This window comes from Salvia miltiorrhiza, chromosome 1 (assembly GCF_028751815.1).
Source record: "Salvia miltiorrhiza cultivar Shanhuang (shh) chromosome 1, IMPLAD_Smil_shh, whole genome shotgun sequence".
Lineage (NCBI taxonomy): Eukaryota > Viridiplantae > Streptophyta > Magnoliopsida > Lamiales > Lamiaceae > Salvia > Salvia miltiorrhiza.
This window is the reverse complement of record NC_080387.1, coordinates 50,220,630-50,362,538: the sequence shown is the minus strand read 5'-3', so window position 1 is coordinate 50,362,538 and position 141,909 is coordinate 50,220,630. Positions and strand designations below refer to the sequence as shown.

At 36.9% G+C, this 141,909-nt stretch overlaps 13 protein-coding genes and 3 long non-coding RNA genes across 22 annotated transcripts; 5 read left to right on the top strand and 11 right to left on the bottom strand.

Annotated features, from left to right (window-relative positions):
• Window positions 1-17,821: 17,821 nt before the first annotated feature.
• Window positions 17,822-23,969, bottom strand: LOC130990437 (AT-rich interactive domain-containing protein 4-like). Of its 2 annotated transcripts, none has more exons than XM_057914677.1 (16): window positions 23,445-23,969; window positions 22,923-23,380; window positions 22,645-22,833; window positions 21,914-21,967; window positions 21,734-21,822; window positions 21,179-21,455; window positions 21,033-21,089; window positions 20,879-20,910; window positions 20,582-20,717; window positions 20,303-20,476; window positions 19,577-20,197; window positions 19,299-19,436; window positions 19,110-19,208; window positions 18,917-19,017; window positions 18,376-18,466; window positions 17,822-18,281 (listed from the first exon to the last, which is right to left on the bottom strand). In XM_057914677.1, exons 2-16 carry the CDS (start codon window positions 23,073-23,075, stop codon window positions 18,183-18,185), a joined length of 2,310 nt encoding a protein of 769 aa, XP_057770660.1. In that variant the 5' UTR covers window positions 23,076-23,380; window positions 23,445-23,969; the 3' UTR covers window positions 17,822-18,182. The 2 variants fall into 2 exon arrangements, with proteins under 2 accessions (XP_057770660.1, XP_057770655.1); XM_057914672.1 differs by having other exon boundaries at window positions 22,923-23,221.
• A 6,395-nt stretch (window positions 23,970-30,364) lies between these two features.
• LOC130990430 (uncharacterized) lies at window positions 30,365-31,339 on the bottom strand. The gene is made up of 2 exons (XR_009090959.1): window positions 31,036-31,339; window positions 30,365-30,713 (listed from the first exon to the last, which is right to left on the bottom strand). It is a non-coding gene; the product is annotated as an uncharacterized LOC130990430 (long non-coding RNA).
• A 5,992-nt stretch (window positions 31,340-37,331) lies between these two features.
• LOC130990414 (protein SENESCENCE-ASSOCIATED GENE 21, mitochondrial-like) lies at window positions 37,332-38,559 on the top strand. Its single transcript, XM_057914652.1, has 2 exons — window positions 37,332-37,507; window positions 38,239-38,559. Exons 1-2 carry the CDS (start codon window positions 37,473-37,475, stop codon window positions 38,471-38,473), a joined length of 270 nt encoding a protein of 89 aa, XP_057770635.1. The 5' UTR covers window positions 37,332-37,472; the 3' UTR covers window positions 38,474-38,559.
• A 271-nt stretch (window positions 38,560-38,830) lies between these two features.
• On the bottom strand, window positions 38,831-41,798 carry LOC130990410 (uncharacterized). The gene is made up of 5 exons (XM_057914647.1): window positions 41,021-41,798; window positions 40,195-40,347; window positions 39,982-40,123; window positions 39,366-39,607; window positions 38,831-39,279 (listed from the first exon to the last, which is right to left on the bottom strand). The coding sequence occupies exons 1-5, from the start codon at window positions 41,453-41,455 to the stop codon at window positions 39,073-39,075; spliced, it is 1,179 nt and encodes a 392-aa protein (XP_057770630.1). The 5' UTR covers window positions 41,456-41,798; the 3' UTR covers window positions 38,831-39,072.
• A 4,208-nt stretch (window positions 41,799-46,006) lies between these two features.
• Window positions 46,007-48,838, bottom strand: LOC130990424 (uncharacterized). Its single transcript, XR_009090958.1, has 2 exons — window positions 48,497-48,838; window positions 46,007-46,273 (listed from the first exon to the last, which is right to left on the bottom strand). It is a non-coding gene; the product is annotated as an uncharacterized LOC130990424 (long non-coding RNA).
• A 7,633-nt stretch (window positions 48,839-56,471) lies between these two features.
• LOC130990398 (uncharacterized) lies at window positions 56,472-59,257 on the bottom strand. Of its 3 annotated transcripts, none has more exons than XR_009090956.1 (4): window positions 58,206-59,257; window positions 57,184-58,038; window positions 56,715-56,868; window positions 56,472-56,590 (listed from the first exon to the last, which is right to left on the bottom strand). It is a non-coding gene; the product is annotated as an uncharacterized LOC130990398 (long non-coding RNA). The 3 variants fall into 3 exon arrangements; XR_009090957.1 differs by lacking the exon at window positions 56,472-56,590 and having other exon boundaries at window positions 56,694-56,868; window positions 57,184-57,454; window positions 57,534-58,038; XR_009090955.1 differs by lacking the exon at window positions 56,472-56,590 and having other exon boundaries at window positions 56,694-56,868.
• A 2,098-nt stretch (window positions 59,258-61,355) lies between these two features.
• Window positions 61,356-69,637, top strand: LOC130990381 (1-phosphatidylinositol-3-phosphate 5-kinase FAB1B-like). Of its 2 annotated transcripts, XM_057914623.1 has the most exons (12): window positions 61,356-61,716; window positions 62,248-62,824; window positions 63,281-64,024; window positions 64,470-64,623; window positions 64,704-65,048; window positions 65,136-65,963; window positions 66,045-66,376; window positions 66,480-66,603; window positions 66,712-66,882; window positions 66,969-68,471; window positions 68,677-68,943; window positions 69,032-69,637. In XM_057914623.1, exons 1-12 carry the CDS (start codon window positions 61,707-61,709, stop codon window positions 69,362-69,364), a joined length of 5,388 nt encoding a protein of 1,795 aa, XP_057770606.1. In that variant the 5' UTR covers window positions 61,356-61,706; the 3' UTR covers window positions 69,365-69,637. The 2 variants fall into 2 exon arrangements, with proteins under 2 accessions (XP_057770606.1, XP_057770597.1); XM_057914614.1 differs by lacking the exon at window positions 61,356-61,716 and having other exon boundaries at window positions 61,740-62,824.
• Window positions 69,638-69,748: 111 nt separating this feature from the next.
• LOC130990392 (uncharacterized) lies at window positions 69,749-70,926 on the bottom strand. Its single transcript, XM_057914632.1, has 3 exons — window positions 70,512-70,926; window positions 70,282-70,406; window positions 69,749-70,119 (listed from the first exon to the last, which is right to left on the bottom strand). The coding sequence occupies exons 1-3, from the start codon at window positions 70,674-70,676 to the stop codon at window positions 70,041-70,043; spliced, it is 369 nt and encodes a 122-aa protein (XP_057770615.1). The 5' UTR covers window positions 70,677-70,926; the 3' UTR covers window positions 69,749-70,040.
• Window positions 70,927-75,460: 4,534 nt separating this feature from the next.
• LOC130990375 (uncharacterized) lies at window positions 75,461-79,418 on the top strand. The gene is made up of 5 exons (XM_057914600.1): window positions 75,461-76,011; window positions 76,100-76,646; window positions 77,098-77,572; window positions 77,651-77,732; window positions 78,993-79,418. The coding sequence occupies exons 1-5, from the start codon at window positions 75,955-75,957 to the stop codon at window positions 79,227-79,229; spliced, it is 1,398 nt and encodes a 465-aa protein (XP_057770583.1). The 5' UTR covers window positions 75,461-75,954; the 3' UTR covers window positions 79,230-79,418.
• A 2,298-nt stretch (window positions 79,419-81,716) lies between these two features.
• On the top strand, window positions 81,717-82,395 carry LOC130990366 (uncharacterized). The gene is made up of 2 exons (XM_057914590.1): window positions 81,717-81,897; window positions 81,996-82,395. Exons 1-2 carry the CDS (start codon window positions 81,776-81,778, stop codon window positions 82,330-82,332), a joined length of 459 nt encoding a protein of 152 aa, XP_057770573.1. The 5' UTR covers window positions 81,717-81,775; the 3' UTR covers window positions 82,333-82,395.
• LOC130990359 (uncharacterized) lies at window positions 82,363-85,053 on the bottom strand. The gene is made up of 5 exons (XM_057914581.1): window positions 84,830-85,053; window positions 83,468-84,748; window positions 83,289-83,396; window positions 83,010-83,213; window positions 82,363-82,927 (listed from the first exon to the last, which is right to left on the bottom strand). Exons 1-5 carry the CDS (start codon window positions 85,046-85,048, stop codon window positions 82,472-82,474), a joined length of 2,268 nt encoding a protein of 755 aa, XP_057770564.1. The 5' UTR covers window positions 85,049-85,053; the 3' UTR covers window positions 82,363-82,471.
• A 2,404-nt stretch (window positions 85,054-87,457) lies between these two features.
• LOC131009487 (uncharacterized) lies at window positions 87,458-92,683 on the bottom strand. The gene is made up of 5 exons (XM_057936842.1): window positions 92,357-92,683; window positions 90,893-91,493; window positions 88,224-88,261; window positions 88,083-88,141; window positions 87,458-87,650 (listed from the first exon to the last, which is right to left on the bottom strand). Exons 1-5 carry the CDS (start codon window positions 92,372-92,374, stop codon window positions 87,458-87,460), a joined length of 909 nt encoding a protein of 302 aa, XP_057792825.1. The 5' UTR covers window positions 92,375-92,683.
• Window positions 92,684-95,819: 3,136 nt separating this feature from the next.
• On the top strand, window positions 95,820-99,396 carry LOC130990349 (proteasome subunit alpha type-5). Its single transcript, XM_057914570.1, has 10 exons — window positions 95,820-95,987; window positions 96,119-96,168; window positions 96,275-96,356; window positions 96,486-96,566; window positions 96,960-97,073; window positions 97,166-97,267; window positions 98,160-98,218; window positions 98,739-98,841; window positions 98,970-99,035; window positions 99,124-99,396. The coding sequence occupies exons 2-10, from the start codon at window positions 96,155-96,157 to the stop codon at window positions 99,214-99,216; spliced, it is 714 nt and encodes a 237-aa protein (XP_057770553.1). The 5' UTR covers window positions 95,820-95,987; window positions 96,119-96,154; the 3' UTR covers window positions 99,217-99,396.
• Window positions 99,397-103,346: 3,950 nt separating this feature from the next.
• On the bottom strand, window positions 103,347-109,739 carry LOC130990331 (alanine aminotransferase 2-like). Of its 3 annotated transcripts, XM_057914554.1 has the most exons (15): window positions 109,311-109,739; window positions 108,043-108,093; window positions 107,909-107,959; window positions 107,519-107,584; window positions 107,377-107,438; window positions 106,865-106,943; window positions 106,662-106,766; window positions 106,476-106,586; window positions 106,243-106,380; window positions 106,079-106,153; window positions 105,857-105,977; window positions 105,618-105,772; window positions 105,464-105,538; window positions 103,888-104,091; window positions 103,347-103,706 (listed from the first exon to the last, which is right to left on the bottom strand). In XM_057914554.1, the coding sequence occupies exons 1-15, from the start codon at window positions 109,563-109,565 to the stop codon at window positions 103,590-103,592; spliced, it is 1,665 nt and encodes a 554-aa protein (XP_057770537.1). In that variant the 5' UTR covers window positions 109,566-109,739; the 3' UTR covers window positions 103,347-103,589. The 3 variants fall into 3 exon arrangements, with proteins under 3 accessions (XP_057770537.1, XP_057770528.1, XP_057770544.1); XM_057914545.1 differs by having other exon boundaries at window positions 106,476-106,766; window positions 109,311-109,681; XM_057914561.1 differs by lacking the exon at window positions 103,347-103,706 and having other exon boundaries at window positions 104,015-104,711; window positions 105,399-105,538; window positions 109,311-109,716.
• Window positions 109,740-111,813: 2,074 nt separating this feature from the next.
• LOC130990320 (pectinesterase 3) lies at window positions 111,814-115,076 on the bottom strand. The gene is made up of 2 exons (XM_057914539.1): window positions 113,866-115,076; window positions 111,814-112,633 (listed from the first exon to the last, which is right to left on the bottom strand). The coding sequence occupies exons 1-2, from the start codon at window positions 114,914-114,916 to the stop codon at window positions 111,957-111,959; spliced, it is 1,728 nt and encodes a 575-aa protein (XP_057770522.1). The 5' UTR covers window positions 114,917-115,076; the 3' UTR covers window positions 111,814-111,956.
• Window positions 115,077-122,825: 7,749 nt separating this feature from the next.
• LOC130990309 (pectinesterase) lies at window positions 122,826-128,510 on the bottom strand. Its single transcript, XM_057914531.1, has 3 exons — window positions 127,680-128,510; window positions 126,284-126,785; window positions 122,826-123,714 (listed from the first exon to the last, which is right to left on the bottom strand). Exons 1-3 carry the CDS (start codon window positions 128,235-128,237, stop codon window positions 123,023-123,025), a joined length of 1,752 nt encoding a protein of 583 aa, XP_057770514.1. The 5' UTR covers window positions 128,238-128,510; the 3' UTR covers window positions 122,826-123,022.
• Between the last annotated feature and the right edge of the window lie 13,399 nt (window positions 128,511-141,909).

Sequence of the window (141,909 nt, the reverse complement as noted above, 5' to 3'; positions counted from 1 at the left end):
CTCGCGTAATTATTTCTCGTATGCGTTTGGAATGTATTTTTGACCAAAAAAAAATAGTACTATCAATTTATTTATTTTATCCTTTTTCCTGTTATGGTGCAACATATGCAATAGTTTTTACCATTAATAAGTATTTTTTCCCCCTCTATGATCTTGAGGTGCATGCATGGTTGAAGTTCAATAAAAATATATGAAATATTTTGGTGGAATACATGTGATTATTTTGAATAGATACAAAACAATTTAATATTTATATCAAGTGCCTACAAACAAAACTGAGGCAGTAAGATAGTACTTACTGTTACTTACTATGCAATCAACAGAGGAAGAGACTGAGTGGCTCCGAAACTCTTTCACCGGTTTTGTTAAAACGGAGTTCATTTGGGAGGAGTTTGAGGAGGAAATTAACAGCGAATGCGCTTCGCTGCTGAAAATTTCCTCTTTAGGAGGTAATCTGGTTCTGATTCAAAGCTTAAACCAAGCCCCGATTAAAGAGCTGCTGAAGGATCTTGATGAATGGTCAAATTTTTGGTTCGAGTGGACAGGGACGAATCCAGAATTTTTTTGTTATGGGGGCACAAAATAGTTATATATAAAAAATACGTTCAAAACAACTACTCTCTCTGTTTCATTACAAATGTCTCACTTTTGATAATGAGATGTCTCATTACAAATGTCTCGTTCCATTTTTGGTATTCTCTCTTTATACCTAATATTTAAATAATTTCCATCAATCACTTTATTTACTTTTTACACAATTCTTAATCTATGTGCTCAAAAGTAATGAGACATTTGTAATTGGAATGAGGGAGTACTACATAGTATTTCAAGTCTATTACAATTGAAACATACGAGTTCTCATTGATTGAAACATTTAAATGATTGATTCATTATCAAAACTATCAAAAACCTTTCTTTCAATATATATAATCAAGCAATCATTTATATATCCATTATCTCCCATCAAATTTGAAAGAAGAAATCAAATTAATTTATATTATAAATTTATAATATGAATTATTTTTTGATAATCAAGCTTTTATGATGATGATGGAACAAGGAGAGAGAGAGAGTGAGAGAGAGAGAGCAATCTGCTTTAAAAATTGAGAGAGTCTGTTTGCACTGCGAATTCCTTATTTAATATGACAAGAATTTTTTATTTTATATAATGATATCACTTTTCAAGTCTGCATTAATTTTGAGATTGGGGGGATTAGAAATATTATAAAATAAAAAAGGTTACGAGGCACTATTATAATTGGGCTGGGGATTGGAATAGTTGGGTTTGGGGACATATATAACTAATAAAAATAAATTAAGTTGTGGGGGCACGTGCCCCCATACCTGGCAACGTAGGTCCGTCTCTGCGAGTGGATCCGCCCTTGGTCATACGTTGATGTGAATTCACAGAGAACCGTCTGGACCAGGTGGTATGGGGTACCCCTTCAGGCTTGGAGTTCCAGATTTTTTGAGATTGTGAGCGCTCGTATGGGTAGGGTTCTCAAGATTCATGAAAACACAAAATCAAGGAAAAGCTTGGATTTTGCAATCATTCAAATCTCTACTGGTTTAGCTTCCATAGACAACATCTTTGAGTGCAAAATCGATGGTGCTCACTTCAAAATCCGAGTTGTGGAATTGGAAGATCAGCCATCTGTGGTTAAAACTCTTGAGCAGGAAGATTTTTCAGAATCGGATTTTGATGAAGAAACGGAGAACGCAGAGAAGGAAGAGGAGCAGATCTCAGTGTCTCCGGCTAAGGCCCAGGTCGGAAATCAATCGGCGTTCTCCCTGGATAATGAAGATTCAGACCAAAAATCGGTTCACCTGGTAGATACCTCGAACCCCAACATGCATGCAGCCGCCTTCCCGTGTCACGAGACTGATTGCTTTAACTCTGCCACCACACAATCATTCGGGTGTCAGCCTCAAGAAAGTGACTTTCCTGATAAAACAAAAAATGGTGCCGCAAGAGTGGGAAGCCCGAGAAGCATTGGAAAGTCGCCCGGAAGCCGAAAAGTGTCGTCCCAAAGTAAATCTTGTGGATCCCTGATCAAGGCCCCAAACATAAGAGACTCCTTAAACTCAAGCCCAAAAGAGACAGCTGGGCCCATTAATCTTGCAGAGACCACGGAAAGGTTTAATACAGCTGGGCCCATAAATCTTGCAGATACCACGGAGAGGTTATATTCTTGGGCTGGGCCCACCCCAAGATACTTGCAGAGAAACAGAAAAAGGAAAGGTAAATGGGGCGGAGTTGCCCGAAACAAATGGATTTAATCAGGGCTCAGTCCCCCAAAGGCAGATGAGTGGAAAAAAATTTCACCATAAGAAAAAAGTGGGAGGCGATTTTTCAATCAAATTGGGGTTAAATCGGTTTCTCCACCAAAAAATCAGAAAGAATCCTTACAATGTTCAAGACCGGAGGAGAGAAGGAGGTAAGGGGCTTCTGCCCATTCCGACAGCCTGTGAGACACACAGAGTTGAATCTCAGGAAGTCAACCTTTTTGAGAATGATGGGGAGAAGGTTTGCTCGGAAACCAACCTTCGTTCTCTTGAAGAAGGAAATCGAATTTGGGAGTTTGGAAAAGGAATTGGATTGACTAGCTCTCATGAAGATCTTGTTATTGCAGAGCAATTGGCGGGGGAAAATGGAAAAGAGGGCTTCGAGGAGAACACAGAATCTTGTTTTAAATGAAGATGATTTCTTATAACATCAGAGGTCTGGGGAGTAAGATAAAAAAGAGAGAGATTCGGGAGCTCATACATCTTCATGAAATCGACTTTTGCTTTGTTCAAGAGACTAAAATGGGGAGCTTCAGCGATCTGGATCGCAAGCTTACTTGGGGCTCTGAAAATCATGGGTTCGCGATGCGCCAAGCCGAAGGAAGGTCGGGGGGTCTGTTAACTTTGTGGAATAACTCTCGCTTCGTTTGTTCGAGCCAATGGGACATTCCGGGTGCCTTGGTCATTAACGGCCGATGGATTGCAGGTAATTCAGACTATTGTGTGGTTAATATTTATGCACCTCAATGCTTTAGAGAAAGAGAAGAGCTGTGGGATAAAATTGGTCTTGTTGTAGAGCAGAACAGAGATGCGTGTGTCTGTATTGTGGGTGATTTCAATTCGATCAGAAACTGCTCTGAAAGGGTTGGGAGAGGAACTCAGTTTCAAAATAGGGATGTGCAGGTGTTTGATAACCTTATTCGGAACAATAACTTGGTCGATATTCAGCTACAAGGAAGGAAATTTACGTGGTATCAACCACAGGGTCAATGCAAATCAAAATTGGATAGGTTTTTGGTCAACGACAAATGGTTGGATCTTTGGCCCCACTCAAAAGCAAGAGGTCTTCGTAGGACCGTCTCGGACCACTGCCCGATTCTTCTGGAAACAAAGGCAGTGGATTGGGGTCCGAAGCCTTTTAGATTCGTCAACGCTTGGACAAATCATCCAAGCTTTGAGCAGATGGTTAAAGACTCTTGGCAAAGGAGTGGTCTTTCCGGATGGAGCTGCTTTGTCTTCAAAGAAAAATTGAAAAGGCTGAAAGAAGATCTTAGGAGCTGGAATAAATCAACTTTTGGGCAAGTCGAGGAAAACATTTCAAAACTTAGGGACGAAATTCAGAAATGGGATGTGATTGATGATATTATGGGTTTGGAGGAGGAATAAGCTCTTGAGAGAAGTGAAGCAGAGGCCAATCTTCTTGCCCAACTGAATCATAAAGATAGTCTCCTTGCTCAAAAATCAAGAATCAGATGGACCAAAGAAGGGGACGTTAATAGCAGTCTGTTCCACAAGGTAATTAGAGGAAGAAGGTTAAAGAACGAGATGTCGGGGCTATTTTCGGAGGACTTTTGGATCGACGACCCTGCCGAGGTGAAAAGAACAGTAAGAGCTCATTTTCAAGCCCAATTCCGGAAGAGAATTAGAAGGTGCCCAAACATCCCGGAGGACTTTGTTCAGAAGAAAATCTCAGATGAATCTAGAGATTTGCTTGAAGCGCCGTTCACTATTGAAGAGCTAAAAGTTGCAGTTTGGAACTGTGATAGCGGGAAGAGCCCCGGACCCGACGGCTTCAACTTCCTTTTTTTGAAGAAATGCTGGGAGACCATCAAAGATGACCTCTTCAACGTCTTGAAGGAGTTTCATTCGAACGGCAAACTGGCTCGAGGTTGCAACCCATCCTTTGTGGTGTTGATACCAAAGAAAGATGAGGCGACGGATCTGAAAGACTTCAGACCTATCTCCTTAATCAATTGCCTCTACAAGGTAATTGCAAAAGTTCTCGCATCTAGAATGAAAAAGTGATGAACCACATTATCTCAGAGAACCAAAGCGCCTTTGTTGAAGGAAGATACATCCTAGATGGTGTTGTTATCTTAAATGAAATTGTTGAAGAGGCCAAGAGAAAGAAGAAAGGCACTCTCCTGTTCAAAGTGGATTTTGCAAAGGCCTACGACACTGTGGATTGGGCTTTCCTCGATAGAATGCTGGAAATCATGAATTTTGGACAAAAGTGGAGGAAATGGATTGGTGGCTGTCTCAGCTCGGCAACAACAAATGTCTTGGTTAACGGTAGCCCTTCGGGTGATTTTCAACTGGAGAGAGGCCTCAGACAAGGTGATCCACTCTCTCCGTTCCTATTTCTCATTGTTGCGGAGGGTCTTAACTCCCTGGTGGTAAAATCAGTTTCAAACGGGTTTCTGGAGCCTTTCACTTTTGGGAGAGGAGGGATCGCTGTTTCTCATCTACAATACACGGATGATACAATCTTTGTTGCCTCTGATAAGATTGAAAATGCGTGGGCCTTCAAATGCATCCTCAAGCTGTTCGAACTCCTCTCGGGGCTGAAAGTCAATTTTGATAAAAGTAACATCTTGGGAGTTGGTGTTGAAAGAGCCAAATGTGAAGAGATGGCAGAGCTTCTCGGGTGCACTGTTGGGGAACTCCCAATCAAATACTTGGGGATGAAGATCGGAGCAAGCTTACTTCGAGCAACAGAATGGAGTTATTTGGTTGTAAAGATTAAGAAGAAAATAGCCGGGTGGTCCAACAGGAAAATCTCCTTCGCGGGCAGGTTAACTTTACTCCGTTCGGTTCTGCTCTCCTTGCCGATTTATCAACTTTCTTTTGCCAAAATTCCCAAGTGTGTGTTATCTGAAATTCGATCCCTTTTTTGTAAGTTCCTTTGGAGGGGAGGGTCTGAGGCAAGAAAAATTCATTGGGTGAAGTGGGAAGAGTTGTGTTCTGATCTTGGTTCAGGAGGTTTGGGTATCAAAAATCTGGATTGGTTCAACATTGCTTTGATGTCAAAGTGGATTTGGCGTTTTCTTACTAAAAAAGATCAGTTGTGGGTACGGGTGTTAAAGGCGAGTCGGGGGGATTTTGAATGGGAGGGGGAGGGCCTTCGAGCTAGGGAAACCAGAGGAATGAGAAATGGGTGGTGGAAAAAGGTTTTGAGTCTCAGCTGGGGAGAGGGAGGGAAGTGGCTTAGGGATAATTTAGTTTTGAAAATTGGGGAGGGAGAATAGATTCTGTTTTGGCACCATCATTGGGCAGGGGAGAGGAGTCTGGCGGAGGCTTTCCCTAGACTCTTCCATCTTAGTAGCAATCAAGGTGGGTTTGTTAACAATATGGGAGTCTGGGTTGAGGGGCAGTGGTGTTGGGATTTTTCGTGGAATAGGGATCTCTCGGGGAGAGAACTTGATCAACTTTCTAACCTTTTTTCTATCATCAGAAAATTTCAAGTGGTGGCAGGTGAAACAAACGGCTGGAGGTGGAAAGCATCTCCAAACGGAGTTTTCTCCGTCAAGACGGCTTACAAGTAATTGAGTCTTCAGACAATCCCCTCAAGCTCTAGCCGAGAAGTGTTCGAATGGAAACAGATTTGGAAAGCCCCAGCTACTTTTAGGGCTGCCACAACAGCATGGAAAGTGCTTAAAGGGAGGTTGGCAACGTGCGACAATCTTCAAAAAAGAAATGTGGCGATCACAAACATGGAGGCGACATGTGTTCTTTGCAAAACGAAGGCAGAATCTATTGACCACCTCTTCTTTGAATGCTCCAAGTCAGAAGAAATTTGGAAGGGGATCCTCCTTTGGATTGGGAAACAAACAGCAAGCCAACAAAAAGCGAAGGAACATTTGCTTGCTTTCACCAATCTCGGTAACAAGGAGGATGTTTCTTTTCTTTCCGGAGTCTGGATTTGTACATTATGGTGCATTTGGAAAGAGAGAAATGAATGCAAATTTAACCAAAAGAAGTGGAGTAAAGATAAGTTGGTTGCTGAAATTAAGTCCAGAATGTGGGGATGGAGGACGGCTTTCAACTGCCCAATCTCTGCCACGGATTTCAGGCGTTGGTTTGCAATGGTCAAGCTGTCCGATTAGTTTTCGGTCTTGATTTGGTTTGTTTTCCTGATGTTCCTTTGCTTGTGTTTCTCTTTTGCCTTTGTTTTCTGCCTTCTTCTCTCTTTGGGTACTTCTGGTACCTTCTCTCAATAAAACTTCCTCTCTTTGCCTGATCAAAAAAAAAAAAGTTAGGATCAAGATATAACTTCTTCTATTTTATTCTTACACACAAATAATTGAAAGCTCTAGAAAGGTTTTAAAATGTGTTATATATGTTTATAATTTTAATTTATATACTTTAAAATTATAATAGAGACGTACCAATATCATGAACCATCAATTTGGACACTCTAAAGGCACCAGATAATTAATTTCTTTTACTTTATTTTTGTTGTTACAATTTGTATGTATATATGTGTATATTGTTTTTAGTGTTAATAGGCAAAAATGTTATATTTCTGAAGTTATATGTGAAAAATGTTATATTTTATAAACTTAAATATTTTATGTCTAAGTTTAAGTGAATAATCTATTTTGGCCTTTAATGTTGATGGTCATGATAGCCCAAACACAACTAAAAATTGGGAAATGACCATGAAAAGCTTATCTCAAAGAGGTGGTCTTGGGTGCAACCGGTTGCACCCTCACTTAAATCATGATCTGTACCTTAACTTGAATCTATACCGTATTTAAATAACTATTTTAGATGAGGTCAACTCGGTTGCAGGGTGCAACTAGTTGCACTCAAGTTTTTGTGTATTTGAAATTAAATTTATTGGTTTGGGTTATATTAATTAAAAATGTTCTATTTCTGTACCGACATATTGAGCTTTAAAATATCTTTATGTGGTGTAGATGTCTTGCCGTACAATTTTACAATGGAGGGCGTTTGGAGGGAGGTAAGGAAACGAGAGGTACGTCAACCTTTTTCCGAGAGCAATCCGGTAAGGCACCAAAGATACCAAAAACCTAGAATCCTAACACCACGCTCAAGGACAACCTTCAATGGAGAAGGTGGAAAAGATGACAGACAACCGAAGTACATGGATCGGAATGGGAGAGACAAGGCATTCACCACTTTCTTCGTTAACAACCTGCCGGATAGATGTAGCCCGGATTTCTTGAGAAGAAAGTTTGGCACGGTGTTGGAACCCATCGAAGTTGTATGTCCAAAAAAGAAGGACATGCGTGGGAAAGCATTCGGCTTTGTAAGGTTCGCGGGGGTGGGTAATCCCGACAAACTGCTTGCCGATCTGAATACTTTATGGATTGGTAGCTATAAAATAAGGGTATACAAACCAAGGTTCGAGAGACAACGGAGGGCTGAGAAGCGGGAAGGTTCGAAGCTTGAAACTTTGGGTGATAGAAGACAGGAGAAAGGCCATCGTTTGGAGGGAGCGGATAGGAAACATGGAGTCTCCTTCAAAGACATACTTACGGGGAACGTAGGAAAGGAAACAAGACCGAATGAAGTGATCCATTTTTACCCATCCGAGGAGGAGAAATCTTGGCTTCAAGGAGCAATTACGGGTTCCCTGAAAAAGGAGTATCGGTGGGACGAGATCAAAGACGAGATCACTGGAGAATGCTCGGGGAAACTGAAAGTGTCGAATTTGGGAGGGAATCTAGTCCTCATACAGAGTACTTGCGGGAACTCAACTGAAGAAACCCTTAAAGAGATGGATGAATGGCTCCGGTTTTGGTTCGAGTGGAGTAGGAAATGGAAGATCGGGGATGTTTCGCATCAAAGATCGGTATGGACCAAATGGGTAGGCGTGCTGTTGCATGCATGGAATCCTCGCTTTTTCAAAGCTGCAAGCGCTAGCTTTGATGCGGTGCTTAAAATTTACGAAGGAACGGAGACTAAAGAGAAGATCGACGAGGCATTAATACAGGTTGCTACGGGCTTCCATTCTTGTGACAGAATTGTAGATTGCTTCATCGACGGGATATGTTTCAAAATCCGAGTCGAGGAGGTTCGACATTCATTCAATCCCTGCGACGGAACTCAGGCGGACGAGGAGAGGACGGAATCGGATTCCGACGAGTCTTGGGAGGAGGAATCAACAGGACCTGCAGACGCAATTATCGAGGATGAAGGAATTTATTACGATGATGGCGTTTCAGTATCTCAAGAAAAAATCTCCGCGTATCACGCTACGCGTGAGAGGGGTAGAACCGAGGCCATGTTAACTTTCGAAAAAGAGTCGGCGCAGGGTGACTTTTTTGTCACAAATTCGAATAAGGACATTCTGGGAGATAAAGCAAGAGAAAATCAAGATGGGCCGATACTTAGGAGGCCCATGTCGAGCACAAAGGAACCAAAGCAGCTAAGTAAAGAAGTTGTAGGCCTATCTACTCAAGAAATCGGCCCAGGGGAAAAATATGGCTTTTCAATTCAACATTCTCTTCAGCCTTGCATAATGGTGGAGCCTACGTCTTTATCAAACAGTATACACGCAGAACTTTATGAGGAAGAAGTGGAAAAGGGGAGGGAAGAAAGATTGGAGAAACGACAGGAGAGAGAGAGATCAACAAGTATTGTTGCGGCTGAAAATATTTTTCCCGTCGATTCTGGAATTGACGAGGACAAAGACAGGGACGCATCTTCACAGCAGTCACAAGGCGACGGGGGAATGAGCTCTCTTCAGGAAACTCATGACAAGGAGATTGATGGTAGAATTCTTGGCAAAAACAAAAAGAATCAAAGTAAGAAATCGAAGAAGAGGCGAGAAAAAGAGGAACAAAATTATGGATGGAAAAATTTCATTTCTGGTTTGGAAGCCGAAAGTGTGGAAATCTGGAAATTAGGAAAACAATTGGGGCTCTCAAGTCAACTATCGGATCAGCAGATGGAAGCACAAATTGAGGGACATGAAGAACAAAACGTGAGGACAGAAGCTGGGAGTCAATCTTGTAAGTGTTTATGAATTTTTTGTCCTATAATATTCGGGGCCTTGGGAGTTTAGGGAAACAGAAAGATGTTAGTGAGATTGTCAAGATGCAAAAGATTGATTTTTGTTGCCTCCAAGAAACAAAAATGGTTGAGTTTAATCATTCGATCTGTAACAATTGGTGGGGTTTAGAGAAGTTTGATCTTGCGGTTCGTAATTCTGAAGGGAGATCAGGGGGTTTAGTGAGTGCGTGGAATAATGATGTCTTCCAAGCTTCTAGCAAATGGGATGTCAACGGAGCTGTGGTGGTGAATGGAAAATGGGTTCAAGGTGATTTTCAGTGTTGCATCATTAATGTTTATGCACCAGCAAGTACGGAGGAAAAATCTAGACTTTGGGATGTTCTCAAAAATATTGTGCAACAAAATGATGATTGCGGAGTTTGCGTTATGGGGGATTTTAATGCGGTACGGAAGCGGGAAGAAAGAGTCGGCAGTGGGGACTCTTTTGGTGTAGCAGATGCAAGAAATTTCGAAAGTTTCATTCTTGAAAGCGGCCTAACAGAAATCAGATCCCAAGGACGCAAATTTACTTGGTACAAGCCGAACGGAATGTGTAAAAGTAAATTGGACAGGTTTTTGGTTAATGATTTGTGGCTGCGACAATGGGAGGAGTCGATGGGATGAGGTCTTCAGCGCACTATTTCGGATCATTGCCCGATTGTCATGTTGTCAAAAGCTGAAGACTGGGGACCAAGGCCTTTTCGTTTCCTCAATGTGTGGGCGACTCACCCGGAGTTTGAACAACAGGTTAGGAAAGTGTGGACAGCGGACGGAGTGACAGGATGGAGGTGTTTTGTCGTTAGTGAAAAACTCAAGAAACTGAAAATGAAATTGAAGGATTGGAATAAATCCACTTTCGGGAATATTGATGAGAGGATCCAGAAACTCAAGTCAGAACTGCAAAGTTTGGATCAGAAAGATGAAGAACAGGGGATAGTAGACTCTGAAATTATACGAAGAAATGAGATTCAAGCGAATCTTTTTCTTCAGTTGAAAGACAAACAAAGGGTTCTGCAACAACAAACCAAGGTCCGTTGGCTCAAAAGCGGTGATCTAAATACGGGTTTCTATCATCGAGCGATTAGGGGGAGAAGAAAAAAGAATGAAATCGTGGGTTTATATTTCGGAAACCAATGGGTGTCTAATCCAGGGGAGGTAAAATCCAAAGTTAGGGAACACTTTAAAGAGTTTTTCAAAAAAAGGCAACGTTATCTGCCAAACATACCCAACGACTTCCTTAAGAAAAAACTCACTGATGAGGAGCGTTTTTGGTTGAGTAGGGAGTTCGAGATGAACGAGATTAAGGAGGCGGTGTGGAACTGTGGTGGAGATAAGAGCCCGGGTCCAGATGGGTTCACGTTTTGCTTCTGGAAGAATGCATGGTCAACGGTCAAGGAAGATCTGCTCCAAGTCCTGAAAGAGTTTTATGAGAACGGGAGTATTCCTAAGGGAAGCAACACCTCGTTCATTGTGCTCATACCGAAGAAAGAAGGGGTAGAGAATCTGGATGAGTTTCGACCGATCTCTCTGATCAATAGCTTATACAAAATCATTGCAAAAATTCTCGCAGGGAGGATGCAAATGGTGGTGGGGTCTATTATTTCGGACAAACAGTGTGCTTTTATCAAAGGTCGATTCATTCTTGATGGGGTTGTTATCCTTAATGAAGCAATTGCGGAAGCAAAGAAAAAGAAAATCGGTCGTTTATTCTTTAAGATTGACTTCGCAAAAGCTTACGACTCCGTCCAATGGGATTTCCTCGATGCATTATTCGGTCTTTTGAATTTCGATCAGAAGTGGCGGAAATGGATAAAGGGATGCCTTGAATCGGCGTCAGGTAGCGTTCTGGTGAATGGATCATCCACCGGAGACTTCAACATGGAAAGGGGTCTTAGGCAGGGGGATCCGATGTCACCTTTCCTCTTTTTAATCATTGCCGAAGGGTTAAATGCCCTGATAGAGAGAGCTACAGATTTCAAGCTTCTGAGTCCGGCTGTGGTGGGGATGGATAAAATACAGGTCTCACATTTACAATATGCAGATGACACAATCTTTGTGCTGGAGGCGTGCGAGGGAAATGTCACCTTTATCAAAAGGATCCTCCTACTTTTCCAATTTCTTTCAGGGCTAAAGATAAACTTTGACAAGAGTAGCTTGATGGCCGTTGGTGTTCAAAACGAGTGTTTAAGAAGATGGGCAGGTATTCTTAACTGTAAGGAGGGATCTTTTCCTTTCAATTATCTCGGCATCAAAGTCGGGGGAAGAATGAAGAGCAGTGTCGACTGGAGTGGCGTGGTGGAAAAAGTTAAGAGGAAAATCAGAGGGTGGAACAAGAAATCTCTATCTTTGGCGGGACGCATCGTGCTTGTGAAGTCCGTTCTTCAAGCAATACCAGTGTTCCAACTCTCTTTTTCCTTCATTCCTAAATCGGTAATCCACGATCTTAACTCAGTTTTTGGAAAATTCTTGTGGGGGGGGATGTGACATGTCGAGGTCTATTGCTTGGTTCAAATGGAAAGACTTGTGTGTTGAAAAGTCTAAAGGGGTTTTGGGTTTTCGTAACATTGAATGGTTTAACAAGGTTCTGGTGTTTAAATGGATTTGGAGATACTTGATTGAGGGAGGGGCGTTATGGGTAAGAGTGATTAAATCCTTGTATGGGGAAATGTCCAGGGGGGAAGGGGGAGTGTGGAAGGTCGAAAAAAGGGGTGGGATGAAGGGTTGGTGGTCAAAAATTGTGGGGCGTGCGGGAGGTGAGGAAGCCAAGTGGTTTAGGGGCAATATTCAAAGATTTGTGGGGAATGGTAGAGAGATCGGTTTTGGGGGGACACGTGGGTGGGAGACAGTCCTCTCAAGATCCTCTTCCCTAGGCTTTTTAATCTTAGTCTTTGTAAAGACGGTAAAGTCGAGGAGGCAGGGAAATGGACGGAGGAAGGGTGGGGGTGGGAATTCAAATGGAGAAGGGAGTTGAGAGAGAGGGAGAAGGAGATGGAGGCAAATTTGAGGGGTGTCATTGGGGTCATTTATCCTCGCCCAAACCTTAAGGACGGCTGGAAATGGAAGAGTGTGACGGGGGGAATCTTCTCGACTAAAGCAGCATATGAAGAGTGCGCTAAGGCGGAAGGTGAACATTCCGGAAGATACATTGAAGCTAACTCCCAACTGTGGACGGCACAGGCCCCCCACAAAGCCAGAGTCACAGCTTGGAGAAGCATCTGTAACAGGTTGCCAACCTGTGAAAACCTTCTCAAACGAAATGTACCGATACCAGTAGAAGAAAAATGGTGCAATTCATGTTTTTGGAGGGCGGAAACAGTTCACCATTCTCTAATACATTGCACGAAAGTCGACCGCGTTTGGGATCAAATCAATCAATGGATCGGAATTGACACGGCAAAACCACAAACAGTCAAACATCACTTCAAGTCTTTCATCGGAGGAAGGAAAGGTAAGAGAAACAAGAATTTTCTTACAGCGCTTTGGATTGGGACTGTTTGGTTGATTTGGAAATATAGAAATGAGAGTAGGTTCGAGAATAAGAATTGGGAGGTGTCCAATGCGGTTAAAGATATCAAGGGAAGGCTGTGGAGTTGGAACAAAATTTTCCATATTGTTGAGTCTAATGTTTCTTTTTCTATGTGGTGCTCTAACGAGTACTCACCATTTGTATGATGTTTTAGGTACTCCTGGTACCATTCACGTTTATTAATGAATTTTTACTGATAAAAAAAAAATATTGAGCTTTAAAATAAATTTATCTTAAATGTCAAAATTCTTGATTTAATTGAAGGAGGTTGAAAAGGTGAAAGTTGAATTTTGAGAGGGGACAGAAAAATGAAAGGTAGATGCTCTCTAATTATGAAAGCAACAAATATTTTTTCTTTTATTTTATGCTTACATTATCAACATCTCAAATTTTGAATGTTTTTAACCATAACACTCGATACACATCACTAATTAACAAATACATGTACTAACTTCTTTAGGAGATACATAATAATTCAATAGTATTTATTTAAAAAAAAAATGTTATTAGTTAGCCCCATATGCTGTAGGGAATAGCCTTGGTCTCGGATTGCTTCCTCTGTACTCTGATGGTTTGGCTCTTTTGAGGGATTATTGGTACTGCTGGTACCTCACCCCTTGTTAATAAAATTTTCCTATTTCCTGATCAAAAAAAAAGTTAGCCCCATATGCTGATAATGTTTGCGGTTGTCAGAGACAGAACTAAGCCCCAAGCACAGCCCGACAATTACTCGATAATTTTTCTAATTATATTTTCACTGTATTTTATACTTTCATATATTTTTATATGTAAAATTATAATTCCGTACATAAAATTATTTTTAGATATAAAAATATAATTTAATCCATTTATTTTAAAATCATTGTTCTAGTCCTTAAAGTTGCATTATATTATCACAATTGACATGACTACAGTAATAAAATAGGAAAGAAGAAACTTTAGTCTCCCAGCTAAGGCCACTTTATTAAGATCACAATGTCTATTTTACCCCGCACTTGCAAGGTCATGATCGACTGACTTTCAGGTGACATTCTGTTTGAATCTGATGAATGTTATTTGGTCCGTGACAATGGAATATTCAGAAATAATAGTAAAGTATAAAAAATAAACTAAAAAATTTGGAGCATAATAAATTAATCATGGAAGGCCTAAGTAAGTCAAATACAAAACTACTAAAACAACAATTTAATATGCTGGAAGCATTCAATTGATTCACCAATTTGTAGAATGTAAATTATTTTTAGTAGGTCGTGCTTACCTAAATACACACTGAAGGGGACATTAATATACTATATTTCTAATTATAGATTATACTCACTGTGTCCACTAAGAAATAATACTTGTATCTATTTTTTTTTTTGAAGAGATAATACTTGTATCTATTAATAATACATGTTTTATTAAATTGATTGAATGTGACGTGAGTATAATAAGAATCTCATTTTTATTATAGTTTTAAATTAATTAAATGATGACTCCAAAATGATAATATTAGTAAATAAGGGGTAATATTAAGAGTTATACAACTTATAATTAAGTGGGCCGTGTGAGTGAAATATGAGTTTTTTTTATTAGTATAATTCTAAATTGATTAATTTTTGAGTGATTGGTCCAATAATGACAATACTGATAGATAAATGAATAAATAAATAGTAACTAAAGGTTATGATTAAAGAGGTATACTTAGTAGAAAAAGATATATAAATAAATGAATATAATTTTATGAATAGATTAAAATGATAAAGTGAGTATTTCTATTTTATGGTGTACAGGAACGAGTATTAATTAATTTTAATTCTATTCATATACTTAGAATTTAGTTTATCTGATTTATTAAAACAGATACCTCCATTTAAAATACTGTTTTGTTACATGGAATGTCGTGTAAATATAATATTTTTTTTTAAAAAAAAGAAGGAAATCTAAAAGTGGTGGTGTCGGGACACGTTGGTTTCTCGTATGTCGCGAAGACTTGTCGTCGTCTCTGACGCTGAATTTCTTCACAGTAAAACAAAACCCCACACGTGCCCTTCCTTTTACTATTTTACCCTTTCCACCCTTTCCCGGTTCAATCTAATTCATCTCTATTAAATCTAATTAATTCGCTTAACTAAACGAATTTTTTCATCTAATTTTGGTCGAACTAAAAATTATATCTCCAAATACATGAACTTTAAATTGATCTAATATTTCATAAGGTTATTCATTTTCGAATAATTAATGTCATTATTGCTATTTGAAGTGACAAATTAATATCAATATAACTAGTTGTAGTGCCCAGTATATAAACTATTTTAGGCCATGTACTTGAAAGAGGAACTTTTAGTTTATTGTAAAATTAGAATTTGATGAATATCCGTGTATATAAACGCAATTATCATTTTCTAAATTAAGAAAAAGAACGAAATTAGGTGTATATATATATATATAGAAAGACGAACAAAATCACAAGACAAACCATGATTAAAAAAATCACCCAAACTTGACCATGATTAACCAACAAATTCACAAGAAAAACAATTATGTTGAATTGATATAAAACGAAATATAATGTTTGCTGTATTTTATTCTTGCACGAGAAGATAAACATATATTAATTTAACATCATTTGCTTAAATCCCTCGAATTTGTTATACTCAGAAAAAACAAATATTCTCACGTATGAGGATGATGGGGGGCCTTGCCAAATGTGGGTGGGCAGATATAGTTACATGCATTATTCATTTATTTATTTTCATATTAAGACAAGAGGTGGGACTTAAATAAATTAAAGCCTTGATTTATAATGGGGACTTCATTTAAATAATGGGGACTTGCATTCAAATAAATTAAAGCCTTCATTTATTTATTGTGGGGACTTATATATTCATATTTATATATAGATAGATAGATAGATAAAGATGTAACTTTGAAGGCCCTCCAAAGTAGGATATGAAACAAACTACAACTTTAATGATGGCAACATATGGCCCTTAAATTTTTTGAATGCAACTTTATCTTGAAAATTTATCCGCTTTTTCTCAACTATGTTTTTTCAAAAAATAAATGGAAATATGATGCTCTTTTTTCTGAGATATACTTAAGGATTTTTTTTTAAAGGACATACGTGAGATTATCTCATTGTGAAATGGATTAATATTAAAATTCAAACTTATATTCAATAACATATTTATAATTTTGTTAGTATTGTAATTATAAATATACCCTAATAAATATGAATTCATATTCAAATCTGGACATTCTCACAAAAAACACTTCCATCAATCACATATTCTTTCATCTATCTACTTTTTTATCTTCAAATTATTACAATCTATGATCTATCTTTGTTTTTAATAATAACTTCTCATCAACCCTAAGAAAATTATAAGGGGAATAAAAGTCCATATTACTTTTAACCCAAAACCTTCCAAGATGAGAAAGAGTAAGGGAGTACAAAATTAACATACTACATTTAGAAAAATACCAAATTTGGACAATATTTTATGTAAAAGAAAAATGAGAAGAGCTAGAACATTTGAGTTATCTAAGAGTATCCATAATGGTAGAGCCCTTTTGGGGCTTTAAAGGGATGATCCCCACTTAAGAGCCTCAAGTCCACAACAAGGGGATCTAATTGTCGCTCTAATTATTTCATTTCCATTTCATTACAATTTACCTCTTCAATTTTAAAATTCAACACTTTATTAAATAAAATAAAATACAATAAGTGGGAAGATGAAGACATTTTTGGAGTAGAAACTGATGTGAGAAATATAATAGGAAGAAGTAGGATTTATAGATAAAATAGAATAAAAAAAATAAAAAATAAATTATTGAAATATCCGTTACCAATGGCTATAATTTTTTTAAAAAAAATATTGTTTTTTCGGCTGAATAGCCATTGCAATTCAATTTTAAAATCTACTCCATCCGTTCCTGAAATAAGTTTCTCTTTAGGAACGGCACGAGTTTTAAAGAAAAGTGGTAAAGTGTATTGATAGTGGAGAAAAATGTGTTATACTAGTATTGAGAGTGGTGAAAAGGTCAAAAAGTACTCCCTCCGTCCCGGCCAAGACGCTACATTTACCTTTCGGCACGGGATTTAAGGAGTTGTAGATTAATGTTTTAAGTGTGTAATAATAAAGTGATAAAGTAGGAGAGAGAAAGTGATAAAGTAAGAAAGAGAAGGTAATAAAGTGATAAAGTAGGAGAGAGAAGGTGATAAAGTAAGAAAGAGAAGATAATAAAGTGATAAAGTAGGAGAGAGAATGTAATAAAGAAATACTTAATTAGTGTTAATTAAGTGTTTAAAATTCCTTATTTTTGCCAAATATAGAAATGTAGCATCTTCGTTGGGACGGCCCAAAAAGGAATATGTAGCATCTTGGGCGGGACGGAGGGAGTATTATAATTAGTATTGAGAGTGGTGAAAAAGTGAAAAGTATAATAAATAAAGTATTATTTGTGGTAGGGTAGTTGTCCAAAAAAAAAAAAAGAGAAATTTATTTGGGGACGTCCCAAAAAGAACAAAGAGGAACTTATTTCAGGGACGAAGGGAGTATTTTTTATTTAATAATGGTGGGTGCATAATACGCGCCTTAAATAACTCCTTTTACGCTCGGCTCCAATTTTCCAGCCCAGTACGAGTCTCTCGGGCACGACAGTGGTGAGGGGGCGCTAGCGAGGCTCGATGCGGCGCAAAGAGCCCCGCTGCAAATGCTTTAATACTAATAAGGCTGGGATCCAAAAAGTATTACACATAAATAAATCTATAAATTGATGAATAAATTTATGAAATTCGCAAACACTATATGAACAGCCATATAATTTTTTATGGAAGTTGGACAGCCATATAAATTAAATGCATTGTTTGCGGATTTCACGAATTTGTTCGTCCAGAGTCTATGAATTTAATTAATGTATTTATATATTCTTATTTCTGGCCACACTTATCCATTCTCTCTAAATATTATATCAAGTGCAAATGTGCAATTGCACAAGATGGGTAAATAAACATTTTCCATAAAACTACAAGAGCTACAAAATGTCTTGGCTTAGAAACCATATAATTACACATAAAACAACTAATTTGGCTATTATATCCAATTAGCCCCCACAAATTCCTCTTTTGGGAGCATTTCCTACCACCTACAATTCCTTCCCAAATTACATTTTCCTCCCCAAAAGTATCAAATATTTCATCTTTTACCCCCTCCCGCAGCGATCTCTCCGCAAACTCAATACTTTCACCCCTCCCTTTCCTGTAGTAAAATGAGAGAAGAAAAACACCTTTCCTCCACAGAAAATAGAGTCCAATTCGCAATAACCCGAAATATATGGGGTCATAAAAGAATTATGAAAGACTTCAAGAATATCCATTGCCTGATTTGTTCATCTTTTTCTTGTAATTTGAAACGCTGCATTGTGGGCATATGTATTCCAGCCCATCTGTCTTGGCATAGTCCTGAAAACAAGAACAAAAATCAAGAATTTGTGGTTTTTGAAACAAGCAAATAATTAAAAAAATTGTAGAGGCATTGAGGATTTGAGATGTTTACTTTGAAGGCGCCCAAACCAGGCCGTCGGTCGCAGCCGAAGTGGGCCCACTCCCCACACAAACCGCAGTTGACCCAATCCCCGGGCGCGCTACTGGTAAATGTTTAAAAACGTCGAGCATTAGCGATCGACTCGAGGGCTAAACATAAGTCGTTATTGAGTAGAACATCAACATTCAAGAAACTACAAGTGGTTAATGCCTGAGGCCAAAGCCCTCGGTTTCAAATCCAACGTCACGCAATCTTTAAAATTATTTGTTCGACAGTTTGAATAAAACATTCAAGAAAAGAGAAACCAGGTAATAGTTACAACCGGTGAATGTTTTTCAAAGCATCAAGCATTAGTGATCGACTCAAGGGCTACACGACCGTAGTAGGCTCGTGTGTGAGGTGTGTGCATCAAAAAAATAACATTCAAGAAACTTGAAATCAGGGGGAATAGTGGCAAGTGGTGAATATCTAAAGCTCGATTTGAGGGCTAAAAAAATCCTTAGTAGCTATAAATGTGCAGGGCATAAAATCGAGAAAAGAGAAATCGAAGAACCTGTGGCATAATAGGCAGCACTCTCCATCAACATCGTCATGAGCCAATTCATATTCTAAAAGGTAAGTTTCGTAGTGCCTTTTGAGCGTATTTCCGACACCCTGGTTCAAGAAACATACGAAAGTTTCAGGATTAAACTCGGGGGGACTGTGTAGAAAGTATCAAAATTGAGAGATCAAGTTTTAGGGCATACGGTCATTCTATTGGTCACCGTGTGATTGCGCATCTTTGAGAAAACCTGTCCTTTCCAGTTAATGCCGTTTCCAACATGGAAACCCCCTCGTGTGACGACCTGATCACGATCCAGCAACGTCATCAAATTATGCTACTAATTGTAATTTATTCCGATCCTTCAAGAAAGCATTACTAGAAGGAGTCTTACCTCCCGGTAGAGGTTGAATAGGTCAAGACGCTTCGCATTTAGTATGGCATCTGGGAACTCGGCGAGGCCCCCTTGAGGGATAAGACGATTATGCCCGCGGAGAATGAGGAATTGCATCACATCCTTGAGAAACTCCTCCTTCGCAAAACAAGAAGCAGAAAGATGAGAACTACGAGACAATTGTTCCGTTTTCACATCCATATAAATTTTTCACTTTCAAAGTGAAATGATGTTGTAATTGTAAAACATAAACAAATGGCTTGTAAGTTGAAATTTACCTCAGAGCACACGTGCAACGGGCTTCTCCCGCAACCATGCTTTTTTAGAGGAAGAGGGTTTAACGATATGACCTGCTTCGCTTGATACGAACTGGAAGTTGATTTCCGATGGGATGCCGGAGTCGTTCCAGCGTTATGTTTTGCCGGAGGAGCGGGCAGGTTAGCCTTCACCTGGCCCCCTCCGTCGTGCACATCCGCATCCGAAATTCGAGAAAATGGAAGCATCTTTTGGTGACGAACGTGAGGGATGGGCCTCAAGGCAGCTATCTTAATCCTTCGTCTATGGGTCATACTCGGCAAGCTGATGCCATTCGATAACACAAGTTCCTTGTCCCCGTTATCTTCTTTCTTGACAAAGATCCGGCCGTTTACAGCGCTGGTGCTTATTTCCTGGCAAATAGAGGGCCGCTTTCGACTAGGAGGAGGCGGCCTTAACCAGGATGGAGGGCTGCTAATTTTTATATTATTCGAGAAACCGTTCTTCCCCTGCCTCGAAAAGAAAAATAGGAGCCGCTCAGCATCTTCTCTCTCAAACGAAGCTACCGCTAATCCCTGGATGCTGGCGATTCCAAGGGCCACTAAGTTACGGTATGAAACATCGGGTGCCAGTTGCCTCAAAACCTGAAATCGAAATTAAGATTAGCGAAATCAAATTGTTCTTTGGCATACTTAACAAATTTGGGGTGATATATATATAAAAAACGGGGAACAAGAATAACAACTAACCTGTGAGGCCCACGTTGGGACCCTCATACAGACTTCAAATACGGCTGCTCCGCACGCTACCGAGACCGACCTTCGAGGTTCGGATGTGGGCGGTTTGTTTTCATCGGTATTTGGCAGTGCGTGGATGAGCTCACTCTTGTCGATGAGTTCGCTCTTTATATGATTTTCCAACAGCTATAACAATAGGTCGAGTATCGTCCGAGTTCAGCCAAAATACATAAATAAGGAAAAACTGTGAAGTTAACGACTGCGATATCAGTAAAAGTTCGAAGGCATCACCTGATCATCGAAACATGTCTGAGCACTCCCCGATACTAAAAGAGAAATGTGAGCCGAACTACTGGTCGACAAATCACATCGCATGGTAACGACACCCCGAGAAAATGTGCCGGCTTGGAGGGGTGGAGGAAGAGCGCTGAGATAAGACAAGGGTCTTTCAGAACTCGCACACCGATTCAAAATTATGGATCAAATTTTTCATTTAGAAAAGCATACGAGACTCAATTAAAGCAGGCACATGTGATGAAACGAGTAATAAGGAACATCAACAACATATGAATAGTAAGCGAAACCCACCTAACCCGATTGTGGAGTTTGCTCCCTCGCATCTGAATTAGCACCAAACAACAAAAAGAAAATACCAAATGAGTACTCGAACAGATTGTCATTTAAAGAAAAAAAATTAGCAATCATGGAAAATCCATTTTTTCATTGTTTTAAGTGAGCTTACTTCGATACTGAGGAGGGCGTTTAAACCATCCTCCAAAGGACTCAACAAGCGAGCATCCTGAAAAAATAATAATCCATTGGGTCCAAGTTTTCTTTTCAAACGACGCATTAAATGATAACATTTCAAAGTTTAGTTTATGTTATTACCAAGGAACTAGCCATTCCGCAGATGAGAAACCTCATGTTGACGTCATCGTCATATATCTTTATTGCAGGAAGGGACCCGGAAGTGCTTTCTTCATCTTCCCCGGCATCCTCAATCTCGGGAATGTCAATGGTTATCCTAGGAGGCTCCCCGAAAAGATTTGGACCCAACTCATCATCAACTTTCTCACCATCAGGGAGGACACAATTATTTCGGAGACAGTAAAGCCGAAAGGAGGCATCGGCTAGTTGAAATGCATCCCAAGTATGGCACGATGAGCTACCGTAGATAAAATGAATAGCCCCGGGTCAAAATTTTAGCAATTTATATCGAAAAGCGTGAACCATCTTCTGTTAAAAATGAAGTTGGGACGACAAAGCAGTAAAAGTGCATTCAGTTTAATAACCAAAATGCTCGTGTTTGAGTTGTTTTCTCGTATGCACAAGAAACCTAATGTACATGAATACGTTGTATATGGCCTGTTATGTTAAGAGGGTGGTGTGGAACACTTAATCATGTCATGAAATGGTGAATTATTCGTAAAAAAATAAATTTACCTTTGTATTACAGAGAGTAACGCATTGCGAAAATGGCTAGCCGCATAGCATGAAAACGAGTTCTTCCAGTATATTACATAAGAAACACCCTGCACAGACTAAAACGGTGAGCAGAAAGGAAAATCATATATGAACTATTCACATATGCTTCGACAATCAAATCTACACCTCATTGCTTACCTTAGAATGAAGAGACTTGGCCAACTTTTCACCATTTGGAACCTCCAAATAAACCTTCAATAAGTGTTTAATTCCAATCAGACTTAACACGAGGAATTTAGAGATATTACAGTTAAAAACTGACTATGCAAAGCGGTAATGACAGAAAATAAGAATCAAAGCCACAAACAAGAAATTACAGAGTTGTTTTCCCTACTAATGATGCATTACAAAGGAGAAACTGACATTTAATCACTGGAACTCTTTTCTTAAGTTGATAAAGGATGCAACGCAAGTTCCTCTTTAACTTCATATGAACTACAAGCTACTCGATGTCATTAGCCTTGTTTATATTCTGAGGAAAATAAATCGAATTCATGTTGGTGTAAATTTGCGTTCAGTTTATAGCACTTCCACTAGCCTCTCTGCCTCTTTATCAATACATGGTTTTTCGAAATCCTAAATTCACATTTGAAGTCGCCCTGTAGGAAACACTTTAGTCTTTTTGAATATATGGCACCAGATGTATTCCAACTTGAAATTCAGTAGCTTCGGTTACATTGAACAAAGACATAAAACCTATTTAACACAATCAATCAATATATATATCTTAAATTCCTAGGAAAAGACACTAGTAGGTTAACGAAATATAACCTAAAATCGATCAATAAAAGCATTGCAATAACTTAAAATAGACTGCATAACTAAAGGGAATTTTATTAACACAAGAAACAAAAACTGCAACAACATACAGTAGTCGGCATTGTCGAGCTAAAAAGACCAGAAACAGCTTCAGGAGAGGATAGCTCCACCCCTCCCCAAGAGATTGACCCGACCTCCTCGTTCTCCAACTGTTTCCCTTGCAAGTACACAAGATTCGGCTGCCACGAATCAAGAGCCTTGCGGAATTCATCCGGTGATGGATTCTTCAACGTTTGGACCTAATAATGCAATATGTAAATTTTCAGCAAACATGAACAGGGAAATCAACATCATCGAGATGGACAAGCTAACAAGCATCGTCTTGCACCTCTAAACGCCCCGAAGATGCAATTTCCGGGAAGGGGAACCTCCTCTTCTCCTCCTCCAAAGCATCATTATGCCGCTTACTCTCTGCTGGCTCCGAGCACACGACGGCGAGGAGATTGCAAGTGTGTTTCAGAGCTCCTTGGGTGTGGAACATATCCAAATCACTTTGCCTTACAAAATTCACTTATAATGACAGAAGATTTCTCACAAAATCCACTTCTCCACTTCAAAACCACATTCAAGCAGCATGATGAATGAGACTTCACTTCAATTCCAGCACCAAAATTCACAACTTATTTCCTTTAAAAAGGAGAAAAAACATAAAAACTCAGAAAAGATAAATCGAGCCCTGATCTGCTTAAATTCAACTGAACCAAAATCAAACATAAGCAAAGAACTTTCTGCAGCACCAGCAATCACAACTTAGAAAAATCATACACAAAATACTTGGACTTAAATCTGCAGAAAAAGAAAAAAAAAATCAAGATTGAGAAAACGCATATGAGAAAAGAAGCAAACTCACCGGCCCAGATGGAGAAATTGAGCAACTTCAACAACCCAGATGGAGAAATCAACAAAGATCGCCGCTTTCACAACACAACACAACAAATCTCTCCTATCGCAGAAAGAGGTAAGGGGGGGAAAAAGAAAACCCTAATGCCACTGCCTTTTTAATTCCAATAAAAATCAAACCATAAAAGAATAGGAAAAGGGGGAAAATAAAAAGAAAAATCGTGTGTTTCAAGAATCTTTATCAATTTGATCTTAGAGATGAGTGATAGACTATCTCTATCCACCGCTAAATCATCACCCTCCGAAAAAAAAAGGGAAATCTTTAATCTTTAATATAATGTGGCAATAAACTAAATTTTTTTCATAACTTGAATCCTGTATTTGTTAAGTTGAATTTGTGTGCTATTATTATTGTGTCAGCTTTAATGCAGCAATATTTTTGGATTATCAAAGTCAAACTACATTTCAATTTCGTCAGCCAACCAAATCTTATGTTTGAGTTTAACACTGTTTAAATTCTTCTCCACTTTTTCCCGTTTTTTCTTTTTCGTGGTTTGATTGAATTTTATAATTAAGCAAAGTTAGGAATTTTGAAGGAAATTTCTGGGCGCTTGGAGGAATACGAGTGTCGTATTGTTGTCATCTTGTTTCTTCCTCTCTTTTTGCATTTCTTTTTGGATTCGTTTCTTTTGGTTCTTTTTTCTCCTTTCTCATAATTATTTCAGTGAGTTTCTTAATCTGTTATATATGTTGTACGGATTCATGTGAATTTTAATTTTATAATTTAAAGTTAAATATTTATATTCAGTATATTAATGGTATATGTGTGATTGGGGTTTAGAATATTGCCTCCAAATAAACAAATTGAATACTAAAGAGTATTTTTGAATAGTTTATGATCTATCGAGTCTCATACATTCTGAAATTCTGTTGATATTTCAATGCCAATGTGTTCGAAGATTATAAGTTGTTTCTACTTCATTTTTCCCCAAATTATATTTTTTATTCTTAAAAATACTTGAGATTTTAATTGTATGTTTACTGAAAATTAATTATATTTTTGGTTTTTAAATATTTATCATAGGTAGGCTTGCGATATGGATTAAGAAACTGGGAAATTCAAAGGTACCTCACCAAAAGTTTTTTTTTTTTTTTTTTTTTTTGACAGACTCACCAAAAGTTGATAATGTAAGAAAGGTCTTTTTTTAGAGATAGAGAGAGAGAGAGAAGTAACAGAAGGGGTTTTGGGCAGTTATATTTGGAATTTTAATTTTAAACAGTACATGTGAATAATTTATTTATTATTATAAATATACTAAATGATTGTATTACATCTTAATTAGATTACAACTATTTTTTTATATAAAATACATAAATAAATAAATAAATAAATAAAAATTAAAGACCGCGCGACGAATGACTCAAATCCGGGACATTAAATCTTATGCATTAGTTCCTATCGTTAAATCAATACATGCACACGATGACTTATGTGTGTGTATTGTACTGTGATGAACAATTATAGCATTAACTATAAATTGGACAATTTTGATGATGATATCACACTAATTGAACAATAATAGCATTAACTATAAATTGGACAATTTTGTTGTGATATTAGGCCAGCTTAATTCGTGGGCTTTAAAACTAGTTTTACTTCAATCACATATTTCAACAGTTGAGCTTAGATTTGATAATGCATTATCCAAGATGATTGTTTTATTTGTGTTGTTTTGCAAAAGAATTAGCTGATTATTTTTTTATATATCAAATTTAAATATGTGACTCCGATATGATATGACTTCATTTACAATAACTATAAACACAATTAAAGTGATTACCCGTCGAATTTCGACGGGTTACACACTAGTTTAAAGAAATTGGAGCAAATAGTTTTAAATGCATCCACAAATATAAGAGTTCTACTAATTCCACCGAGAAAAATGCAATGGGCGAGGTAAATACAAATATACTTTTATTATTTTTATTTTTAGACTTTATTAAAGTCATATTTAAATACAAATTGAATGATTTGACCGCTAAAAAAATTCTGGCAGATTGCTCCACCATTGATGAGGCAAGTTGTTAAACAAACTTTTACATGAATCATAGTTGATTTTTTTATCTGCAGCACGAATTAGATGACATGAGATCTATTTTGATTATATGCAGGTTATGGAAACATTGCTGCAAAAGTTTGTTGAACTAGAGCAAACAGCTAAAGACCAAGTTGCAGACAATGCAATTCCTGGTAAAGATCTGCTGGACACGATGTGTAGCTATGACGCCATGATAAAAGAGTGGTTGTGTGTGGGTAGATTTGCAAGAGCGTTGGAAGCTCTTTGGTGATATGGAGGCTCACGAAGTTCATCCTTATTCGATCATATATAAAAAAGTTCCTTACAATTTGTATTATACTATGTAATATGGAAGTTTTTTTTGTCATTGTTTTTCTTATATTAGAACATAACCTTTTACCTAAAAAAAAAATGAGTAAATGACATAATGTTTCTCATGGATAAAATTCTATCGAATGTAAATATTAGATTCCGCATATCAACAGTTAATCATATTGGATAAATTTATCAGCATATCAACACAAGTAACTCATGCACTCTTTATCGATGGATTTGTAACTTTTAAAAATATTTCTAGGTGCAGCAAGTTACTTGAAAAGTATTTTGTGGAGTATATATATTTGTGATAATGATAAATGGACAACTTCATTTTCAGCAATTGTAAGCTTTTTATCTAATAAGTCTTCTTGAAATTGATAAATGTGTTATAATTTGTCTGTAGTTGTCACGTGTTACATACGGGTTCGAGTAATTATTTAAATTTGAGACGGATACGAGTATATACATTTTAGACAGGTACAAACATTTAATTATCGACATGTCTACATGGAACTTTCTTCAATTTTAAGTGTTTTGTTATTTAAACTACTCCCTCAATCCCGACTATGTCGAGACCTTTTTTTTTGGGCACGAGAATTAAGAAAATAGTGTTTTGTGTGTAAGTGAAAATGTGAATAAATGATAAATTTTTTGCCAAATAAAGAAATGTCTCAAGATAGGTGTGACGTCCAAAAAAAGAAAGTGTCTCAAGATAGGTGGGACGGGGGGAGTATTTGGATATGAGTTGTATACATTCTTGACGGGCATAGACATTTATCAACATGTCTAAATAATTGTTTTTATTTTTTAATCTTTTATTTTTGTATATTAATATTTATTATGTAATTGTTCGAGTTTCTATTAAAACAGGTAAATTATGTGTGGATAGTGAACACGTATCACTATACATTTTTATGAAAAAAACAAATAGTAAAATTATTTTTTTATATATCAAATTTAAATATGTGACTCCGATATGATATGACTTCATTTACAATAACTATAAACACAATTAAAGTGATTACCCGTCGAATTTCGACGGGTTACACACTAGTTTAAAGAAATTGGAGCAAATTATTTTTTTATATATCAAATTTAAATATGTGACTCCGATATGATATGACTTCATTTACAATAACTATAAACACAATTAAAGTGATTACCCGTCGAATTTGTGTTGTATTGAAATTTATATATAAGAAACATGACTTTGCCCGATCAAAAAAAAAAAAGTTCATTGTTAATAAATGGACTTCTATTGTTTGACAAACTTAGTTATTGGCTGAATTACTATTAATCAAACTAAATTAAAATTTTGATAAAAAAAATTATAATTATATATTTGGCTAACTAATTAATTAATTAGTCAAGTTATCTTATTGTAAAGAAGATGTTTAGTTGGCCAGTAAATAATTATATTTAAAATAGATCAAATAAATGAGCGTTGTTATTTATTATACAATCAAATCAACCAACTACAATACGAATTAATTATTATTGATTTTTTTAGAACTAAATATGTTACTTTGTTTAACTGGATTAATCAATAATCAGATTGAAAATTTAAATTATTTGATGTAGGTTTGAAGGAAATTCAATTTGGCGTAAATGTGGAAAGTCTAATTGTTAGTTATCCAACTCAATTTTAAAAAAATGACGAGTTTACCACAATACTAACATTGAGAAACTTAAAAATTCCAATTGCCTGTTAAACATAAGGTGATTTTATAAATACTAATATTTGTATATAAAATAAATTAAAATATAGTAAAACTTGGCTTAATATATTTAAAACTAATTCATCTTGATATGCCTGCATAATTTTTTTATTAATTCAACGTTGCAAAATTATATTTTATATTAAATTAATGACAATCAAATTGACCAATTGATTTGTAATCATTTCCACTGGGTATATGTTTTTTTTTTAATAGTTGTAGACAAGATGATTCTCAAAATTAACTTTGAGAATCATCACTCCAGATGAGATAATGTTAAAAAGTCAAAGGTGGTTTATCAAGCTTCATACAAGATGTACTTAAAAGTTGATTTTGCTCCAAATAATATGATGCTCATAAGTTAGAAGTGGTTCGGGAAACTCCAAACGAGATGATGCTTATAACTAAATTCCGATCCTTTAAGCTTCAAATCAAATACTCAGTTGCGGTCTTCAAACTCCAAATGAGTGATACTTAGAACTCAGCTCCGATCTATCAAACTATGGATGAGGTGATGTTTACAAGTCAATTATAGTCTTTCAAGTTCCACACGAGATGATGCTCGCAAGTCAGTTATAGTCTTACGAGTATTTTGGCTCTAAACAATATAATGCTCACAAATTAGAAGTGGTTTGTCAAGCTCCAAACGAAATGATGCTCATAACCTAATTCCGACCTTTGAAGCTTCAAATGAGATAATGCTTACACTCAGCTCCGGTCATACAAGCTCCAAATGAGCGATGCTTAGAACTCAGCTCCGGTCTATCGAATTATAGACGGGATGATGCTCACAAGTCGGTTATAGTCTGCTCATAAGTCATGTTTTATTTTTCAAGTTGAAGATGAGATGATACTCGTAAGCCAAATCTCATATAACAAGCTTCAGATGAGATAATGATATTTAAAGTTACAAACAAGATGATCTCAAAATCTTGTAAGGTTCGAATGAGACAATGTTCATGTATAAGATAGATTTCCTATATACGATTAACAAAAAATACGATGTGTCAATCCTTCATCATATCCTATGTTAAAAATACTTAAATATTTTCTTTTTGTTTTTCTAAAATCTCCAACCTCACATTAATTTTTGGTGAAATTTTATTAAATAAAAATTTATATAAAAAGACAATCTATTTTAACTCTCAACAAAATATTACTGATCAAAATTGTTGAGATTATTATAGCTTGAACTGTACCAACAGTTTATCTTAGTCAAATAAAATTAAAATTTAAAAATAATTTATATAAATACCATTTCATACACTATAATAAAAAATAATGTACAAAATTTCCCGTCGAATTTCGACGGGTTACACACTAGTTAACTATAAATTGGACAATTTTGATGATGATATCACACTAATTGAACAATAATAGCATTAACTATAAATTGGACAATTTTGTTGTGATATTAGGCCAGCTTAATTCGTGGGCTTTAAAACTAGTTTTACTTCAATCACATATTTCAACAGTTGAGCTTAGATTTGATAATGCATTATCCAAGATGATTGTTTTATTTGTGTTGTTTTGCAAAAGAATTAGCTGAGCATTTTACTAAAAGAATTTTAGTTATAATATATATTTTCACAATTTTTTTAACTTTTTTTTTCTCATTTGTATGAGTAATTTTCATGCCTTATTTTTCTATTATAATTCATGATAATATTTTTTTCCTTGCTAGAGAACATGAGTTAAAAGAAGTGGTGTGATAAAAGAAATCGATATTTTCTTATCTCTTTTTTTTCAATGATAAATTTACAATTAAAGAAAAAGCACCCTGAAAAGGAATAAAACATGTATTTTTTTTTTCATGCTTAATATACGTTTTTTGACAACAGAGGACAATACTTATTTTGGAGTAACGGTGAATATCATATCCCAAGTTTCAAATTTTAGTGATCAATATTAATTAAAGTTAATTATATAATAATATACTCCCAATGTCCACTAATTCATTGGCCAACGGGAGAAAACACGAATTTTAAGAAAAAAGTGTATTGTTTATTAATTGAGTGGAGAAAAGGACTCACTAAGTATATTATTAATTAGTTGAGTGGAGAAAAAATATATTGTTTATTGGGTCCCATCAATTAAAAAATGTATAAATAGTTACTAAAAATGAGTAGGACATGAATTGATGGACGAAGAAAAGTAGGACATAAATTGGTGGACGGAGGAAGTATATTTATATAATAAATAGTCAATCTAACAATGAGACATAGTGAAATTGTGAATTAGAGGGAGGAAGTATATTAATTATATACTCCCTCCGTCCACCAATTCAAGGCCTACTTGCCTTTTTGGTCCGTCCACAAAAACAAGGCCTACCTATTTTTGGTAAGTTTTTATTCATTATTTAATCAAAAAAGTCAAAGATTTTTTACAAAAAAATGGGATCCTTTCTCCATTCAACTAATAAAAATACATTTTTTCTTAAAAAGTGGGACCATTTACTTAAAACCCGTGTTTTTTCATATAGGCCTTTAATTGGTGGACGGATAGAGTAATAAATAGTCAATCTAACAATGAGACATAGTGAAATTGTGAATTAGAGGATCACATTCGTCATCGTATACACAAAATAAGATTAAGCAGTAATTATTTATGAGAACACTCTCCTTCGCCATGTGCATATCATGACTCATAAAACTCGTCACTTTAATTCACAACAACCGACACTATTTAAAACAAAATAAACCTTTTTTGTTTTAGGATAAACAAATATTTTAGAAACATATATGACGACTAATTTTAATCTAAAATCCTTGATCTCATACAATAGCTAGTGACGTCCAACTAAGTCAACGCCCATGCACACAAATACTAGTATCACTTTTATATATGTATAGTGAGAGAGAGTTCCTACAAAATTTTGTGACTATTTATTATAAACCTCACGTTTCAAACTATAGCTATATATGTTGAAAACTGTATAACCCAACTTCCAACCACCTTTCTAACTGTCTACAACAAACTCAAAACCTCGATATGAAATGGGCGGTGCCGCCAGGGACTGCTCTAGTCTCGCACCAGCCGCCACCGTGGCGGCGGCGCTCATGAAAAGATGCCAAGATTCTTCTAGTAGAGACCTCGATTTTCTTCATATCATCCAAATACATTTGCCTGCTTCTGCACTCCTCACTGCAAAATCCCACTTCACCCCTGCAATTAAACATACATATGTATTAATTAAATTCCACATTAAAAAAATAATATTACACCTTAATATTTAAAATATTTCGAACCAAACATATACAACAGGCAGACGGATAGACGAGATCCTCTATTCCAAAATGACATTCGTTTCAGAGATTTTAAATAATCACAGGTGCAGGGGGTGGACACACAAAATTAATTAATTTGGAAAAGTTAAAATCGAATTTTTCCCACCATGGGAGGAGCTAAAATAACAACAAAAATGTTTAAGTTTACTAAAATATATATATATATATATATATGTAATGAATATTTCAATAATAATTACCTGCACATGTAAATATTTTTACCACTCAAGGGCTTGTGGCAAAGGTGGCAAGAGTTGAGAAAATTGTAAGAATATTGATAATGGTTGCAAGATAATCCATCTTCTTCGGATTTGAAATTATTTTCACTCAAATAATTTCTGTTATTGGGAAAATTTTCAAAAACGGTTGATTTTTGAGAAGAAGACTCTCGTGTCTTGGTCCTCCACATTAGTGATAGCATGCTGGTTTTCTGCCAAAATATGAGACACAATGTGTAATTTGGGGAAAATTCTGTGATTTTAAATAATTTTTGAATGTATATCGTGCCTCAACAAAAGGCATGATGAGTTGAATTTATATTATACGAGGAGGCACTGTGTGTACTATGCGATACATTAAACGTGAGCTAATATTTCTGTGGCAGTGGGGAAACTTTGAGCTGGACATAATTGATTGATTGTCGTTATTATGGAAAAATATTGTTTTTGTCTTTTTTATATGATATTTTATATATGGTGTCACAATTTTTCACAAACTAAAAACGTGGCGTTTTCATTTGTTTACGTGTCGTGCTCGGTCTAGTACGGATTTCTTTATATATATATATATAGAAGTTCACTAAATAAAATTAGAACAGAGAACTATTTTAAACCATTCGATCATCAAGATTTACGGTGGATGCATCATCTTGGTGGATGAATGCAGATCCTGGGTTCGAATCCTGAAGGGAGCAAAAAATTTATTATTTTTGGATGCATTAAATTTAATAGCGAATGTATTAATTTATATAGTAGATGCATTGATTTTAATGGTTCTTATGTTCTCACGATAAGTGTGGTTCTCACTATAACCGCACCCTTATATATATATATATATATATATAGGGAGAGGTTCAAATAAGAACCACTAATAAAATAAGAACAGAGAACCATTTTAACTCATTCGATCATCAAGATCTACGGTGGATGCATCATCTTGGTGGATGGATGCAGGTGCTGGGTTCGAATCCTGAAGGGAGCAAAAAAATTATTTTTTTCGGATGCATTAAATTTAATAGCGGATGCACTAATTTGTATAGCAGATGTAGTAATTTTATTGGTTCTTATGTTCTCACGATAATTGTGGTTCTCACTATAACCGCACCCTATATATATATATATATATATATATATATATATATTTTAAACAATACTTTATACAGAAAAAAAAATTAACACACACACACACACACACATATATATATATATATATATATAAATAATATAATGATATGTTCTAGCGCCATTGCTATTTTTTGTGATACCATGAGTATAATGAATAAGACAGTATACATGTAAAATTTCCCCCCCTCTAAATAAATAGTATCAGTTATATACATATATATACATATATAGTGAAAATTGAAAATATACATCTATTGAATCTAAATAAAAAAATGCTCATTTTTATAAACACAAGCATCTTATGTCCACATTAAAGTAAACAATCTTAAATACCCAAAGATGTTGATAGATAGCTTTGTTTGATTTTTGTGAAAAAGTTTTATACATTTTTTATCCAAATACAATTGTATAACAGATGTGCATGAAAAAAATTGTACAAGTGATCAATTTAACAATAATTAATTAAAAATCGCCTGACAATGGCTAGATCTCCGGTCAGTCGATCGGATCACTGAGACCATCTTTATTCACGACTCCACCGACCGGTCAACAGATAAGACAAAATGTTTGATTGAAAATAAAATGATCAAATATTTTTAACATCACAGTCGATTGTAAAAAACATGTTATAAACGACTTGTACCACAACCTAATTTGTCAAATGGAGTTATGCCATTTGGCATTTTATTATTGAAAAAAATACAATAAACAATAATAAAAGAATAAAATATATTTTGGTTGGTGTGGGTTATTGATAAAGTAAAAAAATAAAAAGTTGAATTAAATTATAGGTTGTATATGTGGAAGAAATGGATTTTTTGTTTTGATAAATTTACAATATTAGATAAAGAAATTATTTTTTTATTAAAAAATTAAGTTGATAAAGATTATTGATAAATATAGTCTGATTACTATCAAATCGTTAATTTTTTCAGAATATATGAAATATTATCTTACAAATATAATACTTAGTTACTTATTAGACGATGCTCGTCTTCGTATACACAGTACACTTAATAAAACAAGGCCTGTTTGGCCAATTAACACTATATTATGTGCTCTTCTTTTCATATTTTATTTGGAGTTCCCGTCTAATAAGATAATAATTTTTTGGTCAACAAAAATTTAATGATTTAAATTATTTCTTCTAATAATATTCCAAGAATTAAAAATAAAAGGACATTATCCGCATATAAAGTCACTTAAGTGGTGGACAGATTAGTTGAAATGAATCAAGTTTGCAAGTAGATCATATTATTCGTTTTAAAATTATTTAACTACTAAAAAATATAATCGTTTCCTGTAAAAAAAAAAACAATCCACTATATCGACGATTATTTATTTACTTATACTTGTCACGTAACAATCACGCACACTCAGATTAAGGTATAATATTTTTCTTGGAATCTATACTATATTAAAACAACAGTTTTCAATTAGAAATTGATTTCAATGGCAATTTTGTGATTTCTTACAAAAATAATGACTCATTGTACATATTCAAAAATTAAGTAACTAACTCAATTAAAATTGTATAACCCATAATTTTTTTAGAAATGCACACCCCACGTTTAAAAAGAAAAATTGCATAACCCACGTTTATAATTCCATAATGAATGATATGTTTATATGTGTATATATACACAATTTATAAGGCATTGGTTATAAATAATTTATAAATTTATATTTATATAATAATTTATAATATATTAAGAAGATAATTTTCAATTTCAAATTGATTTCAAAATTAATAAGTGACAATTTTGTAGTTATAAAAAATTGAAGTTTTATTTGTACAATATAATTTTTTCTTTGTGTTCTTATTTTTTAATATTATTTCTTTCTAAAATTGTGAAATTAAAATTATTTATAAAATATATCAAATTAAATATCATGATAAGAGCATTAATTTGATATATTTTATGTAAATATTTGATTTAAAATGGAAAGTTATATTTATTTAAAGATTAATGGTTTTTAAAATTCTCTCTCATCTCTCCTCTTTTTTTTTTGAATAAATCAATTTTTTCTATTTTATTCTTTTTACTTATTATTTATGCCTTTTCACAATATCAATTTTTATTATTGTGAAGTTTTCTTTATTTTTTTTATTTTTTTAATATTCAACTCAAATATATTAAGTGAAAATTATTTTTTTCCTTATATTTATAAATATGATAATTGAGTTGGTATCAATTTATATATATAAAAATATAAAAACGTTTTCCGTGCATCGCACGGGGTGCAAATGCTAGTGGTTGGAATAAAGAAGTATCAATATTTGTAAATTGGTTGTCAAGAATATATATCGCCAGAACCTTATTCCCGTTTCCCTTGGGAATATGTGGAAGACGCAATATCATATTAATAATAAATAATTTTTTTTAGGGAAATAATAAATAATTTATAAAAATGAATTAAACAAATTAATATTCAAATTTAAATTCATATATATACAATACATTTGTAATTGTAACTACGTCTTTAAATATATTACTATATTAATTGATACTCTATGAAAAATCAAGTTCAAGCCAAAAAAAGAAAAAAAAAAGTTCTATTATTATTACTATACAAAAAATACTTGGGTACAATTGGGTGTACCGTACAATCGGGTTGATTCGCACCTAAAATAGGATTATTATTTATAAGGTTCGGATCAGGGTGCTTGGGTACAATTGGGTGTACCGTACAATCGGGTTGATTCGCACCTAAAATAGGAGTATTATTTATAAGGTTCGGATCAGGGTGCAAGTCATGGTCTAAGTGATGGTGCAATCAATTCGGTTGTACGGTACACATTGTGCCCAAGACCATCTATTATTACTATTAATATTTGAGGTTGTAAATTCACACATATTGCAATTTTTTTTTTGACATTTAGGGAGGGGGAGCGGTGGGGTTTGATCCCTAGACCTCACTGTTCGTAGACAGGAGATCACACCGTTTGGTGTCCCCTCGTGGACCACACATATTGCAAATTAAGCTATTAAGTTTGTGAATCAATCCAACTTTATAAGAAGGGAAAATGTGCAGATTGACCCCCGAAGTAGTAGCCCCTATAGCGTATAACCCCTCTTACTCACTGTGTGTGCAATTAAACCCCTGAACTCCAAGAAAATGGTGCAAATTCCCCCCTCTGACTAACGGCTGTTAACGACGTTAGGTCAGAGGGGGGAATTTGCACCATTTTCTCGGAGTTCGGGGGTTTAGTTGCACACACAGTGACTAAGGGGAGTTTTACGCTACAGGGGCTACTACTTCAAGGGCTAATCTGCACATTTTCCTTCTTTTTTTTTTTTTAAATTATCTCTCATCTCTCTTTTCTCTCAAAAAGTCACGCACAAAAAAACAGGAAGCCCTCCTCCTCCAAAATCTGATCGCCGCCGCCGTTGATTTAAGCTCCGGCGAGGCTGGCCGAGGGCGCCACCCATTTCCCTCTCTCCTGGGCCCTAAACCCCGGAGCTTTCTCGGCTGCACACGCTCAACGTCAAGGGCGAGCCCTAATTCCCCCCTTCGGTCTGAAATCGCCGCCGCGATATCCGGCAAACCGGCCGCCTACCGCCAATGACACCCACCACATGCTCTCTATCTCAATCTGTGATAGATCGCGAGCCCTAGCTTTTCTCGATGAGGAGTCGCTTCTTTCTCTCAAATACGGCGAAATCGCCGCCACCGCTGCAAAAAGGCCGGCAAGCAGCCAATCCATGGCTCCAGTGCAGCCGCACCCGGCCGGAGAGCCGTCTCCTGCTCGATTCTCCTTTAAAGAGGACGAAGGATTGAACCTTAGCACCGGCGTGCCTCCACCGCTCGAATCTCGAACGAAGAGCGCCGCGCACGCTCTCCATCACCACTGGCTGCTCTTTCTCAAACTTGCGGTCATCCTCTGTGCTTTGCTTCAACAAAAGACAGTGCGAAGGTCGCCCCCAAATCACGCCGCAGAAGCAAGCTTGCCGCCTCGAAGCTTCGCGAGTTTGTGATGTTTGGCAAGGCGTCGGCGCCATCGCCAAATTTGACGCCTCTCACAATGTAACGATCATAACCTACTTATTTTTGCTATTTCTATATAATGTCGATTTGATGGATTAATCGTTTGTGTTGCTGATAAAAGATGATCCTACAACTTGTTGATTCAACCACCGTTAGCGGCGGTGCAGTGGCCGAGAGAGAAAGAGGGCTAAGTGAGAGAGATGAGAGTTAATTAAAAAGGGAAAAGGTGCAGATTAGCCCCTGAAGTAATAGCCCCTATAGCGTAAAACCCCCTTTAGCCACTGTGTGTGCAACTAAACCCTTGAACTCCGAGAAAATGGTGCAAATTCCCCCCTCTGACCTAACGTCGTTAACAGCCGTTAGTCAGAGGGAGGAATTTGCACCCTTTTATCGGAGTTTAGGGGTTTAGTTGCACACACAGTAAGTAAGAGGGGTTATATGCTATAGGGGCTACTACTTCGGGGCCAATTTGCACCTTTTCCCAGATAAGAATTGTAACTTAAGTTTGAATCTATAAGTTAAAAAGAGCTTTTCGTAGATTAAATGTAATCGTGGAAAGTTTTGAATAAAGCTTTTCCTTTTTTGAAACTTTTTGTTGTTTCAATTAATTTTTTAATCATGACAAATTCATGAGTATAATAAATAACGAATTCAATGTTTTTCCTAATGATAAATTCATGAAGGCGTCGAATTAGTTGAGATGAATCTATATTAATACTAAATCATATCTTAATTCTTTTAGGGGGATATATATGCATTTATTTTGAATTGTTAATATCAAATAAATAAAAACACACTCACGCGCTAATTCTCTAGACAACTCGAACCTCACAAAAACATTTAAATTTTTTATTCTTTCATTTCAAGAAATCAGAATAATTCATTTGTTCTTCCTCCATGATTCCATCACGTCCCATTACCATAAAAGTCCTAATGGCCATATATCGCATTAAATTAAATATAATAAAATAAATAAGATGCTTATGCCAAGTAACAAAAAATATACACGAGTGTTGGCACGTGATTTAAGTAAAAAATTACTAATAAATTTCAAATTTTGGAAACGGATTCAGCTGGGGAATAAGTTTCGATACAAAACACCTTCAAATACAAGACATATCTAAATTGATGGAATAATATATAAGATTTTTTTGCATTAAATATACAACTCAAAATTCCCCTCTATCTCATTATCTATGTATAAATAAACCATTTCCCTTTTAAACCCTAGAAACTCTATACAAACATATACTTATTATAATATATATCATCAGCCACCATCTACATTTTTTTGGTCTGCAACTATGGTGAAGATTTTGAGCAGCCTTTTCTTGACGAGGTTAGTAACCAATTAGTGGAGTACTACTTTAATTTCTCATGCATTGCAATTGCAATCCCTTTTTGTCCTTTTGCGTTGTGTGTGTGTGTGAGAGAGAGATTCTTAAGTAGACTGTAAAACTGAGAAGAAGACAAATACTGGAGTAATATTCAAGTTGAAACGGTATAATGCATGTTATATATTTCGTTTAATGTATATACAATCTGTTTGTGATGGATATGCACATAGATTTCTCCTTCTTTATCTGATGTACTTCCTCTTGTTTATGGGAGAGAGATATCCATAAGCATAAATCCATAAGATCATTACAAGTTCATATATATTTCCAATGTTTAGCATTGCTTAGTTTGTCTTGAGAGAGAGAGAGAAAAAAAGAAGACATTCATAATTAAATTCGCAATACATATACAAGTTATAATTCATGTCGACCACAAGCGTCCAATGATATATCTGTCTCCCTTTTCTAAGAGTCTGCAGATATATCTGTCTCCCTTTTCTAAGAGTCTGCAGTTGCTATCAGTGGGCGCCATTTTTTTTTTTGTTGTTGTTGTTATTATATATTTGAGTTGTATTTTTTACTTTTTCTCATTTTATAGAATTAAAGATATAATTTCACCCATTCAAACTTATTTTAAATACAAAAATATAATTTTGCTCGTTCATTTATAAAATCCTAGCTTCGCCCTCGGCTGCTATCATATTACTGAAAGTCAAATTTCAAAATGCTGCAGGAGAGCATACTCCGTCACAGCGGAGAATGTAAGAGTCGGGCTGATGGCACCGGCCATTAGAAAGGCGGCGACGGTAGAGGCCGAGGGCAACACGGTGGCTAAAGAAGCATTTTGGATGAGAGATCCCAACACAGGAAACTGGATACCTGAGAATCACTTCGGAGAAGTTGATGTTGCAGAACTCAGATCCAAGCTCCTCTCCAAGAAGACCACTTCCTCATCACCCTCTAACTGAATAATTGTCGATATATAATACTTATATGGATGAATTATCATTTTCTGTCTCCAATCATCACTATCATAAAAGATGCACTTACTATTTCTGAGTATTTTTATTTTGAATTATTCTTAAAAAAATAGTTAGAACTAAAAAATATTTCGACCTCATTTTATTGTTTTAGCTGAATTTATAATTATTCGAATCAAAATTTCCGACTAACTGAGACTAATCATCCTATTGATATCTATAAATGTGGTCATATGAATTCAAATCATCCTATTGATATCTATACATCTAGACATTTGGTCGTATGAATTCACATCATCCCACTGAGTTTTGGTAATCTAAGTTCTGTACACAGACTTTTCCATATGTCAAAAAAAGGGATTCACTCACTATTTATTCGGCGAAGATCAATTTCTATGCAACTACAATCAGACAAACCAAAAAGATTCCAACAGAGTCGTGTTGTCGTCCACAAATGACTAATTTTGAAACAAAATTTCAGCATGTGCACCAACATGCTAATTCCATAACACTGAAGAAAGTAACAGTAAAATGCTGCAGTACTAGTACCGGAACAAATTGTGCGTTAACGGGCTGCAGAGCTTTGTCTATAGGTAGAGCTGGATGAGCTCGTCGCTGACCACAGACGGTGTTAGAACGCCAAGATCAGTGAAGAGAAGGGTGAGATACTGTGGGGGCGTGTAGTCGCGAGCAGAGGTTTCAACCTCCACCTTTGATGGAATTGGCACCCCAAAATCAATGGGGCGCAGGGCTGGCACCATGTCTTTCTGATCCAACGGGTAGAGGCGCGCAAACTGCAAGAATGAGGCATGCACCCGGGTGAGGCTACTTGCGTCTTAATGAAATATAGTGAGGAACTAGTGGGAGATGGAATAGTTACCTTGTAACTTTCAGCAGCAACATACATTGGCTTGTTCATGGCTTTAGCAACCAATGCAATTTGGTAGGTTCCCATCATGTTTATAATGCCTCCACTTTCAACCACACCATCTGCTCCAACAAACACCATGTCAACTTCGTCCATGCTATACGCCACAGCAGAGTCGATTAAGAGCTTAACGGGGATATCCAGCTTGGCGAGCTCGTTGGATACGCGTAACCCTGACCTGTCGGGCCTTCCCTCTGCACACCGAAGTCATGTCATATGCTAAATACCTTGCTTCTATTTTGAAATGAAAACAGAAAATCTATCCTTACCAAAGAAATATGCAAGCCAGTTACTACTTGCAAAAATACGTCCACTATAAACATTTTAGTCAATGCTTAATTTATGGATGGCTTCAGAAACCAATTCAACAAACAGTCAAATTTCATTTTGAGGAAAATTGATACGACATTGTGGGAATCTGGGATTATTTTTTTCAAGAACTCTGCTAAATTTATCTATATTTTCTCATATTCACCTCAGATGAAAGAAATACATGACTTTTTTGAAGTGCTAAGCACTTGAACCAAAAATCAAGATCATATAGAGTTGATGCCAGGAATACACACACCTGTGCAGAGAACTCGAAACAGTTTTTTATTCTCTGCTGCTGTTCTCAAAGCTTCTAGCACGACCCTGGAGAAGCCATGCACCAGAATGGTGCAGCCATCGAATATAAAATCTTGACTCAGCATAGCTATTATTCTCCGAGCCTGTCATGAGAAGGATTCGTTTAAAACAAATTCAAAGCTGAGAACCAAAAACTGTCTTATCAAATGAACACCTTATATGATATCTCGCCAAACTTCTCAGCACGCTCAAGGAGTCTGGACTTGGCTGAACCAAAGTCTTCACGATCTAAAGCTGAAGTTCTAGTCACATAACGCATGAAAAGGTCACAACCAGCTGTTAAGGATATTGAAGTAGTGTCCCATGACTGCATCAAAATTGCAAGAATCCATAAAATAATCTATAAAATGATATCTCATGCCTCATTGTTCTATCAGTCTAATTGATTCAAAATAGGGATTTGCTACTTCACACGATCCAAACAACTAGATAAATGGTCAAAGATGTGAAGTTTACATACTCGGCTGAAAGAATGCAAACATAATAGAAACAGAAAACAATAAGCTGAACAATATAATTTGCACTACTTCAGATAAATAGATGCTTTTTTGAGCTCAAATTCATCTCTCAAATGGTTGATTGATAGCACATTGTTCTGTCGTCTATCTACTCAATTCAAATTAGTGATTTGCTACTTCACACGATCCAAACAATTAGATAAACGGGCGAAGATGTACAGTTAACAGACTCGGCTGCAAGAATACAAACACAATATAAACAGAAAACAATCAGCTCAACGAAATCGATATAATTTGCCCTCTTTCAGATAATCAGATGCTTTTCTGAGCTCAAATTAATCTCTCAAAAGGTTGATTGATCTCATTGTTCTATCATGTATCTAATTGATTCAAATTACGGGTTTGCTAGTTAACACTAGCAATAACAATCAGATAAATGATATGCAAATTGAGTTGCAATAATACAACAAATTATAACTATGATTAAAAACAATAGTCAACAAATCGAAATAATTTGCGTACTTTAAGAGAATCAGACGCCTTTTTTAGCTCAATTTCAAGCTCCATCATCGTCTTTGCTTGGCTCGACCGAATGACCGACGCCAAAGCCCTAATCGCCGCAACAGCCTCCGCCAACTCCGGCTGTTTCCGCCAATTGTTAAACTCATCCACCACCGAGAACCTCTTACCTCTCTCTTCTCCACTGGACGCATTGTTCACCGCAACGCAGTCGTCGGAATTTCCGGCCACGGCGGCCTGCGCCTGCGCCAGCCAATCGCTCGTTACGACGCCGTGATGAGCCGCGCGCGTCTGGTAATACATTGAGACGTTAGAGCTAGGGTTCTCCGCAGCCGCAGCCATCTCGGTAGAAGCAGGGGAGAGTGGGCGGCTCTCGGCGGCGGCGTTGCGCTGCTGCTCCTGTTTGTCGAGGATGAAAGAAGCTGATCGATACCACATTCGTCTGTTTTTTCGTGAAATTAATACGTTTTTTAGGGGTCGGTTTCGCAACTAATGGATTTAGGAATCGGGAATTTGTGTGATTCTACCGTGAAAACGACGTCGCCGGTGGGGGTTAGGAGAGATTCCGGCGAGGTTGAGACAAAAGAGGTTTGGGCGGATATGGGTCTAGCTTCTCTACGGTTACCCAATCAAGTAGAGAGCCACGATGGAGTTATGGATGATCGCCACGTCCTCAAATTGCACGAATCAACCAGAGCCGGTTGGACCGTGAGGCAGCCGAGGCCCCAGCCGGCCGCCTCAAGTATCCCACAAATTTAAGGCCCTCGTAGTTATACACAACAATATGGAACGTAGATTGGTTTAACAATAGGTGGTTAATGTTCAAAATCTAATATTTTAATTAAAGTTTGTCACCGTATAGTCTTTAATCTTTATATTTATTTATTTATAATAATAATAATATGGACCATTTGGTATGTATGTCAATATAATTTAAGTTAAAATATGTACTCTCTCTGTTCCCAAACATATTCCTAAGATTTTCTCAAAAAAAAAAAGAAACATATTCCTAAAAAAAGATGACACGAATTTTAATAAAATTAGTTGTATATTTGATAAATGGATTCGAAATGTCACGAAATCGCCCGCTCTTCGGGGGTCATGGGCTTCATATTCGCCCGGAGTTCGCTCCCAGAAATATAGCCATCCCTGCCCCCTCACGTCTCCTCCAAAAATGACTTCTCCGGTATAATGAGTCCCACAAAAAGTGGAATTGTAAAAGTAATAGTTTGTGAAAGTGGAGAATGGGTCGCACAAAAAGTGAAATTGTAAAAGTAATAATTAATTAAATTATTTTAAAAAATAAGTTAGGAAGATGTTTTAGGAACGGACCAAAATAGAAAGAGTGGAAGATGTTTTAGGGACGGAAAGAGTATCTTAGATGATAAATGAATGGTATCGTGATATCTCCATATTCTAAAATTATATAGAAATATTTTGGCTCAAGTTTTAGGGGGGTGTATTCGTTGTGGATTTCGACAGAATTTAAAAAGTCCATGGAATTCAAATTCCATGGAATTCACATAGATTCCAGACGACTTTGAAAGAATTCGTGGTTGGATTTCACCTCGATTTTCACTGATTTTCGAAGACTTTACGGGATAATTTTGGAATTGAATTCCATGAAACCAACGCCCGCTGAGTCCCAGCCCCGCTGGAAACCCAGCGACCGCTGGGTTCCAGCGATCGCGGGAAATCCAGCGACCCCAAAATTCATCTTCCAGCGACCCCAAAATCCAGCGATCGCGGGAATATTGTATCCCAAAATTCCTCCATGATTTTCGAATATTAATGATTCATCTTCCTCATGAAACCTACACACACCAGCACACACAGTAACATACACACACGCACGCACACCGCCCCCTTCTACCCCAACGAAGGCACGACCACCGCCTTCACGCTTCGGCCGCCGCCGCCGCCTCTCTCTGCCGCCATAGGCGAAGCCACGACCACTGCCTTCGTCCCAGCCATCTCCCTCTCGAACTCACCTCCATCATCTCTGTCTCAAACCTTAAATTCCCAAAATTTTCATCGGCTCCACCCCCTTTAATTCTAGGCAACGATGCCGCCATTGCCGACGCAACACCGCCTTCGCCTGGATCTCCTCTGTCCTCGACTGAACAGAAGCGGCAGAGCCACCGTCGTGCTCTAGCCAATAAATCTCTCGCTCTCTTCCAAAATTCTTCTGCACCCAAGAATTCCTTTGTGAAAGAGAGCAGAACTGCTGATTTCTGGTTGATGGAGTAGGAGTTATAATAATTAGGATTTTCTATTCTTTGTTCATTTAACAAAAAAGTTTATTCAAAATATTTATGAATGTTATTCATGCAAATTTGGTGAATGATGAATTGCAGATTTATGCAAATTAGGTGGATGGTGACCTGGTCAATTTGATAACCTGCTCAACTTATGCAGATTCATGTAAATTTGCATATTTATGCAGATTTATGCAAATTTGCTTCGTTCAATAATTAATTTGATCAACATTGTAGAGCGAGCGCTCGCTGGCCCTCTCAACGAGTGCTGGCTTCCAGCGCTCGCTGGCTTCTTGGCCGCGGGCGCTGAGTTTCAGCGCTCGCTTAAAATTTGATGGATTTCAATTCTCGTGGTTCTTGGCCGGATTTCGTCGTGTGTATTTTTTTGATGAAATCCATGAAAGTCATTCCGGATTTGAAGTCAATGGAATAACGAATACACCTAGATTTGTATGGATTTTAAAAAGTCTTGAACGAATACACCCAGATTTATATGGACTTTTAAAAGTCTTGAACGAATACACCCAGATTTCTGCAGACTTTTAAAAGTCTTGAACGAATACCCCCAGACTTTTAAAATCCACAGAAATCCATCAAATTCCAGAACTAATACACCCCCCTTAATAAAAAGTTGTTGAATGTGTTGAAAATAAAGAAATGATCCTACATTAGGGTATTCTTAATTTGATTATCATACATGAGTGTAAATTATAAAGATAAAATTGTTCAATTATATGAGTTAGTGTTAAAAAAAAATTACATGTATTTATGGCTCAATTGACAAAACAAAAAACCATCTCACAGGGCCACCCAGGCGAATAAGTTGGTTTGCAATGACACAGAATAATCCTATGGAGTTGGCATTTTCTCGACGACAATCTTCTCCCACGCCCAAATCTACCTCTTTCGCGATGATTTTTTTTTCTCCCCTGCGCAAACGCCCAAATCTACCTCTTTCGCTTTCGCGATGATTTTTTTTTTCTCCCTTACGCAAATCTACCTCTTTTGCAACGACCTCTTCTCTCTCAGCCAACATCATCACAACACTTATGCCCTCCTTGGTTGCAACTGTAACTGATTTTAACAATATATACAAATTTAAACATGTTTTAATAATTAACTGATATTATTATTCGGATTTGAAACGAATATATCGAACATTATATATTTTTATTTACATATATTAAAATTTTACGAAAATAAAAATACATATATATTTATTGAAAATTTTAAGTGTAAGTTAAAACTTAAGCGGAAAATATATAAAAATCTCTTTTGGCGGAGAAACTCGCGCCATACTCAAATTTCAGCTCTCTCTCTCTCTCTTCCTCCATCTCTCTCTCTTCCAATTTCGATCGCACCCGCCAATTTCCCTCTCATTAATTATTCTCTCTTTTTTCACTCTTCCGTCTTCCAACTTCACAATCAAAATAAAATCTCCTACAACAGTGTATCCTTTCAATTTTTCGATTGGAAGAAAATCAAACTCAAATCCTTTCAATTTTTTGATTCGGCGCCCCACACTGTTGTTCATCCCAGAAGAGTATCCTTTCAATGCTAGTGTTCCAATAATAAGTTGTCTAGTTTCTGATGAATGCTTCATTAGATTTATATCTTAGTAGTGTTTGTTTTGTTAATTCCAGTTGTTGGTTGAATCATTGGACATCTTATTGAGCAAAGTGCATCGAATCAAATTTTTGCAATATTTTCTGTTTTTAAGGTAAACTATATTTACATAATATGTACTCTCACTTTGCAAACGGATCTTTTTTGTAAAACTCATGAGTTCAATAGTTGTCTGCATCTTGATGGATATAACAATGTGAACGAGTTTGTTCTTTGTTCATCAGTATCCAACAGAAGCTTCGCTTGTTATTTTTTGATAAAATTATTGACTGTTTTCATTTCTCCAGGACCAACCAATTGCCAAACTCCTATTTTCTCAAAGGGTAAATTATGAAAAGTTGAAAACATATTTTTCCATTATGATATATACATCTAAAATTGATGTAGAAGAACTGTAATTTTCGAGATTTTGATGTTCGTGGAAATGTTTCTATATATTCCTAGTTTCAGTTTAAGCAACAATAATTTCCCATGTTTTTTGTCTGATCTTGTTTCTAAATGGATGAATTATGCTGAATATTGTTATTGAGATGCAGATTAGCTACTGCTAGGATTTTTTTTTTGCAAAGCATGTGTAAAGTTATAGTGTGTTTTGCATTTGGCTTACAATATCTTGTAATTTTATAAGTCTGTTGGAAATGTTATTGAAACAATGTTGGATTGATTTTTGTATACTTTACAGTCCTTGGCCTTTTAAGGTTGATGTGGATAATTCATTAAATCAACCCAGTTTGTTTCTTAGACAATTTAAAGCATGAAATATACTTGTTAAATTCTGTAAGTAAAAACTGCCTCAACATTATTATAATAATTAGCCAATATAAAAAACAACGGCAATCAATCTCATATATAGGCCGATCTAGCATCCAAAGTTGCTAAATCTTGCCATGATCTATTTTCAATGAGACATGCTACAGGTATCTTGCATAGGTACGGAGGTGCTGGGACGATACGAGTATCGGGATATGGGTTTTTAAAAATTATAGGGTATATCTAAATATATACTAGTTGTCACAGCCCACTATTCCAATGACGGGTTAACCGGGGTTATGACTTGGGGTGAACAATAAGAAATGGAAATGGACAATTACTTAACATTAAAGTATATGGAAATGTCACTCATAGATAAAATGCTAGGATCATATATGATTATTTGGATACTTATAAAATATACACATAAATGAGAACTGATTAAGGTGGGTTACCCAATAACACGTATAACAACTTCATAACATAGAGCTATCCTAATCAAAGTGTTTTGCAGCGGAAAACGTGTGAGATATACATATGAAGATGTATACTCAAGGTTACATTTCTTGAAATGTCAAAGGAACACCCGCTCAACATCATTCCATTCCATCAACTGCTCAACCTGCACATTTAGAAATACATGCAGGGCTGAGTATAAAAATACTCAGTGGGCATAGCCGAAAATACAACATGCATACATATATAAATTGAACTGCCATAACAGTAACACACAGGGGTTTTCTTGAAAGACCTGCGCTTACTAAAACATTTCTTTCATTTTCATAAAGTCGATCGGCCGATCATTTTCCTTCATATGATCCATATCTGTTCCTTTCTATCACGCGCCGGGAAGGAGGCCTCCTTACCACGGACGCCAAGACCGGTCGCAAGCGACTCGCGGTCTCCATGAGTGTACACGTTAACCCTAGCTAGCGACCTTTGTCTAGCATAGGATCCCAATTGGATTTCCTTTAAAGTTGGCGAACCAACACAGATAGGATACATATAAAAACATAAACATTTTTGGCAGTCAATCATTTCATAAACATTTCATTTCATTTCATAAACATTTCATTTTTATTTCATAAGAGTCATTTATCATTTGGGCATAATAATAAACTGAAATTAACAGTTAAAATCATCTCATGCATATATTCGTATAAGAGGCCTACGACACGCAAGGGATCTCTATATACGTAATAATAAAATAATGCCCACCTGGATAGGCAAAGCCTGAAGATCATAATCACGTAAACTCGTCTTGGGAAAGCAGCGCTAATCCCCTTGGTTCATAAAGCCTACAAGAAATTCTATTCTTAATATGTCTCGTGAAGCTAACTTAAAGTCTTAGTGGATGTACTAAACATACTTGATTCATCACGCCGAGTTTTCAAATTTAATAATAAAAATTGAAAGCTAATTCTTGAGCTAAGGACACCAACAATATCCTTACTCGATTTTCTTTTAATAATTGAATTTATAAATAAATCCAATTAAATCATAAATACTTTCATTTGCAAAAATATTTAATGCAAATCATTTCATGCTCCACTCATATAATAAGTAATTCATACTTAATATATGCACATAATAATAATATAATATTATTATGCCTCAACTTGAAAATAATTAATCAAATTAATATATAGTCTAATTAATTAAAAAAAAATATCCACTAGCCAAAGTAATTAAATCAATGCACCATTTTCTTTAAAAGTTTTGCAGCCCAAGCTTTTTAATAATTAAAATAGGCCCAGTTAAAAGGAATTAACAGCCCAACACTAAATAAATTTCGGCCCACTGGCTCAGCCCAAAAAGGGAGCCCAACAGCCAAACCTAGCCCAAAACTTCTCCCTCTCTTCTTCTACCTAAGCTGCGCCTCCCTCTCCTTAATTCTCTCTCAAAACACTCTCTCCCGTTTCCTCACCAAATCCGCCGCACAGCCCCTGCACAGACAGCGCCGCCGTCCGCCAGACACGCTGCCGCTCACACATACACGCCTCGTCTCTCCCTTTCTCACTTCGGTTCAGGCAGTCCACCCCCTTCTCCCTCCGAATCTGCCGCCGAGCAGATCGCCGGAGGAGCAGCGTCCACCCCCTACTCTCACTCAAACAGATCCCACACACGCAGACGCTCCTTGCGCCGCTCACGGCCCCGGCGAGGAGCGGTGCCTTGAAATACGGCAATCGAAGCCCAAATCCACGACCACCGCCCTCAAGTTTTAGTTTCTACTCCGGCGGACGACAACCACCGGCGATGTCTCCGCCCCTCATCTCTCTTCTCTAGTTCCGGCCGCCGCCGCTCGTATTTCGAGCAGCAACGCCGCCGCTCCACCGTTCTCCGCTCAGACCCTCACAGCACACCCCTCTCCTCTTCACTCAATCGGCCGACGACAGCAGAAGAAGTGAACTGCCGCCGCCGTCACCCCCTCGACAAAACCCAGCCCAGACCCGGCTCAGAGCGGCAACAAGGCTTTTGCTTTGCCGCCTCTCCCTCAAAACTCCGGCCGACAGCAGCAGGAGGACCACCACCGCCGACCGCATCTCCTTCCCCACTCTTCACCGTGGCTAGGCAGCAACGGCAGAGCCGCAGCGCCTAGCCTCCCTCTCGACTCCATTTTTCAAAAATACATCAAAATTTGCATGCTTCATATATGTATCTATATGCACATAAATTGTATGTCTGAACACTTGGTGATTTTAAGAAATTGTTGTTCTTTATGAATGTGTATACATATGCACCGAAATGATGAGATGAAAGTATGTGAAGGTTTGATGTGTTACAATTGCAGTGTCATAACTGAATGAGCAAGTATAAAATAGATAGAGAGATTCAAAGATGAAACCTCTGGTTTGAGTTGCTGAAATCTGAGTTTTGTGGCAATTTGATCCATTCGCAATATGGCTGAGCTCTGCACTTGGATTTCTTTGGGTTTGTTGGAACTAGAGAGTAACTTGAGGGAGAAATGAGATTGATCGAAAATGCTAAGTGAGGGAAAAGATAGATCCTTTATTGAAGTGAAATGACTTTGTAGAGAAAGGTATGGTGATGAATGAGGTGTCTTTGCAGAGAATGGTATGATTGAAAGGTATGGTGGTGAATGAGGTGTCTCAACAAAAAGCTATAAAGTTGTGGCATATGGTGGCTGATGGAGTAGGTGGGTGTAGGAGTAGGTGGGAGTAATAAAATAAAATAAAAATCTTCCGGGTTGTACTATGAAAACTGTAATAATCGTTCAGTGTTCGCTAAATAAAATAGTTCGTGTAAATGATCGATGCTCAATTAAATAAATATGTAATGCATATAAATTTAATAACTAAATTTACAAATGTTTTTGTAAATCATTTGTGTTGGAATTAAAAATAAATTTTTTTTTTCTCATTCCGGCGTGAATCATCTTAAATCTAAGTTCAAAATTATTCTAAACTTAGCTCGAGGAAACGGGGTATTACAATAGTACAATTTAAATTTTCTTAAATTAATTATATGTAATTTATATTTTATTTTACCCAAAAGTTAAGTATTTTCAATTATATAAGTTAATTGAGCAACAATATAATGATTCAAATATTATTAGTCCAATATATAAGTCATAATTGAAAATAAAATTATCAAAATAATTTTGTGTAGGTTTTTTGTGTTCGAGATACGTGAATTTCGCCTATGAAATTTGTGAATCTGATTTATTTTTATAAATTATTTTAAAAGATACGCCACGTGGCAAATCAGGTGCGAATCCGACGAAAATTCGAGAGAATCGCATCCTAAAAGAACCCGATTCGCCGTACATACTAATTTTTGAAGAATTCGTGCATCATAGCGCTACAGCCATTGGTTAAATCAATTTTCGAACTCATTTCATTTTCTTTGGCTATCATAGGTTAACAATATGGGTGGAAATTGTTGGACTTGGATCACCACACAACAAAAGAAGAAATAAAGGGAAGGGTTCCTCCATTTATTTTAAGGCCCTCGCACTCCTCCTGCCTACAACAGTAAACCATTTATGGTATGCCCGAAACAAACTTGTGTTTGAGGACGAGCCTTTCCTAGTTAAGAAGACAGCCCTCAATATCATCAAAGACATTTTCACCGTCCTCTTTGATTCACAACCGGAAGAAATTGTACGTGCTCACATGGAGATGTCAACAAATCAAAACATCTTCCAAATCCTACAATCGGGTACCTCAGTTCCATAATGTCTTCTTAGATCTGCTTTCTCTCCCCTCTGCTCGTTTTTCCTCTTTGATTTTCTCCCCGTCGCAGTGTTGCATTCTGCAGGGCTGCAGAATGGGAACTTGGATTTCTCTCATTGGACGAACACTGCAAGGCTGCATGATCCTTTCACCTGGAGCCTGCCCGACCGATGTTACGCTTTCAGCCAAACTGGAAAGTCTTAAGAAAACAAAAGAAGAACTGTTAGAGAAAATCATGCTCAAAGCCTGCTGTAACCCAGCTGTTTCGGCTGGTTTTTTTTTGCTGCGGACTTTCACCGGTGCAACTGATGAAACCCCAGGGAACGCAGTCACCAGGTGTGTTCTTCCACTTATCTTCCTTACTTTGAACCTATACCTGTTTTTGATCTTGTGCTGCTATGCTTCACAGGGGCTCCAGCTCGTTTCCTGGAACTTTTGGAGAAACTTCAACCAGCGGCCTTTGCCGAACACCACACATCCACTGATCCAACTCCTCTGCTGCTGATGAATGCGATGCTGTCCAAGTGTACCGGTTGCCTTGTTGGCCTTTGGCAACCTCGAGACTTTTGCTGGCCACCTCTACTGTACCTGTTACTTGCTGCTGCTGGACTTGATGCCGTTTTTTGCTGCCTTTTTCTTGGTGTGCTGCTGCTGTCAGTTTTGCTGAGCAATGCTGCAAAGTTCGGCCTCAAATCTAAGCTAGAGGAAAGCCTAAACCCCGAAATAGAAATGATCATTGACCACTACAAGCATGATCCATTGAAATATGTAATTTGTTAATACTTACTTGCCTAGTACTTGTACTCCTATGTAATTTTGTAAAGGCAATGTAATTGATAGTCTTTTGGGGTACCTTCTCTAAAGGTTTCCCTCTCCACTCCCCCGCCCCTGCCTATCTCACTTGAGATTGGGACTTGGGAGTTTTGTGGCATCTGTCCCCCACTTGGGTATACCCGAGGTTTTTTGTGTACACCTTTTTTTCGTTATTTATATACGATGTCTTTTCATCAAAAAAAAAAAAAAAGAAATAAAGATTTTCCTAATTGGAATTGAACTAGCAACAACACAACAACTCTTTCGTAGTTTTACAAATAGAAGAAATCAAGAATTTCTTTATAGATTAAGTTGAGGAGAAATTAACAAATTTAAAACTTCATTACTAAGTAAGGGAAAAAAAAACAAGAACAGAAAGTTTAAGTAAAGAAACACGTAGACATGCCCCAAAATTTTTCCCATATCCCACCCATCTTCCTTTTCATAAATTCTTCTTCTCACCAGTGCAAGCCGTTTCACTCAAATCCGGCGAAATAGCCATTTATTATTTCCTCTTTCTTAAATCCGACCACCACCAACCGTCGACCACCATGCTCTCAAATTCTCTCTCGGTCCTCTTTCTCGAACAAGAAATCATCCTTTCTTGAGATACCATCGTTACAGTAATTTAATTCTTATTTTCACGGCCTCTCTTTGTCATTGGAAATTGCAGGATGCAATTAAAAGTGTAAAGAGCTGTGGGTCCCGTATGAAGAAAGTGGGAGTATATTCGAAACAGAGATCGAGAGAATCGGCTGTATTCATAAAGCGGGCCGATTTTGGTTGATTTTTAAAGGAACCAGTTGGTTTTAGGAAGGGAGACACGTGTTGTCATCCTAGCGGTGATGTGTAGCACGCATGGTGTAGCTTATACTCTTCCCTAATTATAATAGGTTTTCATTTTTTGACCGCTGTCAATACTAATTATAATACATTTTTCTCTATTATCAATACACTTTATCACTTTTTCTTAAAACCCGTGTCATCCTCAAAGAGAAACTTATTTAAGAGACGAAGGGAGTAATAATAAAAAAAATTCAGCATCGATCGCTTGATTAAAAAGTTAGAACATAAGGAATTTTAAAACTATTAGACATATTGTACTTGTTTTGAAATTCTATAGAACTAAACATTTGGGGATCGGTCAATTAGGCATTTCATATTAAGTCTACCCAACCGTACTTGTTTATAGGCAAAATGAAAGTACTTTATATTTCTATCACCAAAATTGAGTTAACTGGCTTTCGATCTTTGCTTCCAGTGAATTTTCTTAGCTTCATGTAAAATCGGCCTCACTCTAAATCGCATTAAGACCATGTAAACAAGAGCTTTCCTGAACCTAGCCAATATGTGCCAAAGAACCCTTAGCTATACTAATTTGACTTAATAATCGACACAATCCGGCGGAAAATGCTGATCTTGAAGCCTGTTCGGTTGAGGATGAGGCCTCAACAGATGGAACAGTTTCAGTCTTTGTCTCGGACGAGAGCAAAATTTATTCATACGGTAAGATGCTGATAAAAAATTAAACTGATTATACATTAATTTTTTCAAAAATTTAATCCCAAACTTGATTTGATAATTAGTCAGATTATATTATATGGAGCAAGTATTGACCATTTACACAAATTCAATAAACTACTAACATTTAAATAAATTAACCAAAATTAAATAACAGCTATCCAATAGCTAGTAAAATTTGCTAACCTAATAATGCTAATCATGAAGGAAACCTCATGAATCAGATATACTCAAAACTTTTTCTATTTCCTTTACTCAAGCTTATTTTTATTTCCTTTATTCAAATTGATACTCCATATATAATAAAGGGGTTATTGCCAGAAAATACATATACTTTGTCAATTTTCTGGTTTATATCATGACCTTATAATTTGGCCAGAAAATACATCAATTTTCAATTTAATAGCAATTATATGTTGACTTTATAGTTTGGCCAAAAAATACACCAAGTTTCAATTTATTCTCAATTATAACATGACCTTGTAATTAATTTAGTATAATAATATCAAGTTTAATACATTAAATATTTTTAATTTTCTTTTCATCTCACAATATACTATATATAAATACATATATATTTGATAAATATACATCTATATGTAAATAATATATAATATTATTTACTTTTTAACATAGTTTCTATTATATATGTACGTAATTTTTTTAATTGGTCCTAATATTTTATAATTTCACAATTTAAATAAATAAATACTTATTATATATATATATATAATATATTAATAGAATATTAAAATCAAATATATATATATATATATATATATATATATGTATGTATTTTTAAGCCATCAATATAATATCTTGTTTATATATATATATATATGTATGTATGTGTAGTGGACAAAATTTGTCAACTTGGCTCGACCCCAATTAACATTCCAAGCTGGACTAATGAGCCGAACAGACTCGGCCAGTCCCGCCCGACAAACCTCGGATCAACTTGGATCATTAACAGGTTGGCCCAATTACTTAAGAAAACTTACCGTCTAGCCCAATAAGTGAAACTATACTCATCACAGGATCAACCTGGACCGACCCAGGTTGGCTATCCACTTTAGGTCCAACTTGTCTAAACAGTCGGGCTGCATTCGGCCTAAGCCCACTTGCTAGTTTGGCACAATCCTAAAAAGCCCAACTAGTCAAACGGACTGATCCGTCTAGCCCGAAAAGATATAGATCGACTCAAATCCACAACCAAGCTGGATATATCGCATGCGGCCCAAGGGTTCTAGCCGACCTGGATTGACGAAGTTATAAGACTTAGCCGTCAAAACCCTAGAAAACGTCTCCCAGCCGTCAAGCCCTAAAAAGACGTCTTCCACCAAGCTGACGCAGTCAGAGGGGAATCTTCATGATCCCGTCCAAATCGCAACAACCGGAGAAACGATAGATTTGACGGGGCCAGGCTGTAAAACCTAGCAGTTGGATGTCTCCTATATAAACATCCAGACTAGATCATAAGGGGACAGGGAAAAATCCTACTTGCTCTCTACTCCTTGAACTCTCTCTCTACTCCGCCGCCAGGCTGATTTCTCTTTCAAACCGGAAATAGCCAGCTTGGCTTACCACCGCTTCCCATATTCCATTATCACAACTCACTGTCACCGTTTCCACCCTCCGACGCCGCCTACAGCCTGGAATAACATCGCACTCCAGCCTGCCTTTCTCTCTCATTTAATTTCATTTATAATTCCGCTTTGCTATTCCGTTACTGACTTGAGCGTCGGAGGCTCTACGGTCGACACCCCCACCCGGTGCTCAACCTAGGGCTCTTACGTGTTCTTGTGTTGACAGGTTGCTAGTGCCCAATCTATCCGGACGTGCAGACGTCAACTTCAATTGTAGATTTTAGCCTCTACAATTTGGCGCCCACCGTGGGGCCCTAGCAATCAAGCGAATCAACGCACTTTCCTTAGATCTCTACGAGCATCAATCATGTCTGACGGTTGTGACGAATATGAAACTCCTGATGCACCCCACGTGGCTACTCAGGCTGACCTAGCCGTCCAGATCGCCACCAAAACGGAACTACGTCACTCTTGATCCCGTCAAAGGGTACGTAGGCAACTCTACGGAGCACAATCCGGCCCAAGAACTACATTTGGCTTGATCCTCGCAAGAGGTATGTAGGCAACTCTCCGGAGTGCAGCCACCAACCTCAAATCGTCGTGTCTCAGCCTGTCCTGCGACGTTAGCACCTTGCGAGATACAAGTTGCCAATGACGACTCATCTACACAGACAAGATCAACCTGTATCATTAAGGAAAGAAACATTATCACAATATGAAATTCAAGACCATTGGTCTCTAGTCATCCAGATGAACGAGCCACCCAGCTTGGAACAATCAACGAGATAGTAAAAAAGTTTGTAAATATTTATCTTTTTTAAAGCTAGAATTAGCCACTTGTTCAAATGTCCACATGGTACTAGCCATAGTTGGTCGAAGTCAGTACGATCTCATCTAATGAAAAACAGCTTGCTTTAATTTCAAGTATTTGACTTAGGCGATTCGGAGTCGACAACTCTACAATTTCATAATTTGATTCAAAAAATAGTTCCAAGCCGGCATGCTGCATGAAATCATCTGATTTGCCTGCACGCCAAAGTGGGGCACAAGCCGCCAAAGTCAAATGCAACAACAACTCGTCCCGGCTTGGCAAAATAAATACAAGTATACATATCAAAATCACATACAAGACGACACATATGAATTCGCATGGTCCTGTCTAGATACAATAAAATTCTCCAACATCAATTCCAAGCTGGAAAATCATCAAATTCCATATTGGCAGACAGGTCCAGCCTGACTCACTTATGTATAAGCTGATACTTTGATCCCAAGCTGACAGACATGTCCAGCCTGACTTACTTATTTATAAGCTTACACTTTCCCATGTTGACAAATGGGTCCAGTGTGGCTCACATATTTACAGGCTGATGTTTAATTCTAAATTGGTCCACGCCATCTACCTTCGTGATAATCTCCAGGCTGGCAAGCCAATTCATATATATATATATGTGTGTGTGTGTGTGTGTGTGCGCTAAGCACAATGCCAAAAAAAAAAATCGAAAAAAGAATGGGAGAAAATCTCAACTTGTGGAAATAAAATTCCTACAACCTGTTATTTTTCTTTGGCACAACTCCAAGCTGGTAAAATACCACGATCCATGTTGGCAAACAGTCATAAGCCGTATTATTTCTTTGAAATATCTCATGCTGGAAATGCACCAAACTCCAAATTGACATACGGTTCAGCCTGACTCACATACACGGGCTGCCATTTAAGTCCACGTAAGATCACATCATCCATCAACCATACCACGTATGGCCCGTGACCTATTTCTTGTCACACCATTTACAGTATCTACACAGCTTGTGTCATCATCCGACGATCTATAATTCTCACTACTCGACCCATTCGACAAAAAAATAGGCAGACATGCCTAGAAATACCTAAACAAATAAATTGCTAAGTAATAACTAAAGAAATGCGAAGGCGAAAGGATAAAAAGCAAAGCATCACGACACAAGAACGATCCCACCAAATACAACCAATAGCAAGCAAACCTCGCAATGAATTAAGCCTACAAGTTTGTCAACTTACCAAGAGAGATACTTACCAGTTTCCGATAGGAAATCGCAAGAATAGTAAACGCAAGCAACATGATTTTATCTCAAAGAACTGTATCATTAATCCACTTCGAAAACTAACACACAGATACAAGTCAGAAAATTCGAGCATACTCATTTATCATATATCACCATACGAGTAAATGGCAAAATCAGCCATCAATGCTAGCTATACAAATTCTGGACAAATTCTAATCATTTGATAAACATGTCAAATGGCAAGTCAAATTTCAGCTCCTTCAAATAGAGCACAATAATTCAAACTTTTGGTAATCATCATTTGATCCTTTTAATTTTAGCTCCTCAACAAAACTAACAGCTCGTCAAACAACAAGAGCTGATAACAAAATTCAGATCGCCTACGCGAATCATATCTCTCACCGTGCAAATTGACATATACAATGAAAACTACCAGAATTTGTGTCCCAAATTATCAAATAAGCTCGTCAAATCGCCACTAGATTCTTAATTTTAGTCTGAGATTTGACCAATTATTTGGATCATATTATAAAAATCACAAAGGCACGGAAAAAGTCATCAAATTCTTGTATTAAATGATTGATGATATCCGGAGAGGTGACATGGAAAAAGTCAAAATAAGCAATGCCATTATTTATGCCAAAACAAAGGCACACATTCCTCAATCAATAAAAGGCAAGATATTATAATTCACATGGCATGTAATTATACAAAGGCTGCATCTCCCTTACTCCGTAACAAAAGATTTGACAAATAGTCAGTCCACAAGCTCCTCTGGACCTTTATACGAAGAATAGATACAATCATACAAAATATACTTTGACAAATCCTTTAACAGCTTCATAAAATCAACACTGAATCAACGAACATTGACGGGACGCAGCAAATGAGTGAAGCTTGTAACCTTTTTTATCTCGTCACTTCTCTGCCCTACTCTCCCACACTCGTCGTCGCTGCAAGGTGCTCAAAACCTCCAAAAGACAAAAATGAAATCCATAAATAAAGGAATAGATGACAATGGCTCTCTCCAGTTGCAGAGCTCCATCTCTCTCAGCCTACTAAACAAAATGAAAAAGAAGAGTAAAAGAAGGGAGAGTGAGAAATAGGCTGTTGATGTTGCTATTTTCCAGAAAAGGCAAACGAGCTCCTATAGTTCAATGTTAATAAACTCACTCATCTACCAAAAAGTTGTAAAAGAAGAGATTTGAAAGATTATGTATTTACTAAAATCAAGCAAGAATGCAGAGATGAGAAGAGACTATTCTACTAAGTTGTGAATCTACAATAAATAAAATCAATTCAACAACTACACAATCCTACGACATTGCTAGTAAACAGACACACAAAATCAACAATAGCAAAGTAAGCCTTACCAATTCCTTCCAGTTTGGACCTCCAGCAACAGCAGCCAGCGACATCGCACCACCACCGCGCGCCTTGAGCCAATTGCTCAGGTACAGCAGTCGCCGGTTGTAGGGCTGCTGAAATCGCTGCACAAGTCGTGAGACCACCCTCGCCCTCCGCACAGGCTTACACGAGACAGGAGCTAAATTTTCCTTCCTTCGAGTCCACGAACTCCACGACGTTCTCAAGTTCTTCCAAGCCATTGCTCAAAACCACCAATCTATTTTGCCTCTCCCAAATCTGAAAGATGCTCGAGTCAATCGATCGTTATTGAGCAGAAAACTTAAACAATGGAGATAGCTCGTGTATCTCATCTCACATATCAGCTACGGCCACCGGCGACGCCACGCCGCCGCCGCGCGCCTCGTCTCTAACTCCACCCTGGAGAGCTGCTGACCTCTCTCTCCCTCATTCTTCCCTTCCGCCTCACTCAGAAGAAACGGACAAAATCCGCCCAGCCAGCCACCGCCCCAGGCGAAAGGCGTCGCCTCCGACCGCCGTTTGCCCAAGGGCCCAGGGCCGCGCCTGAAAAGCCTGATGCACCATCGCCGCTTTCGGCCCATCTCCTCCTCTCTTCTCCTTCATAGACGCGCGCCGCCGGGAGGCCCCCTCTCCTCTAATCAAGCAATGGCAGAAAAAGGGAGCCACCCCCTCCAATTTCGACCTTCGGCGAAATCGCCGCCTTATCTCACCCTATCTTTCGTCTCCCATTCGATATCAGTCACCATCGCCGTCTATTGAGCGACGACGCCACCCTGAACCTCAGATCCCTAATCTACGCGACCACTGCGACGCCGCCTCTCCGTTGGCAACAACTACCATTACTAGTGAAGAACAAAATCAATATAGCAAATTCAGCAACTATGCAATCGAAATTCAAAGAAATCAAAACAAAAACAAAGCAAGGAAAATAAAAATTCCATACTACGGAGGCAATAAAAATTTGTGAAAAATTAATCCTAGCAAAAATCAATTTTGCGCGGATACTCACCTTCGAAGACTCTGGCAGTCGGCGACATCACAACGCCACCGCGCGCTTCGAGCCAACTGTTCAGGTAGATAGCAGTCGCCGGTTGTGGAGCTGCTGAAGTCGCTGGACAAACAACGATTGCGTCCCAAGGTCACCCTCGCCCTCCGCACAAGCTTACGCGAAACGCCACACAAATCAGCTACGGCCGCCGGCAACGCCACGCCGCCGCGCGACTCGTCTCTGTCTACCACGCCGTCACCGCGCACCTGGCCTCTCCAGCCACCAAACTCTCGAAGCCCATCAGACCCTCATCATAAACATGGGAATTAGCAGACCAGCAACCACAGATTCAAACCATATGGCTGCTTAACTCCATCAAACCAGCAAATCAGCAACCACAAATCTAATTTCAACTCCCACCATCGCCACCTCCTCTGACCTTCGGTGACCAAGTCACGGCCGCCGCCTTCGGCCCAGGGCTCCTCGCCTCATCTCTTTTCCCGAACAAGCTTTCTCTCTCAAACGTTGTGACCGCCGCCGCCTATTGAATGGCGGCACCACCCAGATCCCCAAATCGCAGCCGCCGCTGCCCTCTCTCTCTCTCTCAATCTCCTCCATCGCTCAAATCTCCCTCAAATAATCTCACAGTATCGACCAACACCACCTCTCCTCCTTCGCCTATCCGGCGAAGGGCGTCCCCCAGGCTACGCCTGAAAAACCCCAGGCACCAACCACCGATGACCCTCCTCAGAACTTGAATCACGCCGGCAAAACAGCAGGGATGTCGTTCTCTGCTCGACGGAAGAGATGAGACGAGAGAAAGAGAATCAGACGAACCCAAATAGAAGAGGCAGAACCCTAAAAAATTTCGAACCAGACTGGAGGAAAGACACCTTTGTTTTTTATTCAGCACCAACCTAAAGAAAATAAATGTGAAAAATCCCTCTCAAGAGAATATCAACGATTATTTTTCAGCCTGTAGATAATGCGAATTAGAAAAAATCCCATATTTTTACAGGCTGGTAGCACCATTTTCGAGAAGTGCAGGCTGGTAAACAATGCCAACTTCACGCAGGTTAATGGGTTCAACTTGGCTTAAATAGCTCCATCTCGGCCCAAGTATCTACAGGCTGGAGCAATTTCTTATTTCAACAAATGAGCCAAGTGGGAATAATTAAAAAACACTCCTATTTCAAAATTCCAAGCTGGGAGGTACTTGTCAATTTCAAGTCTATATTCTTCTTTTGAAAAATTTCAGCCCGGCAAAACATTAAAATCTATGTTGGCGAACGAATTTAGCCTACGTCGGCTATCGTTTAACTCTAAATAAGTCCACGACATCCACTCTCGCAACAACTTCCAAGCTGGCAAACGATTCGCTTTTTACAACCGATTCACTGTATTAGCTGAGCAGCCCGATATTTTGAGAAGTTCACGTATACCGAATAACTATAATCAAACTAACTCTCCAATTAGAAAATTCTAATTGCAGAGTGGGGGGCTAACTGTAGTGGACAAAATTTGTCAACTTGGCTCGACCCCAATTAACATTCCAAGCTGGACTAATGAGCCGAACAGACTCGGCCAGTCCCGCCCGACAAACCTCGGATCAACTTGGATCATTAACAGGTTGGCCCAATTACTTAAGAAAACTTACCGTCTAGCCCAATAAGTGAAACTATACTCATCACAGGATCAACCTGGACCGACCCAGGTTGGCTATCCACTTTAGGTCCAACTTGTCTAAACAGTCGGGCTGCATTCGGCCTAAGCCCACTTGCTAGTTTGGCACAATCCTAAAAAGCCCAACTAGTCAAACGGACTGATCCGTCTAGCCCGAAAAGATATAGATCGACTCAAATCCACAACCAAGCTGGATATATCGCATGCGGCCCAAGGGTTCTAGCCGACCTGGATTGACGAAGTTATAAGACTTAGCCGTCAAAACCCTAGAAAACGTCTCCCAGCCGTCAAGCCCTAAAAAGACGTCTTCCACCAAGCTGACGCAGTCAGAGGGGAATCTTCATGATCCCGTCCAAATCGCAACAACCGGAGAAACGATAGATTTGACGGGGCCAGGCTGTAAAACCTAGCAGTTGGATGTCTCCTATATAAACATCCAGACTAGATCATAAGGGGACAGGGAAAAATCCTACTTGCTCTCTACTCCTTGAACTCTCTCTCTACTCCGCCGCCAGGCTGATTTCTCTTTCAAACCGGAAATAGCCAGCTTGGCTTACCACCGCTTCCCATATTCCATTATCACAACTCACTGTCACCGTTTCCACCCTCCGACGCCGCCTACAGCCTGGAATAACATCGCACTCCAGCCTGCCTTTCTCTCTCATTTAATTTCATTTATAATTCCGCTTTGCTATTCCGTTACTGACTTGAGCGTCGGAGGCTCTACGGTCGACACCCCCACCCGGTGCTCAACCTAGGGCTCTTACGTGTTCTTGTGTTGACAGGTTGCTAGTGCCCAATCTATCCGGACGTGCAGACGTCAACTTCAATTGTAGATTTTAGCCTCTACAGTATGTATTTTTAAGCCATCAATATAATATCTTGTTTTTATATATATATATATATTATGAAATAATTAATCATCTAACTTAATTTTTATAAAAATTAATCAATCAATTAAAAATATTTTATACATAAAAATTTAATATAAATACAATAAATATTAATACATCTATGATGAAAAATAATCTAAATAAGGTCATGTTATAATTGAGAATAAATTGAAATTTGGTGTATTTTCTGGTCAGACTATAAAGTCATGTTATAATTGCAATTAAATTGAAAATTGATGTATTTTCTGGCCAAATTATAAAGTCATGATATAAACCAGAAAATTGACAAAGTATATGTATTTTCTGGCAATAACCCCTATAATAAACTAGTTACTCCAACTAAAAAAATCACAATCAATTTATTATTTTATCAAATACGAAGGTCGAAGGAGTCCAACTAAAAAAGAAATTATTTTATTTATTGCCTGATAAAACAAATTAAGTCAGCTTTCAAAAATCTAGCAGATAAAAAGGAAAGAGAAAAGAACATGACAATTGGCATGTGCCACGTGTTTCTCTGCCATAGGCTGTAGCTTTCATAATTTTGTGTTAAACAAATATTAGTAGTAGTAATTATTAAATTGGATGAAATGGCAGCACACACAATTCATTCAGTCGCTTTCTTCTCAATCAAAATTTCCTACCATTATTATAAAACATGCAATCTCTGACGACGAAGAATCATTTCGAGAAATTAGTTAATTAATTGTATTAATTCACGCCCCATTATGATTAATCTTGGTGATTCAACTTCCGATTTCCCATTTATTTGAGGATCAGGAAATTAGGGCAGACATTCGCTGTTTATCTTGAATGAGAAGGGAACAACTAATTCACCCCGAAATCCCGCGTTTTTCAGAGTGAATTGTGTGACAGAGAGGATACAGAGTGATAATTTTAAATCCAGTGATTGCGTGCTTCTCCGAATTTTCGGCTCGGAGGTTATATGTATAAAGGTTCGTTTTCTTTCATTGCTCTCTTAGTTTTCTTTGAGAGATCGATCTTGGATTCCTTTTAGTTATTATTAATTTGTTCACTGTGGAATGTGTGGGTAGAGTTGCAAGTTTGGGTTAGTTGCTCGGTGCTAGAATTTGGGATTTAGGGTTATTAGTTCTTGATCAAGGAAATTGCGATTTGGGTTTTGTGCAAAATTTTGAGTGGATCAACTTTGTTGCAGCTGTTTTAGTCATTGAATTTGAGTGTTGTAAGCTGAAGAAAGGATATAGTTTGAATTTGAGTATCAATTTAAAATCTACTAACAAGGTTGCAGCAATTTGGTTTGCTGGATTGGATTAGTTTGTTTCTACTTACTGGGTTAATTTTTTGTTTTGAAGTTGAAGTTTCATCATTAATCTCTTGTGATTCTCTGTGTCAGGGGTTGGGAATGGATGTTTGAGTTGGAAAGAAATGAGTATATCACAATGAGAGGGAAGGGGGGGTTGTTGAGTCGATGGACGAGTCTGATAGGACATTTTCTGATCTGGTAGGCTTACTTAAATCTTGGATGCCATGGCGGTCAGAGCCTGCACATGTGTCGAGGGATTTCTGGATGCCCGACCAGAGCTGCAGGGTGTGCTACGAGTGTGATTCACAGTTCACCTTGTTTAACCGTAGGCATCATTGTCGTCTCTGTGGTCGGATTTTCTGTGCCAAGTGTACTTCGAATTGGCTTCCTATTGGACATAGTGAGCCAAAGATTTCACTAGAAGAGTGGGATAAGATTAGGGTATGCAATTACTGTTTCAAGCAAAGGGAGAAAGAGCAATGGGGAAAACAGTTGATTGTGGCAGTTGATGATGGGCTCCAGGTGGACCTACAGGACGCCAGCTGTACTTCTCCGTCAGCAACCAGTTTCCTTAGCACTAGATCTAGTGGCACCTGTGGTAGCAGTAGCACTACTTTTGTGTCAGTACCACAGTCGGCTGCACCCAGCCCAATGCAATCACCGTCGACAGAAGCAGATTTAGATAGGCAAAATGTTGGAGCAGCAAAGATCAATGATGTTGCTGTGGTCACAGAGGAGCAAAACCTGTCTGAAGACCAATTTGGTTATTTCCAAAACAGGTTATTTCTGATCTTCCTTTTTTAGTTATATAGATAGCATGTTTCTTTGAGAGCATCTTGAGAGATTTTATTAAGTTTGAACAGAGGCACAGGACCTGAAGTTTTATATCCGATGAAGGAATTTATTATAGTTAAAGGATGTTAATGTTGTGTGGTTAGATTCATAGGTTTTGCGATGGCCTGCTTATTGATAACTCAATACATTTCGAAAACGGAAAGAATTATGGAAAGTGATTATACTTTTTATCTTCCCAGCATATAGTGCTGACACTGTGCTGACTGTGTAATATGTTATGTAAGCCGAAAATTAAGACTATAACGGATTTCGTTGCTTCCCATTTTCATGTTTGAGTGCTTATTTATTTATTTAATTATAAGCAATGAAAATCATTATTTGGTTGATACTGCCTGCTGAAAAAAATTATATACAAATCTCATCATTATTTGTTTTAACAGGAGTGATGACGATGATGATGAATATGGAATGTCTCAGTTAGGTCCCATAGCTAGTGACTTTTCCCAGGTCAATGGCTACTATGGCCCCGTTAAATTTGAGGATATTAACAGTGATTATAACTCACGTAAAGTTCATCCTGATGGAGATGCTGTTGATTCAAAAAGTACGGCCAGCTCCCCATTGCGATATAGTGTTAATTCTCAACATTCTGAAGAATCACAGCAGATTGCCGAGAAAGATGCTGAACAAGACATTGGTGATGAATGTGAGGCACCTTCTTCTTTATATGTAGCAGAAGACGTCAATACCGAGCCTGTTGATTTTGAAAACAATGGAGTTCTGTGGCTCCCTCCCGAGCCTGAAGACGAAGAAGATGAAAGGGAAGCACTTCTATTCGAGGACGACGGTGATGGGGATGCTGCTGGAGAATGGGGATATCTCAACAATTCAAGCAGCTCTGGGAGCGGGGAGTTTCGTAGTCGGGAGAAATCAAACGAGGAGCACAAGAGAGCCATGAAGAGTGTGGTCGAAGGTCATTTTCGGGCTTTAGTAGCTCAACTCTTGCAGGTAGAGAATCTTCTTTCAGAGGATGAAAATGACAAAGAGAGTTGGTTGGAAATAATTATTGCCTTGTCATGGGAGGCTGCCACATTGTTAAAACCAGATATGAGCCAAGGGGGACAAATGGACCCCGGGGGGTATGTCAAAGTAAAATGTTTAGCTTCAGGGCTTCGAAGTGAGAGGTAAATAACTTTAACTATTTTTTTGTTTCATGTAACTTGCAAATGGTTAGTAGGTTCTTTCTCGAGTGTGATTTCCTGTAAATTCCACTGAGATCACAGTTTACTAGCAAATTGGGTAGTGAAAATTTTGAAAATTAACTAAAAATTTAGCTCGACAAAGAGATCTAGGGGGTGAACCGGATGATTATGGATACCGAATGATCATGGGATTTATGGATCATGCTCTTCTTTCCTCTATTGCTTCGGTATTTCTGAAACATGCCCATCACTATGAACCTTCTTGAAGCTTAGGTATATTTACAGCCAATGCAGATGATTTTGGAGGTTGAAAGTGGAACATTATTCTTGTGTTTATATTCTGTTGTTTCTTATCTACAAGCATGTTTCTGTTGTATCATCACGTTTCCCTCGTATTCCTCTGTTGGTGACAATTTCACCTTAACAGTTTGGTGGTCAGAGGAGTTGTGTGCAAGAAAAATGTGGCTCATCGACGGATGACATCGAGAGTAGAGAAGCCTCGCTTACTGATCCTCGGAGGGGCTCTTGAGTACCAGCGGGTTTCTAATGCACTATCAAGCTTTGACACACTGTTGCAACAAGTAGGATTAGACTTTACTTTTATTTAAACCTAAGCTCATATTTTCCTCGGTCATTGCATTTAACATTTGATTGTTCCCAGGAAATGGATCATCTGAAGATGGCCGTTGCGAAGATAAGTGTGCACACTCCTAATATTCTTCTGGTTGAGAAATCCGTTTCACGCTACGCACAGGAGTACCTTCTCGCTAAAGAAATATCACTTGTTCTGAATATTAAAAGGCCACTTCTGGAGCGTATAGCCCGTTGCACTGGTGCCCAAATTGTTCCTTCAATTGATCACCTATCATCAGAGAAGGTGGGATATTGTGACATGTTCAATGTTATGAGGTTTACAGAAGAGCATGGTAGTGCCGGTCAGGCTGGAAAGAAGCTGGTGAAGACCCTGATGTATTTCGAAGGTTGTCCGAAGCCACAAGGATGCACTGTAAGTTTGTGACAAATTTATCATTTTGAAAATTATATATTCAAATTTAGCTGTCTTAGGGCTATTGTGTGCTGTTGATTTCTTCAGATAATACTTCGAGGCGCCAGTGGGGATGAATTGAAGAAAGTGAAGCATGTTGTACAGTATGGAGTATTTGCGGCTTACCACTTGGCTTTGGAGACGTCTTTTCTTGCTGACGAAGGTGCCTCTTTGCCGGCACTTCAGTTGAACTCTCCTATCACGGTGGCACTACCAGATAAGCAATCGACAATTGACAGATCCATCTCAACTGTACCTGGTTTTTCAGTTCCGTCTAGTGATAAAACTCCCGGGCCTCAATCTGTTGGTGATCCACAGAGGTCGAATACTTTACCCCCATCAGATCTAATCAGGGAAACGATTGCATCGATCCATGAGTATGCTCCTTTGAGCTCTCAGTATGGCGAGCCTCTTATATCATCTTCTGTAAAGGGTTTTCAGCGTTCTTCCTCGAATCCATTTTCTGCTGAACATGGATCGGAAGATCAAGCTATTCTAGATTTGGGCCTGTCCTCGGAGGCAAAACCTAGTGAATTAGATGGACTTGCTGTCTCAGTAGATATCCACTCTAGTTTTTTTGGAGATTCAAATGTCAAAATTATGGAAAGTGATGGAAGTAACATAGATACTAAGAGCAATGCATCGAATCTGACGTCTTTGCAAACGGATAGTCTGAAACTTCCTGATGAACAGCCTGCTTTGAAAGAAGAATTTCCACCTTCTCCTTCAGACCATCAAAGCATCTTAGTCTCGTTGTCGTCTAGATGTGTATGGAAGGGTACTGTCTGTGAAAGATCACATTTGTTTCGGATCAAATATTACGGTAGCTTTGATAAGCCTTTGGGTCGTTTTTTGCGGGATCATTTATTCGACCAGGTATCTCTCTATCCCTCTCTCTCTCTCTCAAACTGAAGACAAACTTTTTGGCCTTACTGATGGGTATAACATTTTCAACAGAGTTTCGTATGCCGCTCATGTGAGATGCCCGCCGAGGCTCATGTTCAGTGCTACACTCATCGACAAGGCACTCTGACAATTTCAGTAAAGAAACTACCTGAAATTATTTTACCTGGTGAACGGGACGGGAAGATTTGGATGTGGCACCGTTGCTTGAGATGTCCCAGGGCTAATGGATATCCGCCTGCAACTAGACGGGTTTTGATGTCGGATGCTGCATGGGGGTTGTCCTTTGGAAAGTTTTTGGAGCTAAGCTTTTCGAACCATGCAGCTGCGAGTAGAGTGGCGAGCTGTGGCCATTCTTTGCATAGAGACTGTCTTCGGTTTTATGGGTATGATCCGTTTCTCATTTTTCTTAATAAAATTACTTCCACTCGAGCATCATGAGCGCATATTGGATCTTTGTAGCAATCAAGTCCACTTGGGTTGATGCAGGTTTGGACAAATGGTTGCTTGCTTTCGTTATGCATCAATCGATGTTCATTCAGTGTACCTACCTCCCTCAAAACTTGATTTCAACTACAAAAATCAGGAGTGGATAGAAAAAGAAATGAATGAGGTGAAACGAATGCTATTCTTTAGTTCTATTCCTTCTGAATCTCTTGTCTATCAACTATCAAGGTATAACAAACGCCTGTTTCTTTTAATTTCTCTAACTGCATCACAGGTGGTTGGGCGAGCCGAGCTATTGTTCTCTGAAGTGCTCAACGCTCTTCGTCATCTCGCAGAAAGAAAATGTGGTGTAGGTGCGACTAACGGTGGCACAAACGTGAACGAATCAAGACACCTGATAACAGATCTTGAAGGGCTCTTGCAGAAGGAAAAGTCTATATTTGAGGTCTGGGATAATTTCCAAATCTTGAGATTCATCGAAGCAATTTTCTTGTGATCCATATGTTATTGAGAGTGTATGTGATTTGGCAGGAAATGCTCCAGAAATTATTGAAGAAGGAGGTGAGAATAGGGCAACCTCTCATCGATATTCTCGAGCTCAATCAGCTGCGCAGAGAGCTGGTCTTCCAGTCTTACGTATGGGACCGGCGCCTGATATACGCAGCTAGTCTAGATTCCAATAACAAACCAAATAAAGCGGCAGTTTCCACTTCGGAGGCTGTTCAGAAACCTCTTGGTGAAACTGAGAGAGTTCTCGATGTAAATGTCCCAGCTGCGACCGTTAAGACTCTAAGCAGTTCTGAATCCATTGTCACGGACACAAAGCTCAAAGAAAATCCTGATCATGGCTCGGGCAGTCTGCTCAACAATCACCTTGAGGTGGTGGTTCCTCAAATAACTGATTTATCTTCGATTTTGGATCATGGACAGAATCCGCTCGAACTCTCTCGGTCCGCTGATGAACCGGATTCTCTTGTTCCCAATGTTAATGTACATAGTGCTTTCTTAGATGGTCAAAGTCCTATATCTCTGTCGGATACTCTCGATGCCGCCTGGACCGGTGAGAGTCATCCGGGTATGGGGGTCCCAAAGAAGTGCAGTGTGTCGGATTTAGCTGAATTAGATACTTCATCTGCTGTCAGAGTATTCGACAAGTCGGATATGGAAGAAGACAGAGAGGACTCACCTTCCGGCTCGTCTACCAAAAGTTCTGGTGATGCAGACGAAACTGAGAACTGGTTGAGCACGCCGTTTTCCATCTACTACCGATCACCAAGCAAGAATTGCTCGGGACCAGACCTGAAGCTGGATGTGTTGGGTGGATATAATCCAGTTTACATCTCCTTGTTTCAGGACCCCGAACTCCAAGGTGGGGCTCGGTTGCTTCTCCCCATGGGGGTTAACGAGACTGTCATTCCGGTGTACGATGATGAGCCAACGAGTCTTATATCCTATGCCCTTGTCTCTCATGATTACTTCAGCCAAATCTCCGATGAGCCCGACAGACCTAAGGACATTGCCGAACCGATGATTTCCATGCACTCCCTTGATGTTGGGGCCTTTCCGTCGTTATCGTCTTTGGACGAGGTGGTGTTGGAATCTTACAAGAGCGTTGGAGCCGGAGATGAGGGCATTCTGACGACCTTCCGCAGCTCCTTGAATTCGGACCCTGTCTCGTACACAAAAGCTCTGCACGCTAGAGTGTCGTTTACGGATGATGGACCCCTCGGGAAGGTCAAGTACACGGTCACCTGTTACTATGCAAAACGTTTCGATGCGTTGAGGAGGATAAGTTGCCCGTCGGAGGTGGATTTCGTCAGATCCCTTAGCCGTTGCAAGAAGTGGGGAGCCCAAGGCGGCAAGAGCAACGTCTTCTTCGCGAAAACTTTGGATGATCGGTTCATCATCAAGCAGGTGACAAAGACTGAGCTTGAGTCGTTCATCAAGTTCGCCCCGGGCTATTTCAAGTACCTGTCTGAATCGATCGGGACAGGCAGCCCGACCTGCCTGGCAAAGATCCTTGGTATCTATCAGGTATATCTCCATCAAAAAGTGAATCTCTATATAGCTTAAGTGAATTATCTTTTCTGATATTTAGCGCTTTCGAGCTTTCTGATTCGTTGCTCAATTCTTGAATTTCTTTCAATCCCGGTCAAGAAAACGCAAAAAGTACTATTCTCTGATTTTTCTTGGAATGGAATCTTACAATGTTTGAATTTTATGGCATTTCTGTCGAAAGGTATCTTCGAAACATCTTAAAGGAGGGAAAGAAATGAAAATGGACGTGCTGGTGATGGAGAATCTGCTGTTTGGAAGGAATATAACGCGACTCTACGATCTCAAAGGTTCATCCAGGTCGCGATACAATCCTGATTCTTCCGGTAGTAATAAGGTGTTGTTAGACCAGAACTTGATCGAAGCAATGCCCACGTCTCCCATATTTGTTGGAAACAAAGCGAAGCGAGTCCTCGAACGAGCAGTGTGGAACGACACTGCTTTTCTTGCTGTAAGTCCTTCCTCTCCTCTCCTTATCATCCATGAAGTTGCACCACACCGCATTTTACTTATATTTTGTTCATTGTCTCCTGCTGCAGTCCATAGACGTAATGGACTACTCGCTACTAGTCGGGGTCGATGAGGAGAAGCACGAGCTCGTCCTTGGGATCATCGACTTTATGAGACAGTACACGTGGGACAAGCATCTCGAGACATGGGTAAAAGCATCGGGCATCCTAGGCGGGCCCAAGAACGCCTCGCCTACCGTGATCTCTCCGAAGCAGTACAAGAGAAGGTTCAGGAAGGCCATGACGACGTATTTCTTGATGGTCCCAGATCAGTGGTCGCCTCCTACAATAATCCGTAGCCAGTCGCAGTCGGAGATGGCTGAAGAGAACTCTGCACATAATAGTATGCCCTCTGCCGAGTGAAAAGCCTCATTTGCTTGTATATTTTGAAGCGCAAATTCATTCTTTTTTTTTTCTTTTTTTTTTTGTATATCTAATTTTTCTGATTTTCTATATTCTTTTGTAAGCATGGCCTTTTGAATCTTATTTAGAGGTAGAATTCATTATTATTTTTTCGGGAAAATATATTCAATTCCCCTTGTACACATTCATTTTGTGTTGCTCTGTTTTGTCCCATTAATTGGAAGAATTTGAAGTTGTAAATCGGTTGGAATATATCGATGGCAGTTTTGTATATTCAAGCTTCTGTAAATGCGTCACGAGTTATTTGAATCTTGTTTTAGAAAATCATTTAATGAATGATGAATCGAGCTTAAGCCGAGAGGTAGTCTATTATTGAACTCAATATATCATCAAAATAAGTCGTTTATACCTCGAGCTTACAAATGTAAGTTTGAGCATACAAATTTAAATCAAGCTTGGGATTGAGTCTACCATTTCTCTACTCAACTCATTTACATCTCTACACACGATTGAATTCCCATAAACTCATATAACCATTGCAGCATAGGGAAAGATATTCAAGAAATTAAAACAACATGGTTTTTGATATAATTACGGGCTTCATTAATTCACATTGGATTTTGTTTCTGAAGAGAAATAATTCTTCTAAACTCATCAAAAACAATTTTCTATGATGTCAGAATATAGTCAACTCTTTCTCATCAGACGCATGGAGCAAACATCTCTGAAGCAATTCAATTATCTCAGCATCTCCGCTGTCACAAATGAAATCAATAATCGAGTCAAATACGAGTCGAGCTCCTCAAGAAGTATCGAAACATTTCGAGTCGGGCTTCAACCTAAACTTATGTCATAAACATGTGCAATAAATATTTTGTGACAAATACTGTATATGTAACATGTTAATTATATGATACCTTGAATTAGAAGTAAATCTTGAAATTTGTTGGGAAAAACGAGGACCCTCATCGTAACCTTCGCAAATCATCTCCCCATTTCCATCCTTGTAGCAAATGATACCATTTAATTTATCTTCAAACACCTATAGTAAATAATAATAAATCACGTGAAACGAGAGAAAATTAATAACTAAATATTAACTCCAACTAAAGTAAACAAAATTCAAGAATCGATCAAATTAACTTACCTTGATCTTGTTGTGATCATATGATCTGATCTGAAGGCCAGATGGAGCAGGATTTGTGGCACACATAATGACCAAACTACCCCTGGCCCTCGGAGCCCGTTTGCTCGAATCGAGGGCCAATATTGGAATAGAAGATGAAACAATAGTCGATAAGCTTATAGCCATGATTCATATAAGTTTTTTGGAAGAGGTGAAACAATAGAGAAAATGGAGAGGTTTTTTGTTGGTCTATGTTCTTTATAAGTTTGTGGGGACTTAGTGGAGAGAGTGATTGAGAAAACATTATATTTGTGTATATAAAGAAATGGTTGATTTGAGGTTGGAATTCTTGGCTTTTAGGTTTAGAACAATATATTCATTAAATAATTTTTTTAATAAGAAGGAAACAAGGACATTAGGTGTTGCTGCCTAATCACTTTTGCATTATCTGATGATTTAAATTAACTATTACATGGTTGGTGGGACCCACTTTAGCTTATCTTCAACTTAATGATGGTGATGAAACCTGAGCCATCTTGGTAAAGGTGAGAGTGTTGTTGAATTCATGATCTTGACATTCAAAATCGAACTTACATACAAGTAATGATGGACGCAGAAAAAAAAAACCTCTAATGAAGGTTTAATTTTTTATATTTTGATTTTGTAATTTCGAAAAAAATAATTTTCAATTGATTTGATTTAGTGATTGGGAGTATTGTACAATGATTAATGCAAAATATAGATAATTTGACGATTTTATAAGAATTTTTTTATTTCCCCCGTCTCACCTATCTTGAGACTGTTTTTATTTTAAGCATCCCACCTATTTTGAGACATTTCCTTATTTGGTAAAAGTTTACCCTTTATCCACCTTTTCACTTTTTCATCTACACACAAAACACATTTTTCTTAATTTTCATGCCCAAAAAAAGAGTCTCATTATAACTTGGACGGAGGGAGTATTTGGTGTGAGGCCCCCTTGGATCCGCTCCTAAATAGTGGGTATCTATTATTACTATGTATCCATATTCTTGATTTAGAATACGGTGACGATGAAATGAGAAATTCTTATTGATACACTTTTATATATAGTTGGATGGTTAAATATATTTATATCTACCACTTTTATCGTATAATAGATTTTTGAGGTGGAGGAATTGCAAGAAATAGAATTTAGGATGTTTTTGTGCTTGTAAGGTTTAGAATAATTGGTTTAGGTGATAAAATATTGAGTTAAAATGCAGAATTAGGTAAAATGTCAGTTGTCAATGTAGGCATATTATTTCTTTGAGGTGAAAACTTGCTACTCCCAATTATTTGTTGAACTTGATAAGACGTGTGAGTGTGAGTGTGTGTGTGTGTGAGAGAGAGAGAGAGAGAGAGGGAGTGTTTGCAATTCTGTTTCCAGCGAGTCCGGTGACAGAAAACATTGAAACTGAAAAAGTTATGTTTCCATTCTCAAAAAAAAAAAGGTTATGTTTCCATTTAAGAAAAACAAATTATTTTGTTATAAATATGTACGACTTATTTTTATATATATTTAGATCAACAAATTATTTCCCATATATAGGCACATGAATGTGATTTGAAACTAATTAGTAGGTAAGAAAGTGGAATACTCAATGTCCACATGATTGAACACAAACGATATGTTTTTAGTATTGATGCTTCTTTCGTTTTAGTTGATTTTTTTTTCGACATAATTATTTAAGTGAGCAAAATTATACTCCCTCCGTTCATATAAACTTGAATCATTTCTTTTCGGTACAAATTTCAAAAAATTAATTAATATTTTGTATATTAAGTTTGATAGGTGAAAAAGTGAAAAAGTTAATAATGAAAAAAAATTGCCATATAAAGATTATGAAAGTGCTCAAACTTCGCAAGATAATTCAAAAAGGAATACTTCTCAAATTTTGCAGGACGAAAGGAATAGTGTAAAAATGTGTTAATTTATACTCTCTCGTCCCACGAAGTATGACCCAGTTTCCTTTTTTATTTGTCCCACGAAACTTGATATGTTTCTAAAAATGGTAAAAAATTTACCCTTTATTCACATTTTCACTTTTTCACCTACCACACTTAACACACAAAATATCAATTTATTAATTCTCGTACCGAAAAGAACTAGGTTATGCTTTGTGGGACGGAGGAAGTAGTATTTAATATAGCATAAAGTAATTATTATCTATTAAAAATATGTCTAAGTGAGTATTTATTATTGGCGCCAAATTTTAATAAGAAATCTAATGAGAGGTAAAAATTTGTTGTACATTTAATTTAAATTATTACATTCTTTTGTTTTTAATGTAATAAATTCTATTACTTTGCATTGGAGAAAACAAAAATACATTGGACAAGTATTAAAACATTATTATTAAATTTAAAATTAAAATAATATGAAAATTTTGGATTAATCGAGTCAATCCACTTGATTTTAGAGCTCTAACTATTTTTGATTCCTGTCATTTCAACTTTCTTTTTTTATTATTATTTCGGGCTAAATTTTCTTAATAATCTTTCAATTTTGGAATAATTTGACATTTCTAGGTTTATGAGCTAAAAAATTTAAGTAGCTTTATTAATGAAAAATAAGTCCTCCATTAAAAGGATAAATTATATATCAACTTTCCTTTTCTCCTACCAATTATATAAGGTAAAATTCAGGAAGGGGTCATATAATTATGTGGCCTTGATTAAAACCTAATTTATAAGTAAATATAATATTGTCACTTTGTTGTCAGATCTAATCAATAACAACAAGTGATCATTTGACAGATGCAATAAAAATAGTCATAGAAAAAATGTCGATATCAATTGCAGTAAATTTGACCTTTTTAGATCTAATGTTTCTTTCTTCACTCTAATACATTCTTTTTGGGAAAATCCAAATGATTTAATTGGTGATTTCACGATATGGAAATACATATTAATTTTTTTTATAAGCTATTTGTAGGGCAGTCGTAAGAGTGATCATGATAACAATAACAAAATGCTTAACCATTAATTTGTTGACACCTTTAATAAGTTACTATTGATTTATTATTATTAAATAAATAGATCGAACATAACATCAATAATTTGGATCAAAGTCAACTTAGTTGGCTCTGGGTAAACTTTAAAGGGTGCAAACTTGTAGGATTGGTAATCTTTTCCTGTTCAAGAATTATATAAAATGCCCTTTTCTTATAAACATTTGTAAAAATGCCCTTTTTCATGTGAAAAAGGGCATTTTTACCTATTAACACAAAACCTAATGTAAAAAGAATCATATTGGGTTATTTAATACTACTTGATTGTCTGAGCCAATTATTATTATTATTATTATTATTATTATTATTATTATTATTATTATTATTATTATTATTATTATTATTATTATTTGTGTTCAGTACGTACTGAGTAAACTGATATTTTTATGTATAATTTACAAATTACACAAATTTAAATGTTTAAAGATGTTGATAAGATTCGAGCATATATATAAACTTTAATATCAACAATACCCACTTTAGTTAACTAGATTATCGACGAACTCAAAAAAAATTGTGTTAGAAGAAAAAAATATTCACTCAACCCATTCAAATTAAATTATATCCTAAATAGTAAATACAAATTTCAACTAAAGCTTAAACATGCTTACGTATATATCTTGTGCAGTTCAAATAGATTTATGGTCACAACTAGAGACAGAATCAAGCCGGGCACGAGTCGACGATTGTCTGTACAAAAACAAATAGCTATTATATTTAGGTTGTATTTTATATATTTTTTATATATAAGATTGCTATTTTATCCATTTAAATATATTTTTAAATATATAAATATAGTTTTGTTCTTCTATTTTAAAATCCAAATTCTATTCCTATCACCGGAAAGAGAGATAAGAAAGAGAAAGAGTGTGTTTTTCTTACGAAGCCCAATCATTATAAGGATACTTGTATTGGGCCCTGCACGGTTAAGAAAATTATTGAACTTAATTTGTGGAGCCCAATTATAAAAGTTTTTTTTTTTTTTAATATTCCACTTGTGAATTATGGAATACATGCAAAGTTGTATGCAAGTAAAGTCACTAGAAATAAAATATGTTTTGATCAAAATCATGAATTTATCGTCACATGATCTTTAAATTTATTTAATCGGTACGCACTTTAAGAAATTATATCTCTCATTACATATCTGAAAAATAATTCAACTTAACTAGTTTAATCACTTGCTATTAATCTATTTTTTCCAAACACGCGAGGATTTATTTTACTTAACTAGTTTAATCACTTGCTATTAATCTATTTTATCCAAACACGCGAGGAAGGAGCTAGATTTTACAAATAGGCAAACAAAATTACATTTTTGTATAAAATATGTTTAAATAGACAAAATCATATTTTTTGTGTATAAAAAGTATGGAAAATAAAAAATAACTATATAAAATAACAATAAAAAAATTGCCGGATTGATCGCCAAAGATTGGTTGCCATTTATCATTTTTATTGAATTGAAATACATGAATTTAAAGATCGATGCTACTATCTCTGTCCACTAAGTATACAATAATTACTTGATTTGATATTTACAAATATTTTTTTATTTTTTTGGACATGACCTAATTTTCATTTTTTAATTATAATCACTCATTTTGACATTTTTATGGCCTGGTACTTAATTTAACCACTAATTTATATTTAACACACGTTTGCTAACTATTTTTTCAAAATTCGTATCCATCAAAATCGCATACTTCCATTCATGTATAGTGTTAAACAGAGTGGCAAAACTGTAATTTCACTTAAAAGTCAAAATGCGAAATCAGGCAAACAGCCAAAGCCCCTGTTTGGCACTGTGGTGACAAGGAGAATAAACTAACCGAAATATAAGAAAAAAATATATATTCACAAAAATAAAATGAAAAAGAAAACACCAAAGAAGCTTCTCCCTTCTTAAATTAATGATAATTTTTCTCTCTCTATCTCAATCTCTAGTCCCCAACAATTCTTGTGACACCTAATTTGCTTTCTCAACTCCCAAAGCCAACCCTCAATTTTATTTAACAAATTTGCTTGCATAAGTTCCAATAATAAAATAATTGGAAGTAGCATAAAAGAAAAGGCTAAATCTTTCCATAACCAAGATAAAATCTTTTATTCCAACCTAGAATCCAAACACCCCTATCTATAGACATAGTAAGACTAAACAATATAGAGTTGTATGATTTTAGGGGAAAGAGCTTTGGTCTGAACAGTTTTTGTCCTTTTTTGCATGTTAGTGATTGTTGAATAGTAGCTTAGACCAAGTTTTTTTTTCTTTTCTTTTGTTGTGTGTGTGTGTGCCAGTGGTCACCACCCTTTTATTTCCTAGTCCATCTAAATACTCCACACTCATTTTTATTTTTTTTCCCTTTGCATTTTGTGTAATAAAGCATGTATTCAGCTTAATATAGCTCAAAACTTTCAAATTTTTGGTTGCAATGGATCTCAGCAGCACCAAGTATTTAGAGCCTGCAGCCCTCTTTTCATCTCAAGTGGTAAGCAAATGCATTTTTCATGCTTGTCAGGTGTTTCTTGAAAATGTGGGATTTTTAAATTTCTGATTTTTAATGTTTGTGAATGAAGGGAGGAGCAGCAATGGAGGGGGGGAATAATGGGTTGTGCAAAGGGGGTGTAAAGAACCCATTTTTGGATTCCTTTTCTGACCCTCTTTGCAAGCTGAATCTCAAGGAGACCTCAGAGTTTGTCAAGTCATTTCCTGTGGGGAATGGGGGAGAGGGCAGGGGCATTTCTGAGATTTCAGTCACAAGGAGGAATTTGGAGGCACCCCCCACTCCTGGGAGGCCTGTTTTCAGCTTTAGCAATGCAAATTTTGCAAGAAAAAGTTTTCCTTCAAAATGGGATGATGCTGAGAAATGGATTCTTGGTGGGAGTTCTTGCAATGACTCCCCTGCTAGTAATCATGGCTTGTTTAAGTCAATGTACTCCAGGCAATGCAGTGGGTACAAGCCCCACCTTGGTGAAATCTATGCTGAGAAATCAAGAATCACTGAGGAGAAAGTCTCAAAGGTGATTTCAACTTTTCAAGGGCTTGATCATCATCACCATCATAGCAGAGGTGGAGATGTAAATGGGGTTGCACTTTCAGCTACAGAAGATGTACATTTGAAAGGTCAGAAACCTTTTTTTTCCTCCTTTTCTTTTTTACCCTCTAAAAAGCCTTGTGATAGTTACATGGCCCATATGTTTTGGAGTTTTGCTTGAAAAAAGGGGTTTCTTGAAAATGGAATGTATTGTGTTGATGTTTGATAATGAAGTCTGGTTTTCATTAAAAGGGGAATGCAGCTTTATTGGTTTGAAGATATTTGATTTGATATTACAGTGTTTCAAGATTTCATCTTTTTTTACACAAATGAATTGCATCCAATAGTCCCAAGTTTGGATGCTCAAGCAAAAAAGGGGGTTCTTGAAAATGAAATGTGTTGTGCTGATAATGAAGTTTGGTTATCTTGAAAAGGGGAATCAAGCTGTATTAATTGAAGATTTTTTATTTGATATTTCACTGTTTCAAGATTTCATCTTTTTTACACAAAACACATAGCTCATACCTTTAGCCAATGCAGATAAATTCCCAAATGAATTGAATCCAATAATCCCAATGCAAGAAGGATTTCTATTTGGAAACACTTTCAAGAAATCAATGAGTGAAGCTACAGAAATGGCACAAGAAGTGAAGCACAGAGACATTGGCACAGAGATGACTCCTCTTGGCAGCTCCACCACCTCGAGGTGCCCGACTCCGTTCAAGAGTACGTCCCCGGCCCGCCACACCACGCCCGCCAACCGGTCTGGCCCGTTGGCCCCGGCCAGCGCAGACACCATGGACATAACTCAATTGCAGGAGTGCCATTTGGCAAAGCTGCATCTTGGCACACAGTTTGATTCTGTCACGTCAAATTGGAGCTCGAGGGAAGAGGAAGAGGAGGACGTGTCGAAGAGCTTGAGGCACTTCGAGATGAGCAGCGAGTGCAGGAAGAGTGTCTCGGAGTCGAGGAGTGCTGGTTGGCAGGAAGAGGAGAAGACCAAGAGCTGCCTAAGGTGAAATGAGGGATTTTTCTTGTTTTATCAAAAAAGATTGGAGTTTTAGTGGCATTGATATCAGCTGGGATTTTTCAGGTATCAAAGAGAAGAAGCAAAGATTCAAGCTTGGGTGAATCTACAAAGTGCAAAAGCAGAAGCTGAATCAAGAAAGCTAGAGGTATATAGCAAACTACTTCATGTCTTGTAGAAATAAAGGCATTCATGCAATTATATTATATTTTTTCACTCTATATTAGTTTCAATTTTGTTACATAAGCTTTCATGTAGGCATCATTGGAGCTTAAGAAAATAAGATATGAACATAGGAGAAGAGAATTGGCCTAGATTCAAGTGTTCTATACACAAGAGCATCGCCCGTGATTGTGCTCGTGCTTAGGGCCGATTTGCATTCTATTGAGGCGGTCGTCTTAGGTCCTTGAACGTGCCTTGCATCAACCCAAAAACTAGGATTAGACCTTAAGTTTATGCTGTCCAAATGGCCATTATCCAAGTCAAATGACCCTCTAATTCTTTGGTAGAGAAGGTGTTGTTTATGCTCCCTAGAGGGCCAGATTACAGGATCATCATCGTCGTGTAAGGATATTTTGAGAAAGATGGGTGAAAATGGTCATTTAACCATGTTCTCACCCTTCACTCCCCTTTATTTTATATCAATATTTCAGGCTGGATTGGCCATATAATGCAGACTTTGGAGGCATATTTTTGTCTTCATTAACATCGAGCCCCCCACCAGACATTAGGACAACGACACCCTTTAGTCCCGTGCTGCGCCTAATTTGTTTATCACTATAAAATAATATGGCAATGCTTCAGAAGAAGTAGGAAAAGAGCAAGAAATAGTCAGCATTTCTTTATTATCATAATATTTCTTGCAAGGCCATTAGCATTGGAAACTTGAAACTCATGTGCATTCACTACAAAATTCTATGCAGTTGCCCCTCTCTCTCACACATTAGGATGTGAAACTTCACACACACACACACACACAGAGGCAATATTCTGCAAGAATTTTATAATGAAGGTATTTCTTGTCTTTTGCAATGTTATCTAATGGGGTTCCAATTCTTGATTGCGTTGCTCGTGGTTTTGCTTGATCCGTACTTCACTAGCTCGTCGTGTAGTCCTTGTGGATGAGGCTGGAGTCGTTGTACGCGATTCGAGACCTTGTAACAAGCAAAAAATAATACAGCATAGGGATCATCCATTCACATTTTCTCATTTGACTGCATTTATGCCTTTGCCTTCCAAGAACACATATTTATAAGCCTACATTATCAAGAAGGCATTCGGTTCTTGATCTCGATCCATATCTTTTTTTTTTTGGAGGAAAGATCTCGATCCATATCTACAAAGTCATTCTCGACTTTGTACAAGATTCAATGCTTGCTTATGTGACTGCATTGGTTTTTTGCATCAGGTGAAGGTACAGAAAATGAGGGCGAATCTCGAGGAGAAGCTGATGAAGAGGATGGCCGACGTTCACAGGAAGGCCGAGGAGTGGAGGGCGGAGGCGCAGTTTCAGCACTCGGAGCAAGTTCGGAGAGTCGGGCAGCAGGCACAGAAGGTGATGAACAGAAGGAAGAGCAACAACAGCAGCTCCCGTTTCTCAGGGCACAAGTCTTGTGGCTGCTTCCCTTGTAATAACCATCTATAGATGTAAAAAAAAAATGAGAAAAATAGGAATATTTTAACTTAGAGAATCTTGTAGTTTAATGCAAAACCTAGGATGATATATGAATGTTCTAGAGAAGAAGGTTTCACTTTGTGGATGAGGCATGATCATTTTTTGCATGAACTAACTTGATGGGGAAGGGCAATAGAGTCTTTGTCACGAATTCGTCCATTTTCTGATGTGGGGACATAGCATAAATATGCTCGCTTAATATAAATATATTTGCATATCATAAGTATGACCATAGGAAAAAATAAAACTAATGTCATATCGTATAGTTGGATGAAAATGAAATCATTTCAGATATAAAATTTCGCCGAAAAATGGGGACAGTGTGCATAATGAGTTTTTTTTTTAATAATTATGTAATTTTAGTATAGATTTTAAAATTGATGTGCAAAATGAGAATTTGTTTAAAATTCAGTAATGGATATGCAATTAATCCTTAATTCCTTATAAAATGACCAAATGTTGGGACTATTAAATATTACTAATATTATTATTATTTAATGAATAATCTTTAAGAAAAGGATATAAATGAGTCGAGTCCAACGAGCACATTGATGGTGTTTGACTAAATCTGGATTTTTTAAAAATGGAATTCAAATTAATGTAATCAAGTCAAAAGTCAAACACAGATAAAAATTACATTGACTATATTAATTTGTTATAATTATTATTTCCACTGATCAAACAAATGTAGAATAATTTTCCTCTGCCAGAGAGAATGACTGATCACATTTAATTCCAGGTGATGATGGGGTCTTATATCTGTTATTTCTATATTTTATATATAGAGATACTATTCAAATTTTGGTCCACTGACAAAAAATCAATGTTAAAGCTGTACCTTGCATATTTATTGTTCTAATTTCTTCTTCTTTTATACTCCATAATGCATTAAAAAAAGAGTCGAAATTTAAAGTGCCCTTTCTCTTATCAATAATTTGAAAAATGCCCTCTCTTACTATACCAAGCACTACATGCCCTAAATAAGTGAAGAACCGAAAATGCCCTTTGAATGTGATGGATGTGCATTGTTTTCCGCAAAAGTTCTTACACATCTATGACAAAAGTTGTTAAAGTGTAAGAAAAACATCAATTCATCAATTTAAACATTGAAATCGGTCAAATATGTGTTGGAACATGTGAAATACTGACAGAGAAGTTAATATTTATTTATTTTTGAATTAAAATCGAAGGTTTTACAAGTAAATCGTAGGCTAATTAATCAATGGAAAATAAATACTAAAAATTAACACAATCGATATTAGCACTCAAAACACACATTGGAAAAAAAAAACAAGCGTCCGACCGGGAAAAACAAGTGTCCGACCGGACACAAGGTTTCACCGGGCGGACACATATATGTTCCGGTCGGATAGATGTTTTTTTGGTTCCTATGTGTGTTTTGAGTGCTAATATGGATTGTGTTAATTTTTTGTATTTATATTCCATCGATTAATTAGCCTTCAATTAAGGGACATAATTTTTTTTTTTTTAAATTGATGATAAACGACAAATATGATGTGAAATAGCTTTGTCAGTAAAGTATTCATGTCAAACACTCTAATTTCATTGAAATTCACGTGAATTGAAGGAATCTTTGTTTATATATGAGTGAATTCTCTCATTCTCTCATCCTCTCATCCGAACACTCAAAGTGAAAAAACACTCAAACTCATTAGAAATTCTAATATTTTCCAAGTGGTGAAGCTATTATTTGTGAATTCTCTCATCCGAACGTTTAAAGGTATGTCATTTTACGTTTGAAATGTAATTTAAGTTGGTTATTGTTTATTTTCAATGTTTTGTTTGATCCTATATGCTTATGTGAATTATTAGCATATTATAGCATACTATGATTTAAAGCCACGTTTGAAGGAAATACATGTGAATTAGAGCAAATTCTATCATGTTTTAAAGTATTAATTAGTAATTATTAGTTGCATTTTAGTTCTATACATATATATTGCTACATAACTCATGTTATTATGCTCGAAAATGATGTATCCGCCCGGACAAGTGTCCTTGAAAATGTGTCCGGCCGTGTGTAATTATATATCATGTAATACACGGCCGGACACATTTCCTCGGCTACTTCCCCGGGCGGATAGATGTTTTTCGAGTGTATTAACATGTTATATGTTGTATTTTAACATTGTATTCCATTTACATCATATATTTATTTATTTATTATTTTTTCTGTAGATGAATGAATATGGGAGATACTTTGTGGTTAATTATGGAGGTGCCTTCAATGGTTATGAGTACATCGGCGGCTCTTCTAAGAATTTGCATATTTTCGGAGACACAATGGCCAGTACGGTGTACATGATAAATTACCTGATGATGGAGAATTCATTGAGCACTAATTACAGCTTGTATTATTTGACGAAGAGATTAAATGGCAGGGTATACAGTAAAAATATTCTTGCCGATGACAATGATTTGCTTCAGTTGCTGGTAAAAGGGTAGCTATTGAAGTCCAAAAAAGTCGTCGATACACTGCACAAAGGTTGAGTGGCATGAAGTATAAGGTGCAAACTGCTGACAGAAGCTTCAAGGTGGATCTAGAGAAGAAAAAATGCGAATGTCGAGTATTTCAGCTAGACCAACTGCCCTGTTCTCATTCAATCGCTGCAATAAGGTACGATCATGAAATGATTACTGTCGGGTTCATTGAAATGTAAATATGTTCTAATGTTCGTTATATTGATTACTATCGGAGTTTGTTTGTTTTTATAGTGAAGCCGGTGATACGATCGCGGAGTATGTAGACTCGTACTACACGAATGACTTTCTTATCGATACTTACTCTCGCGAAGTTAATAATCTCCCGCCGAGACGCCAGTGGTTGGTTCCCGAGCACATCGCTGAGCAGGTTGTATTACCTCTGATTGTAAAAGGTCAAGCGGGGCGCCCAAAAGAAGGTAGACATCGAGGTGGTGGTGAAGGCACCAGCACACAAGCCGATGAGTCTTCTAGTATCAGGCGTCGTAAACCAAAGAAGTGCAGCATCTGCCATGAAGAAGGACACAGCAAGAGAACGTGCGCTGGCAGGGCGACTGAGCCCAGGGAGTAGTGGGATGTATTTGTGTGCTGTAACAGTTAATGATATTGATTGAATTATCTTATTATTCGATAAGCTGGAATGATTTACAGGAAATAATGCTCGTTGAATAACCAAATAGAAGCACACATTAATGTAACAATATACAAAACTATGCAAAACCAAGTCTAGTGATACGATGTGTCCTAGTTTCACACAACGAAAATATAGATCTAGCAATCTTGGCCCTGTATGCCGCCACGTTGTGGTTACCCCACTCAATGGATGGAGAGCCAGATATCAGTCGTTCTGCATACATGCAGACGAAAGGCCCGCAGCTGACAGAGTCCTGCTGGTGAAACTGAACCTCCGCTGGAGCAAACACCGCCGTCATAAGTGGGTACTTCTCCTTTGCCACTGTCGAATCAATGGATGTGTCGTCTAGCCACCTCGCCAACTGAAGGACAATTGGCAACAATCTCAGTAAAGGCAGTAGTTCACCAACTCGACCATCCTGCTGTCGAGGTGATAGCTTGTGGAATACTGGGTCATAGACCTCGCAAACCAATTCTCCTAACCGGATCCGACATAGGACAAAATGGTGGCCAATTATGACTGGCATGAGAACCTATGACAAACCACAATGAATTGATAAGAAACAACATATAAAACACAAATGACTAATGACAAATAATTGTTTAACTGATTACCTGTGTGGCATCCATCCATCCTATATGACCAGGAGGAAGTTCTTGGCCCTTAACGGCTTTTCCACGTATTTGGCAGAGCCAGTCTATCCGGGGCTGCCAACCATCAGCTATTGCTCCATGCGTCAATATATGATACTCCTCTGGAGTAAACTCACTGGCTGCCCACTTCTCCAATAGAGCGTCCCACTCGCCCTGGAGGTATATCTACAGATCAATAGAAGTAATTAATAATTTATATTCGCACCAATGAAAACATACAAATAATGAAAGTTTACTTACAAACCAATCCGTGTCTAATATGATTGTGTTATTCATATCTACGTCATCCAGTAAATCTGCTGAAGCTCGAAGTCTATTTCTCAAGCTTAAGAAATACAAGTCAATATCCTGCAACAAAGTTAAAATCAATAAGTTAGTAGAAAGTAATTTAACAATGTTAAAATCAATAGATTATTTACCCCAGTTGTGAATTCCTGGCTGACATTATCCACCCGCGCGAAGTCGTCGTACTCCCGCAAACCACCACTTGCCTTGACATAAATCTCACGACCCCTACCCTCTCGACACCTAGCCATCCACTTCTCATAATGGTCACTGCAGACTTGTGTCACTGGACGTGGCATTTGGCTATTAACCCAAGGCGATCGCTGATAGTTAGACGGACGCCTCACCCTCTGACTGCGACGCGGGGGCTCTGCTGGCGGCTGCTCTGCCGGCGGCTGCTCTGCCTGTGGCTCAGGCTCTAGGTGCTGCAGCAGCAGTACCTGTGGCTGCTCTGCCTGTGGCTCAGGCTCCTCCGTCTGAGCCTGTCCTGCCGAACTGGACTGTCCCCACTCATGTGGTGCAATAGAAGTGAGCGGTTCAGCAAAGAATATCGGGGTCTCTGTTCTATACTGCGGCTTCAGGAATGGGGAAGACCAATGAGGGTAGACCTGGGTCGACCAGTCAAAAGTCTGCTCCGCCGGTGTGTAGTCGCCCTGAACAGACTGATTCATGGCCCGCCACTGCTCGTCGTAATCCTGGGTCTCTGGATGGCGTGGTTCCTCACCGCGGGGGTCGTCGTCGCAGGAACGTGAAACGCTTGGCCCTGAAGCGTCGGGCCCTGAAGCACTGGGTGGAGGAGACCGTCGCTGTGGAGGAGACCGTGGCTGTGGAGGATCAGGGGACCGTCGCTGGTCATCATCATCAGGGGAGTCGGGCACTCGGAAATGTTTGCTCTTCTTGCACCTATCCTTTTTACCCTTGCTCTTCAGTTTCTCCACGAATTTGCCGAAGGCCTTCTTAATCTCCTGACGGATCGTCTTCTTCACCCACTTACGATCCACCTCACCCTCGCTGGGACTGGACACAGTCCGAGATCCGCTCGACGATGAAGAAGTATGCGGCGCTGGGCGCTTGCCCGGATCTACTGAATGACGAGCCGGCTCGTGGGGTCGAGCATCCCTCACAGGGCGCGAGCCCGGATCTACTGAATGACGAGCCGGCTCGTGCTGTCGAGCATCCCTCACAGGGCCCCGGACACTGTGACTGCGAGTCGTACGAGGCTGTCTAGGTACATCCTCCTCGTCCCCGCGCTCCTCCACAACACGGGCTCCGGTGCCCTGTGGAAATTGGACACCCCGAGCTAATGGGTTGTCGGGGGGCCTGAAGCTCACCGAGAGTTCGCCCGGTGTCAGCGCTGATATGAAGTAGTGACTCGACAGATCGTCAGCATCGGGGTCCAGGGGCATGACACCACCCTAGAAAGCAACAAAGATAATATATTAGAACATAAGTAAAACCAGTAACGGTGTGGAGGATAATCTTAAATAACTGATTACCTGTCCCTCGAATAGATCGCGCAGACCGTGAAGCTTCGGCTTACCCCTGAAAGTCCATCTCAAACACCGAGGGTGCGCTGTCGGATCACCGCTAGATGCGGCGACCATGTGTCCGAAGCCCGGGACGCGCTCCAATGCCCAGACATATAAAGCCCACGAAGGACCGTAGAAGTGATACTTCTCGCCCTTTCCTGTCTCTCTCGTATAATGGCATAACATCTTATACGAATACGCGTGTCACGACCGGTCCTAATTAAGGATATTTAAGCCGGGAAACCGTGACTAATGGAGGGATATTAGAAGCGGGGTAGAAAGGGGATAATTAAACAAAGAAGAATCACATTTTATAATTTAACAAAAGGAATATTTATAATATAACAGAAGTTTAGTCGTATAGACTCAAATAACTAATAAGTTCAGATATCTCTGACTTAGCCAAATAAACATAAAACTTCTGAGTACGCAGCGGAATATGATTCTGATTACATGTATGAAGACATGTAACCCTAGAGTTCATTAATACATAATAAGACAAAAGAATCCCGCTCGTCACTTCATCACCATCGGCAGCTGCTCAACCTGCACATTTAGAAATATATGCAGGGCTTGAGTACAAAAGTACTCAGTGGGCACGTATGCCTAAGTATAAAATACATGCTTCAAAACTGTAAATTGTCATGCCATAATAAACAGTACAGCAAGGGAGTTTTTCGCTAAAAGGCCCAAGCTTACTAAATTCATTTGTGATTCTTAAAGTTCGACTGCAGTCTAAGTTCTCTTGTAATCTATCATATCTGGAACTTTGTGCCGGAGAGGTGGCCACCTCTCACGGTCACTTGACCGGCCAACCCGCTAGATGACTCACGGTCACTGGTGTACACTAGCCCTGGCAGGATAGCTATCAACTGCTCAAGACCCGAATTCGATTACATGATAAAAGTCACATCAGATAGATATCATACTGAAATTTAAATATTTTATGGCAAGACAATATTTGAAATAACTTCAATTAATTTAGTCATGAAATAACTTGCTTGAACGTAACATTTAAACTCATTTGATATATATGAAAGTAATGCCCACCTGATATAAACTTTCTGTGGTACAGTAGTTCCTTGACTGATTATTAATCTCGTGCTTGACCTTTATTACGAGAATATAAATAAGATACTGCTCAAGTAAAATCCTCAAATAATGAGAATACAGAATTAACTATGCATGATCTATATGCATGAATTATTATTCTGAAATAATAATCAAGGAATTTCTATTGTTAATCCAAGCTATCGGATTTAAACAAAAGCTAAGTCTCGTTTCATGAAGCCGGATAATTAATAAAAATTAATCCGTTCTCTTAGGGTGTTCTAACTTAAATGGGATTAAAAGATCTCGCTCTATTTAATCGATTAAAAGAAAATAACTAAGTCGGCTCATTCGCTTAGTAATCTCGTAAGAATTAATCGTAATTGGGCAGCTGCGTCTAATTAACCGGGCCCAACAAATATGACTTGAAGTAATAATATAAGTCAAATAATTAAAAGGCTCAACATAATACAGCCTAATAATTAATTAAGAAAAGTGGGCTTGAATTAAATAAATCGTGGCATTCCAATAATTAAATTGAAAAGTTTAGTTGGAGTAATTCATGGACTCAAGTAATTAAAAAAAATTTAGGGCCCAGTTGAATAAATAACCAAGGCCTAAAGAAAATAATTAGGAGGCCCAATCGGAATAAAATAACAAAGCCCAATGAATTAATTAAATTAGGCCCAATGAATTAATTAAATTAGGCCCAATGAATTAATTAAATTACAACAAGGCCCAAAAATAAATAATTATGAAGCCCAAAGAAAAAAATAAAGGCCCAAATTTTCGGCCCAACTCAAGCCCACTGTAATTTAAAATAAAATTGGCCCACTGAAACGAAGCCCAAATAAGGAGTCCAACATAATTAAATAAACTCCGGCCCAATGAAATGGCCCAATGTAATGGCCCAATTATTAAAATAAATAAAGTCCAACTCAATTAAATGAAGCCCATACAAATCAAAACAACAATTAAATCAAAGCCCATATAAATAAAATCGGAGGCCCAATCAGTAATTAAAATCGGCCATTTAAATAAAATCAGAAGCCCAATATTAATAAATAAGCCAGCCCAACTCAAGCCCACTAAAATAAATCAACAAGGCCCAAAGAATTAAATAAATAAGCCCAATTAAAATAAATAAGCCCAACTGTAATTAAAATAGGAAAAGCCCAAAATTTCTTCCCCCAACATCTCGGTTCTCTCTCCCTATTTCCTCAAAATCAATTCTCGCCTTTCTCTCTCTGATCTCTCTCAAGGGCCGCTCGCTCCCTTTCTCAAAATCGACGCTCGATCGGCCCTCCCTCTCCGGCCACTCAGCTGCCGCCTGCTCCGGTCGGCGTCGACTACCGACGCGTCGAACCCCGGCGACGTCCTCCTTCTTCTTCCTTCCCCACGCTGAATTCAAACGAGCCCTATCTCTGGAAATCATCGTCGCGGTCGCGCCTCCGTCTGGAATCCGGCGGGCGGTCGTCGCGTGGAAGTGGCTGCTGCTTCGCCTGGAGTCGCCGCCGGCTGGAGTTGCTGCTGCTCGTCCGGTGGTCAGCGCCTGCTGGAGGAGCGCTGCCGCCGCCCGCTGCTTAAGCCTTCCAGCGCCGCCGTGCTGTCACTGAGCAACCGGCGAGAAGAGTACGCCGCTGCTGCTGCCGTTCGAAGGTTCGGTAAAGTCGCTAGTGTCGCTCCCTCGAGCTCCGACGCCACTGCTGCTACTGGAATCTTCTGCTTCGCCGTGTCGCTGCACTCCAGAATCGGTGAGATTTGCCGCTGCTGCGCACGATCCTCTGCTCGGCCATGGTTCCGGTCGGCCTCAGCGATTCCCCAGCTCCGACGTCGTCGTTACTCGAATGCAGGCGAGACGACTAGAAGTCGCCGCCTTCTCTCTCCGTTCCGGCAGTTGGGGCTCGGCAGTTGCCTTGGGCAGTCGGCCCTTCCCTCCCTTAAAGCTAAGTCTAATCTCTCTCTCCAATTCAAACGCTTATCTAGTTTCTGAGGGTGTGAGTTCTTGTGATTGCTACTCTGGGGTGCAGTGGAAATGAAGCATGTAAAATCCTCTGTTGTAAAGTATTTCCCTATTGTACAACATATCTTGACTATATCGTGTAGATAAACTGTGATTATGCTAAGCATGGATGTGAACTGGATTGAATATCTGAGATCGCATAAATACCTTGAGTATCTAGCTTGTTGGTTGGCTGTTGTGGTATTGATGATTGAGATGGGGAATAACTGAAATACATGAAGGTGTTATTGCTTTAAAATGCAGGTGGAGGTTATGGCAGGAGGTGGAAACGTTCAAGCCGAAGCTTACCTTGAGGATTTGGCGGAAGTTGGGCAGCTCTTTCTCTCCTGTTAATGAAGTCTCAAATGAACTGAAGCTTGTTCAAGTATGGCAGCAGGGAAGTCGACGCTGCTGTGAGTGAAAGGGGAGTCTGTTGGCTGGAGTTGAAGTTAATAGAGGAGGATTGTTGGCTGCATACTTGAGTGATGAGTGGTGGGAAAAATGATGAGTGATGGGGGAAAATGGTAGGGAAAGAGTGAATGGTTGGGGTGAAAAATGAGTGGTCAAAGATTGATGGAAAGAAAAAGAAAAAAAAATAGAGAAGAATTAATGATGTATTTTCTATGTCTCGGTGATTCCGTAACTGAAATAAAATACTGGCTTCGATTCTGCTTGATACTGTATTTACATAAATCTCGATTTCGACATGTGATATCTCGCTAAAATCGATAAGTTATAAAATGAATCAAAATTAAATCCGTAGGTTTAATTCGTTCGTTGTTCTAATATATAAATTAAATCTGCAGATTTAATTAACTCACGAGTCTGAAATAATCCACAACTTGAGTAAGAATAAAATCTAATTCCATCTCGCTTAAATAAATAACGTGACTTTGCTAAGTCAGTTATAACTCTGAAATAATATCATTAACTGCTTTAACAATATAAATTCAGGATCATAAGCTGAATTCATATCAGAATAATAACCGTTTTCATTCACTGATGAACAAAAATAAACACTCATTACTGGATTTAAAATATATAAAAGAGCGGGTCACTACATACTACCCCTCTTAACAAAAATTTCGTCCCGAAATTTGCATATTTCTTCTAAAACAGTTCGGGGTATTTATCCTTCATTTTATCTTCAAGCTCCCACGTGGCTTCCTCTTGTCCGTGGTGTCTCCATAAGACTTTCACTGATGTGATTGCCTTATTCCTGAGTTGTTGTACTTTTCGATCTAGAATGGCCTCTGGTCTCTCTTCATAACTCAAGTCTGGGCAAAGGATCATCTCTTCTTGGTGGATTATGTGCTTTGGATCGAAAACGTATTTTCTGAGTTGTGATACGTGGAAAACATTGTGAACGTTTCCAAAGCTTGGCGGTAACGCCAACCTATAGGCTACTGGGCCTATTCTCTCCAAAATCTCATAAGGTCCTACGAATCGGGGCCTAAGTTTTCCCTTGACACCAAACCTAGTTATCCCCTTGGTAGGAGATACCTTTAGGAAGACCTTGTCTCCTATTTCAAAACATAACTCAGTTCGACGTGCATCAGCGTAAGATTTCTGTCTATCTTGTGCCTCTTTTATTCGCCCTCTGATCTGGCGGACTATCTCAACCATCTCATTTACCATGTCTGGTCCTAAAACTTTTCTCTCACCCACTTCATCCCAATAAAGTGGTGATCTACATTTTCTTCCATACAATGCCTCATATGGTGCCATATCGATAGTCGCCTGGTAACTGTTATTATAGGCAAATTCAATCAACGGCAGCACTACTTCCCAACTTCCACCTCTATCTAACACCACTGTTCTCAACATATCTTCGAGGGTCTGAATTGTCCTTTCAGACTGCCCATCTGTCTGCGGGTGGAAGGCGGTGGTGAAATTTAACCTCGTGCCTAACTCCTTCTGTAAGCTCATCCAAAATCTAGAAGTAAATTTTGAGTCTCGGTCTGAAGTGATCGACACTGGTACACCGTGTAAGCGTACAATCTCTCGAACATACAACTGAGCTAGCTTGTCTGACCCATGTGTGATCGGTATTGGTATAAAATGAGCACATTTTGTGAGTCGATCCACTATTACCCAAATGGCAGTGTTTCCTCTCTTTGTTTTGGGCAAACTGGTCACAAAATCCATTGCGATGTGCTCCCACTTCCATTCTGGAATTTCCAACGGTTGTAGTTTTCCATATGGCCTTTGATGTAAGGCCTTCACCTGTTGGCATGCTAGGCATTTCTCCACAAATGACGCTATGTCTCTCTTCATTCCTTCCCACCAAAAGTGTTTCTTTAGGTCCTGATACATCTTAGTACTGCCTGGGTGGGCAGTATAAGGGGTATCGTGAGCCTCACTCATGATTTTATCCTTAAGCTCATCATCGTGGGGGATGCATATTCTTCCTTCAAAGAGGATAACATTAATGGTAGGGAAAGAGTGAATGGTTGGGGTGAAAAATGAGTGGTCAAAGATTGATGGAAAGAAAAAGAAAAAAAAATAGAGAAGAATTAATGATGTATTTTCTATGTCTCGGTGATTCCGTAACTGAAATAAAATACTGGCTTCGATTCTGCTTGATACTGTATTTACATAAATCTCGATTTCGACATGTGATATCTCGCTAAAATCGATAAGTTATAAAATGAATCAAAATTAAATCCGTAGGTTTAATTCGTTCGTTGTTCTAATATATAAATTAAATCTGCAGATTTAATTAACTCACGAGTCTGAAATAATCCACAACTTGAGTAAGAATAAAATCTAATTCCATCTCGCTTAAATAAATAACGTGACTTTGCTAAGTCAGTTATAACTCTGAAATAATATCATTAACTGCTTTAACAATATAAATTCAGGATCATAAGCTGAATTCATATCAGAATAATAACCGTTTTCATTCACTGATGAACAAAAATAAACACTCATTACTGGATTTAAAATATATAAAAGAGCGGGTCACTACAACGCGCCCCAGGGGAATCTATCAAATGCAGCCAGATCATCCACCAACACCCAAAGCCACGGCTGTACCCGCGCATCCAACCCAAGAACAAGGGTGTGAGCCACACACACGAGGACAGCACGAAGGTACAGGCTCCCATCCTCATCATCCACTCGACGATCCAAATCGCACACGCGTTTGATGAGCGACTGTATGGTCATGCTTCGCGCACCGCAGAATCGTCGGTATGCCTCCACGCGACTGCAGTCGTGCTGTAATGTCGCATCGAACCTCGATCCCCCGAAATTGAGCCCAGTCACTAATGCGTAGTCCGCAGGGGAAAATCTGACTCGTGCTCCGCACAGAAAGAAGCACATCTCATTTTCTTCTGACACAATCTGCCTCGATACAATCTGGTGTAATGCTTTATTGCTCTTCGCGCCGGGCCTCCAATCAGTGAAATGCCCAAAACATGATGCTCTAAATCTTCCCAATAAATTTGAATTGCACTGTTCGCCGACCACATTTAAAGTTTCAACCAGCTCCGGAAAATGTGAATCCCTATAGTAGGTGCTGATAGCAACCTCCGTCTGGTCTATAGTGTCGCGACGAAGATATGGGACATTCGCCTATTCATTTACAAAATGAATACCATATTAAATTCAGTAAAAAAATTAAAAAATAATACAAATAGGCATAATTAAATAACTACAATTTAATCAATACCAACCAATTTAATTAAACTGCAATTTAATACTAAATTCAGTAAAATTCAGTAATATTAAACTGCAATTAATACCAAGCAATTTAATTAAATTCAGTAAAATATTAAAAAACTGCAATTTAATATTTTACCAAGCAATAACAGTTTCAATAATTAATAATTAAACAATTAAATATATTTATTTAATAACAGTTTCAATAATTAAACAATAACAGTTTCAGTAAAATAACAGTTTCAATAATTAACGTAAACATACAGATATATTTAGTAACGTATTTTAGGCCTAAAAAGAAACTATCCGGCCGGTGAAGTGTCCGGTAAAATGAATCCGTCCGGGTACATTTCAGATTGAAACTGTTCCGGCCGGACGCATTATTTCGGGCATAGTGCCGGCCGGATAGTTTCTATATAGGCATAAAATACTTTATTTTATTAAATTACACAAAAACCACACAAACAATGCAATGTAATACCCAACAAAACTCGCAATAATAATTCAATAATGATTACTTAAACAAATATAATTAAATTAAATTCAGTAAATTTCTAATGATTAATATAAACATACAACTAATTAAAATGGAATAATTTATGCTAAAACACGATCGGTCCGGCTGGTGAAGTGGCCGGATAAATCGATCCGGTCGTATGTTTCATTTAAATAATGTTCTCGGCCGGATCGATTTATCCGGCCACTTCACCGGCCGGACCGATCGTGTTTTAGCATACATTATTCTATTCAATTTCATGAAAATTAAAAATAAATACCTGTGAAGAAGATGCCATGGATGAGTCCGAGTGTGCTTCAATCTTTTGAACTCTCTGTGCTTCAATCTTTTGAACTCTCTCTCTCGGTGGGTAAAAGTGAAGAAGCCGATAGAGGTGTGTGGTGGAGTAAAAAACCCTAGTATTTTAAAGTAAGTGGGTAAAAGTGAAGAAGCCGATTGTATCGGCTTTATGTCTATCAAAAGGGAATCAAATTTTGAAGAAAGATATTTTTACCTTTATGTATCGGTAACATGCATGATTTTTTTGGGTAACAAGCATGCATTTATTTGGGACGGATATTGAGTATATTTTAAATTTAAAGATATCAATTGATTTACACGATATATATAGTGTTATATAGTACTATATATCAACATTCAAGAATAACACAATATATATATATATATATATATATATATAAATATATATATATATATATATATATATATACAAATAATTTCAAAGAATATATGTATTGAAATTAAGATATTAAAGGGAAAAAAAAAAAATTAAGATAGATACGCATGGATATATATTATTAGCGTCTTGATTTTTTTTTTTATGAAATTGAATAAAATAGAATATTTTATGCCTAAATATCATCGATCCGGCCGGTAATTGTCAAGGAAAAATGTATCCGACCGGGTCATTTGTAAATTGAAATGTACCCGGTCGGATACATTTCTCTGGCCATTTTACCGGCCGGATCGATGATATATCGACATAAAAGTTTGTATTCTATCTATTTGTATCTTTATATTAATTTTTACTATTTTGCTGAATTTAATTTAATATATTGTTTAAGCGTTAATTAGTGTCCGGTCGATATATTTACAATTTAAAGATATGAACACTATATATATATATATATACAGTGACTTACAAAATCATTGCATGCACAGATTGAAATCATTTCGGTCATTATTGTAAAGAAATGCATTGAAACTCAAAAATGTGTAAGATTGTGTAAGAGAACCGAAATCATTACATTTGATGTTAACCCACTTAAGGGTTAATTAGTAATTTAGGGCATGGATAGCTTTGCATGATAAGGGTGGGCATTTTTCAAAATATGAATAAGGAATGGGGCACTTTTGCCTATTAACACTTAAAAAAATATATACTCCAATTTTATGCATTTTTTAAAATATCCCCAATTTATATTTTCATTTCAAAAACCTTCAATTTTGAGGAAAATTTATTTTATTTCTCGCCTTATGAAATAAAGTCACCTCGCGGATTTCGTAGGTGAATTCTTAAAATTTAGAGATTCTTTTTTAATTATATATTGAATAATGAAAATTATAGCTAGACGACTTCCATCGTCAGATTCTGTAGTATTGGACACAAATCAAACTTTTTTTAAAATAAAGAAATTTTAAAGTAAAAATATACATGAAGGCATAAAAAATGATTAACCTTTACAAAAATTGCAAATTTCATCATTGTATTTTTCAGAAAAAACAAAGTTTTTACCCCTTATATTTTGATATTTCCATTTTTCCTCTATGTACCTCTTTATTTGCCGTGTAACAAGACATGGACAAAGTTGAACAAGAACCAAAAAACTACGTGGAAAAGTGTGAAAATGGGAGAATAAATTGTAGGTGTAGGGGACAAAAATTAATTAAAATAGAGGTGCAATAATCAACAAAAATGTAGAATATAAAGTACGAGGGATAAGAGATAAATTGTTTTAATTGAAATAATTCATTTGATTATTTTTTCCCACAAGAAAATGATGAGTTCCTAATTGATGTTTAATCTGAAAAAGGAAAAAAGAAAAGGCTTTTGACTGCAGGTTGTAAATGTGAAAAAGGATTTCCAATTGTGTTAGGGGCCGATAACATGTGTTGCCTTACAAGAAAAACACAGAGAAAGTGAGAAGAAGAAGGGTTAAGATAATAGTAATAGGTATGTCTGAAAATCTTTACGTATGCAGATTGTAAAGCTTGTTGCAGTCAATCATATCATTGCTACTATACCCTATAGTTATACTTTTTCTTTGGTGCCTTTTTCCCTCTTTTGATAAATGAAAAGGCTGCATTGCATCGAGATTTATACAGTCTTATGTTATTTTTTTTTGGTCTATGTTTCGAATTTTTAGTAATATTTTGATTTTTTAAAAATATTTAAACTTTCAGCGTTATTTATAAAATAATTTGTTATACAAAATTTCGCGATAGAATAATGACTCATCTCGTCGGCAGGGCCGACCCTGACATTTCGGGGGCTCTAGGCGAAAAGGAAAAAAAAGGCCTCCTAAAAAATAAAGCTTCAAGAAGTTGTAGCATTCTCATTCTCATTTTCATTCTCATCTACATCAATTTCTTCGTTCAAAGCATTATTTTCATTCTCAATAATAATATCAATTTCTTTATTTTCAATCGCATCAAATTCTTTCACCGAAGAACTAGAATTAGGTACGTATAAGAAACTTATGAGTTATGAATGGCTCCTTTTTGAGAGAGAGAGAGAGAGAGCCGTTCTGATTCCGTGTTACCGTTGAATTGAGGGATACCATTTTTTTTCCCTAAAGTTTTGTTGTTGTTGTTCGCTGATTTAGTTATAAATATGAATCTTTTTTTGATAGGGTATAATAATTCTATTGGGTCTATATTTTGGGGGGCCCAAAAATTAGGGACCTTGGGCCATTGCCTCACTTCTACAACATAAGGGTCGGCCCTGCTCGTCGGATAAGTCTTGAATTATCAACTTGGCGGTGTAATATTCACGACCTGCCTATATAATTCATTTGAAAAGAGTCATCTTTCAGTCACCAAATTTTGTATAGCAGGACATTTAATGAAAGACACTGAAAGTTTCAGAATTTTTAGGAGAAATAAAAATTTGAGACATAAAATACTATTTATTTGTTTTAATCACGATCACACTCGCTCATACTGAGTGACTCAAATCCGACTTACTGTAAAATATATTATCAACTAAATTGCACTTTATCATCGTGTTAAGTTGTTACTATTTGCTAACATGTGATGGCATTAGTAATTTACAATTCATTCGTAAAATTCAAAACGACATAGTCGTATAAGATTGGGGCCAAAAAATTAAATTAAATTACTTGGAACCAATGTTATGATAGTTTGTTGAATATTTTCTTATTATATGAACATGGCACGATTCGACACGAATGCAAAAATTATCGTGTTATACAAATAAGATGCATATATGATATGGACACAAAATAAAATTATCGTGTCGATATAATAAGCACACAAACACAATAAAGTGGGATAATTTGTTCGTGTCATGCTTTGGTTTCTATATCAAAATTTTGCCAGCCCAAGTTGCTAGCTACAATTTTGATATACATTGGGCTCAAGTTGGAAACTAGTAGTATTAATTTTGACAAATAGTCCATGTACATAAAAATGGGCCGCTCAGAATCGGTTCACGTATATATAAACGGGCCGTTTAGCCAAATATGCGATTAGGCCCAAACCCGCTAGCTCTTTCGGGTAACCCGAATACCAGAGTTTTGATTTACTTTCCCCATTTTCTTGCTAGACAAGAAGAAAAAAGCTCAGTTGCAGGGATATAGATGTGAAATTGAGTTTATAATAAAATTCAAATAAATTTAGGTCTGCTCAGCTCCCGCTCTTCTTCATTGGTGAGTTAAGGTTTCTCTGATTCAGATCCGTTTCAAGTTTTCTTCTGCTCAAATCGCGAACATTAGCTATTGTAAGAACGCAAGTATGCTTGATTCGTCGAAATTTATCTGTTGATTTGATCTGTGCGCAGGAATTATTTAGAGGCTCTGGTTTTACGGGATCGAAAATGTTTCTCACAAGGTAATGGTGATGAAATGTTTAGGGTTTCTCTGAGGTTTTTGAGCTAATTTATTGTAATAATGATGTGAGATTTTGTTTTTGTTTTTTCGTTTCTTTGATATTTTAGGACTGAGTATGATAGGGGAGTCAATACTTTCTCCCCTGAAGGAAGGTTGTTTCAGGTTGAATATGCCATTGAGGCGATTAAGGTATTATTATGTTGAATTTTAATGCCGGCAGCTATGTTTTTTTAGTGATTGTGTGTGTGTATGAGCGCGCGCACGTGTGCTAGGTTCTAATTTCTGGATCAGTAAGGTAATTTTGGTGCTTTCTTTTAGTTGGGTTCAACTGCAATTGGTGTGAAGACTAAGGAGGGAGTTGTTCTTGCTGTCGAGAAGCGCATTACGTCACCGCTGTTGGTATGTTTATCATCCTTTTTGTTGGGGGATTTCCTGTTCTTTAGAATGTTTTGTAGTCGATGACAGAGTTTATGGCCGAATTTTGTTTTGGTTCCTTGGCTTTGAGCTAGTTTGAGCTTATATTATCTTTCTATAAATTATACAGATATGAATAAGGCAGATTTTAAGTATTCGTTCTTGTTGAAATGTGAATTAGATACATTCTGTCTAGTGTGAATTAGTGAATTGTTGAATAATGTTTGCCAAAGCTTCCTTCATCGTTTTATTTTGCTTTAGCATATCTTTTACAGTCTTGCTCAAACAAGTTATATTGTATTGTCATATGAGGCTCTAGTTGATGCTTAGTGATTTATATTGGTTGTTTGAATAAGTGTCACATTTAACTGCACACAGGAGCCTAGCAGTGTGGAGAAGATTATGGAAATTGATGAACATATAGGATGTGCCATGAGTGGCTTGATTGCTGATGCCCGCACACTGGTTGAACATGCACGAGTTGAAACTCAGGTACCTTTTTGTTAACAGTCCTTGTCAGTTTTTAAGATTTATTGTGATTTGGGTTCTTAGATGTTAATGTGAATCTTTTTTGCATCCTCCAGAATCACAGGTTCTCGTATGGTGAGCCGATGACAGTTGAATCTACTACTCAAGCTCTCTGTGATCTTGCATTGCGATTTGGTGAAGGGGATGAAGAATCAATGGTTAGCCTCTCTCAACTTTCATACATACTCCCTCCGTCCCAGCCAAGATGATACATTTCTTTTCGGCACGGGATTTAAGGAGTTGTAGATTAGTGTTTTAAGTGTGTAGTATAAAAGTGATAAAGTAGGAGAGAGAAGGTAATAAAGTGATAAAGTAGGATAGAGAAGGTAATAAGGGAGTGATTAATTAGTTGTAATTTTGTAATTAAAATCCCTTATTTTTTTCATATTTAGAAATGTAGCATCTTCGTTAGGACAGAGGGAGTATATCTTATTTTTTTTTTTAAGAATTGTTGCCTCCAGGAATCCATTTATTTATTTATGTTGTTCTGGTTGATTCTCAGTTACTATTTGTGATATAGTTGTATTTGTGTATTGTCTTCTTGAATACAATTTTCTACCAAGGTTGTGAAGCATAGTATTTAAAATTCATTGCTCCTCGCCTAAAACTTCTTGAAGATGCCAAAATCTTAGAGTTGAATGCTAAATTACTCTCTATACTACTATAATCGGATACATTTTTATACTAGTTAGATTTTCTAGAGCTGCTTCTTGCAAGTTTTATATCTTGTCATGCATCTCTCAATTCCATTGGACAGTACAAAGGCCTATTGTTTTATGCACCCATGAAAGTTCAATATTTGAATTGCTTAGATATGAGGAAGTCGCGCATGTGCAGTCACATGTTAAGATATATGAGTCTGGTTTTAGATAGCATACACATTTATAAATGTGCATATGCTTTCTATATAATCATTTTATTTGTTTGTTACAATTTACAGATCATTCGTTTGAAGTTCTAAAATTATGTAGTACTTGTGTCACATTTTACATTATCTGGTAAGTCTTTACTCTTGTACTTTCCTAATTTTCTTACGTTTGTTTCTTGCAGTCGAGACCTTTTGGTGTATCTCTTCTCATTGCTGGTCATGATGAGAATGGCCCATGCTTGTAAGTATTTTTTAGTTTGAATTTGGTTAAAGCTCGCTTCAAAAAATTGGATAAAAGTTACTAGTTCATTGCTTTTTTCGAGTTCATACTAGTTCATTGCTTTTTTCGAGTTCATACTAGTTCATTGCTTCATTCATGCCACCTGACATGGCGTTTCTGTATTGCTGATGTAATGCATTATGCATGTGATATATGAAGCTACAGAGCTTTCTAAAATGTGAAACAATCGGTAAGCTCATCGGTAAATGCTAATTAAGGACAAAAATAACTTCAGCTAGAAATACTATTAGGATCAGCTTCTATGTGGGAATGTACGGCCTTTTTGAATGCTGAATCTGCTTGTAAAGTGGTTGTGCCACTCCATACTTGTTAATTGGGGATGGAGTATATCTGTAAATCAAAGTCTAATTAAGATCAATTGCAAATTGCAATTAATTAGGTCGCCTATTTTTCTGGTTGGCAGCTCTCCTTGCTACCTGCTTTCGTTAGAACTTACATGCATTGATTCCGTCATGCACAGGTACTACACAGACCCATCCGGCACTTTCTGGCAATGCAATGCAAAAGCCATCGGGTCAGGTTCGGAAGGCGCTGACAGCTCTTTGCAGGAGCAGTATAACAAGGTATCTTGTTCTTCCTCTTCAGTCCTTTCACATCTAGGCAGCGAAGTTCAATCCCTGAAACTCAATATATGTTGGATTGGTGGCGAATTTTGACCTTTAGTTACATGATTCGTTCATTGTGCTTGCAGGAGCTGACCCTCAAAGAAGCTGAAACCATTGCTCTCTCCATTCTGAAGCAAGTCATGGAGGAGAAGGTAATTACCGCGGTTATTACTTTATTCGACACTTTCATCTATATGTTTCTCTCCCCCGACATATAACTTCCATGTCATTCGGTCTCAGGTTACGGCCAACAATGTCGATATTGCTAAGGTGTCACCAAAATACCATCTCTACTCGCCTTCTGAAGTTGAAGAAGTTATCAGTCGCCTATGAGAAGGGATCGCTCTGTTTCGGTTGCTATCTTTCCATTGTTGCCATGCTTGAACACATTTTGTAGTGCAGCTCTATACTTTCCTTTCAACTTTTTTTTTTCACTTCATTATTCTTCTGACTTTTTATTTTTCATCTTACTTTCTCAACTTACATTTCTAAACTTAAACTTTACCTTTTCTATTCCTCTTTTTTCGATAAATTTAAAATCAAAGTAAATGCACCTAATTAAATACTCATTTTGTTCCACTAATAATGGCTTTGTCCAAAAATAACACTTAATTTACATTATAAATTTACTTTATATCTCATCCTTATAATTGATTTTTATTTACTTTATACTCTAAACAATTTCTTCTTAATTCCCGTATCCAAATAAAGTGAGCCATTATTAATAGGATGGGTGAATATTATGTATTTTACAGTCTTCTCGTGCAATGCGGGGGGCTAAGATAGTAAGATAGCCTCATGGTTTCCTTGACAATGGCCTCTACAGCTCTACTACATAATCTGCCTCTGCGCCTCATGCTTGAGAAATCAGTTGAATTTCTTTTTCTTGAACTCCTTCAGCGACCCGATGGAAATTGTCTGCAAACTAGTGTCAAAATTAATAATGTCTGCAAACAACTTAAAATGTTCTTTTAAATGTTAGAAAATTTTAGGTAAACACTTCTTAAGATCGCCATTCTTATTAGTAATTGAACAATGGAGACGAGGATAAATTATGTTTGTAATATTTTTAAATTTAAGCTAAAAAATAGGGTCAAAGCTCGTCTTTATTGATGGAGCAGCAGAAGGCGATACTGTTTAGTTCTATATAGTTAGTTTAAGTCTGCTGGTATAAGAGTATCCACAGTGGGGGTGACCTGATAGCTGACCTGATAGAGGAGGGACCACATTGGGTCAATAAGGCTGCAGTGAGATGACATGATAGCTGACCTGATGTTTTTAATTTTGATTTTTATATTTTTCATTTAATTTTAATTGCACACATTTAAATAACACAATTTACCTAAAATTAAACTTCATTAATGTTAAAAATCCTAAAAATTACATTAAAAAAAAACCTGAAGACATAATTTAAAATGACTTAATTAAAACCTAAAAACATAATTTAAAATTACATAATTAAAACCTATCTAGTCTCCACCGGCCCTTCGTCGAGCTAAGACCTCCGCCACCTATTGCTTGTGCCATTCGAGCTGCTCCGGAGTCATGTCGGAAGTCTTTATGAACATGACACGATCGTCGTGGATCTCCCTCTTCATCTCGTTCTTCTTGGCGTACTCGCCGATGATTTTTTCCAGCTTGTCGTCCGATCTATCCAACCTCTCCGTGTATTGCGGTGGAGGCTCCGAGCTTTGCGACGCATTCCCCTTTCCCTTCGCCGCCGCCTTGTTTCCAATTGGCCGGGAAGACGTGATCTCCTCGCCCGACGCCGTGGTGGTGAAGTCGTCCGTCTCCGACGTCTTCGTCTTTGACGTCTTCGTCTTTTTAGAGGAATGGACGTCGCCCTCAAGGTATATGGATTTGAACCTCCGGTTGATTCGGAGTATCCTCCAAGCATTCCAGTAGTTGAAGTGGGGCTCCTAACTTGGAAGATGACTTGGGCCTTCTGTTGGAGCATGTCGTCGGAATGGCCGGAAGGCCACTTCGCGCTAACCTCCACCCAAACATTCTCCCACAACTTCACCTCCGCAGCCACTCGGGCGAAGTGGCCCTTTATTTGGCGGGGTTTGAAGGCGACGCCGAGGAGGGAGTTCATCCGCTCTAGAATACGGCCCCAATAGACCTCTCCTTTTTTATCGACACCCCAGACGGCATCGTTGGTCTCCTCTGCCCAAACACGGACAATAAAGTCCGTCTCCTCGAGGGTGTAGGTGTGCCGAGTGGCTCTTCCTTCCTGCAGCATAGGAGCCGACGCCTTCTCTTTGAAGGCCATAGCCTTCCGCCGCCCTCCTTTCTTGGGCTTCGACGTGGAATGGGCGGCCAACATCTCCTCATCGCCGCTTGGACGAGGTTTCTCTTCCAAGTTGATACCCTTCAAATTGGGATGATAATCGTCTCCGTCGGAGAGGTCGGGAACTCAATTTGAGTCGTACCAATTGGAATTGTGGGGATCCATTTTTTTTAAGAGAGAGTTTGATAGAGAGAAGAAGAATATTGGAGAAGATAGGAGAAGATGTGTGAAGAAGAAGATAGGAGTATTTAAAGAACAGAGAAAAAAAAAATGAACGGTCAAATGACCGATTTTCAAAAAAAAAAACTTAATCGGCAAACGGTCTTTTTTTTTTTTCAAATTCAATTCTTTTTAAATAGGTGCGTACACAGCACGCGCGCTCTCCAACGGGCATCAGACCAAGCCTGATAGATTAGGCCAGTCTCGAGACGGACAAGGCTGCAGTGGGTGACCCGATCTCGGGGGTGACTCGAGTCCCCCCGATCGGGTCCCCACTGTGAGTGCTTTAAGGCCTTCCATTTTATCATAGTTTTTCTTGGACAAACAACATATATATGGTTATGTTTGTTATTGTCTTCAGACAATAATAAATACGGAGTATGTTTTTTTTAAAACATCTTCAGCGAAGTATGCCTTAATTGGCCTTTTATTGAATTCTATTCCTAAGAATGATGGCATGCAACTGTCATGTTTGTCTCATTTTCAGACCTTAATATGTTTTTCTTCTTAACATTTTAATGCAACTACCTAAAAATTACAGTTAGTCTTGTGTGCGACCGCCGCATACTATGTGGCGGTGGATTTCACATTTACATTATATTTTGGTTGACGTGCGCTCTTTTCATCTCAAATGTGAAGCGTTCGAATCTCCTTTCCCCCATATCTTTTCTCCTTTTCCATTTTCTTTTCCTTCTTCTTTTGTTCCTTTTTATGTTTTTTTGTTTCTTCTTTGTTTTTGCTTATTTTCAAAAAAAAAAATCAATCTTTTTGTCTTTTTTTTTGTTAGCTCCTTTATTTTTTTTGTTTAATTTTTTATTTTCAATACTTTTTTTCTATTTTTTTCATTCGTTTTTAATATTACCTTTACTCATATCAATGGTTATTTTTTCTTACAACTATAATTACTTAATCAAATAATTAAACTTATAAGTTTTCGTGAGTAAAATTAGCAATTTTCGTGAAAAAGGTAATAATTTTGAAATATTACATTTCTTCATATGAATAATTATGTACAAATGTCTGTCATGATTTTTCAAGTTCTATACGAGATGATGTTTAGAAGTTACTTATGATGTTACAAGCTTCAAATGATATAATCACAAGTCAACTCTGATATTTCAAGTTCCTAATAAAAATGATGTTCAGAAGTGAGTTATGATCTTTAAAGCTTTAGATATTGATGTTCACACGATTGACGCATAAAAGTCAAATATATTATTTGAAGGTCCAGACGAGATGATATTCAAAAATCCGACTTTCAAAAGTCAGATGTCGTGTTTCGAGCTCTAGATGATGACTGATCTTACATAATTCAAATGAGATGATGATTAGATGACATATGAGGTTTTAAATTAATTCTTATCCATCAATGTAAAAACTTGTACTACAAAATTAATAAATATTGTCTATATACAATTGACAATAAATGTGGCACATGAATTCCTCCATCAAATGTACATATTTTTATTATTATTATTATTATTATTTTAAATTCTTCAATTCTACATTGACCTTTTTAAAAACTTCATCAAACAAAAATTATATAAAAAAAAGTATTTTTATTATTATAACAAAACGTTAACATTTAATTAACGAATATATTTTATATTAATTTAATTTAAACTCTATTACATCAAGTTCAACCAATTGAAAAATAAGTTACTCCTCTATCCACGAGAACTTTTCTAGGAGGGAGTGACCGCGCCAATTTAAATTGATTGAATATTTTGACTCGGGGGCTAGAGCTATAAAGTGAACAACAACAACATATAAGCATATATTTTGACGGTAAAAAATCTTACATTCTATAATATATAAATTAATAAAATGGAAATAATACTAAATATAAAATAATTAATATTTTTTTAGGCAAATAAAATAATTAATATTGTGATAGGGAATGCTCATTGCTTTTAGGCTCCATAAACTCGTAACAACGAATAAGGATGCAGAATTAAGCCAAACATGATGCAAAATTCATTAGTAAAAAATAATATTTCAAACAACAAAGTCGAATTTATTTCTTACTGTAACAAGAGAAGAGCCTTCAAATGAAGAAACAATCAATTTACGAACCCAAAATTTCTAAAGATAATGTAGAGCTACCCAAACATTGCTCATCAAAATCGTTTTTATGGTCCTAAATTGTACAGATATAACGTCGAAATTCGAAGGGACTCAAACCATCAAGCATTGCTCAGTCGCGATACTTGTCCATGAACGCCTTGTGGAACTCCGTGAGACGACACACAATGGCCGGAATTCTGTCCTCTTGAGGCAAAATCGTGCACCTGAAATGCCACGTGCCGGAAACCTGCAACGATTACGACACGGTACGGTGCATCGGCTGTCAGCAGTCAAAGAAGAATCGCAAGAAAAAGGCGATTGTGATTGCAGTGGCATTTTAGGATATTATGTATTGTCGTTGTCGAGCATCTAAACAATTACGTAAAATAAACACGCCCTCAACTAGGAAAAGTTTAGTTACTGGTTACCTGTCCGAATCCAGAACCAGGAACGACTACTACTCCTGTGGCATTGAGGAGACAACGAGCATAGAATGCGTCCGGGGCAGTTTTTACGGCTTTTGCAGCCTCGATTGCTTTGTTTGGCAAGTTGATGCGAGGGAACAGATACATTGCTCCTTCAGCCCTGTTGCAGGTTACTCCTTCCAAACTATTGAGTGCATCTTCGAGAGTCTGAAGATGAACAAAAATCGAGTAAATCTTCGAATAGAGCTGAAGAAACAGAAGTTGAGCCAAGCAACTTAAAAACATGAAGCTCAAGTCACTCGAGCAAACGGGGGCAGTCTTCGAAGTCCATGTGATGCATAAATGAGCTGATTGAGTGGAAGTTTTATGGGTTATTTGCGTGTATACACACTAACTTTCAATGTTTTCTAATTTTTCCGGCCAACTTTTTTTTGGATCCAAATACATAAACTTAGTGCCTGTTCAATGTTTACAAAAAATGGCGAGCAATTCCTATCAAATTGAAACTGACCTGACTTCTACGTGGCATATTATTGCCTAAGTAGAAAAAGGACGTTGTTTTCCATGAAATTGAAATAGTTGCACTTACATTTTTCTTTTAAACGAAGATGTTTAGAAGAAGTAAGAGATGTGTCATTTTGACAATCAGCAGTTTAGCCACGTTGGAACATCCGGCGGAAACATCAAGTTGGGAGGAAATGAATTTTGTGGGAAAAATCAGGCTAGTAAAAAGTTCGTGTATTTGAATATATTCTTTTAACTAAAGGAGAAACCGGCAAATGCAGAAAGTTGGCGTATTTATATGCAAATAACCCAAGTTTTATTTAGGGGTGGAGCAAAATACCGAAAAATCGGTATACCGCACTTACCGTACCGAAAATATACTGAAAATACCGAAATTTCGGTATACCGAAAATTTCGGTACGATATTGTACCGTACCGAAGATTTTCGGTACGACAACGGTATCATTTTCCTCATACCGCGGTATACCGATATATACCGATACCGCGGTATATGCCGAAAAACCGGTATATACCGTTGTTTAGGTATATACCACTGGTATATACCGAAAAAATCCGTATGTCGTCGGAATCAATTATATATATATATATATATATATATATTATTAGTGGTAAATTATTTTTTTGATTTGTTGAAGATGTGGAGTTTGATTGTTAGAAAGTTATTTGTATTTGTTTAATGAAATTTCAATATGTACAAATATACTGTATATCTTAATGGTTTGACAATTTAGGCATGAAACGATATAACAATAACTTCGGTAATACCGTAAGGTATGGTATACCGACTTTCGATACGGTATACCGCACTATCGGTACGACAACGGTATGAAAATTCTCATACCGAAATTTTTGGTATGCCGATCTTCGGTATACCGAAAAGTACGGTACGACAACGGTATGGAAATTCTCATACCGCAATTTACGGTATGATATACGGTATGACGAAAAAATTTCGGTATACCGTGCCGATCCACCACTAGTTTTATTTACATTTCTTTTGTTGTTTGGTTTCCTTTCAGGCTTTCATTGCTAAGATTCAAGACAAAGGGCTAACCTTGGCCCGTCTTGCTAGGGAGGATAAAATTGCATCTCTCTCCGCAGTATAAGATTCATATGATTCATCTCCCACCTGCATATGCATCGAATACGAACTTCTAAATACGACGTAGAATTGTCTGAACTCGAACAGAGATATCACGAGTACTAACCTTTGGCGGGTTCATGACGAGGCTCGCAAGAATCTGACCGGATATGTTAGAACAGAGGTTGACCGACGCTAGTTTGTACATCTGCTCCCGTATCTCAGGAGCGAAACCAGTGACTTCCATGTAACCTCCTCGTTTCCCACATTCTCCATAGTAACCTGGGAGCATCGAGCGAAATAAACACATCTACATTAAGAAAGCTCCTTAGATTATCGCAACACTAGATGTTCTTGTTGCTATACCTTTCGACACAGACTGGAAGGACACCAAGGAAATATCTTTCTCCCCGTAACCCATGGACCGTGCAACTTTCTTGAACGAGTGAAACTGCTTGTCGGGCACATATACATTTTCTTGGTATACCTGCAGCAACACGACCAGCATCAGCAAACGACTATCATTATCTGTAGCTAATCGCTTTCAGCCCAATCATACACATTGAAGCTAACGAGAAGCGAAGTCACCTCATCTGCTAAAAGAACAAGTCCTTCATTCTTGCAGAAGTCCACGATTTGCTGTTGGTTGCTCTCGGCCAAAACCTGAGGCGAAAAATATGGGAAAACCCGCTTCAGATTTCAATAATTAAAGGGGGGGGGGTCTACAAACACGAGGATCGGCCAATTGTTACCTGCCCGGTGGGATTGCCAGGATTTATAACGACTAAAGCCCTGACATTGATGCCCTTCGATCTGGCAGTTTCCAGCTGTTTCTTAACATCGGACACTTCCAAACCCCATCCTGTTGCCTCATCGAGATAATAGGGAACCTGGGAAACAAAAAACGAGATGTGCTGAATCTCCAGTAGTGATCTTGTATCGTCTTCGATTAGGGGAAACAAAAAAAAGGATGTAAAAAACGTACAAGAGAGCCTCCATGCAGGGCAATCGAAGCGGAATACAGAGGATACTGCGGAATAGGACAAAGGATGCCATCGTCTTCCGATCTTATCAACAGCTGCATCATCATATGTACCTGAAAAAAGAACACAAACGTTGTTATATCGAATTTCGTCTGAACTGTGATAGATAAATAAGGCTTTGTGAATACCGCAGGGCTTGCGCCATCGGTCAAGAAGATGTCATTTGGATCAGCTGGGAATCCATCACGAGCTTCGATGCCAGCGCATATTGTGTCGCGCAGTCCTTTAATACCCTGATTTCGATGAATACAGGATGATGAAACTTCGATGCAACGGTCAAGGAGACATAAATTCATCGCACGAATTAGATTTCAAAAGAGCCCATTATTACCTGGCTGTGGCTATAAGCGCCAGTGGCTCTTCCAGGAATTTGATCGAGTATCTGAAACGCCCGTTCTATGGAATCAGCACTAGAGATCCACAACATTGATTTTGTTAGTAAACGAAGATTGTACCAAACGAACATATAACTCACATCGCATAGGAGGATCATCTGTATATTCAACACTTTCCAAAATTCATCCTACTATACAAAATCCGTTAGATGGAATGATGAGTTACCTCGCCGAATTCTTAGGTAGAATTTGTTTTCCCCCTCACCCAATAAAACAATACAATGTTGTTCCACCTAAGAATCCGGCAAGGTGACTCATCATTCCATCGCCGGATTTTGTATAACAGAACAATTTTGGAAGACGCTGAAAATAGAAAACGGAAGTTGGGACAGAAAACATGAATAACCCTATCTTTATCTTCTACGATAAAAAAGCATCCATACTACAAAAAAGTCATAACGACTCCTTCCATTAAAGTGTTAGGTCGACGTGATTTTGATCAATTTACCTAAATATCCCCTGCGTTTCAGCTTTATCCAAAATGGCAGGATGGTCACATAAAGCAAGAACCTGAAATTAGAAACAAGGATGTTAGAAATACAAGTAACGACACAATCTTGAAGTTTGTTGCACCATTACATTATACACACCTCTCTGAAAAAGGTGATTGGCTGCTGGCCAAGAGATTGGGGATTTCCGATATTGCAGTATATTATCTGGTGACACAAAGAGCAAAAACAAACAAAATCAGTGTTTTGATCAATGTTATTGCGATTCTAGCAAATTGTAACAATGCCACAAAACTTTCATAGAGATTATAATCACCAAGTCAAAGCTTCTACAAGCAAATCAAGTCATACTCAATAAACACGTTCGCTAAGATTTGCAGACCGTTACTTGTTAGTTTTCTTCGGACTTTTTATCCTCACTTTCTAATTCATACCACAAGTAGATCAAATTTTTAGCATACTTTATACATCACACTACGATTTGCAACTTGCGAGCAAGTCTATCTTTTATTGAGGTAGGGTGATACTTACCTCATCAAAAGGATGAGTATCCGGGTTGACCTTCAAATCTTCTTGTAATTTCTGTCGAAAGGAAACTCATAAATAAAGCTCACAAACAAAAATGACTATGATGCATCACAACTAAAAAAGGTGAACTCATTTACCTGAGCAAGGTTCACGATTTCACCACGGACAGCATACTCACACTCCAAAACCTGGTAAAGAAGTTCGATTATTACGATTTTTCCCCCCCATCACCAAGAATTGTAGTATTTGAAAAGGCAATCAGATGCTGATACTAAGCAACCCCATGAAAATTAAAAAGGAACAAATCCCTAAATCACATTCTTTACACACAGTGCATAAGAAACACTTAGCACTCAAACACACCTAATTAACATAGATAAAAACAGGTTATTGGCGTTAAAATACACCAGCTTTGGTCGATTTTTGGTTTTCCATACCAACTTTAAAATTTGCATACAAAATACACAACCTTAACAATTATTGTAATTTTCATCATGATTGAGATTTTTTTGTCCAAAATAAAGCCGATGCCGCAGCCCGATGGCATAAATTGTGTGAGTTGGCTTCAATGTTGATCGAAACGACTGTCGTTCTGGTTAAGAAAATTTATGCAACTGAGTTGCAACACCAACTTTAATTTGTGCGCAAATCCCAGTTGTGGTAAAATTACAACAATTGTTATAAGTTCGTGCATGTTTGTACCAATTTCAAAGTTGGTGTGCAAAACCAAAGATCGGCCAAAGTTGGTTTGATATAACCCATTAAAAATACTACACATACTCTTATTTTGTCAACCTCATTCACACTCAATATTTATAAAAAAACTCATCTCACGAACCATTTTTTAAGCAGAAACGAACCATTTATTTATTAACTAACATATCAATTTCGGTGGTCTCTTTCTCCACTTTATATACACACCTCTCAACTCAACTATTTATTAAAATTTGTGCCCTCCAAACCAACATGAAGGGAGGGAGTATTACTTTTCTAGTGGAAAAGGACAACTCAAGATGACCAGTTAACGATGAAAAAACTCAAGCTAAAAGAATCTGATAGATGCCACCACCTTGTATAATTACTCAACCAAAAAGACAAAAAAACAGTGTAAAAATAAAGCAAACATAAAAGTCGCAGATTGAGAGAAGAGTAGTGATCAGTTCAATAAACCTCACCAAAAACCTAAAGTATGTCAACTCAGCTCAAAATTCGCACAATATGTCAACTCAGCTCAAAATTCGCACAAATTCAAAAGCACACAACACCCCAAATTAACAATAATAAAAACCTACAAAAGCAAATGATAACCACTCCCAACATCCAGATCACAAAATCAAAAAAGGAAAAAAATCCAAACTATAAATATTTATGTAATTCCAAAAACAAAAAACAAAAAACAAATCACCTTAGGATTGATCGAATCAATCTTAACAGGGGTGGAGGAATAATCAGAAGCCATGGATTCAGAAGGGGCAGAGGTATTCGCAGCAGCAGTGCTCAGGAATCGCAAGAGAAGCGACGAATGGGGCAGCAAGTTATGATGTGAAAGGGATTGAGATGGAGATGAGATGAGTGAAGCGGTGGGCTGCCGCACACCGACAGCTAAGATTTTCCTGTGGGCTAATAAATTTTTGGATTTTTCGGCTGCAAATTTCCGCATTGTGGATTTATACGTAATAAATTTCTGGGTTTTTCCTCTGCTGGCCAAAGATTTAATCTTTTCGCAATAGAGACGAGGAAAACGGGGAAGGGGGCGATGAATTGTTTAAGGATTACTTGCCGACCAAACTTTTTATACTTTGCGAAACCTCAAAAAATTTGGCCTAGAATTTGCGGGTCCCACGTTTTGGTACAGATTCATTGTGGTTTTGTTAATTTTGTTTGTGGTAACTGGTAAAAGTAAAACCCTTTGTTCTTATCTCACGGTGATTTAGGGGTTTAGTTTTACTAAATCAATTTGCTTGATTTAGGGGTCTAGTTTTACTAAATCAATTTACTTTGTTTTGTTTGTTTGTTTTTATGGATAATTGCAAATATTTAAATTTTTGGTTTTTAATTAACATTATTACTTTTATTAATTAATATCTGAAATTTAAAACATTATAGAATTTGCCAAACTAAACTTTGGTTAACAATTTATTACATGGATGTCGAGATTAAAACATTGCATTTCATATAATATAAAGAGGGTAAATATCACTTTAAACCTCAAACTATTTTTGCATTATCAATTATATTCTAAATTATCGAAAATAATTTTTTAAACCTTGAACTATCAATTTTGTATCAATTGTACCATTCGTCTATTTTTTTTGCTCCAAAAATTTTGACATGGCTCACCGGATGTCACAATGTATTTAGAATTATTCTTTTTTTTACCTACATTATATAAAATGACGTGATTATATGCCTTATTAATTAAAAATTCAAAGGGTGAAAAATAGATGAATGGTACAATTGATACAAAATTGACACTTCAAGATTTTAAAAATTATTTTCAATAGTTCAGATATAATTGATAGTGCAAAAATAGCTTTGAGGTTTAAAGTGATATTTTACATAATATAAAACAACATTGTTTTCTTCATCTAAAATCACACTCATTGAATCCTATTGCTTGCAGCACAATATGAAAGATAAAGAAAATGACATTGTGTGCGCGTGTGTGGCCTAGCGATAGATCGTTAATGCCCATGAAAAATAAAGAAAATGACGTTGTGTGTGCGTGTGTGGCCTAGTGGTAGATGATTAATGCCCAAGACTTCAGGTCCTGGATTAGAGTCCACTATCATACAATTTTTATTTTTTTTTATTTACTTGTTTGATTTATCAAAAAAAAAAACAGACTTTATTTTTATGTTATATAAAAATGAAAAGTCGTGCAATAAAATTTTGGCGTCCATGTAGGATTATTTATTGTTGAAGTTTTAGTTCAAACCAAATTTCGAAATGTTGAAAATTCATGTATTAATTAATCAAAAAAATAATAATATTAATTAAAAATTAAAAATTAAGCATACTTAGTGTATTTACGTACAATCAACGCTCATTTTAAGACTTGTTGCTAAAGTTGTCAAAAGTGATATGATCCGATTTCGATTCACATTGGACCACGTAAATATTTACTTGAAACTTTTTATTGACCCGACCCAGCCCGAAGTGATGATTGGCTAGAAAATCAGGTCCAGTCCGGCCCGCTACACAAGTCTTGTACATTCATAAAAGTGTTCTACAAACTTTGTTGGGCTGGTAGAAATGTAAAATTGTAGCCTGCAAATATTATGAGTATTGAGTAGCAGTTGTGGTGGCGGATTCAAGGCCGGGCATGTCTCGAGGATCGTGCGATCATCTTTTTTTATTGTTATTATAAATTTAGATTGTATTTTTATTATTTTTTATATAAAAAATATAAATTCATTCATTCAAATTACTCCCACCATTTCACTAAAATTGATCTGTATTATATTTTGGATCGTCCTATTATAAGTGGCATATTTCCATGAATAGAAAAATTTATCAATTAAAAAACTGTGGGTCGTACCATTTTTAACAAATTTACATCTTCTTAATTCCTGAACAAATTTACATCTTCCTAATTTATGTGTCGAAAAGTTTTGAGCCACTTATAATAGAACGGAAGGAGTAATTTTTTAATTTAAATATTTTACTTAAATTGATCTTTACAATTCATTTGGCTAATCTCGTGAAAGAAATAACTAAAATAATAAACAAGAAAATGGCATTAAACAAGATAGATTGGCTAAGTTTCCAAACCATATTAAACATGTACGGGCTAAATAACATCTTTTAGTATAGACTTCACCATATAATCATACGCCTATTGGTTATTTTTTTGCGAACTCCAACTGTAAAATAAGTAAATCGGAATTAGATAATAATGTCAACCCTAAAAAAATCAACTAACAAGTGTATAGAGTTTTGATGGAATTACAAATTTGTAAATATCAAACAAGATACAAAGTTGTTAGCGATAGAAAGAACAAAAATATTAAAACAAAAAGTATATGTCATTTTGTCAACGCCCTTAATCCTAAGTCGAATCAAAGGCCACATTTGCATCAGGCAACCAAGATGGGCCTTGAATAAATGAATTTACAGTGTACTTAAATGCTTCGGCCGTTGTGACAGCGGGCCTGTACCCGGCCCACTTAACCCGACCGGCGGTGCTGGCGCCCGGCCCAGTATTCCGATACTCGGCATAAAAAATCGATTTGGGCGGTTCAACATCCTTGACCCAAGAAATCCAGCCCAATGGATTTAAAAACCCGCCGATCTCGGTCTGCATGACAATCGTGGTGGAGTAATCTTTCCAAGGGCGGCCCAAATAAGTTGGAGCTTTGAGCCCATCAAACGGTTTGATCACACATCTTTGAATAGAAATGCCAGTGTTTTGATTAGGATCTTTCTTGCCTTGTGCAGTGATGGTCACAAATTGGTTGGACATGGGTTGCCTAGGCATGATGTTGCAGTTTTGGAAGACGACGGCGGCGTTCCCAAAGATGAAATCAATGGTGCCCGTGACATTGCAGTCGCGATAAAATTGGCGATTGGAGTGCGGGTAAAGGGTGTCTTGGAACGCGTCGAAGGAGCATCGGTGGAACACCGATTGGTCCGAGCCCGACCGGAGGGCCACTGCCTGGTGCTTCAACGCCCCGGCCGTGTTTTTAAACCCTATGTCCCGACCTATGAATCCTTTGCCAGCTACAGCTGTGGTATCAAATAAATTGTTAATTTAAATCATATTTTGTTAATAACGAACTAATTCATGAAAAAAACATCTAGAGATTAATTGAAGAGCTAGTCAAATATTTAAAGCAATGCAGGCTGTAGGATAGAAAAATAGTCTCATTAACATCAGCTTGTTGTTAGTATTTGTCCTATTGAAACAAAGTTAAACAAACTTGATTGCAAATGTTAAAATTAAGTAACTAAACTAATAAAAGGTCCACTTTGATTTCCATGATATTTTATCTTGGCTTGTAAATATATAGTATTTCTAAATAATTTCTTTAGCTATTTGCAATAGTTGTCGGCCTGTAGCATATCCGGTCATGAGATTGCTCACTTTATAATCTAGATTGTGTAAAGACAAAAAATAAGCAAAAGCATTTCAAATCAACTTTTTCTAATTTACTAATCATGTCAGTTTCAACAAAAATTAGACTATATTCTCAGTCAATATGTACTTTATTAATGTGAATGAGATGAGTGTGTTAGACACCACACTCAATAGACATGAGATATCTAAATATCCAACTAATTAATATGCATACATTCCTATTTAATAATTGTATACATAAATCAAATATTATAACTCTAAAAAATAAATGAAAAGTGGGAAGTTCATGATTTTGACTACCAAAATGAGAGCGGCAAATATAATGATGTTGACCTAGTAAATAAATAAAAACACATGGTAGGGTCTCAAAACTAGTAGTATTAATTAAGTATAACATTCATATGTAACTGTTTGGAGCATTATTGCACCAAATCACATGTTATCTGACATTTTCATATCATAAATTGGTAGTGTGCTTCCCTCAGATTTGAAAGATGCTACAATTTTGAAATCTAAGTTGAAAAATAAAAGAAAGAAAATCAATATGATATAATATTGAACATCATCTTAATTTCAACTATAATATTTTTCATGCAAGCAAGATATATATTTGACGCAATGCTGATATATCAGATTATATATAAAAAAATACATATACGAGATTATATTTTTAAATAAAATATCGAACTTATTTCAAAATGTAGCATTGAAACAAAATTGATTTGAACTCTTTTAAGCAACTCGAGCTTGCGTGCACCATCATTTTCTTGCATGACTTGTTAAAATTTTATTACTCCATTTGAGGCCAATTAAAAAATTATACTATGACAAAATTTATTCATTTGATATATATAATAAAATACGAGATTGAGACACTCACCGAAAGTGGCCGTGTCAAAGGTCGGAGTCCCGTCGACAAAGTTCTTGCTGCCGGAAATCACAGTCGCAGCGGCGCCGTCACCGTAAATCATCACATTCCAATGCGCCTTCTCCAACAAGACATTCTCCACATACACTCCGGCCTTCACATAGATCACAAATCTCGTCTTACTCTTCTTCTTAAGCATCTTCACCGCCTCATTCACCGTCTTCACGTCACCGGTGCCGTCCATCGCCACTGTCACGTCCGGCGTAGGCCTTTCCACCTGGAGGAGCCGCCGCTCCGCCGCCCCAACCCACGCCGGGAAACCATCCTCCACCTCTCCCAGCAGCCGCCGGTGTGCCGGAATCTTGAACCCTCCTATCAATGCGATCACCTTTGACACGATGGCCAGGCTGTTGCTAGCGAACTCCGTCGAGTTCGCCATCAACGACCTGAACTCGTCGGCAACCACCGTCGCATTTGCCCCCGCCTCCTCGAGGGCGTCGAGGCACGTGTCCTGATCGGTGATCACCGCGCTCAGCCACGTCCTCAAGTCGTCGGCGATGGAAAGCAATTGTTTTCCATTGCTGGCGGTGGCGACGCCGACAGTTTCGTTCAACGAATCCACGGCGTCACTCAGCACGGCGCTGCACACCTGCAGCGCCTGCTTCGTCTTTTCGTCGAGGTCAGTTTTTTTCTCGATATATTCCGTCGGAAGATTCGAGATCTTCTCTAACGAGTCCATTGCGACGGATAACGAGTACCGGAAGATCGTCGCCGGATCGGCGGAGTTGGAGGAGCTCAAACTCGTCGTGCACGATTCAGGGTATTGAGTCACGCCGCAGATTGACTTGAGCGCAGCCGAGGTAGTCGCCGGAGCTCTGTCGGAGCTGCCATTTTTGTTATTTCTGTGAGCTAAGGTTCCGGCGACAACGCCGACGATCAAGGCGATCAGGAGAATTGCTGAAATGACGAGGATGATGAGGCGCTTCCGAGTTTTGCGGCGGAAACCGGCCTCGTCGCGCTCGTCGACTTTGCCGTAGCCCTTGAAGGAATTGACGGTGTCCATGACTGAGTTAACTCGGTGTCTGGGTTTGTTTTGTGTAAAGGCGTGTCTGGTGTTTCTGTGTTTTTTCGAGTTGGCTATTTATTGAAGTTGAAAAAGTGATTTTAGTTTTTGTTTAATTTGAATATTTCTTCTTCTTCGATGCTTCTTTGGTTTTGGGACGTGCGTATGTTTAATCATTAGTTTAAGAGAGATTTAAATCTAGTGTGTGGCTGGATTAACGTATGTCAGATAATGTGCTTTCACATTTCTACACACAAATACGCGCTTTAATTTACAATATATATTAATCAAATTTTTTTAGAAAAAAAATGAGCTTTCTGATCATTTCTTTGATTCTTTTGTTTAAATTACATTAACATAATTTGAGTTAATATTGTTTTATATCCCGAAATTTCAGCATTTTTCATAAAATAGTCCTGAATTTTCAACTTTTTTCATAAATTGTCCCGCTATACAAAATTTGGTGACATAAAGATAACCTATCTCGCGCGGATGAAATATTTTGAAAATCTTCATCGTTGAAAAATCATATAATGAACCACTGTTGGTGGAAAATATTGTATAGCGGGACATTTTATGAAAAAAGTTGAAAGTTCGGAACCTTTTAGGAGTAAATGTAAGTTCGAGACATTTTATAGAAAATATTGAAAGTTCGGGACATAAAACACTATTAACTCACATAATTTTGGTAAAGTCCCTAAATACAATGTTGTTTTAATGTCAATTTCTATGTCTAGTTTAATATTATAAATCACAGTGGTTTAAATGTATCAAGGTATATATTGTAGTATCAAAAATATATAGATGGAGAAAATTACATTTTTTTTTTCAATTCATCATTTCTTATGGCGAGGGAACTCATAATAAAGTTATTTTAATGTGGCATCTTTATTATTATTACGATTTAAAGTTTCAAAATTGTTTTATTAAAGTATCTTGGCTCGTAGAATGGAAAAATCATGTATTCGAATTCAACCAACATCTTATAAATTAATTTTGTTATCACATGATGACTCGTAATCAACGAAATGACCGACATCACTATAATATGTGGGGAAAAAAAAAAAAAAAAACTTCAAATTCTTTTGCGTACACAAAGCTTCATCAGCTGATCTAAAAGCACATTCATATAATTAAATATGTGTCCATTTTGTATGAGTGCTTTAAAGACTATTACAAGATGAATATATAACTTGGTGCACTTTTAAAATTAACCAAATAAAAAATAAAAAAATGATTGCCATTGATTGTGGCGAGTTCAGTGGCGAGCCCCTCACCCGTATGAATGAATTTAAATGACAAGCGCCCTTGCTATAATATTCTTTTTTGACCAAATCTCCAAATATATTCAACAATATAGTATTTGTTCTCAACGTTGACCAATACTTCAAAGTGCAATTTAATTGGTAAGAGACTTACCCAAATCATTAATATGGGGGATTTGAGTCATTATAAAGATAAATGGAGAATCATTATAGATTTTTTTAAATTAAAACAAAATTTAAGTATGTGTAAATTTAAGTATCATTTGATAAATCTTAATTTGTTAAACACACACACACACACACACACACATATATATATATATATAGGAAGAGGTTCTAATAAAAACCTCTGTTAAAATGAGAACTAGGAACCTAATCTTGACCTTTTAAATATTAGATCTAATGGTTATGATTTAGTCAACAAAAGAAACTGTGCATCTATTATATTTTACTGTGCACTTAAAAAATATGCAATTTATGCAATTGAAACCAACAATGCAAAATACTCAAGCAAATCGAAATTGTGCATCTATGCAATTGAAACTGTGCATCTATGCAATCGAAATTGTGCATCTGTAGTTTAATCTCAGCCCTCTATTTTATTTAAATCAATGGCTTTAAATTGGTTCCTAGTTTTCATTTTAAGAGGAGTTTTTATATTAACCCTACCCTATATATATATATATATATATATATATATATATATATATATATATATATATATATTACTCCCTCCGTCCGCCAAGATTATGGCAATTTGCTTGGGCACGGGATTTAATAAAATTGGTGATGATTTTGATGTAGTGGAGAAAGGGTTCCACCACTTTATGAGATGAGTGGTTGAGATTGAATTTTGAGTGGTTTTTTTGTAAATAAAGAGTGTTAGTAAGGATAAAATATTAAAGAGGATGGTGGGACCATTGCCATAAAAGGAAAGTGACATAATCTTGGCGGACGCCCGATATAGTAATTGTGACATAATCTTGGCGGACGGAGGGAGTACGAGACAACTCTGGTATAAAACTCTTTGGATTTATTTTTTTTACATGCTTTCATTGTTTGGATCATATTATCTTTTAAATAAAACATTTTGTACAAGTACATGGATTTATAATTCGGAAAGGATTAAATATGACGTTCAAGTTTTATAATTCCTCCCCTTTAAATTTATATATAAAAAATGTAACATTAATCATTAGAAAATACTATAAGTAAGAAATGTTGTAGTAGCATTTTGTATTTGGAATGATGAAACATTCAAAAATATAATAGGATTTAAAAAATAACAAATCGCCAAATGGACCCCTGCCGATCACATCTGGGCCGGATGGCCAATAATTTGATATAATTGATTTGAATATTTAATATTTTAGATCCAAAATCAATAATGGACAAAAGACATAAAACCAAAAAGTTATAATGGTCAAAAGACTCAAAATATATGCTTGTGTTATAAGGATCCATCTTATTTTTTCTCGTAATTTAAGGGTATTTACTTTGATATGATGCGACTCTTTCTTATCAAATAAAGTGTCATATATAAAACATTGGAAAAATCTTTTTTGTTTGTTCTGAAATAAAGTTTGGTAGAGAGTGTGAGCATAAAAATACACAGTACAAGACATTTTATAGTATTTGAGAATTGAATTAAAAGGATGTAAATTAATCAAATCTGGTATATCTCAGAAAGTTTGTAATTTGAACACTGCTAAAAAAATGCGAATTTAACGATCAAAAATTTGGTTGTTAAAATTCAAAAAACGGTAGTTAATTAACCATTAACTGTTTCCATCGATCGCTATTTACGTGGTCGTTCCAAACACTAACGATCAAATTTTCGATCTTTAAATTTAACGATAGTTTAGCAATCGAAAATTCGGTCGTTATAAATATTAATTTTGATCGTATTTTTTGTTAATTTTTATTTTTAACGATCAAAATTTTATTTTTAGCGATTGAATTTTGATCATATGTGTATATATATATATACATATGTATTGTATATATTTTAGTATAATTTTGTATAAGTTATGTTAATATAATGTATGTATATTATATCAACTTAAATTTTCTCATGTCAGTTTTGATTTGAGCGAAATTAAAATTAGTGATCGGTTCAAGATCATCGAGAGGTAATTCATCCAATGAGATAAATTTCAAAACGAGCTAAAGTTTATGTATTTACTTTACAATTTTATAGAGTTGAAAAAACGCCAAAATTTACTAATAGTTTGTGAAAGTACAGCCAATCAACGTTTCAAAAAAAATAATTATGAAATGCAAATCTATAAAAAGTAAATAAAAGTTCCAAAAGCTCATTCTAACTAATAGAAAATTTGAAAGAAAAAATATTTAGATATTTTGATTGAAATTTTACATAGATAATAATAATCATTAGATAAAAAAGATTTTGTCAATATTGTGGTCATTTAGCTCAATTATTTTATAGTTTGTAACAAATCAGATTTAATTTTCCATTCACATGACTCAAATATTCAAATAACATAAATTATCATGGGTTAACTAATTAAGGAAAAGACATTCTTTACAAAATTAAGAAATTAATGATGCAATTGATGATGAGATATGATGCATGTATATTTCTTGAGGGATAATGAAAGTATTTGCAAGCAATTAGCTCGATTATTTTATGAGTTAAGTATCAATTTGGCCCCTAACGTAGAGGCCCTTGTAGCTATTAACACTCTATGGACAGCGGTGTGTCAACTAAGCCCCTGAAGTACCTAATTTCCACCAATTAACTCCTCCGACTTAACGGACGGTTAAAACCGTTAACTATTTTAATTTTTTATTTTTATTTTATTTTATTGGTGGTGGGACCCACACCATCTTCTTCACCAAGCTCACCGGAAACCTAATCCATCCCTTCCCCGAAACTCCGGCGTCGCATCGGCGACAAGCTCACATCTTTCTCTCACGCTTTGCTCTCTCTCGTCTATCTCATCTCTCACGCTCAACTCTCTCTCTCGGCCTACTCCCTCTCTTGCGCAAAGGCAGCAGCCGCCACCTTCCACCGCCGTCGTCGCTTCTCGCCACCACCACCAGTTGCCGTTCCTCCACGACGTAACAACAGCATCAGCAACTCGACAGCAACTCCAGCAGCAGTCGGCAGCCGCGCGCAGCTTGGCCGCGCCGCCGTCGCGCTCTGCCGCACCACCACCGCGAAGTCACCACCCTCCCTCCTTTTTCAGCCCTAAGCGCCACCTTCGGTCTTCCATAGCAGCGAAAGGAGCAGCAACAAAGCGGCTGAGCCTCCTCAACGCGCCGCCTTGCCGAGCTCCGCCGGCCACCATCGTCGCCGCCACGCCGGATTTTCGGGGAAGGGGTGGATTAGGTTTTCAGCGTGTTTCCGGTGAGCTTGGCGAAGAAGATGGTGTGGGTCCCACCACCAATAAACTAAAAAAAATTAAAAAAAAATAAAATAGTTAACGATGTTAACCGTCCGTTAAGTCGGAGGGGTTAATTGGCGGAAATTAGGTACTTCAGGGGCTTAATTGACACACCGCTGCCCATAGGGTGTTAATAGCTACAGGGACCTCTACGTTAGGGGCCAAATTGATACTTAACCCTTATTAGGGTGTTAATAGCTACAGGGGCCTCTACGTTAGTGGCCAAATTGATACTTAACCCTTATTAGGGTGTTAATAGCTACAGGGGCCTCTACGTTAGTGGCCAAATTGATACTTAACCCTTATTTTATAGCTTGTAACATATAAGATTTAATTTTCCATTCACGTTACTCAAATATTCAAATAACATAAATTTAGGGTCGGGAAGTTAGGGCTCGTGTATCGGGTATACCTGATACCGACCCAAACTCGATTGGGAATAGGGTACCCGATACCCGAAAAATTAGGGTATCGGATCGATATCGGGTATTAGGGTGTAGGAAAAATCGGGTATCGGGTATACCTGAAATACCCAATTTTAAAATTAGGTATATTTTAAAATATTTAATTAAATAAAAAAAATTCTGAAATTCAATTTCAATTTCAAGTTTTCAACCCTACTCTTCGTCCACTCTTCCGCATCCCACTCCCTGTTCCAGCAAAAAATATGAAATTTTTATCTTGGTTGTGTAACTTAGTTTGACAGATGCAGTACCATCTTCGAACTCAAAAGTCAAAACCTTTGCTACAAGATTATTCCCATTTGTGGCGCAGCTGGTCAACCTTGGCAAAAACTGGCTTCCTCATAGATGATTTCTTTTCAGCTATTTAAATCAAATTCTAAAGGGTTAATTATAGTTTATAGCCTAAATTTTCAGCTTTTTTCATTTATAGCCTTAACTATGATATATTTTTTGTATATCCACAACTTTGGTATAATATTTTTAATTGTAGCCCGAAAATGAAAATCAATATCGGAAGTTTGATTTGGATGGCCGGAAATCTGACTCAGATTACAAAAAAATTGATGTGGATATTTTAGTTTTATTTTTAAGCCACATCATTAAATAACAAAATAAAAAATAATGGAATTGAGTTATAAAAGTATTTTACGTGTATTTAATCTGCAAAATTCATAATCTATTTAATCTGCAAAATTGTTAATTTTATCTATTTAATCTGCAAAATTGTTAATCTATTTTTTTATCTATTTAATCTGCAAAATTGTTAATTTTATCTTTATATGATATAGTTTTGCTAGGAGTTTTATCGAACGCTTGGTGTGCATGATTTAATTTTGCTGTGACTGTTAAATCTCCTTTTGTTTTGTTTGTTTTCCGGAAGCCAGAGAACAACATAAAAGTTCTTCCAATACATTTATATGTGACACACCAAATATTTATACAACATATTTTCACGGTGTTTAACTAAACTTTTAATTGAATATGCTTGGGACATAAAGTTGATAGTTAAAAAAAAAAAAAAAAAGTGCAAAAGAGTTCGAAAATTTCATTGGGAGATAAAGTCTAACAAATGGCGTGGATTCTTTCGCTGAAATTGTTCTTCCATTTTGTTCCAGCATGAAAATTTCAGTGTTATTCTTTGGGGCAATTTCAATGCTAAACAGATGGACAATTATCAATTCCATACATGTTCCATTTATCTATTCTTTTGTAATTTAATGATGTGGCTTAAAAATAAAAATAAAATATCCACATCATTTTTCAATCTGAGTCAGATTTTTGGCCGTCCAAATTAGACTTCCGATATTGATTTTCATTTTCGGGCTATAATTAAATAATATACCAAAATTCAGGATATACAAAAAATAAATATAGTTAAGGCTATAAAATGAAAAAAGTGAAAGTTTAGGCTATAAACTATAATTAACCCAATTGTAAAATATTGACACCCACATTAACAGGCAAAGAGGAATTCGTAAATTCTCCTCACTTCAGAAGAATTACTACTGCGAACACATTTAGAAGCTAAAATTCCATGAATAAATCATCGTTCAAATCTCAAATCATACACACGAGGCAGAATTCATCGCGATCAGAACCAAAGATACAACAGATGACTAATTAGAAACAAAGAAAAAAAAATTAAGTAAATGAAAAGGCAAATGAAAGCACGTCAGAGGTCTATTGAGTATATATCGACCATCACTACATTTTCGATTTTTTTTAGAAAATCGGGTATTAGGGTACCCGAATAACCTATTAAGCGAAATCAGGTAATTCGGGTATTCGACTTGACATTTGACCGAGTAATTTCGAGTTCAGTACATGATTTAGCTTCTAATTCGGGTCTGGGTACCCAATTTTTTTGGATAGGGTACTCGAACCCGACTCGATTCCCACCCCTACATAAATTATTATGGATTAACTTGAAGTTTAGTGCCATGCATAAATTATGGATTGATTGATTGCATTATCATCGGTAGTTTTAGTCAATATACAATTACATAATTTTTTGCATCATAATAGGCCGATTAATGGTTGATTATAGCTTCTAAATATATAATGAAGATAATACTCCTATTAGCTAAACATATTTTATATATATGCCCGGAGATGGGGTATGGTGGAGTTACATATCGATAGATTTTGGAATAAAACGGAATTTAGAAAAACAGGAATGAAAATTTTAGGAATTGCCACGTAACGAAAAAAAAAAACTTTTTATAAAAATATTAAATAAACAATAACATTTATTGTAATCGATCAACCAAATTAATGTCTCATTGCCTGCATTAAGAAATATTAAGAAATAATAATCCCCAAAATTTAGGCTCATTATATATGGAGTTAATTGAGATGGTTAAAACTTTTGTTAGATATATGTTGTATGCGCTCCCAACATATAAATCACTCCATAAATTAATCAACCTTTAATCAAACTTCTAACTATAAATTAAGCAAAAATGCGGGAATATTTTTGGCTAATGGATCTAGTTTTATATATGTGTAGATAGATGCCTTGATTATTCAAACATCTTACTCAACTACGTGTAAACGTCCTATGAATTTTTATGAAAGTTGATAAATTTTAAAATAAATTATACTATAAATTTTTATTATTTTTATAATGTGAATTTAATTTTAATAACTTTAACAAAATTCACATTCATGTATATTTTAAAAAATTAATTAAACGGATGAAATTTCAACAAAATATATACATATCCCGCACATCTCACGGGTGAAACACTAGTCTAATCGAAAATTGAAGTAAGCTAAAAACCCTTACATTTTTATTGAATAGTGGAGTAGTATATTATTACAAGCCACAAAAATACACTTTATTCCTAATTTGGACACAAAGCCTGGCCACTAAATTACACACTTAGGGATTATTAATCCAACTCAAATGGGCCTTAAATATGGGCCTGAAGCCTCAATAATGGAAACGAATATGATGAATACAAATCACAACCCTAGCGAATAAGGGAAGCCGGTTGAAGGCAACCAACTCCCAGCGGCGATGAAACTCCCCGGCGTATAACCCTGCGCCTCCGTGGAGCTGGTGATCACTTTGTAGCCTTTCCATTTGACCCGGCCGGTCGTGGATGCCCCCGCCCCCGTGTTTTGATACTCCCCATAAGTTAGCGTATCGAGGGCAAAATCGCCACTCCACTCGTGCCAGCCGACCGACTGTATGACGTCCGTTATGGACGACTGCATGATGATGGTCCTCGCGTATTCCTTCCACGGCCTTCCCAGATACGTCGGGAAGCTTCCTTGGACCGACTTCAGGTCCGAAGTCGCCCCGATCCTACTCTTTTGTATTACGATGCCCGTGTTCTGGTTCGGGTCGGTCCGACCGTGGGCCGTGACCATGTTCTTCTGACCCGAACCGGGGCGGCGGGCGTGGATGTCGCAATCTTGAAGCACCGAGGCTGAGTTGCCGAAGATGAAGTCGACCGTGCCGGCTATGAGGCAATTTATGAAGAAGTTGCGGTTGGAGTGGACGTAGAGAGTGTCTTGATAGGCCAACACGTCACACTTGTAGAAGGCGGATAGATCCGACCCCACCCGAAGGGCCACGGCTTGGTGCTTGCTGGGCCCGGCCGTGTTCTGGAAAGTGATGTCCCGGGCCATGAATTTTTCTCCCACCACAGCTGGAAAGGAATAAAAGTTGATGCCATGTTATTTTAAGCAACTTGTAAAAAAGTGGATAGCAACTACTTTTAAAAGTAATGCTATTAACTAAGCCATTATAATGTGGTTGGTTGACATGTAAAATATACGAGGTGATAGCATCGCTCGACAGAAAATATTTTCACCCTTCAGTATTAGAGTTTCACTATTTTCACATATAATTAAAACGGCTTTAATATGTTTTTATAAAAATGAGTTATTTTGCATATGCACCGTCAAATGCGGGTAGAATTTTATTTTGTAAAAGAGATCTAATAAAAATAATCGGATGAAATCAGTCAAATATTTTGTGTCGGTGAATTAGGTGGGGGCCGGGATTTTAATTGTCAATTAAAGCGTAATTAAAGGAGGGAAATAGGAGAAGACCATGTTAAATTTATGAACCATCACATCATCACATCACATAATTAATCTAGTCAACATAAATAAATATTGTACTACATAAACTAGTCAACATCTAAAAGAAATACTAAGAGAAATTAATTAATGAAAACGAAATGCACGTCCAACATTATCAATATTCATGCACATACGTATATATTTCTAAACAAATAAAAAAAATGCGTATATATACTATGTGATAAATATATACATTATTTGCAGGTCTATATTTGGTATAGTGCTAGACGTACGGCAATATATGTTTATCTTGACAACTCATTTCCTTTTAATGCATCCGCTAATGCGCACACAGTTTTCCAATTATTTACTATATCTTCTTTATATTATATTATATAATAAAATAAAATAAAAATAAAAATGGGCTGCATCCTGCATGTGTCAATTGACAAGCGCCTTTTTTTCAGCTAGCAGAACTTTACAACTGGACGATCTTGAAAAATATCAGCGAATAAGAATGAATGAATTCATTATGTAATTTTTTAAATATTCTGATTTTCTAAGAGCGCTCTAATTAATTACTGTCTTTTGCTGTACATCATATTCTTTCCCCACAAGTCCAACGACAAAGGGATTCTATTCCAATAATTCGCATAAATTACACAAAAAGACAATCAATTATATTAATAAAGTTTACAAAATATGATCAGACAAACAAAACAAAAATATTTGTAATATAGGAATTTAACTATTAACTATAATATTTTTTATTAATTAGTATAAAATTATTCGCCCATGTTTTATTCATATATGAGATACTAAAACAGTGGGACCCCAATTAAACCTAGAAATATGGAAGGCTGCTCAGAAACGTAAACCACTTGCTAGTTGCTACCTTATCTCAGAAACAGACACCAAAAACAAAAGAATTCATGTGATACTTGTAGACCAACGTTTTGTATATATGTGTAAGAGATTCGTATATATCGAGGTATACCCCCCCCCACCCCACCCTACCCCACTCCCCACCAGCTACAACCCAACCGCAAACTCTGCTTTGTTCTAGTCTAGTCACTTTCGCCACCTAGTGACCACGTACACACACACTCACATATTCAAATTTTGTAATTGCAGCATATATTATATTACATGCATTTTGTGTTGGACTAATATATGTTACGTGCATAATATTAGTGCTATATATCATCGGACCTTAATTTCCAAGTGACTATCTTCTAGAATTTGTATTCATAAAAGGAAGATTATGGTTTTCAAATGGGATCATATGTCCCACCGTTTATTGTATTTCATTATTAATTTCAAAATGGGATCATATGTCCCACCGTTTATTGTATTTCATTATTAATTTCACTCGTCCCTAAGGGGACACCAAGCGGTGCGACCTTCTATGTGTGAACAGTGAGATCCCGGGTTCAAACCTCACTGCTCCCCCTCTCCAACTCCCCGGCCCCAAGTCAAATAAAAAATATTACTTAATTTCACTCTTTTATAACAATTCACTGCAAAAAAAAAAAATTGTATAATGAACCCATAATTAATTTATATTATTAAAAATTGATTTTTTAAAAAAATTACACACCCTAATTAACTTTGGATTAAGTAATCATAATTATAATGAACCCATAATTAATTTATATTATTAAAAATTGATTTTTTTAAAAAAATTACACACCCTAATTAACTTTGGATTAAGTAATCATAATAATTAGTTATTAATTAAAAAATAAAAATAATAAAATAATTATAAACCTTAATTAAATTAATGAATCCAAGATAATTATCTTAAATTTATATTAAAAATTATAAATTAAAATCAAAGAAAAATATTTATTAAAAACTGGAGTATAATAATTGAAAGCGAGTCGTCAGACTAGCATATGCAAAATTCCTACAATTCGAGTTATTTTTATAGTATACTACTACATCGGGAAAATGCAAAGATAGAGTAATTTAAAAAATAAAGCCATAATAGCAATAAAATTGAATGACGTTTAGCTAAGAAAGTTTGAAAATGCAGAAAATTTCATTTATCGCTTGAGTAGTGGAAAAATGATGATGCATGCACGAACAAAATATCCACGATTGCATGAGGCTGGAAAAGATTTTTTTTTTCTTTTTTTTCAAAAAAAAAGCGACTAGTAAAAGAAAAGGCAAGAACCGTAAACTCACCAACTGTAGCGGAGTTGAACGTCGTGCTCCCGTCGACAACATTTTTGCTGGCGGTGATGATGGTGGTGCTCCGCCCATCGCCGAGGAACATTATATTCGTCTTCTTCTTCGGCACCTCCACATTTTCTCTATACACCCCGGCCTTAATCCTAATTATATACCTTTTGCTGCTCTTCTCCGGCGCCGCCGCGACCGCCGCCGCCACTGTCTTGTAGTTCCCGCTGCCGTCCGCCGCCACAACGACGTTCGGCGTCACAGACGAGGACTGCAGCAGCCGTCTATCCCCGGCGGACAGCCACTCCGGCCAGCCGCCCTCCGCCTCGGCGAGCTTCCGGCCGCCGTTGAGCTTCCGCTCCTCCTCCATATCCTTCTTCGTCATGTTACAGAGCATTGCAAGCGAGTTGCTGCATAGCTTCTCGACGCGGACGACCTGCCCTCCGACAAAGACATCTCGTACATGCTTGTCCTCCTTATTGTACGAGAAGCCATCGAGGCAGGTCTCCTGAATTAAGTAAAGCAAAAACAAAAAAAGAATAACTTAGTGCGAAAATATACATTCGATGGCGATTTCAAGAGGAGCTAAAAGCAAGAATCATCTGTTTCATAATTTACTGTGTCCCGTTATCTATTACTCTTAATTTAGCTCCAAACAAATATATACTCTCTCCATCCCACTTCAAATAACCTAAAATTATAGGACAATTCTATAGGTTAATTTAATAAAATCATTAAGTTATTCTTATGTTGTAGTATGAATTATTGTGTAATTAATTAATAGCCTCATGGTCATCTCGTATTTTCAAAATCTCAAACTCAAAATTTAAAAAATATAGTTCCACCAAGATTTTTTTTTTTTTGACAATGTTCCACCAAGATTTTTATTAGCACATCTCATTGTAATACAGTGGCGGACCCAATAGGTGCCAATAGGGGCTCACCACACTATTTTTTTAATTTATTTAAAATCGTCAATTTATTGATATTTTGTGTACACTAATATAACCTTTATTACCGAATTAAATCAAAAAATAACAGTCTTAATTTCAAAATTTTAAAATTAAACTTTAGAAAATGTAGCTCGGAGAAGAATTTTTTCTACGTCGCACCTGAATTAAGTCTTACTAGTATTTATTGTTTTTACGACCGCCACTTATATAGGCGACTTAATTTCATTATTATAGCAGCTACGTATTAATATCTCAACGGACAAAATCTTTTGGGTGGTTTGTGATATCTTGAAAAATGTAAAACTACCTAATTCTAGTTTATAATCAATTTAATAGAAAACGACGAAGTGAAATTCAGTTGGAGTCATTTAGTGTATGTAAATTGTAGCTGAAAAAAATCTCAAATAAATTAAATTCAACATAGTTTTGATAATAAGTCTAAAATTTACCTGGTTGGTGATGGCGGAGGAGAGGAGGGTTTTGAGGTCGTCGGCGTGCGCCTCGATCGACTTCTTAAACGGATACTCGCTCAGCTCCTTCACGGCGGTCTCCAGCTCGTCGAGCGTCTCATCGAGCGTCTCAAGGCAGTCGCCTAGCGCCGCCTTCTCCCGCTTCGTGAAGTTGCCCTTGTCGCCGGCGAGCAGCTTCCCGATGGCGGCGTAGTTCCGCTGCACGGCGGCGATCGTGACGTTCAGCGACAGGAAGATGATGTCTTTTGGGGATTTCACCTTCTCGCCGTCGAGAGACTCGGCGATGGCGGAGTAGCAGAGCTCCGGGTACAATGTGCTGCTGCACGAGGACCTGGCGATGGCGTGGGCACCGGAGATTTTGAGGCTGGCGCTGTCGCCGCCGTCCGAGCTGTGCTGTCTGGATTTGACTCCGGCAACGACGCCGACTACGGCGGCGACGAGCACGACTGTGGCCAGGAGAGATAGGAAGAGTTTTTTCCGGGTGGTTTTGTCGCCGGAAAATGATTTTCCGGCGAAGAATTGCCGAAAGCGGGACATTTTTTGAAATTACGGATTTGGGGAAGGAGATAAGGGATTGGTTGAGAGTCGCTTCGGATAGAATGAGTGAACGTTCCATTTATAATGTAATAACAATGCTTGGAAAAAACAAGAAAAAATAAATACATAAATAAATAAAATAAATAATAATAATAGTAATAATAATAATAATAATAATGCCGTTTTTTATGAAGTTTTAATTGATGATAGGCGAGCTAATGATGTTAGTATTTTGTGGCTCCTTGTGGCTGCCATTGAAGTCGAATCTTGTAGGAGTATTACATTGTTGGAGTATCTTTTATTGTAGTACATTGAAACAATCCTTGCGTGTCGAGAAAGTTTGTAAATTTATCAAAATTTCCTTTTGAGAAAAAAAAAATGTCTTTGATAGTTTGTGTAAGAATTATTAATTATTATTTGTACATGAATTATTTTGAAGCAAATTATTTGTACATGTATAATATTAGTGTTTTCTTTAATTTTCACAAGCAAGATATGGTGGATTTTGATTTTTTATTTTATTTTAATACGAGTCGATCATTTTTAAATGTAAACGAGATGAGATTATAAAATGTATATTGATAGGATTTAAATTTATATATATGTGGGATAAGCTTATCAACTTTACTAGGTCATACATATACGATGACAATAATTTCAATTATCTGCATGAAACTATAGTGCCACGTGCATGTTTGTATTATTGTATAGTTGATTGGGGCTTCTATCTTTTTCTTTCTTTTACTTTTCCAACAAAATATATCGAAATTATTCTTCTAATACTTCATATTTATGGATGTATCGTATAAGTTGTTTGATATATTTAAGAGGAAACTAATAAACAAATACCAAAATTTAAAAAAGATAAGCTTTTTAGCCCCTCTTTAAAACTAACTCTTTTGTATACCAAAATCTGTGAAAAGACTAAAACAGCCCTTACGGTCCCCAGCACTTGAAGACAAAGTCAAACCCGTGTCCACGATCGCGGACACGATGGCCACGATCGTGGCCACGATGGGGGCTGCCGTGATCACGATGGGGGCTCCCATCGTGGACACGATGGCAGCCATCGTGGGCCACGGTCGTGGACACGACGGCACCATCGTGATCACGATGGGGGCTCCCATCGTGGACACGATGGCAGCCATCGTGGGCCACGGTTGTGGCCACGATGGGAGCCCCCATCGCGTTCACAACGGGCGACGACGATGGCACGACCGAGGTGAAGGGGGCTGCGGCAACGGGGCACGACGACGGCACGACCGTCGCCCACGTCGTGCCCACAATCGCACGACGGAGAAGAGGGCGATGGGCGATGGCACGAACGAGGGGGGTGCGACCGGCGAGGGGCGATGGGGGTGGGAAGGGGGCGAAGGCCATGATGGGGGGCGAGGAGCGAGGGGACGACGGAGAAGGGGGCGAAGGCTACGACGCGAGGGCACGCCCTCGGTCGTGCCCACGATGGCAATGTCTCAGCCGATAAGATCGTCCCCCGACCATCGTGTCCATTGTGGGCAGGGGAGCACGACCGTCGATGTCCATCGTGGGCACGGTCGTTGCACGATCACGGCCATCGATGGGCCGAAGGCACGACGGGCCAGGGGGGACGGGGGGAACGGGGGACGGAGGACACGACGGGGCCGGGGGGACGGGAGGACACGACGGGGGACGGAGGACACGACAATGGGAGGGCACGATGGACACGTTCGTGACCACGATCACACCATCGTGTCCACCGGGTACACGATCGTGTGTTATTATTGTTTGAAATTTTTGAAATTTATGATGTTATATTCGACTAATTTAAGTTTGAACATGTTATATATCTTCTAAACAACATTTTAATACATAGTTAATCAAATCATTTAGTCTTAAAACACATAATTTAAGTGTTTTGTGAAATGAGTCATGACAACTATATAACATTCCATGAAATGTTATAAGTATTTTTCAAGTAGATATTCATAGATCTCGATGTATATAACTCCAACTCATTTAATTTTGATTACAAATCAAGCTTGATTGCTAAATTATAATTTTAAACATAATATAATACATTAAACAAGTCAATAATCATATTTAAGTTTGAAATTAAATGATATTAATAACCACACGATGACTCGTGAGAGCCATCGTGTCCTACCATCGTGGACACGACCGTAGGACACGATCTTGCACCATCGTGGACACGACCGTAGGACACGATCGTGGAAGCCCCCATCGTGATCACGACAACCACCAACATTTTTTTGTGTTTTTCTTTTGTTTCTCAAGACAATAATATACAAAAATCAACATAACAAATAGAGTGAACAACATACCAAACTAAAAATAAATAAGATGGAATATGTCTCAATAAGTCTCAATATGTTTCAAAGTTGGGTAAGACAAAATATTCTAGATCCTACAAGCCACCTATACTTCTTGATAGGACCTTCAATATCAAGTAAAATCTTCTTCACATCCTTGAATATTTCGGCCCTCAAATAAAGATTAACCCACGGGTCACATAGATCAATGTAGGTCTTTTCCAATCACAATTAACCTACAAAATCAATGTATTAAAAGCAATTAGAAAGAAAATCATGTATTTGAAAGAAATTAATAATACAACAATTTAAAAAAAGGTGGGGGGGAGAGGACTGTCGTGATCACGATGGGGGCTCCCATCGTGGACACGATGGCAACCATCGTGGGCCACGATCGTGGCCACGACGGCGCCATCGTGTCCACGATGGTCGCCCCCTTGCCCCCATCGTCCCCAAACAACAAATCTCACCGGAAACCGCTGGAAATTTCGAAAAAAAAAAAAACTTCATTCTCAATAAATTTTCAATAAATCTCAAGAAACTCAAGTTATTTACAACTAAACATGATTCTCAAAATATTATACTAACACACATACATGCATTTAACAATGAATTTAAGCTTCAATATTTTAAAAATTTGAAAGGGGCGAAAATTAGGGTTCACCGGAGGAATAGGATGCGTCGCACACTCCTCTTCGGAGCTTTTTGCCGACACCGACGCTGACTCCTCGTCGTTCCGGTCGCGGTCGCCCATCTCGATGTCGTCGTGAGTTGGTGATCGGTCGTGAGATTTCTCCGATCGTGAGTGTGTCGTGAGAGAGAGAGAGACGAAAATTGAATTTGAGGGGGGGGGGGGGGGGGGGGGCGATTGACTTGGACGAAAATCTTGATTCTTTTTTTAAAAAATGATATAATATGAGGGTGTTTTAGTCATTTAACTCATTTTGGTATACAAAAGAGTTGTTTTTAAGTTGGGGCTATAAAACATATCTCTTTTAAATTATGGTATTTAAAATCTTGGACCCCTATATTTAACTGTGAAGATTCGAGTCCAAATTTTATTGAACATTGTCGAATATAACTTTTTTCTTATTTATTTGGGGGAGCTGGGGAGGGGGAGCAGTGGGGTTTGAACCCGGGACCTCACTATTCACACACAGGAGGTCGCAATTGGGTATGCATTTTAATTCAGCTACTTATTTGATCCGTCTGATGAGATGAGATCCAGTGTCCCACAATTGTACGTGTACCACTGTGTCCCATTCTTATATCTATTATTTTAAAAATATTTTTTATAAAAATAAAATTTATTATAATACTATGAATTATATTTAATTTTTATTTCAAAAAATTATTTTTAAAAAAAGTATATAGTGTGATTAATTTGAATTTATCAACCTATTATTAGCTAATAAAAGTGAAATTAAATGATAAAAAATAATTATATACCCTAGATTGATGGAATAAACCCAAGTTAATAATCACAAAATTAAACTAAAGCATACAAAGTTGAAATTGAAGAAAAAAAGATATAAGAAAACACATAAAATTGAAAGTGGGACACAAGGTGTGACATTGTAGGGAGTGAATCCGACAATTACGGAAGTGACGTCAGTCACGTCTGGATCGACGGACACTAGCAACCTGAGACCACAAGCAACGTTAGAGCCCTCCGAAGAGCACCGGTGGGGGTGTCGATGGAAGGGTCTCCGACGCTCAAGTCAGTGAACTGATATAAGTATTAAACGTAAGTAACGTAACGAAAATAAATAAATGATAAAGAGAAGACAATAATAAGTGATGTATCCGGAAGATCGGAATGTCCCGAAAGTTGAATTATAGCTAATGAGCGATGTGGAATAAGGGACGACGGACGTCCGGGCTAGCGGGGCTAGTCGAGCGATCGGGACCCTTGAGAGTTGTGAGCGTGGCGGCGGGACGGAAGAGCGGGGAGAGCGGGAGATAACGAGAGTGAGATACCGTGTGTGAGTGCAAGAGTGAATACGAGTAATTGCCCATACCATGATTGCGTTAGTGAATTAGTATATATAGGTTACGGGCCTGCAGGGAGGCTACTAGGGTTAGGGTTTGCTGGAATGCTCCTTGAAACCCTAGCGGTTCTGATTTCTTAAGAAACGATCTTCCGCGACTCTCGTCTGACCTAGTCACCAAGTAACTGTTGAGTTTAGGGTTTTTCCTAGTGGCCGGGTTTACGTATTTCCCGCATATGGGCCCACTTTGGACCTTATGCTATGAATGTGGTATGGATCGCTTTACCGAGCTGGCCCGTTGGGCCGTATAATTTCGGCTTATACGAATTTTACCCATTACAATGACAGGGTGTGGCATGCGCCGTAGGGCTGCGCTGGGCAGTCGGGCAGGGCTGCGCAGACGTACGTGCCTCAGAGCTGCTCTGCTCTGGTTTCCGAATTCCGAGTTGCTTTGCTCTGGTCATCCGAGCTGTCTGCTCTGGCTTCCGAGCTGCTCTGCTCTGGTCCTCTGAGCTCTTGCTGCTCTGTCTGCCGAGACGAGTTGGGCGCCTGGGGCTGCGCGGATAGCTTTATCGGGCTGGCCCGTTGGGCCATATAGTTTTGGCTTATACGAATTTTACCCATTACAGACACAAAGTATGGTACACTGAATCTCATTCCCCGTCTACATATTGATAGATCGCATGTTTTTACTATTTATTTTATACAATTTCATATTTTTTGTATGTACTCATTAAATTTGAGGAATTCATATACACATACTATTGCATGCATTCAGCATTTGCACATTTACGTTGTCGGTATATGAAACTAATTAACAAAATAAAATCCAAAAGAAAATCTAACATATTAAACTAATTAAAGCGTGTACGGTCTACATATCATTTCAATAAATACAAACTAAGGTTACGTTTGTCGATATATACACGTAAAAAATAACAAAAGTTCACTAAAAATAAAAGAAAAGAAAATCTAACATAGGATACTGATTCAGGCGTGTATATGTACCTTTAAGCCAAAAGTTCTACTCTTAAGTCCTCAAAAAAATAAAAATAAATAAATAAATAAATCTAGTCTTAAATTTATATGCTATAATCATTTTTTAAGCCAATAGAACTTTATTTAGGGGAAAGCACTTTTGCTAAAAGAATATGTGCCCATTAATTAATTCAATTTTCAATTGTTGAACCATTTCATATTAGAAAGTAATAAAATTCATTATATTTTGTATCCTCAACTTTCAACTCTCAATTTTTAGTTTTTATTAAAAAATTCTCCAACTTTCAACATTCCTAATAAATATCCCATCATACAAAATATGACAACGAATGATCAGTTGTCTTACCAGATTCTTAGATAAAACAATATCATTTTATTGGATAAGATAAAAAAAAAAATCCACTTAAAAGTTCGGAGATATCAATTCATAATTTGTTTAGAGCTGTATTTTGTATAGTGAGACAGTATTTGAAAAACACATAAATTTGAAGTGTTTAAAAAAAAAACGAAATTTGAGGACTTTTTATTAAAAATACTAAAAGTTGACACAAATACGATTAACCCGAGTAATATTATGAGTTGATCAGAGAGATTAAAATAACATGTTAATTTATAGCAGCTTTTGAATAAAATTGCCACCAAATCAGAAAGAGTCCAATATAATTAGGTGCATTCGCTTTTGTAACTTTATTAAATTGGGTGAATCAACATAAAATTAATTAAATTCAGTAGTGGTAATATATTACTCCTTATTACGACGAACAGATTCCTGATGAGAAATTTGACATGAATGTTTGTTGACTGGTTGTCTTGACATGCTCGCATTTTAAGAACTGTGGATTAATTAAAAATATTTAATGGAAAATCCGATAGCTTTTTTCATGTGTTTTTTACCGGCTCATCAAATATAATTTAATCATCGTTATCCAACTTTACCCCAGCAAATTGTATTAAATTATTCACTGCCTATGGGAAGCATGATTATGTTTAGATTCAGAAAGGCGCACATAATCTAAGAACCGCACCACTAATTAGAGGTATTTTAGTATTTTATATAAAGAGTACAACTTGATTTTATTTATATCATATTTAATTTAATCGTCAATATGAATTATGTAACATTATTCAATTTATTGTTTCTAAGACTACCTAAATATTAATTGCAATACAATTACACTGTAAACATGAAGCGTGCATGTGTGCGTTGGTCTAGTGATAGAATAGTTTGTAACTTTGTACACGAGGCCAACAGTCTTGCAGTCGCTCGGGGTTGAGTCTATCATCACGTGATCTTGAAATTATTTTTTTATTTCAGGGTGCATTTACTTTGGTTATAAAATTTTAATTGGAAAATGATGGATAAGAAAAGATGAGAAAATATTATCTTTTTCTCTTTTTTTCTATTATATGTATACTAGAGATGAAAAGATAAGAAAATTAATGTTAGAAAATATTCACACCACTATCTAAAAATAACATTATTCAATATTTGAGAAAAAATTGACTGAAATGAGTTACTCGTAAAAATATTCCGCCTTATTCGATTTTTTATTATTATAATAAATATGTGAAAATAATAAAAATATATATTTTCTCTTATTTTTCATCAAAGTAAACAGAGACACTCGTGAAAAAAGACAGCAGTGTAATTAAACATGAAGGTTCGTCTATTGATAGAATAATTATGCCTAATAACAAAGATCTCAAGTTTGAGTACATCTTTGAAAAATTAGCATTGATTTGATTAAAAAGAGAGAGAGAGAGTGCGCGTGGGCTTTCCTTTTTCTTAACAAATTCATAAAATTCGAAGCATGTTAATATGTTATAATATGATTTTATTTTCTGATTATATAAATGAAGAGGCTTCATCATCCAATCATGCTGATGCTTTCTTGATTTATATTTACTTGAAAAATAAATTAAAAAGTGGACATAAAGGGAGTTAAAGTTTGAATGAGAAAAATAAAGAGACTGCAATCATGAACACTTTATTTAAGTATTTAATACTTTTACCCAAAAAATAGATAGTCGATACCAGCTTTTATTTTCTTTCTATAATATTTCGATATTTGAATCATAAATATTTGTATAAATTTAATTGGGACCGCACCTCCCAATCTTGACCTAGATAATTTAATTTTAAAAAATTGTGTGAATTTAGATGTAATATGTATTTGTCCCAATTAAAAATTTAATTAAATTTTTTATTAATTATTGTCACACTTTATTAATTGCAATCAGGACTAATCCAGGATAAAGTTAATTAATTAAATTAATTGATATAAATTTAAATTAAATTAATTTAAAATATATAATTAAATAATTAGAAAAGGTATGGAGACCAATTGTACAATATAGCCGAATGCATCGAACTATCGAAGACCACCTCGTATTAATATCACTAACTCACCATGTAAAATATAGAATCCAAATTATTAACTATAAAGAAATTTTGGAAGGGCTTTTTTTTTAATGCCTATTTTTCGCCACTATCTATGTATAACTACCATATATTCTTTGCATAGTTAAATTAGCGTATACAAATGCTTTATTCTTTTCATAAATTAAAATGTGTATGATTAGTGTACAGCTATATATGGTCTCTGCTGAAAAGAATATATGTTTTATTTTATTTACTTGAGGATCATTTGGTCAGACCCTCACATGCATGGTAGGTGTGTACACCTATGTTAATTAATAATCAGACAATTTTTTGCGTCTTGATTAATGATTTTTTCTGACTTTTCTTGTGTCTCTTTGGTCATAATCAAGAAATAAATTCATATATAGTTTAAGTTAAGCAGATTCGTTTGTACAAATTTTACAAGAAAACGAAACCACAATAACTCTCTGGCTGCTAATTTTAAATATATTAATTAAATACTGCATTTTGATTTTTGAGCTTCATTAAACTTTTAAAATCATTTGTGATTTTATCAATATCATGCAAATTATGCTAATTGAAATGTATGTTATAATTAAAATAGTCCTTAGACCTTAGTGCGATACACTGTAATAATATTCATTAAACACACACACACACACAAACACACACACACATATATATAGGGTGTGGTTCTAGAGAGAACTACATTATTTGTGAGAACGTGAGAACCATCAAACTAATGCATCCACTGTAAAAATTAATGCATTCGTTGTTAAAATTAATGCACTCAAAAAACTTAAAAAAATTGCTCTATTCAGGATTCGAACCTAAGATCTGTATTCATCCAACAAGATGATGCATCCACCGTAGATCTTGATGATCGAATGTCTGAAAATGGTTCTTCGTTCTTCTTTTATTTAGTGGTTCTTTCTTGAACCTCTCCCTATATATATACTTTTGATATCTTTATTGTGCCACTTAAATTAGATCTCATCGACAAAATGCTAATAATAATATTATAAGAAGTGTTAATAGTTAGTATCATAAGTTCATAACTAAAAGTATAAGAGGTTTCCGAGATAAATATATATTGTGAAAAAAGGTTTGGAGTTACCCTAATTATTAAAATGATTTTGTAAGCTCATTTCCGAACCAATAAAATATCTAAATTAACCTCCTCACTTTTTTTGATTAATTACATATATAAATAAATAAATAAAAATTTAAAGACCGCGCGAAAAAAAATTCAAACCAAAACTTCAGCCTTCAGGTCTTGAACATTAAACCTCCTACCATAGACTAACACACGCAACCTCCTCACTTTTGATTGAAAGAAAAAGGGGACAAAGCTAAAAAACAACGCTTTTTGTCATAATTCAATATATATGCACAAAAGTTATGCAATTATTTTAAGGGGAAATGATACCGTGCTTAACTTAATTACATCTTAATTATTTAATTTTTTATATAGTTTTTTGTCGCATCAATCACGGCACACGTTGAATTGATTAAATTCGTTTGCCACTAATAAAGCAGAGTTCCTTTATTCGCTCGTAGCCTTGATTGATATTAATTATTCGACTCATATATATACATTATATATAGGCAAGACTCATTATATTTTATCCGTCCACAAAAACAGTGCCATTTGAGGGTGAATATATGTTTTAATAAATATACTTTCTAATAATAAATTAAAGCCCACAGCTAATAATCGCTCTCTAAGTTTGAAAAAGAGCACACACAGAATTGCTTATCGCCTCATTTTTTTTTTTTCATTTATAAAATAATACTATTAATTTTCATAAATACAAAATAGAAAGTACTCAGATTAGTGATACGTGGAACGCGATTATAGACATTCTATGGGAATAATATATTCCATTAATTAATTGTAATATCTATTAGGCCTCGAGATTTATTTTTTTAGTATTTAATTTTCATTTTTAGTTAGTTCTCTCTTCGTCCCACTGATAATGACTCACTTTTTTTTAATCTGTCCCATTGATCGTGTTTCATAAAAAGAGAGCACTTTCTCTCACAAAAAATTGTGAGTTTCATCACTTTCTATCAATTTTACCCTTAAATCACTATTCTTCTTAATAATTAACCGTGCCCAAAAGTAATGAGCCATCATCAATGGGACGGACGGAGTACTACATAATTATACTAGGATGATTAATTCTTAATTAGAATGTATAATTTTTATATTTGAAATTTTCATCGATGAAAATTGATTAGAGTCGGTTATGTTATGATTATAATTTTCATTATCTATAAATATCAATAAAACAATAAATAAATTTAATAGTGAGATACGAAGTAATACACATTATATGAAGTATGTACCTATACCTGATCAACTACGGCTTGATTGGTGCCTCACATTTTTATATGGAATTAACAAAGTATAACATCTTCTCAAAAAAAAAAAAAAACAAAGTATAACATTACTATTTTTTTTACAAGTTCATTGTAATGTTAATTAACATCATACACATGTCAGTCTGTAACACATGAGAAAATGAGATTTGGTGGATTAAAATATCATTTATTCCTTATCTTTTATGTTTGGCGTTTCTTCATGTTGTCAGCAAAATACATATTCATAAAATTAGTGGAGAAAAATAAATAAAAATAATAGTTCAAATTAAATGGACAAAAAGCACCAACTAGTAATTGGCCCATGCCATGTGACGTTAATAAAATGTCATTACCATTAAAGAAGAAACCACGTAAATTTAAATCTTTTCGATTAGCCCCAAATGGCAAATTCCCATTAAAAACTAAAGAAAAATGCTGAGAACTCTAGTGGTTTTGTCTATTACTCGTTTCACAATTAAAATAGCAAGCACATGTTTCTCCATTCATGTTGAATTCTCATTGGCCATTACATCTTCCAAAAAGTTGTTATTGACTGAAGTATATCAACTTAGTTGTCACACCCTCTCAAAAAAAAAAAAAACCCTAGCTATTTGTTACATTGATTATAATGGCTTCAATTTACAACTCATATCAATTTATTTTATTAGATTACCATATCAATGTGCATCTTAAATATACAAATGAGACAGTAATATTTTGTAACAGATGTTCTAATGTCAACTAAAGTTGGCACATTAATCCGATCTTTTGATTTTTAATAGGTGCACACCTATGTGTATGGAAGATTTTTAATTATTTTTTGGTTAACAATTGATTAAGTTCTCAAATGATTCATTAGTATTTGGTTAAATTGCAATCATTTTGTTGGCTTGCCTAATAATGCTGCATTTTAATTGTAGCGTATTATATACGGTTGTCAATATTAGTTGATTATGTTGATTATGAAAGATTTTTCTTGATCGAGATAGACCTTGATTTTCAAACAGATAATACTCCCTCCGTCCCTGAAATAAGTTCCTCTTTTTCCATTTTGGGACGTCCCCCAAATAAGTTCCTCTTTCTTTCTTTCTATTTTTGGACAACTACCCCACCACTAATAATACTTTATTTATTCTTACTTTTCACTTTTTCACCACTCCCAATACTAATTATAACACTTTTTCACCTTTTCACCACTCCCAATACTAATTATAACATATTTTTTTCCACTATCAATACACTTTATCATTTTCCTTAAAACTCGTGCCGTCCCCAAAGAGGAACTTATTTTGGGGACGGAGGGAGTAGTTTTTATGTATATATGTTTTTTCTATGATAAAATTTTCTAACGTGTATAATAGTGTTTAATCTATGGTAATCATTTTTATGTATATAAAACAAAGTTTTTTTTATATATATAATATAATACTAACATTTTGTTCATTGAAAAGAAAAGGTTTGATTGTTTTTTTAGGCCTTTTCTAAAAAAAGTTTGTTTTTTTAGGCCAAGAAAAAATAGCTAGAATTATCGACAACAAGTGTAACTTTTTTTGAACAGGACAACAAGTCTAACTTAGTTGATAAAAAGTTTTTTCTCAAAAAAAAATGTTGACAAGAAGTTTTTTTTTTCAATCATTAAGTCAGGAATTTGAGTCATCTCATATACAAATAAAGAACTATTGTTGATTTTTTTTTAAAAAAAACTATAACCATCAAATAAAGAAAAAAGTCATGGCCCGACTCGATTTTAGAATGGGTTGGGCCTTGTGTGTTAGGCCCAAAAATACAACATAACCCCACTCTATTTCATGCATTTATCTAAAGGTCCCGATTAGGCCTAGTCCAATGTTTTATAATGGGTAATTTTAAACATAGCCCCAAATTTTCTCAATATAGCCCCTTATTTTAAAAAAAATAATAAAAATAATTATGATTGTACTATTTTACCCCTATAACCCCCATTTAAAATTTGTAATAAATTAAAAATTATAAAAATTAAGTTGAAAACATATTTACGTACAATTTTTTATAGATAAAATCATATAGCTCCCATCATCATGATCTAATATTAAAAATACTGATAAATATATCTAATAATTCCATCATTAATAACGTGAATTCACGGATAAATTATAACCCCATACTAATCTAATATTAAAAATATTGATAAATAACCCTAATAATTTCATCAGTATAGCCCCCAACAAATTAAACTTAAAGAACGTGAGATGCACTTTGCAGAAGACGCACGAAGAACAGGTATGAAGCAAATATGCTTGTACGAAGCAAGTCACAAACCAAAGAACATGTATAAAAATCCCAAAACAATTATGGGTCAATAACAACTAAAAAAGTAAACACACTAGAAGAAATTTATCTGAGAGATATATAGCAATAAAATTTGAATAATGAGTTACCATGGCAATAAAGCTAAAATGGAGTCCAAGAACTTGTCAAGCTGTATACCAGTATTTGTACAGAAAATTGGTACTCCCTCCGTCCCACGAATCTTGACACGTTTTTCTTTTTGGGTCGTCCCACGAATCTTGACACGTTTCCTTTTTTGGCAATAATTATTACATTCTCTCTCCTACTTTATCATTTTTATTATATTCTCTCTCCTACTTTATCACTTTTACTACCTTCTCTCTCCTACTTTATCAATTTTATACTTTATTAATTACACACTTAAAATACTAATCTACAACTCCTTAATTCCCGTGCCGAACCCAAACGTGTCAAGACTCGCGGGACGGAGGGAGTATATAACAAGCACTCAAGTGTTAAGTTTTTCCACCTCATGTGAAAGCCCACAACTTTTGACAAAAGTTGCGGATGAATAATTTGAAAGTTTGAAGCAGCAAAAGTTTGACAGATTTTTTTTCAGCAATTGGAAGTCAACAATTGCGGCCATTGAAGTTCAACAATTGCAGCTTCAACAATTGCTGCTGCTCATTTTTTCAACAATCGGCAGCTCAATTTTGCCTATAAATTGAGCTCATTCTGCAGAAGGAAAGATGTGCAGAAGTGCGAGAAGTGTGAGGCAAAACAAGAGAGAGTGTGGTGAGTGCTTTTTGAGAGAAGAAAAGTGTGAGGAAAAATCATAGGATTTTTCATCTCTCTTAAAATAGTAGCTCAGTCCTCTTGTGTTTTCCAAGTTATTAAACTTGAGATTTGTGTTTCCCCTATTTTGTGTAGGGAGAATTTTTGTAAGCCTACTATATACATAGTGGAAGATTTCTAGACTACGGTCTCGTGGTTTTTCCCAATTTGGGTTTTCCACGTAAAAATTCTTGTCTCATATTTTCTTATATTTTGCACCAAATATTTTTATTGGTTTGGATCCCATTTTGTAATCCAGTAAGAGGGAAAAGAATTATCCTGGTTCCGCTGTGCAAGTGTCATTTATTTGGACACTCGTGAATATTTATTCACCACTTTTCCCAACAAGTGGTATCAGAGCCACCTTGGTTCTGAGGCGGATTAAAAATGGAGGAATCGTCGTCGCTTGGTGGTATGTTCAAATTGAACGGATCAAATTACTCAATTTGGAAGCCAAGCATGTTGGATCTTCTCTATTGTAAGGATCTCTATTTGCCCTTACATGGAGATGATGCCAAACC

Excerpts from the sequence above, each read along its gene's own strand:
- LOC130990437 (XM_057914677.1), bottom strand. The coding sequence starts at position 23,075 with ATGTTCCACACCCAAGGAGCTCTGAAACACACTTGCAATCTCCTCGCC. Across the intron at positions 20,718-20,878 it reads AAACTCCACAATCGGGTTAG|CGCTCTTCCTCCACCCCTCC; the intron begins GTGGGTTTCGCT and ends GTCTTATCTCAG. Across the intron at positions 20,198-20,302 it reads TCCCAACGTGGGCCTCACAG|GTTTTGAGGCAACTGGCACC; the intron begins GTTAGTTGTTAT and ends TTTCGATTTCAG.
- LOC130990414 (XM_057914652.1), top strand. The coding sequence starts at position 37,473 with ATGGTGAAGATTTTGAGCAGCCTTTTCTTGACGAG. Across the intron at positions 37,508-38,238 it reads AGCAGCCTTTTCTTGACGAG|GAGAGCATACTCCGTCACAG; the intron begins GTTAGTAACCAA and ends AAAATGCTGCAG.
- LOC130990410 (XM_057914647.1), bottom strand. The coding sequence starts at position 41,455 with ATGTGGTATCGATCAGCTTCTTTCATCCTCGACAAACAGGAGCAGCAG. Across the intron at positions 40,348-41,020 it reads AGGCGTCTGATTCTCTTAAA|TCATGGGACACTACTTCAAT; the intron begins GTACGCAAATTA and ends ATTTTGATGCAG. Across the intron at positions 39,608-39,981 it reads GTTTCGAGTTCTCTGCACAG|AGGGAAGGCCCGACAGGTCA; the intron begins GTGTGTGTATTC and ends TTCGGTGTGCAG.
- LOC130990381 (XM_057914614.1), top strand. The coding sequence starts at position 62,211 with ATGGACGAGTCTGATAGGACATTTTCTGATCTGGTAGGCTTACTTAAA. Across the intron at positions 64,624-64,703 it reads TTGACACACTGTTGCAACAA|GAAATGGATCATCTGAAGAT; the intron begins GTAGGATTAGAC and ends GATTGTTCCCAG. Across the intron at positions 68,472-68,676 it reads AGATCCTTGGTATCTATCAG|GTATCTTCGAAACATCTTAA; the intron begins GTATATCTCCAT and ends TTCTGTCGAAAG.
- LOC130990392 (XM_057914632.1), bottom strand. The coding sequence starts at position 70,676 with ATGGCTATAAGCTTATCGACTATTGTTTCATCTTCTATTCCAATATTG. Across the intron at positions 70,407-70,511 it reads ATGATCACAACAAGATCAAG|GTGTTTGAAGATAAATTAAA; the intron begins GTAAGTTAATTT and ends TATTTACTATAG. Across the intron at positions 70,120-70,281 it reads AGATTTACTTCTAATTCAAG|CGGAGATGCTGAGATAATTG; the intron begins GTATCATATAAT and ends CATTTGTGACAG.
- LOC130990375 (XM_057914600.1), top strand. The coding sequence starts at position 75,955 with ATGGATCTCAGCAGCACCAAGTATTTAGAGCCTGCAGCCCTCTTTTCA. Across the intron at positions 76,647-77,097 it reads AGAAGATGTACATTTGAAAG|ATAAATTCCCAAATGAATTG; the intron begins GTCAGAAACCTT and ends TAGCCAATGCAG. Across the intron at positions 77,733-78,992 it reads CTGAATCAAGAAAGCTAGAG|GTGAAGGTACAGAAAATGAG; the intron begins GTATATAGCAAA and ends TTTTTGCATCAG.
- LOC130990366 (XM_057914590.1), top strand. The coding sequence starts at position 81,776 with ATGAAGTATAAGGTGCAAACTGCTGACAGAAGCTTCAAGGTGGATCTA. Across the intron at positions 81,898-81,995 it reads CATTCAATCGCTGCAATAAG|TGAAGCCGGTGATACGATCG; the intron begins GTACGATCATGA and ends TTGTTTTTATAG.
- LOC130990359 (XM_057914581.1), bottom strand. The coding sequence starts at position 85,048 with ATGTTATGCCATTATACGAGAGAGACAGGAAAGGGCGAGAAGTATCAC. Across the intron at positions 83,397-83,467 it reads GCCAGGAATTCACAACTGGG|GATATTGACTTGTATTTCTT; the intron begins GTAAATAATCTA and ends ACTTTGTTGCAG. Across the intron at positions 82,928-83,009 it reads GATGGATGGATGCCACACAG|GTTCTCATGCCAGTCATAAT; the intron begins GTAATCAGTTAA and ends GGTTTGTCATAG.
- LOC131009487 (XM_057936842.1), bottom strand. Across the intron at positions 88,142-88,223 it reads ACTTCCGCCAAATCCTCAAG|TTATTCCCCATCTCAATCAT; the intron begins GTAAGCTTCGGC and ends CATGTATTTCAG. Across the intron at positions 87,651-88,082 it reads CAACAAGCTAGATACTCAAG|CGACACGGCGAAGCAGAAGA; the intron begins GTATTTATGCGA and ends TCTGGAGTGCAG.
- LOC130990349 (XM_057914570.1), top strand. Across the intron at positions 96,567-96,959 it reads GCATTACGTCACCGCTGTTG|GAGCCTAGCAGTGTGGAGAA; the intron begins GTATGTTTATCA and ends AACTGCACACAG. Across the intron at positions 98,219-98,738 it reads GATGAGAATGGCCCATGCTT|GTACTACACAGACCCATCCG; the intron begins GTAAGTATTTTT and ends CGTCATGCACAG.
- LOC130990331 (XM_057914545.1), bottom strand. The coding sequence starts at position 109,565 with ATGCGGAAATTTGCAGCCGAAAAATCCAAAAATTTATTAGCCCACAGG. Across the intron at positions 108,094-109,310 it reads TTGATTCGATCAATCCTAAG|GTTTTGGAGTGTGAGTATGC; the intron begins GTGATTTGTTTT and ends CTTCTTTACCAG. Across the intron at positions 107,960-108,042 it reads AAATCGTGAACCTTGCTCAG|AAATTACAAGAAGATTTGAA; the intron begins GTAAATGAGTTC and ends TCCTTTCGACAG.
- LOC130990320 (XM_057914539.1), bottom strand. The coding sequence starts at position 114,916 with ATGGACACCGTCAATTCCTTCAAGGGCTACGGCAAAGTCGACGAGCGC. Across the intron at positions 112,634-113,865 it reads CTTTGACACGGCCACTTTCG|CTGTAGCTGGCAAAGGATTC; the intron begins GTGAGTGTCTCA and ends TTGATACCACAG.
- LOC130990309 (XM_057914531.1), bottom strand. The coding sequence starts at position 128,237 with ATGTCCCGCTTTCGGCAATTCTTCGCCGGAAAATCATTTTCCGGCGAC. Across the intron at positions 126,786-127,679 it reads CCTCCGCCATCACCAACCAG|GAGACCTGCCTCGATGGCTT; the intron begins GTAAATTTTAGA and ends TACTTAATTCAG. Across the intron at positions 123,715-126,283 it reads GTTCAACTCCGCTACAGTTG|CTGTGGTGGGAGAAAAATTC; the intron begins GTGAGTTTACGG and ends ATTCCTTTCCAG.